Source organism: Vanellus vanellus (genome assembly GCF_965231255.1).
Source record: "Vanellus vanellus genome assembly, chromosome: 14".
Lineage (NCBI taxonomy): Eukaryota > Metazoa > Chordata > Aves > Charadriiformes > Charadriidae > Vanellus > Vanellus vanellus.
Window position 1 is genome coordinate 8,969,087 of NC_138919.1, and position 117,319 is coordinate 9,086,405.

The 117,319-nt window shown below is 39.4% G+C and overlaps 3 protein-coding genes across 3 annotated transcripts; 2 read left to right on the forward strand and 1 right to left on the reverse strand.

Moving 5' to 3' along the window:
* Nucleotides 1-515: 515 nt before the first annotated feature.
* Nucleotides 516-31,649, reverse strand: PDXDC1 (pyridoxal dependent decarboxylase domain containing 1). The gene is made up of 23 exons (XM_082490620.1): nt 31,338-31,649; nt 24,150-24,223; nt 23,536-23,601; nt 22,139-22,222; nt 21,102-21,248; nt 18,623-18,812; nt 16,225-16,293; nt 15,628-15,706; nt 14,751-14,835; nt 14,048-14,096; nt 13,842-13,943; nt 13,512-13,637; nt 12,165-12,215; nt 10,551-10,614; nt 9,103-9,191; nt 8,285-8,390; nt 7,005-7,176; nt 6,230-6,348; nt 5,290-5,411; nt 3,175-3,267; nt 2,980-3,076; nt 1,646-1,750; nt 516-793 (listed from the first exon to the last, which is right to left on the reverse strand). Exons 1-23 carry the CDS (start codon nt 31,356-31,358, stop codon nt 531-533), a joined length of 2,373 nt encoding a protein of 790 aa, XP_082346746.1. The 5' UTR covers nt 31,359-31,649; the 3' UTR covers nt 516-530.
* Nucleotides 31,650-33,217: 1,568 nt separating this feature from the next.
* MPV17L (MPV17 mitochondrial inner membrane protein like) lies at nt 33,218-37,350 on the forward strand (the record flags this gene model as incomplete). The annotated part of the gene is made up of 4 exons (XM_082490467.1): nt 33,218-33,533; nt 35,696-35,766; nt 36,974-37,003; nt 37,171-37,350. 4 exons carry the CDS (start codon nt 33,218-33,220, stop codon nt 37,348-37,350), a joined length of 597 nt encoding a protein of 198 aa, XP_082346593.1.
* Nucleotides 37,351-51,182: 13,832 nt separating this feature from the next.
* Nucleotides 51,183-104,090, forward strand: LOC309677623 (bMERB domain-containing protein 1; the record flags this gene model as incomplete). Its single annotated transcript, XM_082490468.1, has 6 exons — nt 51,183-51,288; nt 78,923-79,046; nt 97,675-97,748; nt 100,682-100,796; nt 102,452-102,534; nt 103,978-104,090. 6 exons carry the CDS (start codon nt 51,183-51,185, stop codon nt 104,088-104,090), a joined length of 615 nt encoding a protein of 204 aa, XP_082346594.1.
* Nucleotides 104,091-117,319: the final 13,229 nt, after the last annotated feature.

Genomic DNA, 117,319 nt, shown 5'->3' on the forward strand with positions numbered 1-117,319 from the left:
GTAAAAAAGGAAGCAAAACAGAGCTAGTGTGACTTCAGTAGGTGTTTTGCAGGAGAGGCAGAACTGAATTTTCAATAGTAAAAAGGTGAACAATTGGCAGTTGATTATTTTTTTTTGAAGTGTATTAACGTAAAAGAAGATCATTTAACAATTATTAGGTGCATCTGTGTTGTTAATCTTGTGTATGGCTGATTTGGTTAGTTAGCAACTACTCTCATGCCTACATTCCTACAGGAAGGCAAACTGCCAATTGTTTTTACAAGTGTTTATGAGTGCTTAATAAATTTCACTAGTACTTTGGTGACACTGACATGTAGAGGATTAAAGCAACTGTAACAAGGGTATGGTAAGACAAATCTCTGTCCCATGGGGGGAATTTATATTTGTGCAAAATCCCAGTTAATAAGTTACAGTAGTTATTACTGTACTAGTGTGTGGCACTGTTCACATTTTAAATGCATCATTAATAAATACCCTGCCTCCCAGGGCACGGGCTTCCTCTGCAAAGTCTGAAATCCACAGCCTGGATTTTATCTTTGACTTTCTTGTTCCTCTACCTTCGTGCAGTCATGTGGCGATCTGTCACCTTGAGTGTCCTCTGTGTCTGTCTTTGTTGGCTGTGCCACCTCCTTCCGCTCCTCTGTTTTTTCTGTCTCCAAAGGTCCTTGCTCTTGGCCGGGGGACTGAGTCGGGGGTCTCTGATCCATCTTCTCCAGGTCCTCACAGTGGCTGACTGAACTGGTCTCACTGAATGCATCAGAACTTCTTAAAGACCTTTTAAAGATTTTCTGACCTGTGAAGTGTTTGACAAATGCAGTACCAATGAAGGCAGCGAATACAAAATGTGGCATGCAGACCTTACGTTTCAAAGAAAGTATCTGAATTTTAAAATCTATTTATTTGCAGTTGTGTTTGGGTGCTAACTTGTGCCCTAAACATAGACATACTTTCTTGCAGTTACAGATAGGTATGCAAGGCAGTAGCACCTGTTATTTTATCCTGTGTACACAGAGACTGTTCAAATGCAGCTGAAAAACAAACTGCCTATATGCAGAGTGAAGTCATTCTAGGGTAAAAACTTCCACTGAAAATTGGAGGCTGGAAGCCAACCACCTCAAAAGGGGAGTTAAAACTATGGTTTTCCTGCCAGTCAAATCAACATTAATTACCAATACAACGATACAGAACATGCTATAAATTTAATAGATCTTCACCTTAGAATGACTTTGTCCACAAAATATTAGATAGCAACAGAAACGCAGTTGCTCAAATACATGATTATATATTATTTATGCTTTTATTTCAAATAAAGCTTTTGGCTTGTTTAGCTGCCAATTTTTAAAATTCAATAATCGCATAATATTCCAGAGGCAGATTCCAGACTTCATGGACAGTTGTCAGTTAATGGGATAACAACTTCCTGTAGACCCAGGAAGAATTCTTGGGGAGAAAACAGATGGGGCTGGTGTTACGTGCCATGTTTAAATTCAGGTTTTTAAGGTAGACTTTCAGGCACTAGAAGATGAGCTCTAGTTCCAGATATTATGAAAGATGGAAAATCACGTGGCTCTTCCTGTGTCATGCAACTCATATGGCAGGATGTTTTAGCAAGTTTTAGAAATAGGACTAAGACATAGAAACTTACCAGGAAGTCTTTGCTTTGCAAGGCTGGAGGAAGGAGTGGGTGGTGGAGTAGTGCCTGTGCCTTGGGCTTTTGATACGTATGTAGATTCTGTGGATTCTAGAGAACCTGCAGGTTAAAAAAAAAAAGTGTCAAGTTGAATATAGCACAAACTAGACAAGTTTTCTGTTCATTTGTATTTATAAGGTATGTAACAATCTTATTTTTAATGCCGATTTCTGAAACCGCATGTGCTAGGTTGAGTTGAAACTGCCACTTGATGGTAATCCATTTCTGAGTACTCGGGTACATAAGTGCTGAGACTCACAAAGATGAATAGTTTCCCCTCACACTCACTTCACAACGCTGCTACATCCCATAGTCCTTTTCCCCTTCTCCACTGGACACTGGACATATCCCCAGTGCATTTGGAAGGGGGTTCTAGCTATGAGGCGGTTAAGTATTCCCAAGGAAACCTTGCTGTTCTCTGCTGTAAGAACCTTCCACGCTGCTTACAGACATGCACAGACAGCTGGGCTATTGTTCTAGGTCCAACAGACTCTTTGCTGAGTTCAGGAATATTCTTAAGATTCTACCACAATTTTTACAGTGAAAATTTGTAATTTCAGAAAGCATTATGTTAGTACATCAGTCTTAATGAGGTAAAAGCTATAGATGGTCCTTTTCATATCACTGGACATGCATTACAAATATATGAGTAAAATAATAGTCTTTTACATTGTAATATTCTATTAATTACTGTCTCCCACAAAGCCAGGTTCATGCTAGTCCCCAGCTAGTTTCAGCCTGTCCTTGTCAGCCACTGCACTGTTTACTATGCAAACTTGTACTTCATCAGTGTGGCAATAGCCAGATGATATCTCAAACCAGGATTTCAGACATGAAATTCCAGTAGCACAGTGGAACATCTGAGTGCCACTTTGCAAGCACACTCCAGAGGATACACATGCACATACTTGGGGCAAGCAACATTCTAAAGAGTTGAGCTACCCTGCTAGCTTACATATTCAGAAACACAGCATAAACACCAAACTCTTGCAGTATATGTAGCCAAAAGTCACAGAAATTATTCCTCTGTTAATAAATGCCAATGCCTAATACAACTTTTTTAATGTGACTCAACATGCAAGAACAAAGTGTAAACTGTACAAGTGAGGCTATAAGTCTGTCTTATTGGGTGTTAGAAAAATAGTGAGGAGCATGTTCCTTTGCATTCTGCGGGTGGATTATGTCACTCTCAATCAAATCAGCACAAGAAAGTGTGTTGCAATTTTAGTATAAAATTGGAAACCGTTCTAACGACAGCATAACACGGCTGCAGATGCACTGAGACCTACCTGCTGTTAAGTTAAATGTTCTTCCCTTTGGTGAGGCTTGGAATGGAGAAAACCAGTTCAGCACAGAGCCTACTACAGGTATTTGTCGTAGCACTCCCTGCAAAGTACATAACCAAACATTGGCCGGTGAGCAAGCTACCTATGTGGTGACAAGTGATTTCAAGTCACCTAGACAACTAAAGTTTATAGCCTTACCTCTTCCAGAAGTCGTTCTTCATTTGCTTTCTGAAGCTGAAGTTGTGCTTCCTGTATCCCTTTTCTAACAACTTCAGTCATGTTTTCCAACAGCTAATAAAACCAGAAATTATATTATTATATACATTAGTTGGACTTGAAATCGTCTTTTTAGTTCAGGTTTTGAGGATGTTAACATGGTAGTCAGATATTTTTCTAATTTAAGACAGTATTTGACAATCACTATTTCATTACGACTGTAAATTAAAGAATGTACAGGCTGACTGCGGTTTTTTTTTAAAAGATATACCCAGAGGACAAAATGTCATTTTAAACAGGAATGGTATATATTTTTCTTTTACTTAGAAATGAGCCTGTGACCCAAATTCTTCAGAGATCTGCTTAGCACATAAGTGTTCATCAGATGCTGAATCTGACTGGGAAGAATTTTTAGGTTTATGGAGTACATTTTGGTTTCCAGGAGTACCCAAGACTTCAACCAGCCTCACAGTAAGTCTAACCAGGTATGTGTCAGTTGAGGATCAACTTTCATTTTCAAATTTAATGTATGACTGCCAGTCTGTTCCCTGTGGCATCCTGTGCCAGCATCAGTGATGTTTTATACTGCAAAGGACAAGCAGCTTAGGGGGAGAGCTAGAGGGGCAGTAAAATGAACAAATCCAAAAACCAGTCACAATTTTGTCTTGTGCAAGACAAATGCCAATTTCCATAACTTTATATGGGTGTTAATATTGCACAAGGCCTAGATAACAGGCACTTCCCCCAAAATGCCAAAAATTTGGGTTACTGTCAGTTAGTAAAAACAAAGGAAAAATAGGAAGGTGCTCCTTTTCCCTGGGGAGAGGCAAGCCAGGAACTGACCGCCACAGCAAGCTAAATGCCCCACCATACCGACTACGAAAGGGAGCACAATGGAATTGCATTTAGAGTACAAGGAAGAACCACTTGTGTTTTCTGGTCCCCAGTCAAGATGTTTGTCCTAAATTTTGGTTCTGCCTTTTAGTGTACTTAATCTCTGTCCTAAGGGCTTGCTGATACTGGAGCAGTTTTTTTTTTTTCCTAAAAGCTTCCATCTTATACCAAACTTCACTTATCTAAATGATGCAAGTGTCATTCTCACAAATTGGTTCTGCTTCTCAGTTTTGGATCAAATGGTGGAAGATCCTTTCAGTACCACAGATTTATTGTAGCTGGTTAAAAGGACTGCACCTTTCTGAGTCCTCCGCTACTCTGTTCCTCTCTAGAAGCTTCCGGATCAGAGTGGCCCTTTTTTCTGACACTTGGTTCCTAATCTCTCAACTACAACAGTTAAAAAAAATGAAGGTACTCAACAGACAAACTACCTTTCTTCTTGCCCTCAAAGCAGCATAGGGAGTCAAGAGTGGGCAGAAAGTCTCCAGAAAACACTGCTAGAAGAAGTTTCATTCCCAAAATCAATATATTCCCACTGGCAGAAACAGGCAAAGGATTTCTGAAGTTGTATTTATTTTTTAGGTGAGGAAATTAAATGCCCAGCACTGGAGGAATGAAAGGACAGATTCATTTCTGATGCGCGGGTAATTTAGGAATTCTACTTTAGAGAACATCTGGAGAACTCTAACTAGGTAAATGCTTTTACAAAAAGGAGCTGCATCATCAGCTTTATTACTTCAATAGGTAATTTGTAATTTCCATTTTTAAGCCACCAATTTACAATTTTTCACACACTTTAGGTCATAGTCTTCTCTTAAAGCTGGTATATAAAAAAATCACAGTCCCACCACATCTAGTGATGAGAAACACCAGCTCACAATCAGCCCTCACCTTCCTTTTTGATTTTTATTTGGGGGTTTGGGGTTTTTCGACAGCTTAAATTTTAGTGATAAAATGAGCCTATTTTGGTACTGCCAAAGTTTTTCATTAGAACTAATGACATCAGGACATCCTCAGACTATCATAATCCTGTAACAAAAGTTCTCCTTATGTGGACACAGATAATTACTTCCACAGTAATTAATACAGTTTGTTGCAGGCAAGTACAATTTTTACTTTCACAAAGAACAAAACCACGTCCTGAAGCCAATATGGACGGGGAAAAAAAGGTGCTGAAATGCTCTGTGATTTATTAATACATACTCTTGAATTTTCTTCAATTTCTCTGCCTGTTGCTGCAATAGTTTCAACCAGCTCTGACACGTCCAGGTCCTCAGTTACCATGCCAATATAAACACAGTTCTTCTGCCCTCCAAATTCGGGACCTGTGAGCACAGGGAGAATCAAGTCTTTGTGATGTACAAAAATGCATTCTCACAACAGGCACAACACTCGTGCTTGCGAATCTGGAAATCCTAATACACACACAGACACACTGCAGTAATTAAGGGCAGTATCCGCACAGGTATAAATTATGCAGATTAAAAAAGCTGAGCCCTGCAGGTGTTTAAAAAGAGGAAACAAAAAAAAAACAGTGATATTTTATACAGCCAAGGAGTTGTATAATAAATATCAGCGCTGAGTACGCTTCAAACTTGTTACTTTCTGTCATGTTACTTGGTTCTACAGTTCTAGGGCACTTAATTTTTGAAATCTGACTAGATAAAGATCAGAGTTCTGAGTAAGCAAATTAATATTATTTCAGCTATAACCTGGCAACATGTAAATGTGAAAGTGCTGCTAGTTATCATGAAAGTCATCTGAAGCTTTTAATCTAGCCACAGAAAGCAGTGGACTGGTCAGCGGGTTTGGACTGAGATCTGCTCTTCGCTAACTGAGAAGGCTCGGTTCACAGAGGAGCACTGCAGCCGTTACTCTTTCTGACCAGGAAACCCTTCTTGGTCTAGTTGCTCATGAGTCAGTTTTCACAAGTATTTCTGAGGGCAGTGCACCTTCATCACCCTGCAGAACATGTACCAACTGAAACAGGGGCGAGGGGGAAACAAAGTTACAGGTACTATTTCTACAATAACCCTATAAGTAGCAGTGTAATGAAGTAGCATGTATCGATGCCCTACTGAACCATTATAACACAGCCAGTAAAATGACTATTAGTGTGAAGTTTTTTAAATAGTGCAGTTACCCAAAGAAAAAGTGAGATCCGACTCCAGTTCATTTAATTTTTTCAGAAGTTCTGTATTGATTTTTTCTAGTTCTTTTTCTTGTTTGTCATCATTCTTCCCATCGCTGTGGTAGTTGTATCTTCAAACCAAGCCAGAAGACAGTAATTTCACTTATCAGTACATACAAAAATAGACGTTTAGCGTGTCTCTACAAATTTCTGTATTTTATAAACCAAAAATCTCAAAACATTACAGCTTAGATCAACAAGTTTATCCGTCTTTGTCATCAGTGATTTTGGAGTGGGAGGAGATTGCTGCTGCAAGCGTAACTGAACACAACAGATTTCTAGGTAATGTATTGATTATACTTCAACTGGTTTGACTATACAGAATCCTTCGCACCAGACACTATCAGAGGATCAGAACAGACATTTGAAAGATTTTATTCAGTATATTAGATTTTTATCTATAGTGGTATTCACTAAGTTATACAGTAGGATGCACTTGCATATTACATATCCATCTAATGGTCCACACACTGCCTCCAATATTATAACTGTTGCCCTAATTTTGCTAAAACAGCTCTTCAGCTTTTCTTAAAAAAAAAATATCTCAAAGTAAGCAACGTTAGGAAAGTAATTTTTTAAAAAGTACTCAAAAGTTTCAACTGGGTGCAAAACCAGATACTAATCAGCAAACAACACACACAAATCACCACTAAAGAGATCACATATTCCTTTCTGTTAATGCACAGTCTATTCAAACATATAATGAAGAAAATACTGAAAAATTTACCTTACAACACCTAATCCTGGCCAGCTGAGATCTTCAATATACAACAGGCCTACTGTTCTTCTCACTTCTTGCTCAAATTCCTCTCTCAGTTGCAGTGTACTTGTCAATACTGGTATCTTCATTTTTAAGCAGTCTACTAACTGATCAACATCTTGTATTTCAGTTCCTAAAACTAAAGAGCTGATGTGTTAGTGTGCAACAGAAGTGAACGGACATCACACACGTATCTGAATTAAGTAATCTGTAAAGAAGCCACTCTAAGTCAATCATAAATACAATTTATAGATAGTATTGAAATATCTGGATCTATCCAACAGTGGGTTTTCTTCAATTATCTATCCACTGATAAATCAAAATGGAGAGAGCTAAGATTTCATAAAAAATAAGCTATTAAAAAGGATTTTCCGATGTTACAACCTAATAAGGACAATACCCTTTTTCATTACACCAGTAGCTAGCATCAGAAAAATTTCCCTTCCTATAACCAAACAGATCATGAGGTAGCTTCCATGCCACTTTAACACAAAACAAAACCAACCAACCACCCACCACAGCATCACCTACTAATTTTATTCCAAGATCTACTTTTCTGTGTACACCAAGATCCTCTTGCATCAGGTGCTTTGATAGCCTCAGCCACTCCCCTGCCCAAGCTAAAAGGAGATACCATGCATCACTCGCAGCCCCTGCAAGTTGCTCTGTGCATCTGCCGAGTCTAAACAAAGTATGTAGACAGTGCTAACTTAAACACGAAATTTAAGACACTTTCCAGAACAGATTTTTATCCCCCCCCCCAATTATAGAAAAACATAGAGGTTTAGTAAATAATTATCCTAGTTAAGTAGCTGTATTTTGAACACAAGCACCATTCAGTGTTGAAACACCTGTGTAGAAAGGTCAAGCATCTTTTGTTAAGCAGCCGAGAGAAGAAAAGGTAGGGATGATTTATCCTTCATATTTCTTTTATAACTGCTAGAAACAAATAGCTTCTCCCCTTGCTTTGCCTAATGAATTTAAAAATGATCAGTAGAAGTCTTTCTCTGCAGAGGTAGTGAGGCAATGTCACTCGCAACAGCTAAGCTACCACTAATGCCCCCATTGCTGAGGCACAGCAGAATGAGAAAGCCAAGATTGTTTTGTTTTGTTTATCAGAAAATCCTCACCATAGGAGAATATACTAAAGAGTTTCTTGAACATATCTGCTTTTACACCAGGAGATTGTTCTACAATTCTATAGCAAATCCCAGTTTTCACAAGCAGCTGAATTAAGTGAACATTACCTGCAGAAGTCATTAGTGGGCTAAAACGCACACATGTGCCTTCATCTTCCAGTTCTACCACATCAACTCCACTGGCAGGAACGAGCTGTGCCAACTGCTCTCCTAGCTGAAGGGACAAGGCACAGTTACAGAAACGCAGGGAGCATGACCTCCTGCAGCCGCCGACTCAGGCTAGATGCTTCCCACAGTTAAGGAGAACCACATGCTAAACATTTTTCTGTATTTCTCATAATCACTTCTTGTAACAAAATACTTTAGCTTGCCCGTGATATGACAAAGTTGGACATATACTTAAAATCATGAAAATTCAGGATAAGCTACAAGTGTCAGAAGTTTCTGCAAAATTGTCACTGTCATTAAGTATGCTATGATTACTATGCAATTAATCCAAAATAGTTATGCGCTCAGCTCTCAAAGCACAGGCTTTTAGAATTAATTCTCTTAAGATCTGGAAAAGAAAGACTGCCTATTCATGAATACACAGACATTGTCCATGAAGTATCTAGCCGATTAAAGAGTTTTAAAGTTTTCACATATTCCCACAAGACCAAGAAACAAAATCCACTACCAACAGCTTAAGATGCAGTAATAACTCCAGTAATAATTACATGTAAAATAATCAGAAATGTGAAAGCAACTTTGTTTCAGAGCAAATTCGCCTTTTAAATCCAAAATGCCCACTAGCTTTGCAAAGGATATCAGATCAAGAATAACTATCAAGCTACTCTACCAAAGGTTTTATAATTACTGATGAACCCCTCCAGAAGCATTCCATTGCCACTTCTTTTTCCTTCAAGAGAAAAAGCATCCATTCTTACCCACTGATTGAAAGTGTCATAAATGTGTCTTTCGTTGCTTATTATGGGGTGCTGAATAGTTGAGGCCTGTGCAGCATGTGAGGTTTGATCTGAATCCAAAGATATAAGAATCAAAGAAGCGGATTTTTATTTACTTAATCAAACAAAAGGCAACCTAAAATTTAGATAAAAGACAACTACACTTCCTAGGTAATGTAACACATCTACACAATGTACTGGACCTCAAGCAAACTAACAAGGATTTTTTTTTTAAAGGTACATTGAACATAACAAATACTAGAAGTAAAACAGAGCGTTGAATATACTTGTTTTAAAAACAATGAATAAAATGCTTCTCTTGGTTTTGAGGTTCAAATTTCTGTTGAGAAATAAATCCAATGTTTTAAACAAAGCAAAATTCTTTCACAGCAGGCTGCAATATTTAGTTTGATGCATTCAGCTACTTTTTAAATCTGATTTTAATGATTACTTTCTGTTTTAAACCACACAAAAATAATACTAAGGATTTAAGAGTCCATTACACTCATACAACATACAGAAGTGGCCAAACATCTCACACCCTTCTAATTCAGGTGGGTGACTCCTCCCTAGTAAAGCTTTTCAAATAAATGCATTAACGTAGAAAGCAATCCACCAAGTCACTGGACCTGGATCAATAGGTTTACTTTGCGAGTGCAACCGCTAATTAGATTAGAACCAAAACCAATTCTACCCCGTGCCCAACACAAAAAATCCACAGATGATTTAAATCTACACTTGTAACAAAACTACAAAGTCTTCTAGCAGTCTTTTGCCTCATCCCAGCTGGACATGTCCCCACCTTCAGAGTGTGCACGTACAACCAGCACAACAACAGCCTCCTATAACTAGCAGGACAAAAATCCTCTCTCTTGGAGAGCACATCTAAGCAAGGATGTTCTGCTCAGAGCCATGTGGCATGGGTACTGTATAGCCGTGACAGTATTTCCAGAGCTGTTCCTGAAGTGTTATGCTATTTTTACACTTGCTGTTGCAGCAGTTTTAATCAGTAAAACAGAGAAACATGGTTCTTACAACTAGCCACTAAATTTAAAAGGAAGAGACAGCTTGAACAAAGCCAAGGAAGATCTTCCCCCATCAGTACACTCAAGCACAGCTTGCAGCTTACCAGAGACTTACATCATCTGCTCTCAAGATCAAAATCATATGCAAATCTCTCCTCACTTAAGAAGGCAGAAAATGACTTGTTATGAAAATTTGAAACACTGCAGTCTATCTAAAAAAAGAAGCTATCACATGTATGGATTCTATCACTAGATCACCACCAGCATTCACAACCTTTTTAAAAGCATGTTACACAAGAGAAGTGCACTACGTAACATTTACCTCATCAAATTCATTTTACAAATTAGTAGTTTAAAAAACTGTAAAGAGAGTTTTTTGGTTTTGCTTTCAAACAAATCACATACCTCTGTTTGAATATTCCCGGAAGAACTTGAAAACCACCACTGGTGAACTCAGTTCATCTTCAACCTTAAAAAAAAAAATTAGATATATTTTCACATATTTTTTTTTTTTTTAAGATTTAACACTGCGTATCATTCCTTAGACTGCTGAGCAAAGCAGATCATTTTGTTCTGACAGCAGTAACAATGTTCATACTATCTCAGTATTAGAACTTAACTCTAAGAGTGTAAACATATCTGTAAACACAGGAAAGTAAATCATTATTCAGTTAAAAAAGAATTGTATTGATTTAAGGTATGCATAATTAACATTTGGGCACTACAAAGCAAGAAACCTAAGCATGTTCATTAGCAAATATATTGTATTAAATAGTTTATTAGCTTGAAGTATTTTCAGATATTAACATTTTAAAAGTTCTCTTGGAAATTGCTCCAGAATCATTGGAGAACATCAAGAAAGTTCCAGCAGGAATACCAAGATTAGAATTCATCCAGCTTTGGGGATAGGAGAAATGGACTGGGCAACTTCTGGAGGCAATGTAAGGCTACATTTCACAACCCTAAAATCACAAGATTTATTTAAGTAGAAGGGGGAAGTGCTACTCCCAAGGCCATTAATACTCTTGGAAAAACAATTTTTACAAAAATGGTTGTTGTCAATCAGAATGAACCATGAATTATCTATTGCCCCAGAAAACTAAGCTAAATGTATTTTCTATACATCAAGTTCAGTTAAAATTGGGGGGGAGGGGGAGTAAAGCCACCAACTCCTGTTGAACACATCTCAGAGAAACCAAATTTGGAATGAATACATTAGATGTAATTTCTTAAACTATTTATGGTGTAAAAACCTCAGCCAGGATAATTTTTGCGTACGCTTTCACAGGGTTCACAATATCATCCCAACAGCAGGGTAAGATGCAGCCAGAATATCATAGAATCATAGAATGGTTTAGGTTAGAAAGGACCTTGAAGATCATCAAGTTCCAACTCCCCTGCCATAGGCAGGGACACCTCCCACTAGACCAGGTTGCCCAAGACCACGTCCAGCCTGGCCTTGAACACCTCCAGGGATGGGGAATCAACAACCTCTCTGGGCAACCTGTTCCAGTGCCTTACCACCCTCAAAGTGGAAAATTTCTTCCTAATGTTTAATCTGAACCTGCCCTCTTCCAGTTTAAAGCCATTCCCCCTCGTCCTATCACTACATGCCCTAGTAAAAAGTTCTTCCCCAGCTCTCCTGTAGGCCCCATATTAGAGACCCTCTAATATATTAGAGAGGTTTATGGAAACTGGTTTCATAAATGTATTACTGAACAAATCCATGTTTTAAATGGAATGAAATCAACTCTGGAAACAATTTCAGGATGTTGTCCTGTTAGCTCCACTGACTGCATGAGTACACACCAATGGAACAAATACAATCCAGAGGTCACACACAACCAAGCCACACGATGTCACTGAACACCAGAACTTAATTAGAAAGATACCAAGCATCTTGAAAACAATGGCTATGATTTAAGTAATATTTTTAAATAATTTTTAATCAAAGTTATTCTTATCATTTAACAAGCAAAGACTAAGCTATACAACTAAAGTATTAAATGCAGACTGTACCGAAGTTTTAATGAAATCCAGGTTTTTCAAGTTTTCCAGCAACCTTTGACTCTAAAAGACCACAGCAGAAGGCAAACAAAAGAAAGAGACAAACATACGGTTTTAGAAGTTGAAAATTATTCTGAAAAGCATCAAATAGTCAATGCCATAATTTCTATTTCTGAACAAACCCCTACAATGCATCAGAGATTCATCCAGTTCTGAACTGTAAATTTAGAATATAATGGAAAAATATGTTCTGTTTTCAGTAAAACACTGACTACAAAGCAATTTTCATTAAAATAAAGTCTCGGTGTATTTGTTGACAAAGTTCCACAGATATTACAACTCCATTGACACAGTGTATAGCAGAACAGTTCATTTTCTCAAAGCTACCATAGCAACTGGTTATGATGGCTTTCTAAATTATTTTCATTAGAAAAGACATTCTTACATTGTGGTTTAAGACTTAATATACTATTATAAAAGCTAAGATCAAAGCTAAGATCAATCTTAGATGCTATGAAATCTTAATGACTAACGATACTTCATCACTCTTTCGGGTCTTTCATGCCAATAGCGTCTTCACTAACCGTTACAGAAACACTCCATTTCATTTTGCCCTTCTTTGTAATTTTTGTAAGTGCTGTACCTTTAAGGAAAAAATGTTTTGCATATAAACAATGCATTTTTAAACTAACACATTATATTGGACTTTAATTTTTACTAGGGTAAGGACTCAACTTCAAAAACAATGCACTTGCCACTGTATCCGAAGAAATGTTTTGAAGTCCTTTTTGTCAGGCATTCATAACTTAGTATTACTTATATCGATACAATGCCAAGTAGAGTAGGAAAATAAGAAAGTCTTTCTCTGAAGAGCTTTCAAGCAAAATAGTTGAAACAGCGAAGTGACAAAAAAAAGAAATGATTACGTTACTTCACTGTTTAGAAAGAACAAGGATTAAGTATTTATCATTAAAAAACCCTAATAAAATACACAATCTAATAGTAAAAGCACATCCTTCCCTCAAACACTTTACTCTGCTTTAATAATTTGTTTGTAACACAATATGAACCACTGTGGCATTTTGTCAAAAACTACAGTATTTTAGTTGATTCTTCTACAGTGCATCACAATAATCAAAAAGATGTATTAAGAGCTGTAATAACACCATTTATAAGTAAAATGGTGTTCTGTGATAGCCATCTGGATATTGCTTGTACTGTAGTTGCTATCTGAACTTTCTTTCTGCTTGGAGTCTCAAACTGTTAAATCAGATAGTGAGGATTCTTAAGAACAGTCTCCAACTCATACTCAAAGAAGCAAAGTATCCATAAACAATGTGCCAACCAGCTGTTGCTTACTAGTTGTGAGGCATGCTTTATCCTCTCCACAATCCCATCGTGGCCCAGGTACTGCAAGGAGAGCCACAGTGGCAGGGCACGGAGCTTCTCCACAGGCTGACTCGATGTCAGGCCAGCTGCTAAGGACTAAAGAGGAAAATAAACAATAAACAAACCACTATTAACCTCTCCAATTATTCCATTTTTGCCAGCTTATGGAATATGTCACAGCTTAAATAGGGGAGCTTTTACAAATCATAATATAGATGCTTATGCAGAACAAGACACTACAGCACAAAGAAAATTAAAGTCTCAAGATCCTGAGAACAATGACTGAGAATTTAAACATACCAAAGATGGATCCTCATGTCTGTAGAGCGTCACTGCAGGTACAGCTGGGAGACCCAGCCAGGAACCCAGAGTAAGAGTCATGCTGTCACACTTTGTAGCAGCCTGAATTTTATTACAATAAGCAGAATATAAGCCATATATATTTTGATTAGCTCATGACCTTAAAATCTAGAGCGCATTGAGATTTTAGAGCTAGTAAAACATACCAGTACAGAAGAGGAGACGTAACCCAAAGCCAAAGTTGCCAAATTCACACTAGAAAAATAAAGTGGTTTTAGCACATATTAAATATGTATTAAGAGACAGCATTTTAATCTTCAGTTTAAATATTTTATGTTGATGTGTAAAGGGAGGTAATTTTGGTTTGTATGTTATTCATTACCGATGCAGTAGTAGAGCAATGGAGTCTTCATTAACATTGTTTAAGTTCTTGGAATTTCTCTTCCTCTTGGTTTAATCCTCCCCCCAGTTATGTTGCACACTGCACTTGCAGCAGTCTTCCTGACAACCTTCATTAAAGTGTCATTTCTTCCATGCTTATTTCATTGTCCTTTCTCATTCTCAATAATCACCATATAATGTCTCCCCTGACTTGTCCTATAATGTCTTTTTATTCTTATTCCAAACTCTTCAAAGCAAGGGTAGATAAGATTACCATCTGAGTAAAAGTAACCGCTAACCTATGCTGAAATAACCACTCCAATTAATTATTCCTGTATATGTTAAAAAAAAAAAAATCTGAATCTCATACAGTGACAAAATTATAACCATATAAAATGCTTAATATGGCAAAAATAAACATGGTCCAATGGCCCTCTACTAGCTAGTTAGCTGTAAAATTATGTGCTATCCATTAGTCAGAGTTTTTAATGAATATCGTTACACAGAAATAAATTTCAAGTTTCATACCCTTCTACATGGAGCCACATATTATACTGCTCACAAAGTTCCTTCAGTCGGCCAAGTTTATCTGTGTGCCCAGCACCTGGTGTCCCTTTGTTGAAAAGGAATAAAAGGCAATCACAAAGGATCAGCACGTAAGCTAGGATTTTACATAAAAGGACCTCTGGTATTGTCAAAAAAGTCACATAAGAGCAGGAAAGAGGATGTTTAAAAAGAGCCTACTGCACAATACTTGTATTTGGTTCATCATGACTTATGAGCAATTGGAATTCTAGACAAAAAATAAAGATACTTGTTTTGCTTGTCAATATACGTTAAAAATACGGAGAAAATTAGATGTTCTAGGCACTCAGACTCAGCAGCCTCAGATAAAAATTGCAGACATTTTTAATATGTTCAAAGTATGACCTCAACTAACGGAAACTAAACCAAGATTAACATCTCAGATATTTTTCCAAGTCCAAAGCAAGTAACGGTTACCTCCTTCATTCGTACTTAAAACAAATTTTGTTCATGAGCAGCTCTGTTTAATTAACTAAAAGAAAAATGTAATTTTTAAAGTTAAAGTTGATGGCACATCCATCAAAAAATTTTGAAGTGTTAACGTGAAACTGATTTTCAAGAAGAGATTTGCACTCACTAAATAAGTTCTACTCACATTAGTATATCAACTGACATAAGCAGAACTGTAGCAGTACACCGCAACTCAGTTAAATAAAAACCCCTCTAGATAGATAATTATTGTGTGGTTGTTAAGATATTTCCTGATATTTCTTGACATACAACCACTGAGCTGTTTAAGAAAATACATTTTTATTTTGGATTTTATATATGTTAATGAAATAGTGTGCCTTTTCTGTTATTGTTTGTCCATAGCACTTACCAGCATTGGCCACAAGCAACAAAGGCAGTTTTCCAGACTCAACATCATCTTTAATCAATCTGTCCAACAAAGCAACATCCTGTTATCAATAAGAAAAAGATATGTATTTATAAATATGTTTGTCAAACAATACAGAATTGTTTCTGCTGAACTGGAAAAGTGCGTTAGCAGTGAAAATGGACAGCATTCTGAAGTTCTGGAAGACATTATTAATGTCTGTCTTTGTGGCTTGCAGTTTCTTCTTCTCAAAGGTAAAATAACCTGAAGGTTTGATAAATTATTTGTGAAAAAATACATCACATAGTTTGTAAATGTACCTCTGACTACACATATTCTAGAAATCTTGGAGTAAAACACACCTTACTACATGCCATTAAAAATATCTTGCAAACGACAGGACCAAGATGCAAGCTGCTAGCTTTTCAGAAGATTTCAATCTATGATTTGTACAGCTTATAGCTGAACAGGAGACTTAGAGATTGAAAAAGTACATTAATAAGCTTTTCCTAACAACATACTTGACATTCATTCAATGAGGCTTTAAAAAAAAAATTAAAAAAACAAAACCAAAAGAGCTTTTAAGGAAGACAAACTTACCATTTGGTGTTGTGATCCAAACATAGTGTTACAAGGCACACGGCACATGCAAGAAAGGGGTAATCCTAGCTGCAATAAAAATGATGCCATTTCAACAACCAAGACATACTCATTTTAAGCGTTCACAGAAAAAGAGTGACACAAAAAATAGTAAACATGACAATAAAAATATGGATATTACATTATAAAGTAAGTTTTCTGCTAAAACTTATAATCAAATTAATAGCAGAGAAAAGAAAGCACAGGAAAAAGTGGAAAAACACAGTCAACTTTTGGTTAGCATCAACATCAACTGCATTCAGTTTTTCTAATGAGGTACCTGTGCCCTGTAAAAAAATGTAAACTCAATCCTCTTTTTCTTGGCCACCCTGCAATTAATACATCCTATAAGCAAACTTGTGCTTTGTGCACAGGCCATGTTCCCCTTGGAAAATCACTAGACCAGTGAAATCCAGTTGATCATACTCATCACTGAACAGAAGGTTCAGCAAATGAGGAGAACTATAGTTACAGACTAGTTTGGTTGTATCCTTTCATTTAACATAAATTGAATTCATGTCTGATTACCCAGTTCCAAGTATCTGCTCTACAATATACACTACTTCTCAAAATCTAAGATAAAAAGCTATCACTTTTAAGTCCAGCTATCACCTAAAGTGGACAGGTTACCTTATAAAACAGATAAGGCATCACTGTTGTTAGTAGTATCTACTCTGTACTCAGAAGAAAAAGGCTCCCAAAATGCTGATTCTTAGCAGTATTTCTTGTATCAACAAGTTTCGGTCAATAACTACATGCAACATTTGGCTTACCAAAGACACCGACTTACTCCAATGAACATTTACCACCTGCTTCCCAAACCATTTTGGCCGAGACAAGCTCCATCTACGATACCAATTTTACTTCTCTGCAGTCTAGATTTTTAATCTGTTAGTAGTACCTCTGTCTGCCTTTTATAAAGTCTTGAAAAACAAGGGCCCTAAGAACTTGACTTTTCATTTCAGCGCATGTTAAGTTTGAAAAATATCACTAGCATGCTGAATGTTGGGTATGCAATAGGAAAGTCTGTATATGGCCTGAATTAGATTATTTAAGTCTACAAACATTCATGCAACTAAATACTTGGCAAAACCAACAAGTTTTAAACATAATTATGAAAAACTGGGTTTCTTTAAAGCGCTGGGTTGTGGGGGTAATCTTGCTATTCCAAACAAGACTTTTTGAAACGGGATCAGCATAGCGTACTTCTCCCTCAGTGGTTTTCCTTTAAAAAATGATAATGTTTTTTGGAAATAAGAGTACAGGGGCATTATTCAGTACAAATTTTGCAATAACTCATTGTTTGGAAATCCAGTATGTTTGGGCATGGGTTTTTTTCACCATTGCCAACAGCTTATGTAAAGTGCAATGCAACCTAGAAACAATCACTCAAAGAAAAAAAAGTTAGCGTGTAGGATCCTTTCACTAGAAATATTCAGAAAATTTCTCTTCCTACCACTGTATCATTGCTACAAAACACAGACTGCAAATGCAACCTGAAAGTATTTTTTCCAAACAAATGGTTTCAATTTAAACGTGGTCCACTACAGCTGCGGAGGTTATCTTATCCCCAGTATGGGCTTTGCTTCCTTTGCCAATGTTTTATAATTATGTTGGAAATCACAATTAATAAAGCAATACCAACACACTGTATAACATTTTTCTATTACTAGCTTGCAGATATTTGGCTGGCATCAAAGTATGGTTTCACCTCAGACTCCCTTCCCCTCCCACCCCCCACTGTGTTGCTGTTTAGTCACATCGCTATTGTTTCTACCATACGGAAACATAAGAAGTTTTCAAAATCATCTAAGTTATGCTTTTCCTAAAATCAACCTTTCTGAGGCCAAAGCTCATTCCTCATTCTTCAAAACATCCCTTTTCTTACTGTGTTTCAACAGGCAGACACATCATCCTAAGCCTTAGAAACGTATATAAGTTTATGAGTTATAAAAATCTACTACATCCATAGAAAGGCAAAGAACAGATGAGGATGAAGGGAATCAGCTCGTGAGGAACACTGATCAAACAATTGTGTGGAAGGAACAGGAGAGCTGCAGAGAGAGCCGGCTTATCTTGCTTGGGGTATTCAGTCAAGACAGGAGCATTAGGGAAAATTCTGGAAGAAGCTTCACTTTTAACAGTGGAAGTTCCAGGCAGACATATGGATCTAAAGGAAAAATTTCATTGTCCCCAACCAATTTACAAGACTGCTGCCAGTAGTGTACCAGACTGTACTGCAAATATCAGTTTCTTGCAGGAAAAATCTGAATATATTTTTAAAATCTAAGTTTCAAGTAGGCAATATGAAGCCAGGTAAGTTCTACTTCCAGCTAAAACCCCAACTGATTCACTTTACCTGATTGCAGAGAGCTTGGCCCAAGCCTGTTCTAGCTGCAGAACTAATGTATATGACAGGCTGCTTAGTATAGAGCACGTTAAATCCTTCTACTGTATAATCTTCATAGCGTGTATGAATAACAAGTCGACAGATTTTTAGGAGACCTTCACGATCATCTTCATGATAATACGCTGAACCATTTTCATACCTGCAAGAAAAGCCAAGTAAATATGACCAACAAAACCAACAGCCAGTTTACTGACTAAAATAACACTGGCCAGCATAGGAACTCATAAGAGGACAAAGAAGATAGATTAAAAAACCCTTCTATTTTCCAAGGATAAAGTAAAGTAGAAGGAAACTTTGATGAGACAGGCTGGGATTAACAATGACGAAAGCCTAGTATATATTTTCATTTAGACTCAGAGATAAAGTAAGATAGAACAAACATCTGGGTTCCTACGGATTTCCTTCACAGAGTTCAAAACCGTGCTTACCAAGAGCGCAGCGGGGGAGGAAACACACAAAAGGCTTCACCTGGGTTTAATAAATATGTGAATTTTGGACTGCTAATTTTAAAGAGAAAGCAACCTGACATTCTTTAAGTTAAGTTAGTAAAATCGGAATAAGACACACGAAATAAGGTAAATGGGAGAAACTTGCAAACTTTATTATGAAATCACAAATCAAGATATTTTGTAATACCCAAAATTACCGGTATCATTTGTATTTTAGAGAGTTTGAAAATAAGAGCACAAACTAATACAATCTATTCAGCACACTGCAAGATAGTTTTCCAGATATTTGAAATATATGAGTTACATAAATGAAGTATATTTTTCCCCAGGAATATTTTAATGATTTTACTGCTATTTTGCCTTCAATCTGATTTATTAGGCATGTTTCCTTGGGGCTTATGGGGGTGTGGGCATCTGCTCCTCCCCCTCTTTTTTTAACCCTTCTAAGAATCAAACTCAGATCAGCACATCAACACTTACAGTCAAGAAACAAGAATAAAGTAACCAAAGAAGAGACAAGGTATGACTGTTCCACATTGAGGGCAATCCCTCAGCTGTCTTAACTATAGAAAAGGAAACAGCAACAGTAGTAGGGTACGTCAATTTATTAAGCAACTTGCAAGCTAGATTTTTCTTTTAGAGTTTTTGTACAACACCTAAGTCAGTGGTCTTGCAAAATTTAAGAGTGAGATTTATCACTAACTTTACAAAAAGGCCCTGAAACATCTTAGGTTATCACAGACTATTTGATGCACAAATACTGCTGAGTATTCCAGAGCTAGAGTCCAGAATGACCCACATGCAAATACCTACTTCACCTTTACACAACAGTTCTGTGATCTAACACGGACAAAGGGTAATTCCCCTAGTATTGCTCATAGCCACATAAAATATCAAGAAGTACAAAGCAGTTCACAGCACGGTATTTGTTCAATGCTGTTGCCTGCGGGTCACAAAACTTTGGGGATTATGGTCCACCAGATACCCACCATTAATCGCAAAATCACAATGTTATTGAGTATTTGATTCAAAACAGAAATATTTTTGTTACCCATGCCCTTTAGAAACATCACTGACACTCTCTATATACACATACATTTGTCAAAATAGCTGGATTACCTGAAACTTCTCAAATTTCATCATTGCACAGGGTTTCACCATCTTTAAGTCAAAGACGGATAATAATTGAATTTATAAAATAGTTCTGATAGAGGTGAGCCCGTCAATATAAGAAAAATCCTTTGTAATTCTAACAACTAAATTTGGGTTAACTTCAGTTGTATTTTTACCTTTTCATCTTGCGCTGTGCTAAAAAAAAAAAAAAAAATAAATAAAATCTTCTCCTCAGTAGCACTGGCAAGATTTTCTGAAAGATACAGTACCATGAGAGGGAGAAAGTGTGAAGTTGTGGGGATTTTTGGTTCAGGAAGAAAAAAAGGAATTTCTAATCAGTGAATCCCCCCCCCCATTCTTCTCACACGGAACAGTTGAAGATATCTATGCCACATGATGAAACAGGCATTTATGAAAGATTTCACCATACTGTAAATTTCAGTAGCATCACCTACCATACCTGGAAAAATAAACTAGATCCAGGAAGAGCAAAGGAGAAGTTAACTGCAAATGTCTTTTAAAAGCATGAAGTACCCCAAGCCTCAGCAACACAGCATATGCCTCAAGAAACAAGAATTTAGTTAAATGTTTGACCAACTGTATGTCTGCAACTGTACTTTGGCCCTTAGCTCCACCATATAGCCCTTATAAAAGGATTTTTATGGCAACCATGTTAATAAGTTCCCGCCATTCATTAAGCAGTCTCTTTTTTTTTTTAAATTATGTGATACGTTTCAGACTTTTCAAAGAATATTTGTAAGTTTGTGGCACAGTGGTTTCTTTTGTTGACATCCTCAATCCAGTCACACATAGTTTTAAACAATTGTAACTACCTATTCATACATAAGTTATTCACAGTGACTCACCTGAAAAGCCTGCAGAGCCAGAGAGTAGTATCAGAAAGGATCCTTGTTGTAAGTTTTCTCAGTCTTTCCCTGTCCAGCACTGATATATAAGCAGCCAAACTATGTCCCAGTAGAGCCATGTGACCCTGTTCGCCAACATTTTGAAGTCTGCAAGCCAGAAAAGAGTAACTGCCCACTAAATACAAGTCATGAACATTACAGTCATTTGAGGTTTGTGGTTTTTTACTGTCATGGCAGAAACTGTCAGCATGCAATTTTCAATATTTAGCAGAGAGAAGTACAGTACACCACAGCCACCCTCCTGCCATTGTGTATTCCATACTAAAACGCCAGTGCAGCCAAAAGCACCTGCACTTCCTTTGGCCCAGCTGCTTACAGGAACACCTCAGCTTCTCCTGTAGCCAATGAGCTAGCGTGAGTTGGAACTAAGCACCTTATCTGTACTGGGACTTCACAGTGCGTTAAACACATACCTTTCTCTCCTTGTGCAGAGAAAACTCAGGACACATTCATATCTTTAGAGACACAGCTTTCATTAGTTTGTTGAGGGGTTTTTGGTTTGTTTTTGTTTTTTTAATCTCCAAACTGTTTTCCAAATGTTAGTTTTCAATAATCTTCTGCAGATTAGTTAGTATTATTTCCATTTTACAGAAAAACAGAAACAAATTTTATTTCCTTTTTTTTCTTTAAAATCTACAGTGAGTGATAGTAAAAAAAATTATTGGTATTCAAAGTTTTAGAAGACTTTCAGACTTAAAACAACTTCCAGAAAGTAGAAAACAAAATGAACTGTTACATCAGAAACAATTCCCTTGTATAATTCAATTTAGTAATTAGTAATGAAAGCTTTATAATTTTAAGAAAGCCAAGCCTAATGCATTATTCTGGTTCACTACATAATGTAAGTTGCCTTTATGAAGTTACATGGTTGCACAGTATCTTTACACTTTAAAACACTTAAATGTATAAATTCTATAATAATCGGAATATAACAAAGTCAGGTATCTTCCACATACAATAATTCATATTGGCTTTACCGGTAGGCCTGTGAAGTTTCCTCTTCCTCCTCTCCATGCATTAGGTTCTGAACTAGCTGAAGTATGCTCACCATATCTTGGCCACTGGCATACCGGGGAGGGGAAAACAAAAACCACATTAAAAACAAACAAACAAAACCACCACCACCAACAAAACACAGGTAAGTACCAGCATCTAACAAAGAGGCCACCTGGGACACTGCATGGTAAGACATGATGACAACACTGCGCTTTTACAGAATGATGAGTATTGCAACAAAAATGGTTCCTTGCTCTCAGAAAAACAGATCGTGAAGATGAGGTTGCTGAACTAACTAACTCAAAATCCTACTTAATTATAGAAAGCGTATAATAAGTATGAACTCAGACTCACAGAAAAAAAAATCTACTGAAATCTGAAAATTTGGACTGAAAAGTTTGACTTGACAATGTTATAATTGCTTGTTGCTACACAGCAAAGTAAGGTAATAGCTAAGGATCCAAATTTCTCTTCTCATGATCCAGCTTCAGCTCACCAACTCAGTACGTCTCTTAAACAATTGCCTACAAATATTAGTTTCTGGCAAACAAAACAGCATTAGATTTCTGACACGATGCACTCTAACATGGTAAAACTGGAAAAGACCCACAACACTGCAACTTGTATAATTCCAACTAAAATTTACAGTAGTATAAGAACTTACGCTCTGACAGTTGAAATTGCTTTTTATTCCTAGAAAAGCTAATTCAGTGTCTCCACTCAAAAACAAGTTTAGTTTATGTACACAAGACTCAAATAGATTTTACAACACTTTCTGAATTGCTAGCTTGGGATCCTGTTGGATTGTCCTCCAAAGAGACTATAAGCAATTTAAATCTTAGTTTTCAGGTACAACGATCTTAGCTGCCTTATGCACAAGAGCTCCCTATAATTTTTAAGACAGCTGAGCTGAAAAGTTGGGGGGATTTGTTTTGTTTCTGTTTTGTGGGTTTTTTTTGTTTTGTTTTGTTGTTTGGATTTTTTTTTTTTAAGATTTTCTACTTTGTCAGTCTCAGTTATTTACTTTTATCTGGATGTTTTAATGAATCTTTATTCTATAGCACAAGTTTATCCATATTTAAGTCTCAATCACAGCTGTAGGCACCAATACATCACTAGATTCCAACAGCTCAAAGTTTCAGTCACCAAGGAAAAATAATCTTTCTTTTTTTTCCTACGTGAGTATGGAAATAGCTGGTATGATGATAATTATTTTTTTTACTCTATGTTATTATGGAAGAAGTTGATACAATGCCTGACCTGGTAAATGTTCATGTTTGCAATAATACAGGAGTTGCTTGGAAAACAAACATGTTACATGTATTTTATAGATTCTGAAAAGTAAAGAGCACTATGTAAAAAAATTGTTGTTGCGTACCTTCCTTGGAGTGGTCCAGGAATATCCTTCCGTGTATACTTCTTTTCGTTTTCCTCTTCCACTTTTCTAAGTTAAAGACACAAGAATAAAATACGTATTTAGTTTGTGTTTTATAACATCAAATACGTAGTCAACTTTGACTTGCAGAAATACATACTGACATGTTTGCAATCCATTTCACTGACAACAGTTTCATAAATAAATCAGATGAGATCAACACAAAAGTTTAGCTCAGACTGAATTAAAGAGTTCCTAAGTTTGGGGGTTTTAGTTCTTTAACAGAAAACGTCAAACTCACAGAAGAGTCTCATATATACAGGAATTAAAAGTTACTTGCACAGCAATAAGAAAAGAAATCTAACATCTCTGAAAAAAACCAGACTTGCTGGACTTGCTCTCAATAGTACAGAACATGTATAAAAATATGTACATTTATTTTAAAAATCCCATCATATGAGAAACAATGGTGATTTGTATGGGTGTAAGCGTCAGAATGACAATATGACCTTAAACTGCTAGGAAAATTAGTTGTCTCCTGCTTAATGGCAGCAACATTAATAATCCTCCCCTTAACAAAAACAGCTATTGTTTTTGTAGTTGTCCTTTGCACATACCTTTGATTGTCTTCTAGCATCTTCATTGCTTCATTCAGATTCTTTCCCATTTCTGCTAGAGTAGGGTCGACCATCTTTCAGGGAAAAAGATAACAACTTTTAAGAGACCAAAACCTTTATCTTACTATTGTCCCCACAACATCCTCAAAAACAGCTCGTGCATCAGCCAGATTCATTTAATTAGCCTGTGTGTACTCATTAAAAATAATATGCTGAATATCCTGAACTCAAAATATACAAAATGAGAACATACCACTAACCTAAAATAAGCAAGAAGAAAACTCAATTGTGAAGTGGATTTTATTATTGATAGATCAAATTTTTTTCTCCACAAGCAAAGTCAGAACTTTTCCTGATGAATAATGAAAGAGTGAGCATCAGAAGGCAAGAAGGATTTGAGAACTGCAAGGTGTTCAAGTAAGTGCTTATTATAATGCTTTAGCTAAAAAATGAAGTATGTGCCACTTCAGCCCAACTGAATGATTTTTCTTTTTCATAATCATTCTGCACCAGCAATAAAACTTCAACTATTCCCTTACATGTAAAAAATCACATGCAGTCCTATCCAAAAGTCAAGAAAAAACCACAAACCCAAAACAAAATAAAAAATCAAGAAGGGACACCCTAATCTTTCTACAGAGTATGGAAAACAGATTGATACCCCAAATACAATCACAAGTCTTTCAGTGGAAAATCTCATTTAGAAATTATCATTTTACTTCACCTGAGAACTAATGTTTCTGCACCAAAAAACCCATTACCATATCCTCAGTTGAGCTGACTTGACAGTCAGCTCTCATGATGTACAGACTCTCATTAAACAAACAAACAAACAACCCACCCCCTTAGCCTCTCTGCCATAATAGCAGGGGAAAAAAACAACCCAACAACCCCCCGCCCCAAACAACCTACCACCAAACCAGAGAGCAATAAGTGGATAAGTACAACACTATTCTTACAAGAAAGGTACCTTCCAGAAAATAAGTTGTTTGGGAAGCTAAACACTGAAAAATTTGACCATGACAGATTTTAGGTCATTGAGCATTTTGATGTAAATTCAGGGAAAGTTTGCATAAATTGACAGTTCATTCATTGTTTGGGTTTTTTTTTAGATTGCCAGTTCAACTAAGAGGAATTTAAACGTGTTCAAGCAATAATCCCTAGAGGAGTTTAAAAAAAACCCAACATATCTTACCTATTAAACATAAGAAATCACTTAAGACTGCTCTGGCAAAGGCAGAAACAAAATGGCATTCTTCCCTGTCATTTCCCCATTCAGGTTTTCCTGTCAAACTTTTACAACAGTAGTTTTCAAAAGAGATGAGAAAACACCTAATCCAAATACTTTTGTAAATCTATTTTTTCCTACTTCTAGTACATTTAAACCAATTCTTAATCTTAACTTATTAGAGAGATGCCTTTTAACTAGACAAACGAGTAAAACTGACTTGCAGCAGGCAGCTTAAGAAAGACTGACATGCAGAAAAGGTTTATCTTCCAGCAGCTGAAACCCTCTAGCTACACAAAACAGGTCAAAAATCCTGGTTTCACTGCTGAAACCAGATAACAATAGATACTTGTTAAAGTGCCTGTTAGGATGGAAGAGCTTTAAAAATTTTAAAAATTGAACTTATTTCCCCTGAACCAGGGACAAGTTCAAAGACAAGTAAGTGGTATTCACTAAAGAACTGCTTTTGCTTTGAAGAAGTCTCTTTTATGAACTTTAACCCAAGAAGCCTGGCAGAAACTTGTGACACTGACACAACATATTTGGACAGTAACATGTATCCATTTAAGGATTAGATGCCATCTAGAAGCTTCCAGAGAATGTGACAGGTATCGTCTGGCAGAGTCTGATTTACCTATAGTGATCGATATTAAACTGTATTTGAAAAACAAATATACCCCAATATAAAGGTAGAAGGTAACACCATTGATAAGAACCATCACATTAGACAGCGAAAAACCCTAAGATACTCAGGTAACCCTGTTACAAAGTCTCTTCTCCCTCTGCTTCCCAAATGTACTGTAAACATAACCTCCATAAATTCAACATCAACCCTTTTTCAAAAGATGGGCCCACATAACAAAGCCTCGAGTAGTTAACCCTTTAGATTGCTGCTATGATTGGGGGCTGCTAGAGGGAGGGGTGGTGATTGTTTAATAAAAATAATAAAAATGCAAAACAAGTTTAATATTTAAACTTACACTATCCACACTGCAGGGATATAATAGCTTGTCTACTACAATATTGGAGAAACAGTATTCCTAAAGGCCTGCACGCACTTTCCATCACCACTGATGGGACTGTTGCACACATGCAACACAGGCAAATACGTTTGCTCACACAGATGCAGACACAAAAGCAAATTTAATCACAGAAAGTAGTGTGATTAATTTACATGAGGATTTTACACTATTTTCATCTGGAAGACTGATCAAGGAAAGAAAAAAATTAAGTTGAGAGTTACCATATGTTCAAAGACTATTTTTACCAAAATATTTAGAGATGTAACTCATATTATAGCAAGTGGTAGGTGGCTGAAAGAATCAGTAGCCAGGCATGGCCACACTGAATCAAACCAAGATTGATAGCTCTCTGTATTCTGCTGCTTTAGAACTGGCCAGTAACAAATATTTGGGGGAAGAACAAAAGAACAGTGCAGGTATTCAGAAATATTTTCCCACAAGAACTCCCAGCATTTAGCAATAAATGGGTTTTTACTCTTCTGGTTTCTACAACAGCCACTGGCTATGCAGACCGCAACTTAATGAAGCGCTGAGTGAAAAAGCAGTACAAATACAAAAAAGTTCAAGAACTGATCACAGAGATTAAAAAAAAAAATAAACACACTGCAAGCATTTGGTAATCAGAATACAATATATATAGCTAGAAGAAAAATCTAAATATGATCATTGGTGATATTTCCATATGTTTTCAGTGGTTTCCAGAGTTGCACCACATCAAAGAAACTCTGAAAAGAAACCTTACAAAACCAACCAACCAACCAAATGTACATTTTGCTCCCGGAAGCCTTCAAGGGAGTAATTGACTAGACATAGTTTACTGATTGTGACTATCACACAGACTTTAATTCAGGTTGCCATAAAACACAATCAATGGCTGGAAGGCAGTTATTTGCTTGAACCTTCCTCAGCATCACATGCAAATACTCAAACAGATCTGTTGTACATGAGGACACAAGATGGAGAGGCATTACAAAAAGGGCTCTGAGCTGCTTTTGTTTGTTTCAAGACAAAATTCACCTGCTGGAATTACATCAGATGTTAAAACCTGCACATGCTTACCTTGTGACTCATCCTGGCTCACTAGTGCATTCAACCCTTCTGCCAATAAGCTGGCAGAATAAATACATAAAATACAGTTTAAAAAGACCTAAGAAGTTACACTAAGCTCCATAAAACGCTATGAAATACAGAGAGTCTTTGAATTCTGATGTGGGTTTCACTGGTAAATGAATCCCTTCTGGTTTTTTCCAATTGTTAAGTGGATACACAGCAACTTATTTTCTCCTTTGAATTATGGGAAGCAAAAAAAAAAATCCTTTTACTGCTGCACACTGAATTTTATATATGCTTCCTCCTCTGCTCACATTAGTAAGGGCATGGAGGTGGGAAGCAGAAGACTATCTACTTATTTTAGGCAGCAAGAAAAATAGGTGTGGAAAAGTTGCAGCAACGAACCATTCAGTTAAGAAAGGTTTCTGAGCACACTTTAGTAACATGCCATAATAAAGTAGTAAGTTGCTTTAGTTTTGTCTGTAAACGAGATCAAGTGTGTATAAGATCCAATCAGTAATAAACAATACTTTCTTCATGTTCTTGAACTGTTTTTAAAAAGACTGGTGGACAAGTTCTTGAATACTGCCTCCTGAACTGCAGGACAACGCACTTTTTGAGAAGGTTAAAACAGCTGCATTAAATATTGTATTAGCCTTAGTTTCTGCACTCAGTCCTTCCCTTGCTATCACAGGATCTGACTCTGATCACAGTTAGGTGATCCTTTGACCAGTTGAGTTATAAGACATGCAATGTCCTTTCAAGCTGTAAGGAGGCACCAGCCACAGCTTCTTCCTTCAAGGTGTCCATTCAGCATCTTGACACCACCTGTCTCCTTAAGCCCTTCAAAAACCCTGACATTCACTACCTTACTTTGACATTTATCTTCTGCTGCCTTCAAAATGTGCTAATCCAATTGACTCAGGTTAACTTGCAGTAAGTTTGATTTGTGGTTACTTCCCTATTTTGTAACTGATCTGTTACTATTTTTTTAAGCACTTTGAACTGTAAACTGTGTCTGGTTTTACAGGCAGTATGTCACACCTTGGAGTCACGTGACAACTGGGGAAGGATAAGGGGCCATTCTCCAGTTGTGATAAGACTGAACATTAATTATAAATTAAAAGAGGAGAATGTTGCTTCATATACCAACATTTTGCAATCTTGATTTTGCATTTCCACAGGCTGTATTCCTAACGTAAGAAAGGGATGATTTTTAAACAGTCTACATAAACTATTGTGTGTGCAAAGAAACTCACAGGTGTAGCTCATTACGTATTTCATGAGAAGTATGCCTCATTTTCCAACTACATTATTATATTTGTCTAGAAGAAAGTTTTACCATCAAAAGCCAAAAACTGTTCTCAACAGTAAATTAATCTCAAACAATATCAGTATTCTTCAGCCAAAAGAATAGTGTGTTTATTCTCCAGGCTAAGAAAAGTTTTAGATAACAAATAGAAAAGCAGCCACTTCATGATTGTTAGGCTTGAATGAAAGCCTACTGTATCACCACAAAGCTTCTGCTTATAGGTATTTGGGTTTTTTTAATCTTTATCACTTCCCTGATGTGCAGCAGAATTTGCATGCAGGTCTGCTGTCCCGAGTTGAGTTTTCCGTATAGTTACCAGGATGTTGTGGTAATTAACAAAGTAACAAAAGACAATAGTCACAGGCCCAGCAAGAAACCAAAACAGTTTTTTCATGTTTAGGGAAAACACTGCAGTAGAGAGTGCAAGAAGTTACAAGGAAAGAATTTGCCCTAGATTTCAGATAAAATTCTTTCTAATTATACCACTTATGACACACAATATTAGTACATAACCCCCCCAAAAACATTTGTTTGATAAACCAAAGATAATTTGCAAGATGAGATCGTTGGTGTGCACATCTGTGTGTCAGATTCTACAGCAGTTTTCCTCACAATCCTATCATGCAATGTTTTCAATTCTTGGGAAGTTTCTCATATGCTAAAAAAGTCTTTTTCCATTTGCAATAACCTGTAGTCATTCAATGACACCATGCTAATTAGGTGATTCTGCCAAAATGCTTTCTTCATCATGAAAACTACAAAATTTTGACAAATTTTAATACAAGTTAAAAAGTACGCATCACTGACATCCTAATAAGCTACATGTATAAATACATAAGGAGGAAAGAATCCATGGTTCGAATAAAAGTCTCAGATGTATTATGATAATGCTTAAATAAGCACAAGATAAGCGGACACACATTCTCTGAGGATAAACATAGCTCGGATGAATTTCAGATTTACTTAGGAAAAAGACTTCTTATATATCGTGCTCAAGACTAAAGTGCAGATCATACTGATTTACAGCAATCTTAACCAAAGAGTATTTCAGGAGGATACTAACTGCTAAGTGGCTACAAGAAAATAATTGTATTGTGGCATGTTATTATACAGAGGACTACAGCTTTTATCATACACAGGGAACAAAGCCATGATAAACAAGAGAAAAAGTAAAGCAAACGATAACTCTTTTTACACATCTATTTGCATATATCGAAAAATCAGACATGCAAGTTTTTTGTAGGGCCCTCACCATTACAGATTATTCCTTACATCAAGAATACAAGTAACCAAAACATGGACTTTTGTTCTGTTAAGAAAATTAGGTATTTAATTCTTACATAATGTTTTTATTGTTTCTTACGATGACCTCGTCCAACAAAGTTTATAAGGACTTTGTCAGTACTACAGGACAAACATCTGCCCTGTACTGATGTGCCTTCTTTAAATAACTGCATATTGTACCATTATTCTGTTTGAGTCCAGTTGATAAAGTCCATATTCCAAACTAGCATATAGAACATAGAACAATATATGTACATCAAACAAGCAGCAGTGACTGTAACTTTTTTCAGCCCTAGTAAAGAACTTAAGCTTTTAAAGACTACCAAGTATTCTTTAACACTCTATTCTTCGTGTGGATTGTAATGTATCAAACCATTTTGCTACAAACTCATTAACCACATCAGATGCTTATAGTAAATGATGCAAGGATGCATTAACATCTCTTAAGCACAAAAAGTATAAATTATTTCAAACGTATACTGTCCTCAAAGACATACAACAATGGTTATAAGGTATGTGTGAGCAACCATCCCATCCTCACTTCTAGGGTAGGCCTCCTGAAGCACAGCAGGTGCGAGGAAAGCCAGCAGAAGTGTGGCAGGTCCCAGGTTACTCTGCTGGATTCTGACTGACTCACAGTGACAAGGGCAAAATAAGTTTTGTCAGTCACTTATGGTATTACAGAATCAATATTTGCTTTGTACAGTACATTGGACAGAAGAGTGCAAACACAGGACAGCAAACACCTCCAGTATAAAACAAATAAAATTAAAAAAGGTCAAGTAATATTCTCTCTACTATCCTGTTAAAGGATAACATCACCAGGAAATAAGCTCCATCTTCCTTTTAAGAAAACAAACAAAAAAACCCCCCATTCCTAAAGCGTTTCCGGATAGTTATTCAGACTTTTTATAGATCCGGGACCCCGGGACACAGGAACCGACGGCGTTTCACACAGGGAGGAAGGCCGAGCGCCGTGGCCGGGCGGGGGGCAGGCCCGTGGGCTTCGCCGGTGCCTCCCGCTCCCTGGCGCACAGCTGACCCAGGCCGCGCGGCACAGTCCCCCTCGGCGGAGCCGCCACACCGCCGCGGCCAAGGCGCAGGGGAAGCGGCGCACCGAGCACCGACGCGCCGCTGATCCCGGCCGCCTCCCCGCGGCCCCACCGCCCCGTCAGCCACGCGACCGCCAGGGCCCGCTCGCCCCTCAGGGCCCGCCGCGCCTCAGCAGCTCTCCGCCCGCAGGTGCGCCGGCGCCCTCCCCCGCCAGCCCGGCACCCGTGCGCCCCGCATACCTTCTCCAGAGAGGCGTCCATAGCCGGCGGGGTCCCCGGTGCGCGCCGCCTCCCCGCCGGGCACTTCCGCCTCAGCCCCGGCCGGCTCCACGCTGGCAGCGCTGACGAGGCCGCAGCGGGAGGGGCGTGGAACGCGCTCACCTAGGGAACGGCGGCAGGCCCGCCCCGCGCCCGCAGCCGCCCGCCCGCGCGCGCGCCGCGCGCCGCCGAGACCACCGCGGCAAACGGGCGGGGAGGATCCGGGGCAGTAGTACTGCGGAAGGCGCGGCAGAGCCGCGCGCCGTGACAGGGCGGGCTGGGGAGAGCGCAGCCCGCGCCCTTTCCTCCGCCCCCCCCGCTCCAGCTAGTGGAACAGTCCCGGAGAACGGCCGGGGAGGTGACAGGTACTGGCGCATGCGCAGTCAGCGCGGCCCGGGCGGTAACCTGGGAGTGGGGTAAGCGGCCGGAGCTGCGCTGAGGCGCCGGCGCCGTGTGGCGGGTTCGAAGCCTCGCGGCGGCCCGGTACCCCGGGAGGTTTCTGCATGGCTCCAGCCTTCACAGACCTCTGGGCCGTCACCGCAGTGTCGTCAGCTCGGCTGAGGGAAGCTTGTTATGGCGGCACCAAAACCCTTCCGCCACCTACGGCCCAAGAGCGGGCTTCCTCCAGGCTCGGGGGAGTCCCGAGCGACACCCGTCCCGGGCAACGGCCCGCCCCGCCCCGCCGGTCCGAGCGCGGCTCCCGCGGCAGAGAGCACGGGGAAGACCCCGGGGGGAGGAGGACGCACTCGCCTGCGGGCTCCTGTCGGACAGGCAGTCCCCGAGGAGCCAAACCCCATTTTACAGAGCTTTATTTCTTTTCTTTCAGTCTGGAGCTATTTTCCGGTACATACTCCTCTTACTTTCAGCGCCATTTATATTATTCAATAGCACAGCTTCAGGCGTCACCGATGTTGTGGTTTTGGCTCAGCGCCCCCCGGCACCGCGCCGCACTTTGCCATTGCGCTGTTCCAACCTACCCGCCGCCCGTGCCCATCGACAGTCATTCCTGCAAGGTTTCATCATCGTTTCAAACGCGTTCACCCCAGTTACTATCAGGACGCAGAGTGAACTACCACCTCCTGCCTGGAGATGGTTCCCTCAGCCAAGCCCGAGCCCGTCGCCGGGACCGAGGGGCGCTCCCGGGTGCGCCCGTTGTCTTCCGCGGCCGCGGGCAGCCGCGTGGGGCACGAGCGTGCCGAGCCGAGCGGTCGCTGCACGGAGCGCCGTGCGGCTCTGCGGGGGCACCGCTGCGTACACGAGTGTCTTCGATAAACGTACATCGCTCCGGCTTTCTTCTCAAATGGTCTCAATAGGGAGGGCAAAGAGGTGGAGCCGCAGGTGTGCATCAGCCCTGCTCAGTGAGGTCACTGAAACCAGGCTGCAAAACAACAGGAAAATTGAAAAGAAAAAGCCATAACCTACTCATGTAAGCAAGCAACAAGGAGATAATTAAAAAGATAATAAACAAAGGGTGCCTAGTTTCCACTTGTATCTTAATGGTTGCAGCAATGCTGTACACTGCCTCCACCGTACACCTGGACCAAAGCCCAGGAGACACAGTGACCTACTTCTTCCGAGTGACCCTGAACTTCCCAGTCACCCCACGAACCGAAGCCCAGCGCACAGCGGTCACCCGCGGGCCCACCGGAGAGCGGCGCGGCCGTGGGGAGGCCGAGCACGGGGCACGCCGTGCGTGGGGTGCCGGCCTTCCCTGGCAGGGGCAGGCCCGGCGGAGGTGGCACCCCGGGCGGGGGAGCCCTGAGGAGGAGCAGGGACCGCAGAGATGGCGAGGGCGGCGGCGTCGGGCGGGTCCGCGAGGAGGAGGAGGAGGAGGCGGCGGCGGGCGGAAGAGGCGGCGGGCGATGGCCGGGGCGCTGCTGCGCGGCGGTGTGCGCCGCTTTCCCTGGCTATGCAACGTGCTGCTCTACGGAGGGCTCTTTGCGGCGGGCGACGCGGCACAGCAGCTGTGGCGGCGGCGGCGGCGGGGGCAGCCGCCCGACTGGGCGCAGACGCGGCGGGTAGCGCTGGTGGCCCTCGCCTTCCACGGCAACTTCAGCTACGTCTGGCTGCGGGCGCTGGAGCGGGCGCTGCCCGGCCGCCGCCCGCCCGCCGTCCTCGGTAAGGTGCTCTGCGACCAGCTCCTCGGCGCCCCCGTCGCCGTCCTCGCCTTCTACACGGGTGAGTGCCGTCGCCGCCCGGGCACCGCCATCTCGGGGCGGCGGGCGGCCGGGGGCGTCGATCGGAGATCGCACCGAAAGCGGGACTTTTCACCCCAAATAGGACGGGATGGTTGGATACCCGCCTGCCGGCCCGGCCTGCCGGGCGGCGATCGCTGCGGGCGGGCTCCCGCAGCCCTAGAAACGCTGGCAGAGCTGCGCCGGGGGCTGGGGAAGCGGCGGGCAGCTCGCCCCGGGTGTGTCGGTGGGGCAGCCCGGCCGCGGGCTCTGTGTCCCCCGTGGCACTTCGGGGCCTTAGATGAGGTGGTGCTGTGCCAAAGTGGAGTCCTGCCTTGGGCTTGGTTGGGCCCGTAGCTTTTACTTAATTGCAAGGACCTCAGAGCAACTTACAAGGACTGTACCATCCGCGGCTGCTTGAATTGCTCTGCTCAGCTCTCAATATCAGCTGTCTGTTTCCGAAACACAATTGACTGTAAATGTCAGGAAATACTATAGCTCAGCAACTAAGCTGTACATGTTCTGCTGTGAGAGTATATAGAAATACAGCATACTACTAATATATAATCTCAAAAGCTAATGAATAAGAAGAGACTTTAGAGAAGACTAGTATCTATTTAAAAAATAAACATGAGGGAATAAGAAAAATAATAGGTGAGACTAGTTTAAAACAAGGCTCTCATTTAACTTAAACTCGATGTTGAAGAAGAGCAGGATGGGTACTCTTTTTGCCTGGTATTGGGAGATCTGCATTTTATCACCCTGACAGGGAAATCAATTCATTTTGTGATTGAAGAGAAATGAAACGAAGGAAGAAGTCAAACATCAGATATTGTCGTGGTTTTGGATTTTGGTATAGCCACTGTGGAGATGGAGGAAATTAAACAGCTGTCTGCCTTGCCCGGTCTCTCGGAGGAACCTTCTGTTGTGGGGCTGCCTGGTGCTAGTTGCTGGCTGGGGTTAAACCACAACAGATATTTACTCTCAAAATCCTATGTCTGTGTCAGAATGTAAGCAGAGAATTGCCCAAGGACCAGAAGGATTTGAAGGACCACAAAAGGGATGGTAAAATCCCTAAATTGGGTAGCAGTATGATATAATAGCAAAATAATGTATCCGTTGAGAGAGATACTGATAATCTCATGGCATGCAAATACCTAGAAAGATGGACTAAACAACTCTGGGCCTCTGCTTATGTGCAAATGCATAGCTTTTGATTTTAGATTGATTCGATAAAGCATGTTGTCTAATACTTTTGCTTAATTTAGGTCACACCTTCCAGGTAAGGTGGGTGATCTCTGAAGAGCGGCTACATCTCTTGGAAAGATGTGCTCTTAATTTGACACCTGAAGATTATCATCGCGTGAAATGCCGTTTAAAGGGTTTATTATTTTGAACCCTTTATGATATTTCATGTGATGGGAATTCATTCAGTTACTTTATTTCCAGCTTACATGTGCCTAATATAATTCCAAGTCATACCGCTTTTCTCTTGATCTTCGGTTTAACAATGGGAGCCTGTTGTGAAGTTGTGTTTTCCTAGAATCAAGAGGAGTTTGGATCAACTAGAATTTATTTAAAATTTTGGAATGCTGGATGTGGTGGGTTAAACAAGTAGGTTTTGAAACTGTTCAGCTTGTCAACTAGAATTTCGATTTGATGTAGATATTTGTGAAGGTAAAAAAATTACATGTTTATTGTGGCCAAAATTAAAAAAAAAAAAAAATTAGGTGCCCTCTTCCATTGACTTCAGTGGTCTGTAGGTACCTAAACTCCTTCAGGGATCTGAGCCCCTTCTGGCAATTCAACAATGTGCAGAATGCCTTATTCTGTCTTCCTTATGGGTGTAAAAGATACTTTCACAGTATCTGTTCCACTGCCATACCGCCGGTGAATTAGGTGGCAGTGGAACAGATATGATATACTGCCTATACAGTATATATTCCACTTAATCTATGGTGCCAACACTGAGAGCCACATCAAGGGGTGAGGAGACAACATGTAGCACTATTAGGTAGCTGGAATGGTATTTTTTCCTTGTAATGATATCAGCTTTTCTTTCAAAGCTATTATAATATGTTTTGAGAAGAGTTTGGGATATCATTCAAAAAAGTGAACATTTAATTTTTGCAGTTTTTCTGATTGTTGTAAATATTTTGCCAATAGGTATGAGCATCCTTCAGAGGAAAGAGGACATCTTTTCAGACTGTAAAAAGAAATTTTGGAATACATATAAGGTGAGGCAAGCAACTTGCTTATCTCCCAGCTAAGCAAAAAAAAAAAAAAAAGGATAAAATATTTGAAATATTCTTTCCTCCAGTGGCCCTTCTCTCACTTCATTAATTGATTATGTATAGGAGGGAAGTTTTGAGTACCAGCAGTCACCTGAAGTCAGGGTAGTCTGCAGCAGGCACTGCTGCAAGATGGGTGAAATTATGCCATTTTCAAAACGTACAATGTTTATATACATAACACTTGCACCTGATTTGGTTTGAATGAGAGCCCTACAATACAACACTGATTAAGTTTGTACTACATTTTATCTTAAGAAGTACCCATACACCAGTGTTTAATTAGTAATGCTGTTGACAACACTTACATGAACACCTGTTAAAATCACTAGTTATAGAGACGTCTTTATTTAGGAATCATTTTCACCCTGTACTTTTCAGTGACATTCTTCTCACTTTCAGAAACACAATCCCTTGTTTTAAGAAGACTTTGATATAAATAGCTGGGTTTGGTTTGCATTTCTATATCCACAAGAAAAAATTATCCATTCTACCTCAGAGCTGAGCAAATTAAAGATTTCTCAGGCACAAAAAGAAACATTAGCAGAAAAAATATAATAGGAGAAACTCTGATGTAATGTGAATTTCTCTTCATGCTATGGAACTATAAAGATAGGATAGAAAAGGGTTATTTTTATTCCTATGGAGGATGATTCTAAAAACAGTGCCCACTATATCCTATCGAAACATAAGGTTTCTATTGACCTTATGTTCTATGAGTAAATTATCCATTTTTGCAAAAAAGCCTTACATGTATGAGTAACTAGAAGGAGCATTGCAAGTGTGAAATAAATAGTGTTCAGTGGTATTTTTCATTCATGGCTGAAACAAATGTTCACATATTTAGACATTTGTTCACCCATCTGGTAAATGTGGTTATGTATCTGGTGTCAGGTGACTATGAAGACTCAACTGTGCTTAGAGTTTTGTATTTAAAATGAGTTAGAATAATGTGTTTGAGAAACTCCTAGCATAGAGGCTTATGAAAATTATTAGAAGTTTAATATTGCAGCCTGTAAGTTAAGCAACTTAATTTACATTTGAACAGCTTTTATTACCTTTACTTAAATAAGTTCTAGTCTTTGCTAAATGTGGTAAGAAAAAATTAATCTTTGTGTCCGTAAGAATAACAATTGATTCATTTTCATTTCAGACGGGACTGATGTACTGGCCTTTTGTGCAGGTGAGTTTTTAGGGTAACTCAGTGAGCCTTTCTTTCTCATAAAACCTGATCCGATGCATTAGTAGTATATCTAACCCAGTGAGAAGTCAGTGGAGTTGCTGGGTGTGTAGGTGTAAGGCCTAACAATGCCTGGAGCACTAACTGAGCTCTCTCTCCTTCCAACACAGCTGTCAAACTTCATTTTGGTCCCTGTTTACCTGCGAACAGCTTACACTGGGCTCTGTGGCTTTGTCTGGGCTACCTTCATTTGCTTTTCCCAACAGAGTGGAGATGGCACAGCAAAGTCAGCATTTATGTGGCTCCAAAGAGAGAAGGTCAATGCAGATGAAGAATCATCAGAGAAATAAGAACTTTAGTTCTGAATACATTCTAAACTGTTAAAGTGAGTTTATGAAAGTCAGTAAACTGCACTGCAGCCTCATTGCTGTGTTTAGATTAAAGTAATCTCAACATTTGTTAGTATAAGCAGTGGAACAGTTTGTCTTTGTGCCTGTTTATTTTTCATAGAAGAGGCCAACTGTATATTGGCATTTAATTATTTTCATGCTGCCAGCCCATCTCTTCTGGGAACAACTGACTTACAGGGCACTGTAAGCATTTGCACATCATGTCAGACTGCCTCACTGGGGAGAAATATTAACTGTAATTTAATTTTCAAGCAACTTGTAATTGCTACAAAAAGGGGAGTAGAACATTAAATCATCAGTTGTCGATCCTGACAATTGTTATCAGTGCAAGATTGCTTTTGCAGAACAAAATTTAATTAATTTCTTATCTAGAAAATGGCATTGAATATATTTTATTCAGAGAAAATTAAAGTGCTATGTTTGTAGGGACCACTTCTCTGTTGGGGCAAACTTGCTTTATTCTACATGAAAATCTATGTAGCAAATTAATTATTTCATAGAATGCACAAACCTGAAATAAATATATTTCATCTTTTATCTTAACTGGGACAATAAAGATAATTAACTTTGGTAAGAGTGGATGCTGCACATTCACACTTGGGGGAAGCATCGGTCATAAGCAGCTCCTGCACAATGGAACCTAACTGAACACTGCAGTGAGCTTTTGCTGTATCAGTCATCAATTTCTTCCTTTGCCCCGCAAGGGTCAAAGTATTGAAGAGTACACAGGAGTCTTGACACTTTCACTCTTTTCTACTGTTTCATTATGTTCAAGATATAATTAAGATTTTGATGAAAAAGAGCATGGGAAGGAGGGTAATGTGAATGCCAGAATCCATCTCAAAACAGTCCAGCTATATATAAGGAACTTCATTTTCTTCTTCAAATGGCTTTTAAACATTCCTGTTCATAAAAGACACTGGATAATTACACATCAGAGACTAGGAAAAGGTGAAAGTTAATTACAGACCTACTTTGTCAACTGAGGATCAGGTCTGGATACAGGTGTGCTGATCAGTATTTTTTAAATGTGTGTATGTATCTTCGAACAGGAACTGTGCAAATTTCTGTGATTGCAGTAAGTTGAAGTCAGACTCATAAAGGAGCCCTTTGTTTATTAGAATGGGATTTTATGTTACTAAATTGTAAGCTTGAAACAATATCTGATCTAACCCATCTTGAAGATGCTTGTAAAGAGAAGACTCAACCCTATTTGTTACAATAATAATAAAACACTTTGAGGAATGTCTGAATTCCTCAGTCTTGTCAAAATAGTAAACCAAAGCCTCCTTAGGCTATAAACATACATTCTTTTGGCCAGCAACTGTACTACTTAATATATTGCTTACAATTATTTGTCAATGTGGGACCCCAATGCTGCTTAGCTCAGACCGGGAAGGGGATCATGCAAGCACTGCACAATCTATTGCAGGAAAAATCAACTTGTTTAGTATACCCCAGTGGTCAAGAGTGGAGCAAGGTACCCGTATGGCTTTGATTACAGAACTACAGCAGATGCGAGGAGGGTAGATGGCGGGGGGCTGTTTCTACTGTCTGTTTTGCTGGCAGACAGGTGGAGAAGGTAGCTTTCCTCTCAGAATAGACAAGTCACTGCAATTCCATCTTCAGCTGCACTGGCAGACCTGGAAGAGGACACTTGCCTCTGATCATAAGGTGGAATTAATTTTAATTGACTTTCAACACCTGTAGTGTGGACATCTGCAGCTTGGCTAATCAGTTTAAGCTCTGTTTACAGTCAGTGGAGGAAAACAGGCAGTTTTAGACATCTGTATGGTGAATAGTGCACTGTGTCTGTTTCTTTCCATCAACAACAGTTTCAGGTGACTGGCTGCTGTGTAGATAGCTTCATTGTAGATGCTTGTATTTGATGATGATGATGAATTCCCCTGGTTGGTGTCTATCTTACATGTCCCTATGGGAGCAATTCAGTGGGTGTTGTTGCGTGAATCCCACAGTGTGAACTGGGCGGTCCTGATGCTGGATGTCCCAGTAGAAGCAGAAATCTACAGAGGAACTAACTGCATTTTATCTATCTATTTAAAAAATGAGAGATGAGTGAATAGATGTTTCAGACAGCTATAGCTGTTAAATTGTTATTGTGCATATAAAGTCCTCTGAATAAAGAAGCAATTTCAGTAGTTGATATTTTTAGGATCAGAATAGTGTTTTAAAGTCTGTTCTATTCAGTGAGACTTAAAAGTTTCAGACAAGGTGTGCTTAATTAGGTATTTGACTTTTTTTTACAGATGCTATTTATTTTTATTTCTGCTTGTGCCTTAAGTGTTTAATGATTAATAGAATTCACTTGGAGAAGGGAACTGGAAAATAATTATATCACAAGGAGACTGATATAGTGAAATGGTGTTGGTTTGCTGGAAGCAGTATGTGATGTTCTGCTGCAACTCAGTGCAAAAAATATTTCTGCACGGGTATAATTGGTAAAACTTAATGCCCAGTGAATCAAGAATTTAGAACTATTCTCATGATCTGTGTAATGCTGGTGCTTTTCTTCAGCAGGAGTATTTAATGAATGGAAGATCCATCTATTTTAAACAGCTTAAAAGCTTATACAAGCTGTGCTTTATTGCTGTATGCTTTTGTGCTACTAGCTTTTTGCTTGGGAATTTGAGCTAAATCCTGCTTTGTCTTCAAATTTCTCTGACTGGGTTTCAGAGTTTCTCTTCATATTTCTATTACTTGAAGTACAGTTCTTTCATGTAATGAAAGCCTGTAGCTCTTATATGTCAGCAAACTTTAGATTCTGCAAAATCCTTTCACTTGCTCTGTTTGTCATGTTAAGGTACCTGACAGTTAAGTAACGCAAGTCCCTTTTCACATTAAAAAATTGTTGTTTTTTTTTTTTTTTTCTTTTAATTACGAGCACTGATGGGTCTTACAAACATTTCAGACCCACGTAATACAAAACAATGAAGCTGTGCTGGGACAAATTCTCAGTGTGCAAATATTAATGCACCTTCTAAAGATTTTCTGCCCCTGTCAATTTAGTTTGAGGATCTAACACCTTGTTAAAGACTTCATTGTTTCTTGACAATTTTTGGCTTAGAAGATTAATTTCACAGAATAACAGAACAGCTGAAGTTGGAAAGGACCTCTGGGTGTCCAGCCCAGGTTATCTAGCCCAACTCTATTTGACATATGTATAAACTTTTGTTTACTTCCTCCAGTAATTCAGTAATTTCTTGGAAAAAAAAAAAAGAAAACAACATGGGCAAGACTTCTCCTATTGTCTCTCCACCACCCTTTCAAAAATAGTCGTATGGGCTTTATGACTGTTGCAAGGAATTGCACTGATCTTATTGCCAGCTGAACATGCAGATTTCCATAACCAGAAAGATGAACAGAATTATACATCATGTAGGTGCTCAGGAAGGAGTGAACACACTGCCAATAGCTACTAGACATGCAATCAGATGACATTTTCATGTCATGGATCCTCTGTAAGAGCAAATGGGATGAGAAGACATTTATATCAAGTGCAGTTCCAGCTTTGTGTTATTCTGGATATCCGTGGAGATGTAGAGTCTGAATTTGATAAAATATGTATTTTTCTACTGCAAATCTTTTATGCAAATATACCTCCTGTGCTTACTGGTATGTGAAATACATCCTTCTAGGCTTGGAAAATTCACCAGAAGGCCTCTGTCTTTTTCACACCAGAAACAACCATCCAGTAACACAGCATAAAATAACCAGTTTCATACTGCAGTGAAGGTGAAAATGCCTGTAGTCTGTTACTGTATCTGATACGTTAAGTTCTCTGTATAGCACAACCTTTGAAATCTATGCAGCTTCAGCCTTCTTGACTCTCTGCTGTAAGTGCCAATGCTTTCTACTTGTGCTGCTGCCTCTACTGCTTGTGCCAATCCAGTGAGATGTACAAGAAATACTTGAATTTGACTAAAATAATTAATTTCAAATTGACTGAAAAATGTCTGTGTTTTTGCAAAAGCTTAATAAACATTAAATGCTGTTCTTTGGCTCTGTCTGTCTTTAACTAGTGTGTGTAAACAAAGCCAGGTCTTATGGAAAGTTCTTATGGGATCTTCATGGACCACATGCAACAAAAAGCTCAATTTAATGACATAGGCCTTAACGCAGCAGCAGAGTAAAAGATAAGCAGGGATTATTCACTCCCTTTAAAGGTTAGTTACATACATCAAGTTGTCTGCCACATCTGAGCAAATTCAGAACAGAACCCATATCTTCAAAGCCTTATGCTGAAGCCAGTGGACTTAAGTTCTCTTTTATTAAAAAGAGGTAAAACTTTGATTATCTGCTTAGATAATTAATACATTTGCAGAAGAAATTGAGGAATTCAGGCAGGAAATAGCTATAAAAAAGCCTTTAAAGAGAACAGAGGTTAGTAACAGGGTCTTTATTGAAGGACTACACGGTAGTTTGTGTGGGATACTCTTGGGAAGGAAACTGTTCAGAAGATTTGAGGCTGAAGGGAGTAATGTATTCCACAACTGGAAGAGAGACACCACTTCCAATCCCTACTGTAACTTCTTGTATATTTAGAATGAGGAGGAAGCTTTATGTAAATGTTTCAAGTTGAAAAATTCTGTTTCATAGACTTCATGGCCAAGAGGGACAAAAAAGATCATTCAGTCTGAATCCTTGCATAATGCAAAGCAAAGAATTTTTCCTGAATCAAACCAGTGATGTTGAGCTCATGCCATCTTCTAGAATGGTATCCAAAGACTTCAAATAATGGAGGATCTTAACAAATTATTTATGTATTTTTATGACAATTCTATCTAAATCAATCTAGCCTTATCATTCTAATAAGATATTTTTATTCCCTTTCTGACAAGATTTAAAGAGTTGGTATAGTTGGCAAAACCTCCTGTATGCATTTAGTGGTAAACTGTTAAAGTTTTTGTTTATTCCTTGAATAAACAACAATAAGTTTAGCTCTGTTAGCCCCTTACTAAATCATTCTTCAGGCTCTTTTGTGAACCCTTTTTTTCTGTGCAACCTCTTAATTTGAAATGTAGACAGTAACACTGTAAAGATTAAATCCAGTGACTGTTTCACATATGCCTCACATAGATGATACTTTTTTTTACTTCTGCTTAATAATCCTGTGGTTAAGCAGCCAAAGACTGTATGTCCTCCCTTAATTTCAAAGTCACACTGACAATTCACATTCAATTTCCAGTCCACAATGATCGAAGTTACTGTAATCCATTTTAAACAAGAATGAAGAATGCAGATTACATATCTGTATGAGTGTTGCATATACTCCTCAACATCATCCACCCTAAAAAACACCGTCTTCCCATTTTTTGCAGTTTATTAATTTAATGTGGCAGTGCCCAAAAGGCTTGCATGCAGATAGAAGAAACAAACTTCATTGCAAAGGGTATGATGCATCATTCCCCTCTATGCAACACTAGTAACAATTACAGGTTTTTTGTGCTGAGAGAAGTCTCAGCACCAGAGAAGACTAACGAGGTGTGGAGTATGTTCAGAAAAGACATTGCAAAGGACAACTCTGCTGTAGCAGTGGGTACATGAGAGAACTTCAGAAACTGAAGAATGGGCCTTTTTGTTTGCTATGTTCAGGGAAAGCCAGTTGTGAAGTGGGGCTGTAAAACAAGAGGGGGAAAAGGACAGCAGGTCGGAGTCGGTGCACACTCTCATGGTTTTTGTAAGTGATGTAACATGGGACACCTATGCAAATGCTCCCCTCTGCCAGGAGAACTCCTTAAATCTAGGATCTTGATGCGGTCACTCTTCTCCATTTTACAATGTTAAGACTGATTAAATCAAAGGGAGACCAAGAGGGAGCACGAATATATAGCATAGTAGGTAGTTCAGTCACCAGAGATACAGGGAATATGCTGTTCCCAGTTCAGTTACTGTACTTTATCCAGTTACAACAGAAGTAAAACGCATAAGCACTCAGATGGCTGTAATAAATACAGTGTCTGGCTTATATGGACTCACAAACCATGCACACAAAGTTCTACACCACATGAGATCCTTTATCTGTGGAGGAAGTGTCAGCTTCATTCTGAATTGTGTGTCCTTTTATAGGGTATAATTTGGTGGCAGGGTAAATTAAGTTACAACATTCTTGCCTGGAATCAATATAGAAGTATCTCACTATAAGTAAGATGTGCACTTAGCGTGTGCATACATAAGAATAAACACACTATTACTTCTTGATTTGTCAGGAAAGCAGCCTGCTTCTTATTGCACAAATATTTAGAAAATAAAATAAAAGCTTTTTGATGAGTTCTTTTTCCACCTCTGGTCTTTTTCTTTCTCACGTTCTATGCTGGTCTGGAGAAATCTACCTCTCACAACCTGGTTCCCTGTGATATTCTTATCTTACCATTGCTTATATCTCTCTGTGAAGTAAAAGCCACCTTTACTTATCTGCTAAAGGTGTTCAGCTACTTCTGTTTCATACATCACACACTTTTACGTCCAAAATGTAACAAGACTGTTAGCTGCAGCTGATTTGCCATGATACGCCAGTGACACTGACGGGTTTTGCATTAGTTCAACATCTATCTCAGAATGGTCATTGTACAGTAATGAATTATTATGTGTTTGTAGTAATTACACCTGATAAGATATGACAATTACCTATATAGTGTTTTGCTTACTGTTTTGGGGCAGAAGTTGAAATAAAAATGTAATACAGGTTCTCTATCACTGAAGGCCAAATTTTGAGATAAATTCAAGTCATAAAGAAACTTTCAGAATTCAGGGCTGTGACATTATATAGCTTCCAGTTGAACTGAAGGAGGCAGCAAAGTGCTCCACGGAAGTGATGGGCATGCCTGTTAGGATGCGAGAGTAGTGGGGCACATATGCTGCATAGGAACATGGATCAGCAAGATACTGACTCGGTCTTTTCGTGTGCCTCACAGCTTGTAAGCAGTTTTGAGCTGTCTGTGTAAGCTTCAAACTTGTGTAGGTAAAATGGAGGCTTCCAGAAAGTCACCTTTATGTTTTGGCCTAAGTGAAATGAAGGCTCAGGCCCTAAGAGAGCTGTGCTTAGAGATGCATGCTGCTATGTTTGCAAGTTTTATACAGTATGTTTATTACTTAAAAATGGACATGTCCACATACACACTGAAATTTTACTTATTGTCTGCTGTGTTTGCAAGTCTCCTAAAATCGCCCAGGCCAATTTATCTCAACATCTAAATTTACTGAACTCAAACATCTGTTTTTCTATGTAGCTATGGCCACCTATCATTGATACAAAAGCCACCTGCACAATAATGACTCACCTGCACAACAGTCAGTCTAGTCATAGCACTGGAGTTCGTTCCAAGTGCCAATAATAAGACTCTTACATGGACAACTTCACTACCCGTGGTATTAGTAACGTATCTGACAGATGCTATAACAGCTTTTTCTGTAAAATTTGTACCTTAAAAGGAGAATGAATGTACAAAGAGTTTACTAAGACAAAAATAAATTGGGAAGGAAAAGGGTTTAGAGAAGTACATTTCTGAAATCTGTGTTATGGTCACAACTACAGCCATTGGTCTGTGCAGACTGTTTCCATTCTTTCTACCAGACATAGAATCATAGAATCATAGAATCAATGAGGTTGGAAGGGACCTTTAAGATCATCAAGTCCAACCATTAACCTACCCTGATAAAAACACCACCACTCCTAAACCATGTCCCTAAGCAGCTCATCTACCCTTTTCTTAAACACCTCCAGGGATGGTGAATCCACCACCTCTCTGGGCAGCTTATTCCAATGTTTAATAACCCTTTCAGTGAAAAAATGCTTCCTAACATCTAATCTAAACCTGCCCTGACATAACTTGAACCCATTTCCTCTTGTCCTATCACTTGTCGCCAGGGAGAAGAGGTCAGCTCCCATCTCTCTAAAACCTCCTTTCAGGTAGTTGTAGAGGGTGATAAGGTCTCCCCTCAGCCTCCTCTTCTCCAGGCTAAACAACCCCAGATCCCTCAGTCGTTCCTCATAAGGTTTGTCCTCCAGACCCTTCACCAGCTTTGTAGCCCTTCTCTGGACACGCTCCAACACCTCAATGTCCTTCTTGTAGTGAGGGGCCCAAAACTGAACACAGTACTCGAGGTGAGGCCTCACCAGTGCCGAGTACAGGGGCATGATTACTTCCCTAGTAACATATATTACTTCCCTAGTACATATATGCCCTGTCTCTTCTGCTACTGCATCTCCTGAATTCGTGCTGTGTTTTCTGACCTTCTATACTGAAAATAGCTGAGATAAATCTAAATAAGTGGAAAGTAGTCTGCCAGCTTTAGTAGTCTCTGTTACTCACCACCCAGGAACGTTTGCAAATAGGCTCAGTACAGGTACAGACATGACTGTCAGACACTTAAAAACTTGTCATAGCTGAGCATAGGCCATTGATTTATCAGTTCAGTTTCACCTGAACCGTATTTTGAACTGGTAAAACGTTTAACAAGCTATATCCAGCCTAGACTGTGTTTTGGGAGCTCAGTCCTGCAAGGCTGTGCCTTGATTTGAGATAGAAAAGCAATTAAGTACTCCTTCTTCTTAGACTTATCTAAATATTTGCTAGATCAGACCCAGGTTCACAGGATAGATCTCCAAATTTGGATAGGAGATAAGCAGTCAGATGTTGTAGCTCCAGTGCTGTCAGTTAACATTTATTGCACAGAAGTCAAATCATAAGCAGCAATATGCAGAGATTTTAAAAAATAGAAAATTTCCCTAGAAAAACAGTTTCTAGGACATGAAGTACTTTGGTACTTCAGACACTGTGAAGCATGTCATATCTAACACATAATTAGTGGCACACCGTTCACTAAAATTTGCCATTAAATACTTGTCTTTTGCTTCCATATCTCTGCTAGAAAATCAGCTTTTGAGAAACAGTAAGTTGAATATGTAGTAATTTTTTTTCTGGGTGCATCTTTGATGAAACTGTTAATGACACACAGAAACCAGCACTACATTCATACAATATTTCACATGGCAACATTATTAAAAACTTAAAAAATCAGAATAAGATGACATTTAATAGGTGTTGGGGTAGAAATACTTAAACACTCAAATATTTGGATCACTGTCATACCTCAGACTCATGACATTAAATTCAAGGCACCTCATTTGCCTTTTAACAAGCTCATTAGAATGCCTTGCTTGCCTGCAATACACATGGCTTTTAAGCCATAGATGCACTTTTCTATCCTGACAGAGATGTAGGGTAGCTGTGGAACATCCTAGTTACTTTACTGCAACTATTGTGAATTATTTATGAAGTTACTTTAGCCTAAAAATATTTTTCAATTAATGGTTAATATATGGAAAGGCTGTAATTCTAAATAAGGAAATAAGTATAAAAAAGTCACTAACTAAACATGATCTAGGATTCATAAAAAATGGAACAATTTTATAAGGACATGCATTGGCCTATGAATCCTGGCCCTCATTCTGCACAGGTTATGCTACAGCAGTTCCTCTTCCAAGTGCACAATGGCAGAGCCCAGGCTTCTGAGAACTCTTTCACACTAGCTCAAAATTGAATGTGGAAGCTTACAGCAAGGATTTTCTATATCAAGGATCTTCCTGTAATTTTTAGCTATCCCATTCCCCTTTTTTAAATTAAATCATATTTAATTATGACTCTTTGAAAAGCAAATGATATTTACTCTGGCCTAATACAGGTCTTTTAGGGAGAATGATAATACAAATGTGTAAGAAATACTTAGAATGACACAGTCCTGATTTTCTGTGATAACTGGAATTCATGATACAGTAAGATCCCATTTACTCAGCCAAGCTCATACTGTGTTATGACACAGAGTAGGGACATTAACACAGAACAATTTTCCCCCACTATGTAAAGCTGTCTATGTAGACTGGTCATAACAAGAGCTGCACAGATCCTCATTCACTGGTAAGCACTATGCTGAGTGAAGCTTTGTCCATTTACCCACAGCGCTCACCCTGGCCATGTGGCATATCAGTATGTGGTGGGGATTCTGGCTGCAGCAGCCTCAGATAACCCCTGTACTAGGTAGGTTATGACACTGATTTGTACCCGTGCCATAGGGCAAAGTGGGGTCCTTGAAAAAGTTGTGAGTTGGCTGAATTTCAAGCACAGATAAAACCCGTATTGCAGGGATTATTTTATGTGAATGGTGCCCTACAACAACCCTATTGTGTTAAGGGCTTATGTAGATTCTTTAGCGTAATGGTGACCCTCTTTGTCTTCATCCCACAGCAACTCAGCTGCACAGGATCATGCAGTGGAGGAAGTGTCATGAAGCTGTGTGCCTTCTAAAATCTATTTGACCATCAGGTTTTCTCAACAGACAGACATTTTCCTTTCATGCTCTATCTTCACCTGTGCCAGGACATTTTTGTGCCACGCATATGCCTGGGAAGTGACACCTGGAGGTGGCAGAGGCTGTAGCACGGTAGTGTGAACGTGTGGAGGCTGACACCCCCCAGGCTCGTAACACATTGCTGAAACAGCTTGTGGGATGCGGGGTCAGAGGTTGCACAGGGTACCGGCAGTAACTGGTGAAATTCTAAGGTTCTGGAACTACAGAGAACCCTAAGATTTCGGAGGTGAAGATTAAGAGGAGGTATTTTCACAGGAAGTAAGATTAACCATGACATCAAATATTAAGGAATTATGGAAACTCCTCCACCACAGAAATGATCTGAAACAAGACTTGGTGTATAAAAAAATATTATAGGACAGATTCGTAGGAGTCCTGCAACCTGTGTTATGCAAGCAATCAACTTACATGAGCACAGTGCCTCTTCTGTCCCTTCTAGATATGGATCTGGGTATTTATGCATACAAAATGGAATACTGTGCATAATCCACTTAATTGTATTTTGTTTCATCAGCTGAGTTGTAGGTTTTTATTATAATGATAAATCAATGAAAAACCTGGGCAGAATTTTAACACTTTCTGTTATTTTTTTGTTAGAATGACTGTATTATCTGACAAAGAACAGTGACTCTGACTTTCACCTTCACTGCAGCCCGCCCCAGACCCACAAAGAAGCTTTAGAAAAGCCTTTTGATATACTAGGTGTGCCCATAAAGGCAAAAGAGCTCTGAGAACTTCAAGCTGAGAAATCTAAGATGCTTGAGAAGCTCCATGAAAGCAAAGACCGTTTTCCCCCAGCTGATTTACAAGCCATACTGCCCTTAGGGATTTTGCCTGAGTAAAGTGTGCCTGTTATTGTAGTGTCATGTCTGCCATGGGACATCAGTGATGTCTAATGAAGGCCAAACAGCAACAGATAGGAGAGTGGATTTACCAGCTGCTGCTGACCAGCTATAGCTCCTGATGGCAGGACTTAACTGAAAAATGGGAACTAAAGCAGTCAGGGGAAATGACCGCAAGAGCAAAGTGCACCTCTGTTTTTCTACCAGGCATTATCTCATGAACAGTGAGAAGAGACCTGAATTTTCATATTTTCTTCCTTAACAGTGCTTCCAGCAGAAGAAAACCAACTGTTCTGAGTGAAGTAATGCCTACGTATTGCTGAGGTGCACTGAAGGACATGATCAGTAGGGGAGAAATTTAATTCTACTTGCAAATGCAGCAGTGAAAATGCTCCAAAGTTGCAATAGCAAAAATGCTAATCTTAGAACACTAGCAAAATAATTGGTACGTACTTAGGCCCCAGTCTTGCAAAAACTTCTGTGCAAATGAACTCAGCAGGACTGCTTCCACATACCTGCTCTTATGTCTAACAGTCTGCAGGACTAGGCCCTTACTGGATTTTGTGACTTTTTCAAAATGGGCAGGTGAAAACCTCCTAGTTAAAATAAATCACCTTACACATTTTTTTGCTTTACATAAGGAAACTCCGTGCATCCAAGTTTTTAGCTAGTGGGTGGTTTTCTCCCATACTAACAAATGCAGAGCTTTAAATATTCAACCATTTCTAGGATCATTCCTCCATCTCCTAAACAATGCATTTGGATTATAATTATCTGAAAAACTTGAAGGGATGGATTGAAGCTCAATAGTTCTCTGATCCACCAAAAATTGGCCCTTCTCCCTCATCAGCCTGCTTCCTTCAGTCCAATTCTCATCCAGATCCCAGATGGGCTCTTATGTTCCTCCCACATTTGTGTTCCTCACTTATACAAGTGAGTCAGTCCAGCCCACCCCAGCAAGCAGCTGCACTGTCACCCAAAATCAGCTGTGCAGAGTGCTGCCACCAGCTTTGCTGCTTGACTCACAGCTCTGTTTGGGCTCCATCTCTAAAGGCCAAAAACAGCAAGGATAGAGCATTGCACAATCAACAAGAGCTCTTCCAGCATGTCTGGTGCTCAAATCATGGTATATCCCTGGGGAACTCAGCTGACAGAAAAATCAGAGTGCCCTGAAGACCTCCTAAAACATTGTCTAACTAATTTTAATTTGTTAGCTAATTCCAGTTCTCATAAAAAGCAAAGAAATGACAACAGAGATTTTCAGTGCTCCATTTTAAAGCCAATGTGGAGGTTTTCTCTCCTCCAACATGTGAAGCACCCCCAAACAAAATTGTTCATGAGTATAGCAGCAGTGTGCGTCAGTCCAATTAGTAAGTATATCACTGAATATAAAGGTAGTACTGCTGAAGCGTTGGTGATTGAAGGGCAAGGTGAAGTTTGTAGGCAAAGGTAGGTGACAAACAAGCTTTCATGCACCCAGTACCTGTTCAGCATTACCAATACCCCGTAACTCTATAAATTGGGCAAGGAGTACTAAAACTCTGATTTGGTGTGGGGCATTGAACAACCTGCCTAACTCCTGCTTCACTATCTGTATGTCAGAAATGATACTGCACACAGTAAAGAGCAATGGGATTTCACTAGGAAAGGTACTCTCCAACTGTAAAATGCTATTCAGGGATTTTATCCACATAACCTCCCCTACAATAAAAGAAAAAATTAATAACAATTAATAACAACAGCAATAATTATCACCACACTTCTGCTTCCTGTGTAGTCATTTCCTTCTCTTTTAATCCCAGCAGGCTGCATAAGCAGCAAAGCTGCATGCTTATGAAAAATACATATGGTTATGAGAAATACAAAATCTCATCACTTGTTTGGGTGCTGTCCTCTGGCTTTTGCTAACATGATGCTGGAATGAGTGTTATGCCATTCAGTGCAGGACTTTCAGGAAAGCCAAAGGCTGCATGGACAGCAACCTGAGGCGCGTTAGACTGCAAAAGCCACAAATGGCTGTGGATTTTACCATTATTTGCCAGGCCAGAAGATGAGCTCAGTGCTGCACCTGGCACAAGAAGGGCAGTCCTTCCGTCCCCTGGCAGTGAGTGTATTTACTAACTCTCGCTTGCCCAAGTCTCTTCGGCTAAGCAATGGGAGTGCCCACCGCAGGTGCAGGGATGGGCAGAGACAAAAACCAGCTAACCAGGGGCTCTGAGCTGCATGGCAGCATCCTTGTGGAGGTCAGTCTGCCCATCCAAGCGGGAGGGAGGGAACCAACCCGCCCTGGAGGGGCGTGTGTGCAGCATGTGCCGGGTGACGGCCCCCCGCAGGGGTTACGGCTCGCATTGTTTCCCTGCCTCCCCCCGCCCCAGCCCCGCACTGAGCATGTGCGCAGCGCCCCTTCTCCCACCCACCCCCTCCGCCCGCGGGTCCCCGCTCCACGCAGAGGAGCGGTGAGCTCCGCGTCGTCTCCGCGGCAGTCGGGCCGCAGCCCCGCTGACATGGAGTGAGCTGCGCAGCCCCACGCCGCCCGGCCCAGCAATGGAGCTGAGGAGGTCCATCTCGGCCAGCGCTGGGGCCGAGAGACCGATGAGGCGCTACGGGGCAGTGGAGGAGACGGAGTGGAAGGCGGAGGCGCTGGGGAGAAGTGAGTGGGGGGCGCGGGTCCGGCTGGCCCGGGGCAGCGGGCTGCGGCGGTGCGGTCCCCCCGGCGTCGCGTCCGGCGGTGAGCGCACGGCGGGGGCTCCTGTTAGGAGGGGAAAGCCGCCTTGGGCTTCTCGGGGAGGAAGGTTTGTGTGACCATTTTGCCCTCTGACGCTGGTGGCGCTTCCCGGGGGGGCTGTGTCGGAGACAAATAGCTTTTTTCTGTCGAGGGAACGGAAAGCGAAGGGCTGGAGCCGTGCCGGTGCAGCTCCGGGTACTTCGGTGTCTTTTTGTGAAATGGGTTGCTCGCTCCGCAAATTTTGCGGAGGCAAAGTGAAGAGATGAGAGGGTGGCTGAGGAAGGATGACTGGGACCTTAGCTCCCCCTCGTTGTTTATTACTTGGGATTTAATATATAGCTTTCCATAAATATTGGTAGCCTTTAACGTGCTTTGCGTTTGAAAGGCACAGATGACAACCTTGTTATTCCCTTTTGTTATCTCAGGCAGAGGGTACAGGAATACAGCACTTAGTTCACTTCTTCAATGGTTGCACTGTATTTATGAGCTCAACAAATGCTCTGTGTGCTCAAGAGCTTTCTTGAAATAATTTTCCAGAAAGTAACAATTGACATAACCTTTCCAAAGTACCGATGGAAACAGTGGTTAAAAAGATAAGTAGCTGCCAATTCAAGTTATCCGTGGGACCTTGTCTTCTCTAAGATATTAGTTACTATTCTTTTATTGGCAGAACTATCTTCTTTACAACCTAATAAGCTTGTAAACCCCTTCTAATTTTCCAGGTAACCACTGAGGCAAGAAGTCTTGAACAGACTGTCACAAAAAGCTCTGTGCTAGTATAAGAAAAATATTTTCTAAGTTTCATCAAGTGTTTGATTAGGTCACAGGAAGAAAAAAGCTTTGTGTGTATCTGTTGCGACACCTTCACCTTGGCTGACTCTGAGGTTGCTGATATTCTTGATTCACCATCCATCTTTTGATGTGCATCATGAAGTCTCACCTGGATGCCTTTTAACATCCCATGGCTTTGCAGCATCCTGGTAGCAGATTTTAGTCAGTGCTTTCACTATGTTTAGACTTTTCAGATACTGCTGTGTTCTGGAATCATACTTCACCTCTGGCTTCAGTTTTTCCATGGATGTGTTATTGTCTACCATATGCTGATGGCAGGGGTGTAACTCTCCCACTCTGATGCTTCAGTTGCAGTGTTGGTTTTGTTGCAGTGCCTGGCATAGGTTCAGGATTTAGTAACTCCACACTTTCTAAAATGGAATTGAAGACTGCCATCACTGTTGACTGAGTTGGTTGACTCAGACACATGCAACAGTTTTGCAGGTTCTCTGGCATGATACAGACATATCCTTTTCTTGTTCTGATAAATATGTCTGGTTTTGTTCCAGGGCTCAGGAGCTGAGTACAGTGCAGCACTTGTAATAATAGCTGGTAGGTTGAGGTGACTGAAGGGTTATGTCACACAAGCTTTGGGCAAAAGCTCATGTATTTTGCAGAGGGCAATGCAGAAGCTGAGTAGGAGACCCAATCTGCTCAAAAATATGTGCTCAGCATTGAGCTTCCACCCAAATCACAGCTTGACCAGAATGGGCTATTGGCAGGACTAGAACCAAGTATCCAGGTGTCCACACCCTGGCTCTGTTGCTGAGCTGCCCTTCTACACACTAGATTCTGTTAAATGAGAATATTTCTCTGTGTATAACAATTTAAATATGGAATAGGAAATAATCTAGAGGCCATAGTCTGTTCTTTGAAAAGTAGAAAATGACTATATTAAGACTTTGCTATTTGATCTGTTTGCTCATAGGCTTCAACTTTCTTAAAATACTGTAGAAAACGCTATTTATGGTAGCTGTTTTAGATGATCTCTGCATATATTTCCTCTTTTAATACTAACACTGACTTCTGGTCACACTTTTGTGTTGATTAAAAATACATAGGTCTTACTATTTACTTTAATACTGCCTTACAGCATAGGTCCTAAATTGCATGGCAAGGTGACAGCAGCCTCCAGAAGGTCTGGAAAGAAGCTGAAAAAGCATCATCTCCTTTTTTACTAATGTCAACAATTAGCCTTTGGTATTTGTATATTGCTTTAAATATGAAATGCTAAGTAATAGTATTAACAAAAGCAGAAGCTTATTACTGCATATGCAGCTGCCCTTTTTACTCTGATGTTTTGTTGTGTCTTAAATCAGGAGGTAGAACTTGTGTATCTGCACAACGCTCTGCACGATGCAGTGCCATTTCCTGGTCAGTGCCTTTTGATGTGAGTGTTGTCATATCACAAGAGAATGTACATCCTGATTATGTCCAGTACAGAAAGAATGTCATGGAAGTCAGGTAATTTCCATTTAATTTGTTAAATGGAAAGGGAGCTCTGTGTTAACTTCTATCTGTGGTACAGAAAGTGTTGCTGGTTACTGGTTATAATCAAAGATGAGTTACTTCATAGCAATGAAATGTAACATCATGCACATTTCTATTCTACATGGCCTCCTTCAGCCAGATTATCAATGGAGTTAAGCTGGCTCACAGTACCCGCGGATCTGATGCCCTACAACCTGAGAGTGTCATGATCTCCAGTGGATTTGCATGCAAAATACGAAGCAGATTGTTTAGAAGTGTCTCTTTAACAAGACACTGAAGCCTTTCTCTTCACACACAGGAGGGAATTTCCAAGGAGCGGAGAACATTAAAAATGATAGTTTACTGTGTACAGAGCAACTTATGCGTTTTCAAACATAGGCTTATAAATTGTCAGGCTTGTACAATAATAATGTGGTTACAGCCTTATCAGTAAATGATCTTTACAATATAGTCTTGGGGAGTCTGCTCTGAAGCAGAGCACTCAAGGATTTTGGTCAGTCCTCATTACTAAGTGCACAGCTTCATTTAGAATCATCTGTCTTGCTGTCGGCAGGGTCTCTTAATGACCTGATTAAATAACTGCATGCCACACCAGGGAAGTAGCCACAAAGAAACAGAGCAGTTTTTCACCATCCTTTTGAACATTGCACTTCTCAGATACATTTCTGCTGATCTTTTCCTTCCTCTTTCAGTTTGTATGAGGTCTGGAACTAAATTAAAAATTCATAGTGAATGCCCCAGCTTCAGTCAGTATAAGGAAGCAGAAATGCCAGAAATCTGCAAAGGATATGTTTAGATGCAATTTAGTGCACCATGAAATTTGCTTGTTGTTTTAATTTGAATGGTAACTCAGCATTGGATGTAAACTGCCACACTCCTATATTGCAGAGGTTCACCTTTTCAATTGTTTTTGAATGTGAAGCAGAGATGAGGGGAAAAGAGCCCTGTTTACAGGCCAGCACTGAAGAGGAAGCTGGAGATTCCCAACACAAGACTCAGCAGTAGCATGAAGCCTTCGCAGCCAGCTTTACTTGTTCTCCCTTCGTGCTGTGAATGTTGTAACACAGATTATGTCCAGGCAAGCTACTGTGAGATGGCAGTGCACTCCAGAACAGCACCACTGGGGTGATTTTATCTAATCCTGAGATAGCTCTGATTTGTTTCAGCAGCAGAAAGATAGTTCCCAGGTTCGTAGAGATCCTGGACTGAGACATGTGAAAGCTTATTTCACCATATTCAGTTAGTTTATCTTGAAAACCTTGTTATCCAGAAAGACACTCTTGTATATACTTATATGCTCTGCTGCTGAGCACTGGGAGTGGTTCAAACAATGAAAATATGCACTATTTAATATTTTGCATTTGCATTTATTGGCAGCATGGGAAGGTAGATGGCTGATTCAAGACCAGTTTGTTAACCAGTGCTGTTATACACAGAGATGGTCTTTGAGGTTGCAGAAGCTGGAAAAGCTAAAAAGAAAATTACCATAGATTGCAATAACATAGATAGTGGTCCTGTAGCCAGGTCATCTTTTCTCTTTGGTGAACAAAGAAGGAAGAAAAGGCATTTAAACCCTGGTTGTGGGCACTTACTGTATCTAATCTACTGGTAACTGCTTGTGTCATCTTTACAGTCTGATTTCATTAACAGAACAGAATGGCTACATCTTAGAACATGATTTAGCTCATGATGTTTTAATATTTACATAATAATTTGAAACATGTCTGTTGCAATATTAAATGTGTTTCTCTGTTTCTATTTGATTGATATTTGCCTTGTACAGCAAAGCCTGCACAGCTAGTATCCTGTGACATCTATCTGTCATTCCAGTCACCAAAGAGTAGTTAGGATGTGTTTGTATTAATCATACACCTGTAGGTATTAGTCAAAAAGTAGGTAAATGCCAATTTGTTCTTTAATTTTTGTGCCAGCTTTATAAAATATGGAGATTTAATAACTCTCTCTATATCTAATACAGACAGACTGGATAGTATGTTGGTTCTTGTGAGACATCAGTGCACTCTTGTGTATTCCTTCTGGAATGGCACCAAGAGACTGTAGAAAAGCAAACTTATTTGGACTAACAAAGGTGGACACAGCCCTGGTACTTGGTAGGGGGTACAGCTGAATGTCCTTATTCTTCTCCCTCCTGTATTGCTTCATGGAATGGAAGATGACTGGTGGTGTCTCACAGGAGAGCAAGAAAATACAGTTAGAAAGTTGCAATGGTGCTCAGGGCTGCCAAGTCAGAAACTACAGAGCAACACTGGAAATTTAGGAGTTTTCAGCATGAGGGAGGACTCATGAGTTGGGACTGACAAGGGGCTGAAGTTTACTCCACACCACCCACAGTTAAATCCAAACCTCCATCAATTATAGCTGTTTCCATCATCTGGTAGTTCAAACACACACCTTTGGGCCTTCTTCCATAATACCCCACATAATGCACAAACATCCACAAATCCACTTTAGTGCTTTCCATAAAAACTCTCCATCACTGTAACACCTCTCCAGTCAGTCGGGAATGCACTATGACCCTGCCTATCACGCTCTTGCGATACTGCCCCCAGTCTCATCATGTTTCCATTCTGATTTAAAAAATAAATAATTAAAAGACACACACAGCCACAAACAGAAATTATATAGCCCAACTACCACTGCTGTTCTTTCACAGTGATGCCCTTGTGTTACTGTAATTTCTCCTAAATTGTTAATTGTATCTATTTCAGGTGATAAAATAGACAAAACAGATTAGGCTTATTCAGACCATCTATGAAGATAGGTGGGAAAGAAGCTAACTGAAGGATATACATAATTACATTTCTTTTTATAGAAGCAGCAAGTCTGCTGGCTTTATGAAGGTTGGAAGACAGGCTTCAAATTGAGAATGTAATTAATATTCTTTCCATGTCTCCATTTGAAAAAAAACCCAACTGTATAAAATTTTGAAAAGAGAGTGACCAAGAAATTCAAATGTGACAATAAAACACTAATTGTGAATCCCACACCTTTTTAGAAAATATTTGACAAAATATTGTAGTCAACAAAGACAACTGATTCAAAGGATGATACCAGTTCTAGGTTTTTTCCTTGTTCATAATCATTAATGCTAATATATTTACATTTAATTCAAGAGGATAAGCAGCCTGTGTCTGATCTGTGAAACCAAGACAGAACTCCCAGACTGAAAATCAGAAAGAATTTCTAGAAAGGACTGAGGCTGTTTTCTACAACACAGTTGTAAAACTCACCTGCTTCAGTGGCAGTCAGGTTGCTCTAAAATTCTCCTACACAGCTTAGTGTTTCTACAAGTCACGGGTGATTTTGGCTAGCAGTATACACAGACAATTCCTCTGCGTTTTCATTGCTTATCCACTTTTACACATACTATATCCTGATCTTTCTCCTTCTGCAAAATATTTCTTAAACACAGAGCCTACCACTTAATAATCTCTACCAGGTCATTCCTGCATCACCTGTAACTCATAAAGGAAGGGTGTATCTTGGATTTGTTTTACTTCACAAAGAGCCAGGAGAATGATTTGCAGAGTGAGACTAATCCAGTTTATACTATCTACACGTTGTCTCATCTTTCTAATTCCTCCTCCCACAGCTGGATGTGCCAGGCAGCTGCTGAGACAGAGGAAGAAGGAAAAGGGAGAACTGGAAATATTTCAGTGTCCCCAGGTGCATTCCTGCTAAAATATTCCTCAACAACTGGAGGAACTGTTGGTCTCCTAAGTCCACAGAATTCTGTAGCATGGAATATACTTTTCTATCTCGTGACAGAAATAAAATCAGTTAATGGGCTACCCTTGCCTCCATAGTGTCCTTATCATATTTCATGAGTTTTGCCCTTCCTTCACTTTTCTGTCTAGCTGTGGGCTGCACGTGTTCAAGATTTCTCAACAAAAAGTGCAGCTAATTTACTCCCTAACTTGTCCCATGGTTCTGAACATAATTGTCTCTTTACGATACTTTGTATCCTACAAAGTCCATCCTGTCCTACAAAACACAGACAAATGAGGAAAACAACCACCAAACCCACCCAATCTAATCAAAGCCAAAGGGGCTGAGTGTAGCAGGAGTCTGGCTAATTCTGGATAGGGGCTACCTTGCAAAAAAATACATTTGTTATTATGGATCAAGATTTTACTGCTGCACATCTACTTGCATATGTCAGCAGACATTTCTCTCATAAAATACTCATAAAAGTACTCATAAATCAGAGGGTTAATGACTTCCAAAATTTCTGTGCCCATCTGTGTGCACCAAGCACGAAACGAACACTTAATGTGTAATGCAGTTTACAGTGCCAACCAATAATTGTTGAAAAAGTTATAGATGAGGCTAAAGTGTCACATTTGGGACTGTTGCTCATGAATTTTCCTATTTCCTTTAAAGATATTTTACAGAAAAAATGCATTAGACCTGGAAAGTAGAAAGTAGGACACTTTGAACTACACACATCATCACTGCTGCTGAAAGCCTGTGGGATTATGGACTCTGTAATTTTTTTGACTATGTTTGATAATTGATCCCTTAGTTGCATAGCATGGTTTCATCAGAGTAACCACTTGTCAGAATGTGTGTGTGTGTGTGTGTGTGAAGGGTGTGTTATAAAACAGGATTAAAAACTTACACTGCACTGCAAAGTACTGTGTCATGCATGAAGTTTACAGAGTTTTCTTGTAGTTACTGAGCACAAGAAGGTTTGGAACTCGGCACACTAATCCTGAATCCCAAAGAGCTTTTCCTCTGTAGCTGAATATGTTCCATTTTCATAGAAGTCTTACTTAGTAAAATAGTCCCAGAGACTCAATAAGTAAACAACACTAATTTATTTCCATGAAACATGTTCTGCTGTCTAACATAAAAGGTATAGTATAAATGCATTCAAAATTCAAAGATGAAAAATGTATGCTTGGAGGGCGAACTATGAGAAATCAGCAGGAGCACCCTTGGATAATTATGTTAGTTGCCCTTCAGGATCAGTAATGAAACATTAATTGTCAACATTTTGTCAGTTCATAAAGGGCAGAATATTTGACAAAATAGTTTTAATAGAATTTGCCTTAAATGAGGATGAATGACTTTCAGCGAGACCAAATGGCTTATTGCTAAAGCCTAATGATTGCAAACAGTACCAAAATGCAAAAGGTATTTTTTATTGTAAGAACATCAGCAGTGTTTAAGGATCTTTTTATTGCCCTGAACCCTTCCCTTATCCGAACTTTTACTGATTAGGGGTTTAAGAGGTTTTGTACAGACACATTGGGTTTTTTATATACTGATAAAATTGGAACAAAAGATTCTCGTTATGAAGTGGTTTAGATGGCTTTGTTCATCTCTTGGAGAAAAAAATTCCAAACCTAGAAAAGAATCAACAGTCAATTCTACCACTAACCCCCTTTCAGTACATGAGTAAGTTTTAGAATTATGGTATTGACGCCAATGAGCAAGACAGTGACCTGACCTCCCTGGGAAATAACAGAGAAGCCTGACTGACACATTCTTAGTTACAAATACAAAATGCAGTCCTGACTTCATTGATATAAATAGAAATTTTCTCACTGGTTTCAGCAGAAGCAAAACTGGGCTCTGTGTGTTATGTCTCCTGGAGCCCTGTTCACCTGGATTCTCTTTAGAAAACTCTTTTGAGAGAATCTGGAGGCTGTGTCAGTTCCATGAGGATCTGTGTCAAGGCTGCCCTGTGAGTTTGGTCTCTCTGCGCTCACTTCTCATCGGGCACGTCCTGCAGAGCCTTGGCAAGCAGTGAAGAGCATTCGCTCCCTGGAGAACCGTTTGCACTGGCAGGGGTAATGCCATTTCAATCTTCTTGTCACTGAGCAGTGAATCATTAGCTACTACATTGGAGCCCCTATGGTCAGTGGCTGTTCCTCAAGCTATCCTGTTTCACAGGAGAAGAGGAAGTCATAATAATTCTGTTATGCATTTGTGCCCCCGCTCTCCTTATCCAATCTGTAGTTTCTCTCCTCTCATCTTCTACCATGGATTCCTGTACAACTTCCTCTGGGCACTGTGCCTGGGAGGGGACTGAAGTTACTGCAGTTTGGCAGACTCTAAGACAGAGATATTTTCCTTCAGGCTGATACTTGTCTGTAGTACAGACAGAGTATGTGGGATGTGATAGCAAAGGGCACAATCATGGAGTTTTGAAAGCCAGTAAAATCAAGATCCATTTGTCTCTGCCTTGGTAAGGTGTGAAACATCCTGCAATTACAAAATTTCTCTCATACAAAGAGAAGGTGACAGCCAGCTATCCGTTTATCTCAGTGATATAGATTAAGGCTCTGCCGAACTGCCTTCATTTCCTTACCTCTGAGACCTCCAGGGAGGCAGTCAGCTCAACCTCACATCAGCCCAATGCCAGTTGCGAGGAAGACAATATTAGCATATTTAAAGAAAACTGAATCCCAAAAAGTAAATATTAGCATATTTAAAGAAAACCGAATCAAAATTAAGCATGGAAAAGCAATTCACTTGGTGAAAGCAGAAGTTGCTGGAGAATAACTCGACATCCACAGGTGAAAGGCAAGTGCAAACCGGATTTGTTTGCCAACTGTCATCACAATTTTGTGTGAGTTGAAGAGACTGAGCACTGTGTTGCTCCACCTGACCACATGCTGAGAAAAAATACAGCTGGTTTTGCCTCTACTGGCGCTGGCAATTTCATCTTTAAGGAAGGGCACAGCTTTTGCCTGTGGCTCCATGGAGGCCTCATACATTGCAGAACAAGATCCCAGTATGGTTCTCTGCTGCCTGGCCTTCCATTTTGTTGTTGGACTTCGACATTGTATGCCTATGGCCTTAGGAATAGCAACATTCAGCCCCCTGGGAAATGACTAGTCTTTTCTCCTATGCAATGTGAAACACAATTGTTTTTGGCTTCTGAAGACCATCTTCTCAATATTTAATTACTTGCTGGAGTGGGAATCTGTTATGTGAGCCATTTTCATTACTGTCTGAAGCAATTCTCCATACTAATATCACTCTGGCCTTTACTGGATTGGACTCATATGTTTGTAACATTTAGCCAATGGTTTTAAGGTTGCCTAAATTATCTACTAGCTGCTGGGAAGATGTTTAGAGCACTGTTAGAAAACTGCCTTATTAGAGAATCACATCACAGAGTGGGGAAAGAGAGAGAAACAAGCTTTCTGGTATGTGATCGGATAATTTCAAAGGAGAATATTGTAAAGATGTGAAATTTAGAAATGTCACCGGCCATTTTACTATTATTTCACTCACAACATATACTGCTCTTTATCTATTGATGCTCATAGGAGAAACCATAAACCCATATATTCCCAAGGAGGTTTTGCAAGACTTTGAGACTAAACATTTTGTTGACTTTTTTTACTGAAACAAAAAAAATCAATGAAGATAGAAAAAGTATTTTAAAAATACCAAACTAAAGCTTTAAAAAACTGAACATTAGCTGTAGGTAGCACTATTACAGCATTTGAAACTTAAATGCTGAAGCTTTGTGTTAGTATTACAGGATCAGAATACGACTCTAGTGAGGAATAAAATAAGAGCACCACAGGCTGTTTCCTTTGACCACTGAGCAGAATGACAGAAGTAAATGAACAAGTAATGCGTGTTTCTTAATAGTGCTTTTTAATTCTCCATCACATAAGATGAATTCATGAAGCTTTTCTTGGAGTGTGGCTTAAACCCAGTCTTGCTCCAGATGGGAATGCACACTGATTTCAGTAGAAGCTCCACATTAGGGAAGATACCTACCGCGGCAACTAACTGTACCAGTTTCTATTTACAGCCTTCTGATAGCGCTGAATCTCATGCAGGGCTGTGGCAGGGTTCGGCACGGAAACCCCTTCCTGAGTCTTCCTGACTCCTGGCAATCTTCCTGAGCCAGACTAAAATAGCTCATTGCAGATGGAGGTCTAACCTAGTACCACTGAAGAAAACTAACAATGAGGGCTTTTGGGTCAGACATTCAAAGGCAGTTTTCCCTCATTTTTTGTGTCTTGTTTTGGATTCCTGTTCTTCTAAGAACAGCTGTCAGATCATATACACTGTGGAAACTTTTCCACCAGGCTGCATATAGCTGCATTTTATCCCCATTCTGTGAAGGACAAACTCCTGTTTAAAGTGCATAAGGTTGAATTTTCAATTCATAACATGACAGGAAAAGGTGAAAGGAATATGCAAAAAACCAATGGTAACTACATTGTCAGCATCATGATTTATTTGAATGCAAACCAAGTTTTCATCTCACACATTTATTTTGAAAAATAAAGTATTATTTTAAGCAGTCAGTCCGTTTGCCTGTCCCTCTGTCCCGCACTCCCCCACCCCCCCCAGTGTGAAGGCATTAAAGAACAGATACCAAGAGCTAGGTACTTTAGGTACTAGCAACTCCTGTCTCTTTTGCACCAGCTTTTTGATAATCAGAGAGATACTAGAAAAGATAGCTCCTGTTCTCACAAACCAGACCTCTAGAATTAGGTAACTAATGCAGTTTGATTTCTGGATTTTTTTCTACGTATCAGAGGCCCTGGAGGTCACTAGAGAGGAAAAAGGGACTGGTGCTTGTGGTGTGAGAAGCACTAAGGTACCTGGAGTCAGTCACTGACCAGCATGGTCCTTTTTATTTCTGTATTTATAAAGTGAAAAAAGTATTCAACAGAGATGGTACTAGGTGGTACTAGGACAATAATTGGGGGAGGAGGGGAATATTATGGCCTATTTCAAGGCTTGGCTATATTTTACGAAACTATTTCCATTTACTACCATAGGGTTCTGATCAAGAGGGGCGCCAGAGCTTATGTACTGGCTCCAGCAACATTTTCCACTACATTCAATTCTTGTCTTTGGTATACAGAGACGGTGTGCTAGAATGAATGAGTGAGCTTAATTCATCCACTCTCCTTGATTCCTCCTCTCTTTACTGCGGCTCACTCTGCCTCATCTCCAAAGTATGTTCATTCAAAGAATGAAAAAAACCAACCAAAACCCAAACTATGAGTCAAATCGCAGCACTCCTGCTTTAGGGTTTGTATATGCAAAAATGCAGTGATTTGAGGACTGGACAGACCACAGCTAATGCATATAAAGCACTCTGAGCTTGTGTAGTCCAAGTCTTGTCTACTCAACAGAGGTATAATGCAAGGATACTGAAACTTCAGGCCAATTCCCTATTAAAAATAAACATCATGTACGAGAGCTCTTCCAACAGGAATCTTAGCCAGGCAAAGCATTTGTTCAAGCACCTTCCTAGTTTTAGTTTGTTGCAGTGATTTCATAATTGCTGATGTAAGTTTTTTCCTCAGTAATTGTTAAGAAATTTTACTGTGTTTACCTTTTATGTAGAATAGTTTGGATATAAAATACCTAATTTCTTATAATGAAGAAAATCATAGCACTTAATTTCATTGTTTTAAAATTATGTGGCTAGCCACAACAGAGTAAATCTAACTATTTTCATGCTGGGAAGGTGTTACGCCACTGTGTTGCAAGCAAGAAAAAACTGTCTCCTTCTGTGAGTCCTCCTTATGTACATACATTTACACCAAAGAAAACATTGTCCTTGTAGCATGTCATCATTCACGCTGCACAAGGGAGAAAAGACATTTCTTAGAAGTCAAATCATTTGTGTGTTTATAAGGAGGCCACCCACTGCCCTTCACAGTAGTAAAATATACAAGAAGGAAACAGAACCCCTTCTCATAGAATATCCTTTTAATAATTTCCCCAGGCTTCCTTATACTGGAGTGGTAGAAAGGCAAAATATCCCAGCTGGAAACCAATTTATATCTACAAGAACAGATGATCAGAATTTTCATCAATTTCTAGGTACTATGGAAAGTGCTTTTCTACAAACAGCAGGGAAAGTTTTCTGTATGCTATCCAAGGAGACTGGATAGCAATGACATTTCCGTGGGCAAAACCAGGACATTATCAGATGTTGGTTAGGATAAGATGGGAGTTTGCTGGTGAGTCAAATGAAGAACCAGGCAGCACGGGACACGGTCATTTTGAGATGTGTATCTTTCTAAATGAATCAATATTGCAAATGAGCTGAAAGTTGTGCAAACATGCAAATAAAATAGCATGAGCTGTTTACAGCAATACTTGAGTATTAGTTTATACCCCAGTATGCACCAACACAAATTAGATCAGAGATGATAAATTCAGAAGAAAGGTCATTAAAAATGAGACTCATCACCAAAAGCTTACTTAATCCAAGAGGTGATTAACTTTGCACAGTGACTTCTGAAGAAATGAGTAAAAAGAACTTAACCTTTTTTTTAAAAAAACATAATTCCCCCTAAAAATGAGAATTTGTAATCAGAACTTAAAATTGCAAACAAAAGGTTAATTCATTACTTAATCCTGTAGAATTTACTTAAATCACACTTCTGTAAGATTTATTATTAATCTGCTAATAACAACATATATGAACAGTACTCTGACACAGGTTATAGTGAGTGTGTTTTGTCTATTCAGTCTATCTGATAACATTTCCTGAATAGAGTCAATATTATTTTCTTTGCTGGTTGCAAGAAGTTTTCATATAGCAATAGGGGAGATATAAACACCTAATGAAACAGGAAAATCTCATTGTAAAGCCAAAGAATTGAATAGGAAAGATTACCTGAGGGGGAAAGAGGAAATAAAAATGAAACAACTTAGCTTAATTCATTTTTTAAAAACAACAGATTTCATGCTGGTGGCATCCCAATATTTTACTGAATGACAAATCCATTTCTAGCTCTTTTTGAGCTTATGTTTAATTCATATAGGGAATTTCCACTTAAGAAACACAGGAGTCTGGTCTGTTGCTTTAGTGGTGGCTGATTCCCAGAGATGTGTATATGTCAAGGATCTAGATTTCAAGCTTTGTAATGGGGAGATGTACTGAGATCAGATTCTGGACTCAGATGAAAAAAACTATTATATTCTGTAAGACCTCCCTTATAAGAAAGCTGGCTTCTCATATAAGAGACCTCCAACATTGCACCAAGTATTTGTATCGCACACATCGATTTCTGCAAAACAGGGAGAATTCTCTTTCATTTCCTGGTGTGAGGGGATGAGGTCACATAGTACCTTGGTACTGAGAATTTCTCCAATCAGCATTTTAAATGGGACACATTCCCAGGTTGGGTATGTAATTAAGAAAATCTTCTCTAAGGCTGTGATATGTGATATAGCTGTGACTGTGATAAGAAACAGCTGTTTGTTCAAGAAAGTAAGCAGCTCCCTTTCCATCCCAAAGCTGCTCAAATCTTGAGTCTATGCTGTTTATGAATAAAGCACAGCAAATTAGGGACCTATATCTTTGCTGAAACAGGCAGGTGGGGAGAGATGAGGATCTGGCGTGGCCATTACTTTGTTAGTCTTCTTGGCTGCTGGAAAGATTTGGCAGTTGTAATTTGAAATGTAAGATGTACAGCAATTTACTACACACCTTCTCCTGAGTCAGGAGGAAGCAGAGGGCAGAGCTGGATGCAGAGCCCCTTAGCTGGTGCCCCCATTCTCAAGCTCAGAGAAAACTAACCTCTGCACCAAAGCCACCCGCCACTCCTCACAAAATCTATGTCAGGCTGAGGCAGGCTGGCCAGTAGTAATAATGCCTTGTTATTCACAAACAAATGAGCTAAATCACTGGGTTATCTGCAAGCAGCACTTACTTGAGTGCTGAAAGAATATCATGCAAGATCAGCTAGATTGTCTCATCTGCAGAGATTTATTTATTTATTTTCCTGTGTGTAGGGGGAGAGATGAGAGAAACCAAAAGAACAGAGTATTAGGAGAAGCTTCTGGTTTTAGACCTACTGGGATATTGAGGGCACTCTTCCACCAGCTTAGGTCAACAGGAGACTTACTGATATGAAATACACAGTGGTGCATCTAGAAAGAGGTGGAAAAATTCCACTCTATTATTTCAGTTACAGCAAGACAAATTAGGTTGCTTAGTTTCAGACTGACACGTAATGTAGTCCGGGGGAAATTGCTTTCACACCTCACCTAAAGCCACTAGTCAAATGTGTGAAAAATCCTGTTGTCAGAGCATCTGGCAACAAGGAATGTGGTACTGATACCCAAACTAGAGTTTATTTAAAATTGGAAATAACAGTAGGAAGTCTGGAAAACATTCTTGCACAATTCAATTACAGTACTTTGTTAAGTCTGTCATAATTCTCTGCAGATCTAATTATATGGACAGCTCTTCTTTAAATCCCACTCAAAACCACTCAATCCTTCTTTATACACAACAAAAATGGCTGGATGAGATACCACAGGCTATTTTGCAAATGAACTATACTAGTCTTGAAGAGAGTTTGTGGCTCAGTTCAGGCACTGGAGATGCTGGAAACTGAAGTCTGACACAATCACACCAGTTATGATGATGATGCCCTTCCAGTGTGCTGTAATTGCTCTGAAAATTTTCTGTATGTGAACAAGTACTTTTTCCACTCTATTAGTATATCTGAGATATCAGTAAAGACACTCTGTGTTGCTATATTTTTATGTCTGATGTGTCATAGGAACCGTACTGAGATGATACTAGGCTGGCTACTGAGTAGTCACTTACAGACCAGCTTGCATCTGAAGGCGTGAGCTGTAGTGACCTTATCACAGCCACCGTAAGAAAAAGAAAAAGTTAAACCTGCCAAATTTAGAATCTGGATATTTGAAAACTGTCTCAACTCAGAGATGCAATTTATATTAAAACAGGGGATTCGGTTTCATCTGAGTGGAGAAATCACATGTGAGTCCATGGATAATGTCTCTGGGGTTTCTTAATTCAATGGGACTTGAGTTTTAAAAGGATTTTATAAAAAGACATTAATTCCAAACTCCCTTTGCTGTTTTCATGATTCTGTTTTTCTCATTTTTATGCATTTTCCCTCCAGCAGGCTGCAGAGATGTGTGCAACCTTGTTATCATTGACTGTAATGGAAATTGGATGGGGCATGCAAATTGCCTAGACAGAGTCTTGGAATCAACTTCAAAGTAGCAAGGTTGAGCCCTATAATTGGAGTGTCAAAGCCCCTTAGGGTTTTCAAGACCCAGTCTGTGAGTGTCATTAGGATAATTTATGTTAGTGGACATACTTCTGCATACCCTGAATTTATTTACATCAGAAGCACTTCCTGCAAATTTCAATCACATTTAAAAAAATCTGTATTTTTGACTTAATATTACAGCACAGTCATATCAGGCCTGGGGCTTTTATTTCATTGTTTACAGGAAGACTTTCATAGAAGTTACATTTATCTTATATTTTCAAAGAAACATTTAGTTCAATATTAAGTTCTGACTCCTTAGGCATTTATTGCTGTAAGTGCTGAAATTCTTTTGCCTGATCTGTAAATATGGTTTGTATTAGCTTTTAAACTGCTGGTGGAGGGGGTACTACTGAGGAAAAGTCCTCGCTCTCCTTCTAAAACTGACTGTTTAGGGGACTAACCTAGGGTATTGCGAGTCACAGATCAAGGAGATGATATAAAAATAGAGAAAGCTAGTAGAACTCTCAGTAGTAGAAAAAACCTACAAGTAAATTGTAATGATAATGCTATAGACCAGCACCAAATCATATATAGATTTACAGCTAGAAAAGAAATTATTCTAGTTACAGGTAATTAGGCAGCAAATTGTCCTATTGTACTGAGTCATTTCCTTGCATAAGCAAACACCCTTAGATCCAGATGGAAGAATATGGAAGCAGACATGGTGCGCTACCTGGAAGTGATAGTTTAATTTGACGGGATGGATCCTTATGACCTCATACATGAAGAAAGGGTCTGGAATCTTTGTGTGGGGAATGACAGACTGCAGAGGACACTGGACCTCAGAAAGCTAAAAAGAGTAAAGCCCCAAATAATGGTCAAATAAATCTTTTCTACTTTGTGGGTCCACCCTCCTGCAACTGCAGACAATGATACAATACCTGAGCTTATTCACAGGTCCCATCTGTTTTTCCCCCCACACAAAGTGAGGCCAGAACCTTTAAAGATCTGTATTTTCTAATCTTAGCTTAAAGCAGTTTCAGTTCCTTTCCTCCAATATCCTACTTGAAAGACTGCTCCAGAATGTTATCGTTTTGGATAGTCACTAGTTTCCAGTCTAAGCTTATTCTTTACCTCTACTTAATTTTACACCAGCCATTACCATTCAACATAAACAATCCTCTCCCGTGTCCTTGCTCCTTTCCTCTGAGCTAACAAAATCTCAATCTTCACAAGTAGATGAGTACCACAATTTTGACAGCATCAAAAGTCAGAGGAATGCTGAAATCTAAAAGCTTAAGTACAAGAGATAACAAATGGAATTTATCATCCAAATACAGGATGGCAGTATAGATTTTAAGATACATTAAGTCTGAATATCACATTAAGTCCTATGCACCACATTAGATTTCTACAAGAACTCCAGACTGGTGCAGATTCACAGGGTCTTCGTTGTAAGAGAAGGATGAACTGAGATATGAGCTGTTTTTTCAGGATATCATTACAACCAAAATGCAGTCTTCTATACACAGAGCTGTTTCTTAAGACTAGAGAGATCTTATTCCCAGAGGAAGTGTGAGATTAAAGGGTTGCATAATTACCCACTTAGGAAACTAGAACTGTCATAAATTGACAAAAGACAAAGCCAAGAATAATTACTGCTTATAAATTTCTCAGGATAACAAACAAGACAATTTAATTGATGCTTTTTTTGAGACGCAAGATCTTTATAGATCTTATCATTATGGACTTGTGCTGATATATACCTTCAAATAGGGAACAAGAGCAGAAAATGGTCCCTAAATTAGAAAGTTGGAACTACCATTTAACCATAAAATTTCTAGTTAGCAAAGTACTGAAAAGCATCCTTAATTAGCAATCACTTTTACTGCCTGAATGTCTATTTCTGCTTGGGAATATGCAATTAAATTGGAAAACTCAAAAGCAGGATCTCTTTTGGGTTCAGTTTTTAAACCAGCCTTTTTTCAGTGCAATACTACTCGATCTAGAGAAGTACAGCATAAAAGATGCAAAGCAACTAAGAATCTCATTTGGGCACTGGGCAGGTACAGGCACTTTCTTACATCAGATGTGAAAGTAGTCATTATGTGCAATACTTTGAATTTGATACCATAGAAACCAAAAGGACTTTGAGAGTTTGAGGAAGGAGTTAATATTCAACACTGAATCTGGCGTTTATATTTCAAGAGAAATCTCAGTGAGACCACAGTGTACAAAAGCCTGAAATGGAAAATAATAGACTGCTGTCAACAGGCTTTTTGCAAAGGTAAATAATGAAAAATAAAAGGTCAAAGCTTGAAGATAAGAACAAGAACATACAGAATAAGCAACTAAAAGAATCTTTTTATAACAAGAGGCTCTTAGATACGGAACAGACAGGGCAGTGATTCTGGAAGTGCAGTGGGCAATTGCACGCAGTGCTTTTTATATTTTGTGCTTACCTGATTTTAAAATGGGGTCATATGGTAGAGTGTGAATGAGACACTTTTGAAGTGGAAACTCAGCTTGTAATATGTCTAGACTGTAAATCTAACTGTGATAATTAAAAAAAAAAGTATTCATGACCTGGACAGAACAAATCCCAATATTATAATTGTGCTATTGCACTCAGACCACAGCTGACTGTTTGAACTGAGCCATCTCCAGTCACATCAGATGATTCCTTGGAAGGAAACAATATGGCAAACAGAATGATCTATGGTGGCTTTTAGTAATAGGGTTTTTTTTTTATTACCATGTGTTGGTTCAAAGACTCAAATTCTGTTGAATTCAACAAAATTATGAATGTCAGTTTGGTCTTACTATTTTGCTTTTTTTCTGGCATTCTTTTTTCCCTCATTATTGACCAAAGGCTAGAATGTCACAGCCCAACTCCACAAAATTCATCAGGTTGTTAGTTTTAGAGAATACCAACAGATTTCTACAGATTTCTGAAAAGGCAAGTCTGTACTTTCAAGACTTTTTCAAACTTATTCTCCTTCAAAAGCAAAAATAGCTGCATGCCTGGAAGGCATGCAAAAAAAAAAAAAAATAGGCTGAAGTGAAAGACTCCTGTTGACTTCAGTGAATCTTGGATTAGGAGAAAAGACTTGTGGAGCTAATCATCTCCACAAGACAAATTCACGCTTTCCTGTCCCCTCAACCTGGCTGCTTTTCCCCCTATACAGTATGATATATAGAGAGTACGATAGAATAGATCGTGTAGGGCTTACTGCTAAGATTTCAGCATAAAAGAAGACTCCAAGCTTTGTTTTGTTATCATTTTGAAGTTATTTACATGTGCTTAATGAATGATGATCAGACTATTCAAACATGGCAGAAAATACATGTAAGTTACAACAGATTTCAGCTACGCATAAAACTGCACATACTCATTATAGGTCATGGTAGCCTATTATTAGAAAACAGGAAGGAGTAGTTTCATATATTACGGAAACAGATTATATTTGATATTCAGTATTGTATACTAAACAAGACTGAGAGGTGGTCAAATACTAAGAAGAGGTAGATGGATAGAGCAAAAGAAATAATCTTAGTATCTATATATGATTATTCCAAAGGTTGATTAATTTGACAAATTAATTCAACAAATTAATTCAGCAAAATTTGAAGCAAAACCTTCCAAAAATAGTGTATTTGCCATATAATAAATGTCTTTTTAGGTTGCTTGTGCTTTTCCTAGTCTTTACTAATCAGAAGATTTTCATTTTGATTACCAAAAAATTTAATCTATTTCCATAAGCAATCTGTGCAAAAGCAGCTCTCATCCTAAGGAATGGTAGAAAGTATTTTTTGTTCTCTCCACTTGCAAAATAAAAATATTTTCACTGCAGCTGATGCTGCAACAATGCTTTTCCCAATGATTCTAACCATTACTATGAAAGCAAGATTTCTTTTCCTCCCACAAATGGCAAATTTAAATGCATGGTAATTCATTTTGATCATCTCAGAGAAATGTTGTGCTTCTCTAGAGGTTGTAACCAGAGTCTCCTTCTACAGCCATGAAATTCTGATCTCTTGACTGAGGAGCTGCTGAATGGATGGCAGATGTGTAGGGATAGTTCTAGTTTAGCAGTTTATCTCAGGACATTAGTGATCTTTATGCAGCACAGTACAGAGCTGAGGTGGCCAGTGCTTTGTATTTCAGGTTTACTGGAAGCAGAGATGCACCACAATTCCCCATGAATCAGAAAAATCTCCATCTTCTTTTTCTCCTTCCCAAAATGACCCCTGAAAGCAGGGGTTTTTGGCGATTTTGACATTCCCTGAGATCCTAGCATTTAATAAGCTTTCAGTAAGCATCTCTGGTCCCTTCCTGCCAAAGGGGTTCCCTAGAGCTGCCAGATTTCACAGCTGCCTGTTGCAAAGCCAAGCTGTAAGGGGAAACCAACCAGCCCAGAGGTTTACCCTGAGACAGGGAGCATGTGAAAAGCCAGCTTTGGGATTTCTAGGTGCCCTGCCGTCTGGCAAAAATATTGGAAGCTTTGATACCTAGTTTAAGCCAGTATTTCAGGGCTCCAAGATTACCTCCTGTGTACCTGGGAGCCACACTGCAGTTGAAACTTCTGCTTCCAGGGTTTAATGGAGAATTTAACATCTCCAGAACTGCAAGGCTGCATTGGATCCTCATTCATTGATAGGAAACCAGGCTGTTTGCACAGAGGCATTCCTTTTGACTTCATAGTAAACATACTGAATCCAAGATGTTATCCCCCAAATACTCTGAATGCCACTTCTCTGGCATTTTCTAGCAGACTCAGTTTTGTCAGAAAGTTTCTGGCCACTGCTACTTGCAGAGAAAGCACATCAAGCCACCTGTGAAGGGTATGTGCTCAGTTTGTGTCAGCTCAAAGTGCATTTCATGGCTCTGCATGCCACGGATTCCAAATTTAATGTGTTGCTCAACCCATGGAGAAGTATTAATAGGGATTCAAAAGCTGTAACAGGCACAGTAAGAGAAGAAAAAAAAAATTCAGCTTCCTGCTAGAAGCAGAATTCAGCTGTGGCATCTCCAGTATTCAGTGCTATTGATGGTAGTGGAAGCAAAGTGATTCTGAGAACTTTAGCACATCTAAGAGGAGGAGAACATTAGTTTTTTGCTCCTCCAGTAGTAGCCTCTGCACACCACTATTGTCTTTAGAGGTTACTTTTTCCTCAGTGTTAAGACCCGTCAGGTATGTGTGCTCCTGTTACCTCAATGTGGCCCACTAGCTGGTTACTGAGGCCCGATAAAACCAGCAGAACTATTCCAACTTTTACTAAATTGGGTGTCATCACCCAAATGAAATAGATGAAATAGAAGGGCCAATTGACAAGCAGAGGGAAGAGATTGCCTTGAGGGAGAAGAGAAGGATACAGCATTTTCTAAAATAATGCACTGAAATGGACTGTGGACTGTACTTTGCAGCAGGATGAGGACTGATTCCTAGGATGCATGTAGAGCGGCCTCTATCTCAGAGGCAGTACAAAAATACTCATTGCATTGTTCATGGAAAGAGAGAATACGAAGCACTGAGTTTATGTAATGCACTTAGAAGGAGGTAATATGCCTGTGCACTGCTGTATGAAACAGATGTGCAGTGATTTGGTACCGGTTTCCACAGTCTGTATTTATATACGCAGATTCCTTTGGAATTCCTCCAGAAATTGGCAGAAGTAAGAAAAGGAAGCCCTGGTGAAGTAAGCCTTTGTCCAAGGTTCACTGCAGTCATGAGTAGTATTTCCGTTAATCACTGCAGGTGGAGGATCAGTGCTGGGTACAAAAGGCTGGCAGCTCCAAAAGGGTAGGCAAGCCTGTGCTGTGTCCTCACTGGCAAGGGTGCAGCCCAATGGTACCTGAGCAAGGAAAGCAGAGCAGGTCTGGTGACAACAACCATGGTCAGCCACAGTCCAGATCTCCAGGCAAATCCCTAGTACAAGGCAGGCCCAAGGTCAAGTGGGAAGTCAAGTGCTGGTCCCCTTGGGGGGAGCAAGGGCCATGGGCCAGAGTCTCAGCTTGAAATCTGCTTCTGAGCAAAAGGAAGAGGAAAGAAGGGGGACCCTCTGCTGAGGCTTCTCAAAGCCAGACATCTGCACCGAGTCCAAACCAACCTTGAGCCCAGGCAGTCAAACCAGCAGGAGTGGTGGGATGTGCTCAGCGCCATGACAGTCAGGTCACTTCCACACTGGTACTATCCTATGCCACCTTCCCCTTTTCCCCCAGCCTACCCATTTTAGATTGCACAATGTTGCCCGCCTGCTAGGGAAGCCAGGAACAAAATATATTGCAGCTGTTTGTATTGTGTTTAGCTATTAGCTATATTTATATGGTAATTCCAGCATAAAACATTGAATAAATACCATTCCACACACATGCCAAATTTAATCATTGTTAGGATTCACAGTAATAGAATGCTGCAGCAGACTGATTAGGAATAAGCAATTAGATGTAGGTTTTTTTCTGCACAGGTTAGTTGTTGGCCACTACATCCTGCTCCAGATGGATTAAATCAAAGAGAAAAAAACAACAACCTCTGGGCCTCCGAACACATTTGAGGCAACAGTAAAAAGTATAGTAAAAGGCCTAGCTACAAGACTAGTCATTCATGCCTCCAGGTGACAAGCTAGCGACAAACTACAGGAATCATCTGATTCTTTTCACATGAACATTTTTTTATCTGGAATATTTTGTACTATAGCAATTTATTATTCTGCATTATGCAACTATTTCAATTTCCACCAAGTGTGCTGGTTTTAAGTTACACGATCTGGTTCTCCCTTTATCCATCTCTAACCTGTGCCTCCTGCTTACTTCTAGGTTAATGGTTGGACTTGATGATCTTAAAGATCCCTTCCAATCTCAGTGATTCTATGATTCTGCTTTGTCTTATCAACTAATAATGGTCTTGAAAGTCTTGATTTTGATACCTGAAACAGCATTAAGAATGCACTTGCTGTACCGTGCTCTATTAGCATTTAATATAGTTGAGTGAAAAAGGATTAATTTGAGAATTTCACTGAATTCTTGAGACAGCTCCGGAAGTGCTGACCCACATTTTAAACAAAACTGAACCGTTAACAATATTTTAACAAGAATTATTTTATTACTGGACAATTTAAGGGAGTGGAAATAAGCCTCAAATTGCTTAGTTTTAATCCAATTCAGGAAAACAATGACTTAAAATAATTTTCAACTAAAGCATTGTAATTGAGTGGGCTGAACAGCCAGGTTTGTTGCTGAGTGCTGTCCACATTAGAGAAGCCATGCAGCAACTTTAAAGAGCTCTCAGCAGTCATGGATTGAACAAACACAGAGTCTCATTTAAGATGGTTCATCCATTTCAAATATGAAAAAAACATGGCAGAGTAGATGGGCCATTACCCTTACCTGTGCTGGAGCTCCTCTTGCTGAATGACTGAGATGACTCTTCAAGGCTAAGCAGCTGATAGTTTCCAACAGCAACAGATTCACAAGCAAGAAAAAGGAATGTCCTGAAGAGACACCATGATCCAGCAGACCTTGTACTGGCTCTGCCACAGACTTGCTATGTATCCATAAGCAACTCAGCTCTTACTGCCTCTAAACTGCAAGTTGCCTGCATACTGCTTTAGGTGTACGTGGAGTAAAGGTCTGATTGCTGTTCCGTATATGGATACCACCAGAATAACAATGACATAGTTTTGGGTTCCTACAGCATAGGTTTGGGACCCTTTGTGTTACACCTCACCTTCTCCATGCCTCTGTCTTTTAAACAGATGATAACAAAAGCCCCAAATTAGAATTAAACCAGCTAATGGTTGTAGACCACAATGAGCTTCTCAGTGAACAATATGCTCGCATCAAGTGACAGCAGCAGGATTTTTGCTGATAATTACTTTTTCCTTACAGCATTCCTTACCAATTTGTATGAAACTATTGACACCAGGTGTAATGCATTCTCCCATTTCTCATTGTATCACTTCAGGCAAAGTTTTCTTTGCACTTATTGACTTAATAGACATTTTATTTTTTTGGTGCTTTTCATTACGGGTGGCTAATGTTCCATTTCTGGCTGGCACACTGAAGATGAAATGCTGTCATTAAGTTAATACCCAGTTTAACTATACCAGTCTGCATTTAAGTTGAAGCAAAAATATGCATAAATAGCTTCAGGTTTAACTCTTCAGTCCCTCTCATTATACGCAATACCTTGATGATTCTATTTCTATATAGTAATTATTTTCATCCTAATATCTTTTTGTGCATATAGTAATAATATTTTACTTGTTTCTTTGTCACTGAAAATTATCCTTGAGACTGCAGAGCAGACAAAATAGTTTCATCCTGTCACTGTGACTAATCTCAGTGCTGTCTCCACTTTTGCTTTATGAATTTTGACTCATTAGCAGAAACGGAGCTTAATAACAATATATGCTAAAAAACAGTTGACTAATGCATGCCTGCTTTAAATAAAATGAAACTTTTCTTCTTTCTTTTATGAAAAGGTAAGATATTTCTGCATGAAGCTGTTCCGAATCATGTCTCAAAGCACTTATTACTGGGACAGAGCTAGAGCTTTACTCAAAGGCGCAATAACGTTAACATATTCTTTCTCAAGTGGTTTACATCCCGGGAGCTCAAACCATTGTATGAAAAATAATTATCACGGAATTTTCAGAGTTGGAAGGGACCTCTAGAGATCATCTAGTCCAACTCCCCTGCTAAAGCAGGATTGCCTAGAGCACATTACTCAGGACTGCATCCAGGCGGGTCTTGAAAATCTCCAGAGAAGGGGACTCCACAACCTCCCTGGGCAGCCTCTGCCAGTGCTCTGTCACCCTCACCGTAAAGAAGTTTTTCCGTGTATTTGAACAGAACTTCCTGTGTTCTAACTTGTGCCCATTACCCCTCATCCTGTCACTAGGAACCATCGAAAAGAGCCTGGCTCCATTATCCCTCAGCATAGATGTTGCCAGGTAGGCCAAAAAATTATCCACAATATTAGAAGAGAAATTCAGACACAAACAGGTTGGTGATTTGTGAGGATCACAATGGTGAAGGTGTGAGATAGGAATCCTGACCTGTGGCCTCTTCAGAGGCTTGTATTTGCAGCGTGTCCTCACACCTGTGCCCTACCATTTCACAATTTCTGGGAACTATGGTGTTCTAACTGTGTGTTTTCCCTCAAAGTCTGCCTTAAAAATGCATGCTCTTCAGAGGGGGCCAAAGTGGGTGGTATATTCCGGCTGTGTTGGGTTTATGATACCTATGGACACACCTATATAAAGGGAACTGGCAGCTGTCAAAGGAGCTCACTTAGTCTTTACTTGTTAGGAAGGGAGGTTTAGAAAAGCTGGAGATTCGATGCAAAAATGATATCGTTACATAATAGTGCACAGGTGAACATGCACAAAGTATGGATTGACTTCAGTTCCTTCTCTTTGGAAGACCATGACTACCTCTCTAGAATTGGCTCAATCTCTTCCAGCACCACAGTGTCTCCATACTCAATTCTCTATATCCTCACCTTCAAATTTCTTCCCGTTTCAACTGCCCAGTCTGTTTTTTCCTCTCCAAGTTCCCTTAATCCAGCTCTTGCCAATCCTTTGAGATCTCCATGAGAATTAATCACCTTACAGTATGTTCACAGCACATGTACTGCTATGAAGATAAACTAAACCACTCCTTATCTCTCTCTATTACTCTAGCTACATCTCTAAGTTTGCAGACAAGTTGTGAACTAATATCTTACAGTTTCTACATTTATTTTATTCCACTTTCAAGCTTGTGGTGCCTTGCTTACATTTTTGATTCTTTTGAAAACATTGCATAATTTTGGACAGCTTTCAAAAACGTACTCTCTGGTTCAAGCACACATTGAGTGGGATGTGAAGGAGAATCTGTGACTGTTCTGCAAGAAGTCAGACTAGACTACTGATTGTCACACTAATTCTTGTGTTGGCGCTAAGCACATACTCAGGGCGTAAGGCTTGTTCATGATTCCCCTCCTGAATTATTGAAACCACAGTATGATAGCTGATCTGATCCAAGGGGCAACACTGAGATATTTACAGCTAGAGTTGCAGAGTGGAAATAAGATGGTTACTTTTTTATTTTTCTGTTTTTTGAGCTCTTGAGAACTAATTTTAAGATATGTAATATATGTAATATATTTGTGGCTTATCTTTCTAATTACCAGTATTACTGGCTTTAATTCATGGTAGCATCAGAATAACTTCCTATCTCCTGCTAAATATTTTTGGAAAATAAATTTGCACCAAAGTCAATTACGCTGCAAGCAGTTAAAATAGCTCCACAACCCCGAAAAGCAACAAGAGACAAACCTATACTTCCAGAATTTTTGTTCTAGTTTCTTTTAAACATCTAATGAATATTGAATTATAATTCTGCCTATCATTAGTGGTAGCACAGAATGTTAGGTACTCTGCTGCTAAATTCAAGACTTTGCTATGCTTTCTCATTCCCACACACCCAGATAAGGGTGTGAGGGGAGGGAAAGGGTGAGGCTGGATACAGTCCCTATGGCATTTTCAGTGGTGGTCAACCTTCCTCAAACAGATCTAGAATTTCCAAGGGATTTAGGTTCTAGTTCAACATCTAAGTTAGTGGCTGGGATTTCAAAAGACTCACGTGCTTCACACTGTGCAGCTAGCCATTGATGACAGAGCTGGAACACTTCTTAGGACATCTAGGCTATATCTCAACTAAATATACCTCAACAGACACAATGATTTCTAATAGGGAAATCTACCTTCTACAGGCAGCAATTGTGTGTTCAAACACAAAAGATAGCTTTACTTTACCAACCAGTTTTGCCATTCGAGTTTTAAAAACAGCTACTGAGAAATGGTTGTTCTCTCATGAGACGTTTCAAAATTTGTCACTTTTTCCCCCTCAAGATTCTGTTATCTTGAAAAAAAAAAAAATTAATATTTATTTGCTCACTTCATTATGAAGTGAAGCCAAAGCTTGCAGACAATACTAGCAGGATAACTGAAATATGTATATTATATTTTTATATATAAAGAAAATATATTCACTTTATATCCTATAGAATTTCTTTACTTTGTTTCCATTTTGGGAGAACAGGTCTTTGTCAACTAAGCTCATGCAGCACCTGTGTTTGTTGAGATTTTGTAGTTTCATTCCCACTCCAACTTTCTGTCATAAATTCTTGTCAGCTGCTTTTGCTTAGTCTGTCATGAGGGACTTCAGAATTCATCTCCTCTTAATTAATTGAACAGCTTTTTTCTGATGCTTTTTGTCTCCTGTTTTCTGCATAATCATGCTGATTACATTTTGACCTCTCCATGTTCCTTTTTTAAACTAATACAGCTGAAACAGGCCTGCTTTCAGGAATATGTCTCCATTTGGGTACCAAAACATGCAGGCACTCTATTTTTTAGTCTCTAAATTCTTGTTCAAAATGAAGGCCAAGTAAGATGAACCCTTGGAATAAGGTTTTCCAGAGGCCAAGTTGCTCCTTCCCAAATCCACCTTCTATAAATTGTTTCTATCTACCTTGAGTGAACACAAGGTCCTATTTCTCTCTGGATTAGAAGAGGTAATACATTAATTATAGAGAAATAATCACAGAAGGACCCTGGCCTTACCAGTTGCCAAGTAATGACTACAAAGTGCTGTTTGTTTCCTCAACTGAATTCAATGCCCTAGTAAGAAACACTCAGCCCCTTGAAGGATTAGGCCCTATGTAATTTCTAATCACATCCTTGGTTCCTCTCTAGTGGGTCTTGGCTTTAGCTCTTAGTTATGCTGAAATGGTGGAATGGCATGAAAAGTTATAAGAATTAAAGATGGGAAACCTTCATCAGTTTACATTGCCTGCACTTGCACCAAGATACGACTCTTCAGAGTTTCCAGTAATTGCTTTGAGTGAGTTTTGTAGCAGTCTATGGCTGTTCTTTCAAAGACAGTTAAGGAACAGTAGCTATAGTTAGGTACTGAGTTGGGATTCCTTAGAGGTATGATAGATTGTGACAAGCAAATGTCACTTTGGCTTAGGGATTCTGTCACTTCAAAATAGTTATTCTGAAAGTAATAAGCAAAACAATAGAGAAACTAGTCAATGTAGCATTCAGCTAGACTATTCTTTACTACTTGCATTAATTACCCCATGGTCAGATAGCCCTGTGATTAAATTTACATTCCTAAAAACACCCATTAAGACAGTTTGACTAGCTTAATTCATTTCCTCTGCTTTCACACACAGATCAACTTGACATCATTTCAATGGCTGAAACAACAATGATGCCTGAGGAAATTGAGCTTGAGATGGCAAAGATCCAGAGACTTCGGGAAGTCTTAGTCAGAAGAGAATCAGAACTCAGGTTTATGTAAGTATCAATACTACTGGGAAAACACTATGCAAAATTAATCAAAATTGGAAAGAATGCTATTTAGAAGACTTTTATCTGCTTGACATTTTAAAAGGAAAAAAAGATAAAGAGCATCCCAGTTAGGTGAATGCTTGCAAAATGCCATTGGGAAATTATTTTTGTAGTTGCAAAGGAAATTACCTTTTTTATTCAGCACCTTTTTATTCAGCATGATTTGCAGAAGACATAAAAGGGAACTATTACTTACAAAAGGAAACTTTAGCAAGTTACGTGCCTACAGAACATATTTTTATATCTGACTTCAGTCCTTTGTGGGAAGGATATTTGTCTGAAGAAAATATCAACAGGTAGGGGATTTGGTGCCTCCACAGTTTAGCCTAATTCAGGCTTTATTCCTCACTTCATTAGTGGTCTTAGTTCATGCCACAAGAGACCACACTGCGTTCTGGACTAATAGCAGCTAAGGCTTGACATTTGTTAAACGGAAGCCATTAAGTTATGAACATAAAACACATTTTGATGTATCAAATGAAATAGTAATACTCCAAGAGAGATTTTCAAAACTGCTAAAAGGGTCAGGCATGGGAGCCTCACTGAAGGTTAATGAATATTAATCTAGTTCTGATGATGAAATCAATAGGGTTTATATTCCTAAATCACTGAATTTAGAAGACCAGGACTTATTAATGAGTACATTATTTTGAAGTCCCATCTGTCTGCAAGTACCTGGGGTCAGAAACTAATGCCTTTACTGACAGGGCAAGAACCTCAGTTGACCTGAAAGCTGCTGAACCTGGACCCTTGGCATTAACGAAGCTACAGTGGCCTGAAAAAACTTACTTGCTCTCTTCTCCCTTTAAAGTACAAAGATAGGACTGGTACTTTAACCCTTACACCTGGAGGTTAATTTCAGTGCCCTGACTTGCACTGCCAGAAGTTGAAAGCCTCACCTTCAAACAGCACAGACGTGTCTTTTGAGTATTACTCCAGAAGACTTCATCCCAGAATCACTGCTTAGACACCTTTGGAAGTAAGGACTAGTAACAATGGCACTGACCTTTAATAATGCTGTAGTGGTACAAATAAAGTAAACAGGAAAGGTTTTGTCACACCTACTCTTGGTAGTCAAATAACTACTTGGTTATTGGCTTGTACATAAATTTAATCTGGAAGAAGCCTCACCACTGAACCCTGCACTTCTGTTGACATTTTCTATATCAAACAAAGCACTGAAATGAACTGTCCCAGTGAATGAGAGCCATGGCGGACATCTGCTTGCCATCCTTTTACATGTTCTTCACTTGTTCTGTTTGTTCTTGTATCCAGTGTGTTCTTTTCATTTCCCCAATGCTCATACTCATCACACACTTTACTCTGTATTGCCTAGTGGGCGTTTGAGTAAAGAATTGAACACAGAGGAGCTTGCTTATTGAAAAGGGAATATAACTGATAATCATACTGTGCAACAGTACTCTTCCTGCATGAGATATCATCCAAACACATTCTGCCTAGAGCTACTCAAGAGCACTCCGCAGCCATTCACTGGCTGAGTGCAGCAAACTCTTCTGAGCATCAAAGTCTCCACTAGGTTTGGCCCCAGGTATTAGCAAACAGGCAGGTGAGAGGCAGCAACTGCCAGAGATGGCCCCACTTTTTTGTCTTTTCTAAGTCATGGAAAGCCAAGTTTGTTGCTGCTGCCACTGTCTTCAGCAGTAGGGACTGAGGTCTGTGCCACTGCCACAGACCTCATTCCTTCAGCAGCAGCGGGCCAAGATGACCACTTTTCCAGGGATATTTACACAGCTTTCTAGCCTGACTGCTCCCTTCTCTGTGACAGAATATCATGACACTGCTTATTGATCCTTGAGACAGTTACATTGAATATGTTAACACCACTGAATGAAAAGACGAGATAGCGTCTGTCTCTGCACTAGGACTACTTGCAAACCAAGACTGCACCGATGTGGATTTTTCAAGCCCTGTGTAGACTTCCCATCTTTCTAAGCCCATTTACAACAGGCAGGTTCTTCATCCTAGCTCATCAAGTGTGAAAGAAAAACCAGCCCCTCTCACTCACAAAGGCCTCCAGAATTAGAACTGCTTCCCTTAATAGCTTTTAGGAGTCAAAAAAATTGTCTATTGGACTTTGTCTCATTTTTTAAAATGTTTTTACATTTTATTCCTGACAAGGGAGAAGCATGTTGCTAGTGATGCCCAAATAATATAGCAGCATCTGTTCTTTACTGCCTTTCATTCTGGATAGTTTACGCTGACAGAGGGGCTCAGTTGCATTTGTCTTCAATGACAAACATCTTTAATGACCTCTTGCTGAGCACAACTCACGGCTACTTCAGTGGGCCAAGTTTTGTATCTGTTTAACTAAGCAAATTACATAAACTGTAATTCATAGACATAGTGTGCAAAACTTTATATGTGGCCATATTTAATTTTTTTCAGTTGTTTTCAGAAGTAATTCATTGCCAGTGTTCCAGGACCAGAAGTCTATATGTAGGTCATGAATTTTAGTAATTGTTTTCTGACAGGACAAGATTCTCCTATGAATGACCCGTGAAGACAGGTTTAAGGCAGACTTGACTTTGAACATGTATCTGCTAACTAGCAGTACTACATCTATGCTCAGACCACTGAGTTCAAGACCAGCTTTACTGAGAACCAAATCTCTTTAGTTTTTGTACCCGCTTTAGCTTTTTGTTCAATTATAACAAAAGGATAAAACATACACATAGTAATGGAGGAAATGTGTGGTATGTTTGTATTCTCTTTTTTTCCCTTCATGCTGTTAGCAACAGAGTAGAAATTCTCTTGAGTTAAATTCAGCTTTTTTTAGTTCTTATAAAAGCAGGAACATGGTGAAATAATTCCATATCACTTACACATCCAGCCACAGCTTACATCTCTAGCTACGTTTTTAAAAGTAACGGTTCATTGTTCTTACTGTCTCCCTGTATGACTGATTTTTTTATTCATAGGTAGCCAGATCAAGTACATTGTAGCTGTGCTTTGAAAAAAACCCAAACAAAACCAACAATAAAAACAGAGGAAATAAGGTAAAGGGCTTGTGCTCTGTGTGTATCACGAGCCCTAATGGTGGCCATGGCTCCCTCCTGTTAGAGGCATACTGCCTGTCAGCTTTACTTACACACACCAGCAACTACCACAACTCTTCACAGCACAGACACTGTATTTTAACAATATTCACACTCAAGAATAAGAAAGCAAAACATTGCAAGTTAGACCTGTTGCTGATGGAAATCAGAGCAAGCTCTTCCCCTGTCAGAGCGATGCAGGTTTAATCCATTGAAGGAACTCACTCTAAGCCTGCTAATTGAAATGACTGCTTTCCTTGAAGGAGATGCACAGAGAAGATTGAGATGGGATAATAGTAAAACTCACCACTACTGATGTTTGAAACAGCTCTGCAACAACACAGTGTTGTGTTTAACTGTTATGTCAGCATTTTTCCCAAACAAATGCAGTAGCCATAAAATAAAGGCATTTGGCAGAGAACTGTTCCAGGTTAACGTATCAACCAGTACAAAAAAAAACAACAAAACCCAAACCCAACTTAAAAAAAAACCTAGCAAGGTCTGGATGCTCAGCAGACCTGGAGTTGGTTTGCATTTTTTACACTTCTGCGTGTGAATCACTAAAAACTTTTCCTGCTGATATATGAGATCATTGATAATGTAATATTCTTTCAGGCAGTTCCTCAGCTGTGGTCTATTATAGCATGTGTCTCTCTTCAAGCGACATGAACTCTACATGAGGGAGTCTTTAGCAAAACATACAGACAGCTTTCCTTGCTTTGAAAGTTAAGGCATCAAGGCCTTATTTATACCACGGTAATACTATGAGGTCCATATTCCCTCTCCCCACTGAACAAAGTAACATTAATGACTAATGAAATCTGCAGGACAACAAAAGGGATAAAATGAAAAATCTTGCTCCTATGTCACTACACAAATGTTACATTACAGTAGTCACAGTTGGTAACACTTCAGTATCTAAATAAAATCTTTACTGAACAGTTCATCATCACTAAAAGCTTTAGAAGAATCACCCTGTAGGGGTGAAAGAAAAAGTGGGATGGTGAAGAAATAAAAGCCAGATACTTCATCATTATTATTTCAAAGCAAGTCCTAAAGTATTTGAGGAGCAGGCAGTGAGATTAAACTCAAAAATAAAAGGATTTAACAGCATTAGACTTAAAAAGCAGTGGAGAGTAGTGTTCAAAAACCATACAAAACTATATGTGAGGGTTTTTTTCATACATATCAAGCAGCCTCTGTGTCTCATCTGTTAGCCTATGTCTATCAAACATACTATCAGTTCAAAAGACCCGTATTTTCAGTTTTCAAAATTTAAGTGAGGAAAATTTTAATTATATTTTCACAGATTTCACATACATTTCCGTGATTAAGTATTGAGTTAAGACATCAAAGCTTGTGGTTTTAGTTTATGAATTTCCCCCCACCTCTTTGCAACAGTCACACTGTGAATAAGCAAGTTGTTTTGTGCTGTACTGGATATTAAAATTACTCACGATTTTTGCTGTGGGCCATCAACAGAAAGGTTACTCTCCTCAGGAAGAAATTTTCCACCTTTAGAAAGAGATTCAGACACCCAGTCAGCAACAGTAACTCACATGATACTGAAATCAGTCACCAGATAAGAAACCTCACCTGCCTGCAGGTTTAAGATTCTGGTTAAAGAAGGGAAAAGGCAGCAAAAACTCCTTTAATAAGGGGCACGCTTTATTTTTAAAGCTTAGAGGGAGTCCTTCATAGGAGCCCTTCCACTGCAGAGCCATGCAAGGTAGTGCTGACTGTTTGCCCTCACAGGTGAAATAAGCTCTGCAGCTGCATGAGACAAAATGGCCGCCATTCTGTGGCAGCTCAACCACACAATACAAAACAGCTGCTATGTCTGTGGGGCCACTGCAGTGACCCTTCACCTGACACCCACCATCCTCTTGCAACAGCTTTAAGGCATTTCTTTACTTCCTCACAAACTCTGTGTGCTGCCCTTATTGTCTGCTGGGCTGTGTGGCATAGAGAGACATGGTCTGCCAGCAAAGGCCCTCAAAAATTGATGTTTTTCTAGCAACCACCTCCAGTGCCCCTGGCTCCGTTGGGAGACAACAGAGCACTGTTGAGCCCATGCAAGGAGGCCGCCATTAAAACCAGGGGATATTTGGATGCAGGGCTGTTAAGTGCATGTGTCATCCACCTGTCCTTCAATAAAAACACTTGCTGCTCAGATCACCCCAAGTACAGCATCCAAGAAAGCCACGTACTCTGGTCCAAACCTGAACTCAGGGCAGTTTATGGGGCACAGCTCTGAACGTTAAACTGTCTGACAGACATCTACTGACAGCTTCCAGAAATTGCATCATTCCCGACTGGTGGACAAGTAAGGTACGTACTAATATCCGTCAAAATTATTTTAAAATTCAGAAGATAGGGAAAAATTGCAACACCTTCTTAAAGCTATCTCTATACGAGGCCCACAAATCATGTACTGTCCACAGCCCCACAGAGCAATACATAATGTTTTTTAGTGACAGACCAATAATTTACTGTTCAAGTGGTTCGCTCTTTATGTTTGCTCTTAGTCAAATATAGATATTTCAGTAGTCTGCCTATCACTCTGTTAAAAAATGTTAAAATCTTCCCCAAAATACAGAAAAAGTGAACATTCAGTAAGAACAGTGGAAACAGGATTTACTCTGTTTAAAAATGAAACACAGAAATTTTTTAAATAAAACCCACAAATATCCATACCATTTCAATACATGTGATTTTTCTCTCCTTTGTACTGCTTTGTAGTCCTTTGTACAGGACTCTGTCCTTACCATGCAGATAGAAGTGGAAATTCCTTACTGATGTACTAAACGTAATGTGAGACCTCATTTCAATAATTAAAACTAAAGACAAAGATACATTTAAACAGTGTAACTTTGTGGAACTCTGAAGCAAAAACATACAGTACAGGAGACTCCAATTGACATCTCTGATTTTCAAATTTGTGAGGCTTCTTTATTGCAAAACACAGCTTTTTAATTTTGCTGGGTGAAGCTCAATAAAATTGGATGTGTGACAGCATGCTCTTAGCCTGTCCCTGAATTTTTTTTATTTGAAAAGCAGGGGAAGCAGCTGAACTCTTTTATCTATTTAACAGATTACATGTTATATACCACAGTGAAATAGTTCAGCTTGTAGTGAATACTTGAAAAGAGGCCAGCTTTCTGATAATTCTTGTTTTTCTTGTTATTGAAGAAGAAATAAAGAAAGCAAAATTCGCTGAAGCAATCAATTAACAGGTCATGATGTTTCTCAGACCTTAGTGCAAGTTGCAAGTCAGATATTAGCCTTTGTAAGCCTGTCTTTTGCTTTGCTCCATGCTGTTATTTCTTTCTTTAAAAAGAAACGGAGGACAGCTGAAGACAGCTGTACTGTTCATATCCAGGAAGTTCATACTATTTCCAGCTGAATACCTTCTTGCTCTGAAGAATTATTTAAAGTTTACATGGAACCAATTTTCAGATTATAAAATCAAGCCTTCCTCAATTAGGTAATGCCACAGTTTACGTTGTGCAATCACATTTTAGCTCAGGCAACCATAGTCACAGCAGAGCAGATGCACTGTGATTTGCTCTGTAATTGCATTATCGAATCCTATTTCTGTCTCAAGGCCCTGCCTCATTTAGTGCCCAGGATGGACCTCCTCAGGATATGTCAAGGTTATGTAGCAATTGTGGCTGCTTGTAGCATCTCTCCTTCTATGCTACTGATACTGTGAAATTTCATAAAATTATGCCAGGAGCTGTTGTGACCATCTCCAGCCAGCCCAGGAAATGAAAATGTCGCTTAAAGCCATCATATGCTATCTCCAGCTCTTCTGGGTTTATTTTCAGAAAAGCTGAGGACTCAGCATGTATTGATATGAAGGAGACAGTATGTATGGAAAAGCATCAGTTTATAGCTAGCCAGTGTTCCCCCTCATTCGCTTCTCAGGCTTCTCTCAGCTCATTTCTTAAAAAAATCTCTATAAAAAGAGTTTAGGGTCAAACTGTAAATTTTCAATCTGTCTTTGCTGTTAAGGAAAGCAAACATATCACGTCAGAACATGCACACTCTCTCTCCCTTTCTAATTTTCCACTTCCTTTTTTTCTTTCCTGGTGAGATAACAGACTCCAAAAGCCGAGGGGGCTGCTCAGTCAGCATCCTCTTCATTGCACATTTAATGTGTTACTGCTATGGATACTTGTGTTTGGCTTCAGAAGCAGTTTAGGATTCATATCACTTGGGGGCATGGAAATCTACTGTGCTGAAAGACGTGATTGTAAAAATGGATAATGCATGTGTTAGCTCAGTTTAGCTGACAGAGAAGACAGGCAGCAAAACCTCAGACCTCTATATGATATAGGAACAGATCAAAACTGAACCTTAAAATAATATGTAGTGCAAAATTCATGCATTTTAAAATGTATTAGCATATTCTGACCCAGTAAATATTAATAGTATAGGTGAGATCATCCACAGTTACTACCTATGCCTGTGAATAGAAAAGGCATGGAGTTCTTATAAAATAGCATTCACTGTCATCATGAAACATGCTCCTTGGGAAATCTGCCAGTCCCTGATACTGCTGGCTTTCCAGATGGAAAGCAAAACTTGAAGCCAGCTATATTGGATGACCTTGAACTAAAACTGTGGAAGTTGCTTCCACCTGTGATAGCTGTCTTGGGAGTGGTTATTTCTGCCATGTAGGTGATACTGAATGGTAATTTTTTAATCTATAGGGAATATAAGATATTAAGTAGTAAGGCCAGGTTAGGTTGCTTTAGGCAATTATTGAAAACAGCTTTACTTATCTCATTAAACTTTTTTAACTGTAAAAATATTATAAATATGACACACAGAGTATTTGCTTAATGTCTGTGTGGTTACTACATTGCTAAACTAATACTGTGAAAAAGCCAAATTCACCTCCATATTGACTTAGCATAATTAAAATTGGTCATTGTCTTTGTACACTTTCACTACACTCTATTAGATGATTCCCTCTTCTCCAGCGTGCTCATAATATCCACATCATCCAAACTCTCCATAGAGCCATTCAGGTTTTTAGACCTGAATTTACACTATTATGTTTGCTTACTTATAACCCCAGGAACAATTACCTTTTATGTGGATAAGTTCACTGCAACTTGACTTTGCCCTGGTAATAAACTCATACTAGCAGTCCCACAGTTTCATTAGCTGTCCAGAATACATAATTAATCCCTGTTTTGTTTTTTTCTTCTTGCTTCCAATCAGGCTTACTTTTTCTTCACTTGCCTTTTTAATCTTTATTCTTTTCCCACTTTTCAAAAAACCCTATAAATCTCTCTTTTACTGCTGTGACATTGATGTACCCATTGCTAGCAGTAGTAGAGGCGGGATAGTCAGTAATGGTCATTATATAGGGTATTGGACATAATGGTAGAATCTCAAATTTAGGGCAAATTCATCATTTATAGAGAAAAATTTTACAGTCCATATTCCTTCTAAGGACACTAACACATCAACAGAGATCAGATAGGATTCTCACTTTTATGTCTTTTGCAGTATGCACAGCACATTGGTATTTTAAAGTACAAACAGGTATGTCTGCTGATTGCCTGGCTTTATGCAACCACTGCAAAGTGAAGCAACTGCAAGCTACACAACAACTGCAAAAGTGAGATGTTAATTCCTTTGGTGATTATAAACTTCAATAAACCAACTTAGAAATCCTATGTTTTAATTTAGAGTAAGTGCAGTAAATCTAGCAGACTCACACAAAGCGTGAACATGAAACAAACAGTGTCTCATTACTGGCTAAACTCAAAAAGTAATACTTTACTACAAAGCCTCCTTATGTAGAGTGTTTCTATTCTGAAGTGAGAAAGCAATGATGCTGTCTTTGTATGAACAAAGTTCATTTCAAATTTTAATTACTTTTTCAACCAAATACTTTATGTTTGTTTCTAGTGACTCACTAATGTAGCATCAACTGTGACTTCTTAGTGGCTTAATGCCATGTGTGGCAATAGTGACACACACTAAGCATCACCCTGGGTAAGGGTGAGAGGGAGGGTGTAAAGAGAAACGGGCTGTCAAAGGTGTTAATAGTGGTGGTAACTTGTTATGTATTGCTAAGCAGCTTCTGACTTCTGCTTTCTTGGCTAGTTTTGATTCCTTCTGTGCTACTTTCTGTCTTTGTACTATTATACAAATATGTGAAATATTATCTATTTTTTCTCCTCTAAGGTTAAGCTTGGTATTCTCTTAGGACTGCATACTTATATGTACAGCATCTAGTACTTTTCTCTGAGTTTGGCACCTAGCTGTTACTATAGTGCAAAGAAATAACACCAAAAAATCAGATTTTTTTTCATGAATAGAGTTGTTGTTGTCGGTGTTTTCTGATAAGGTCTGTCTTTTCATGGAAAGGAGTAATAAATCTTTTTTCTTTCACAGTTCTATAATCTTAACAATACTATATAACTTACTGTGAATTCTTTCCTTCCCCCCCCGATTGTATCTTGCTCTAGGAACACAGGATACAATTTGGGATGCTGTAGAGGAGGCAGTTGCGTGATATATATATATTTCAAGAAATATATGTGTCAGGTTGTCAGCTTTGTAAGATAAAGTACCATTAGGGAAAATACCAAGCCCAGCTTTATGAAGGATACCATGGCTATCCCATTGATATAGCCTGGTGTGGCACACACTTTTCTGCAAGATAGGATTAATTTGTGGCTGTGACTGTATGTCCCCATTCACCTTTCCCATCCCAAGCACATGGCAATGGGGTCTCACCTGCAAATACCCAGAGTACTTGAGGAACTAACCAGGAATCTGCAGGTTGGGAAATGCTGCAACCTGGTTTCTGTAACGAAAGCTGTCAGATACTCAAAGCCTGAGGCTTTTGAGATTAGGGACAGAATTTCTAGGGGACTGCCATGGATCTGGGAGCCTCAAAGATGTCAGTGTGCCCACTGTAGAACTGGGAACTCCTGGAAGGTCCAGCTCTGGTTCCCCTAGCTCTTCAGATGGGAGCCTGAAAGCCTCAGGAACATGAGTTCAGGACAGAATTGTAAAGTTCTGGACTGTGCACTTTAAGCTGAAAGTATAAATACAAATCAGCTCTTAAAGAGGAAAGAAAAATGCCTTTGTTAGTTTGATCTCTCTGCAGAGCCATCTCCTTTATCCTGTTTGACAGCAAACAATCAACCCCAGAGGAAAATATGACATTACGCTTTCACCTATGTGGCAGTAAAAACGCTATGTTAAAATGCTCAGAAAAGAAAAGCATTTTTTTAGTGGTGTATAATGACAAACATATTATAGCAAAGTATTTAATGAACTGTAGACTTAATACCTGTTAGTTGAGATGTTTGTGTCTTAAAAAAGAAAAAAATGTAAAAGGAGGAATTTTCATTTTTATCTCTGTTGGAGAGCTAGGAAAATAATTATTTAATGGAAAATTTTCTTTAAATAGCATTTTCTACATTGATTATATGTTGTGGTTGTCACAAACTGCTGTTAATAGAAGCAGGAGCCGCTCTGGGTATCTTTAATCTTTTGACTTAGTCATTTTTAGGTCAGTAATTTAGCACTGTATTTACAAATGTAATGTTTAATCCCAAACTGTTTTTGATTTCCCGGTTCTTAGCTACCTGTGGTCTGGTTTGCATGAATGGATGGTAGAATGAATTGTCTCCCATGAGACCATGTATCCAAGATAACATATTCATAATACATCATGCATATATAGTACTCACAGTTACTGTAGTTCACCCTTTTGCACAGTTGATCTTCCTATAGGCAAGGATGCTCTGTAATGTTAACTCTTGACCTGTGCTATTTCAGTGGTCTCTCTCACTTGTCTTCTGCTATAAATAGGGGAGTATAAATCAGTGATGACTCAACAGTGAATTGAAAAGTCCTGAAATGGACTGACTGTCAATGTTTAATTTTATACCAGATACCTTTATATTTTTTTCAGCTTTGATACCAAATAGTTGCTCTTCTGGTTTTAAAAATAAGAAAAGGTCAAATATGGAGGCAAATTAAGAAAGAAATTTGTCACCAATTCTGCTAGAGACACTACCTAGCCAAACCTAGAGTTTTGTACTTCTGCTGCCTCATAACAAAAAATTAAACAACCAGACCAGTTAAAATGAACCATGCACATAAGTTGGCCATATGCTGTTACATGCAGTCTTCTGTAAGCTACTGCAATGGGGTTAGATACTTCTGAATTTAAATGTAACTTCTCTATTGTATGCTTTTAGACAAATTAACTTAGTCAATTTTTGCCATATAGAGAAATATTCCCCTCCACAGTGGAGCATTTCCAGGAAAGCTCCTCTTGTTACTATTGAAGTTGACAGTAAAACTTTGTAACTGGCAGAGGAGATGGCCAAGCTCAAGAGAATTTAGCAGCGTCAGTGAGAATGAAATACAGCTTCTTTAGAGGCTGTTCTGAATTTCTGTGAAATATCCCTTAAATATGACCTCCAGGGACTGAGATTGTCAAGTCCTGGCATCTTTAGTTGTCTGAAACGACAGCTGAATTACAACACTACTTTGCAAGTTGTGGTCTGGTGCTTCTATCTGCTGTTCCTCCATCAGAGAACACTTTTAACAAAAAAAAGATAGACACACTTATTTTAATAGTTCAAGTTAATCATGGGACTTTTGATTTGTAACCTGACTTGCCAAGCAGGCTGGTCAGCAATCTGTTATCTTAATTGCTAGCTCTGTGTCTTCCAGCCTGAGCAGCACCAGGTGCTCAGCTAAATAACAAGGTGATAAACACACACCATAATGACTTAGACAAAGTGTGCTATATTTATTAAATGTTGCCTGTGATTTCACAGATTTATAATTAGAAGCTTTAAGAAACTAAGATGAGTTGACAGGGACAAAATGAAGTAAAATGTAGCCAAAGGGCATACATAAACTTTTAGTTTTCTTCTGTTCCCAGAATATTTTCACCGTTCCAGATTCCCCCCAGCTTTGGCAAGGCCTTAAACACCTGCAGTCCCCCAAGCCTCCACTGATGTCCCTCCTCCCCACCTCAGTCCTTATTTTAACGAATCTACAGCTTGACCATCTTTGTCTGTAGCAATTCTCTTATTTTTACACAGCTCTTTTACTTCAGTCATCCAAATTTCTCCATCACTACTGGCCGCTCTTGGCTGGTGTTCAGCATGTTCATTGGTGACATCACCAAGTAGATGATCTTCTTATCCCTATATTGAGACCTTCTCCAGAGACATGTAATCGTGTCAACTTGTCACTTAGCATGGCATCTGATTCTTAGGCCATCTCCTAGACTGGCACTATCAAAGTCTTCAGAAACTCCAACAATTACAAGCATTTTACTTCTGGGGCAAGAATATATTAAAACGGAACTAAAAATAACCTAAATGGCTGCAAACCCTCTTGAAAGAGAGGGATGGAAACCAACAAAACTACTCTACATTCATTTTTTAACTTCAAGCACTTTAATGCAGTAACAGAAAACAAAAGAATCTCAGACCTCCTCTAATAGACATGCTAGAGGGAGCACAGATCTATTTCTAGCTTTGAAAGCCATTGAGCAAAGGCAGCAGCTCTCTAGACACACTGAACTGCTTTGCTTGTCCTGAAATCAATGAAAAAGATATTTGATGCTTATGTAGCTGTTATTAATAGTTCTTACTCTCAAATCTTAGACATTCAAGAAACTTGTTGGCCATCTCTTTTTCTTTGGCTGACCATTAAGGTGAGCGTTTAGTGATTTTCCTTCTGCCTTTTACTAAAATTTTTGCTTTTTTTTCTGTCCATGGCTCTAGATGGTACCTAGGTCTTACACTAGGGCATTTGGTTTTCTTCTTCAGCAGAAAACATGGAAAATAAGGAGGTGACTGGTGACAGCCAACATGGCTTCACTAAGGGCAAATCATGTCTGAACAAATTTGGTGGCCTTCTACGATGGCATTACAGCACTGGTGGCTAAGGGAAGAGCAACAGACATCATGTACCTGGACTTGTGCAAAGCATTTGACGCTGTCCCACACAACATCATGGTCTCTAAATTGGAGAAACATGGATTTGACAGATAGACCACTTGGTGGATAAGGAATTGGCTGGGTAGCCACACTCAAAGAGCTGCAGTCAATGACTTGATGTCCAAGTAGCAACCAGTGATGAGCGGTGTTCCTCAGGGGTCAGTACTGGGACCAGTACTGTTTAACATCTTTGTTGGTGGCATGGACAGTGGCACTGAGTGCACCCTCAGCAAGTTTGCTGATGACAACAAGCTGTGTGGTGCACTTGACATGCTGAGGGAAGGGACACCATCCAAAGGGACCCAGACAGTCTTGAGGTGGGCCCACGCGAACCTCATGCAATAAGGCCAAGTACAAGGTCCTGCTCCTGGGTCGGGGCAATCCCAAACACAAAACCAGGCTGGGCAGGGAATGGATTGAGAGAAGCCTTGAGGAGGACTTGGCTGATGACTTGTTGATGAGCAGCTCAACATGAGCCAGCAATGTGCGCTCGCAGCCCAGAAAGCCAACCACATCCTGGGCTGCATCCAAAGAAGCGTGGCCAGTAGGTTAAGGGAGGTGATTCTGCCCCTCTACTCAACTCTGGTGAGACCCCACCTGGAGTACTGCCCCCAGCTCTGGGGCCCCCAACATAAGAAGAACATGGACCTGTTGAAGTGAGTCCAGAGGGCCATGAAGATGATCAGAGGGCTGGAGCACCTCCCCTGTGAAGACAGGCTGAGAGACTTGGGGTTGTTCAGCCTGGAGAAGAGAAGGCTCTGGGGAGACCTTATAGCAGCCTTCCAGTACTTAAGGGGGCCTATAGGAAAGCTGGGGAGGGAGTCATTATCAGGGAGTGTAGTGATAGGATGAGGGGTAACAGTTTTAAACTGGAAGAGGGTAGATTTAGATTAGATATTAGGAAGAAATTCTTTACTGTGAGGGCGGTGAGACACTGGCAGAGGTTACCCAGAGAAGTTGTGGATGCCCCATCCCTGGAGGTGTTCAAGGCCAGGTTGGATGGGTCTTTGAGCAATCTGGTCTAGTGGAAGGTGTCCCTGCCCACAGCAGGGCGGTTGGAACTAGATGATCTTTAAGGTCCCTTCCAACCCAAACCATTCTATGATACTATGAAAAATGTAGCTTTTACAGAACAATTTCTATTGAAACAAAACGCTGCTTCTGTGTCCAGTGCAGAATGTTTATTTTTTAAGTCCTGCCCGCTATTATCTTCCACAGCCTCTGAGACCTGCCAGGGCACAGCTGAATGGGAGGTCTCCTCTCTGTTTCCTTGCCTTGCTCCCCCTCAGTCCAGATGGTGCACAGCAGAGGTGACTCATGCTGTCACCTCACTTGTGGATCTTACTGAAACGACAATGCTCAGAGCATTCTCCTGGTAACTGGACCACAGAAACATGTATTGGGGCTGAGTCACTGTGCCAGATTACTGCAGACTCTTCCGACCCACTTATTTTCCTGTCATCTTGTGACACATTTAGAAAATCATTTGCTCATGCTGTTTATTTGTTATGAACTATTTTATCTTTCTTTGGGCAGAGAGTCTGCTTTTAAGTTTTGATAATATAGCTTGAAACACCAAGAGAGAAAAGAATAATACAAGCTTATGTGATATCTCCAAGCATACAGAGGGTTTCTTGCAATAAGCCATCAAGAAACAGAAAAGCAGAAGTGCAGTGTGTCAGGAATACATGAAAGCACACTGAGAATTCACCCCTAGTTCAATACTATTGCAATTACTCCAGGAATGGATTTGGGCTCTTAATAAGAGAAATATTTTATCATACTCATAACTCATGTGTTTAACATTTCTGGGCAGACATTTAAAGCTCGACTCTGGGGGGGAAACCTGACATATTATAACTGCTCTTTGCTTTACTGATGTTTTTTCTATAACATCAAAAATGATTTCACAGGGACTGGAAAGAATGTACTATCTATTCCAGAGAACAGAGAGTTCAGCAAAGGTTGTTTGTATATTGCAAATTTTATGCAAATGTCTCAAGCAGCTTTGCAGATAAATTAATCAGGCCTGGAGGAGGTCATTTCAGTACCCTATGTCATGCTGTATCTATAGGGACAAAGCCATTACATTCTTCACAGACCAAAAACCTGATTGTGCTGCTCTCCTTCAAGAAAAGCACCAGGTGCACAGGGGGCATAACAGTGCTCTTAAATAAGCTGGACAATAGTCTGTGTAACTTCTCCTCTTGCCTGTCTCGCACTCTGATAGATTTGACTTACAACATAGGAGAGAAAGTGCTACAGAATTAGGCTCAGTGTGTTTCTCCAGCTTCTCTGTAGAAGGTTAGGGGACCCAAAGGAATTTTTTTTTCTTTACTCTGCAGATTCCTGCTTTCTTTACGATTCCCCAAAGCTCTTTTTACTTCCTAAAGAGGTCTGACAGGAATACAAATATGCTGTCAGTCAAACCCTGCTGACTATCCAGCTTTCACATGAGAAATCCACTAGGATTTGACTTTTTTTTCCCCCAGAAGCAGCATTAACTTCTTTTAGGCCTCCTGTAACCACTCATATCCAGGAACCAGAGCATAAGGGGGAAAGAGAGGAAGGTTCATAGTACCAGTACAGATTGAACGGCCTTCCAAAAGCTTTCTTTCCCAGGAGTTCCTCCTTTTCCCTTTTCTGAGGGCAACAAGACAACTCTTGCCCAGAACAGCAATTGTAGCCCTGCCTTCAGTATTATTTGCTAGCAGATGTGTGATGTGCTTTATAGTTACAAGCAACTATAGCTCCTGCTTTCACAAAGTCAGATGGATGAAGCCTTCACGTGGTTTTTATGAATATGTCCCATAGTCCTCCTTTAGTCATTTAACCATAATTTTTTTTTTCCTCCTAATCAGCACCATGGAGTAGATGAAACACAAAGGTTGATTGATACAGATGGGAGGATAGATGTTCCATGTGCTTAAGGGGATTGGTGCAGATGGTGGGTTTAGTCTCTGTCCACCATCAAAACACACTAGCCTACAGAGCCAGGACTCCAGAGAGGTCAGCTGGCTTATGACTTTCAGAATTCAGATTGTCACAGAGCTCTTACAGCCCTTAAGTGCTTGGCCACACATTTATTTCTCTCCTGTGAGTTAACAAGGCAGGAACAAAGTTTAGGTTGCAGGAAAAAACAATTCTAAGAATATACATGGAGTGCACTAGCTATATGCTCTGCAGTCAGATTGAGAGAATGCCAAAGTAATGGGAAGAACTGCAACTACAGTTACAATACAAGGCGAATGCCTTTGCCACAAATTGAACATAGGGGCTGTAGGGACTACTGAACATTGATGATCTTGCTCACTTGGAACATAGTGCCAGTGATATTTTAAATTCCTGAAAATCCTGAGAGAAGAGCAGTGACATTAGCTTTTGGGAGTTCCTTAAGGAGGGAAGGGAACCAAACTGATACAGTGAAGTATTTTAATTAGTATCTTTCAGATTTTCACAGAATGAAGCCAAATCTACCTGATACAGAAAAAATAATATCCCCTCTTTGTATGTCATGGAGATCTCTCTTGTAGAAATTCACTGTTCTCTTCACTAGTTGTGGGTCTAGCCCCTAGATATCATTTGAATACAGCAATTCAATATTGATCATTTCTTGCGAAGAAACTGTCATCTTTGTTAACCATGTTTTTTTCCTCAAATATATTAACACTCATTCTATTAATAAGACACCCAAACTGCATCAACATTGAATGGATAAGGAGCTGTGAGGCTTGCTCACATCCCAGCACATTTTGAATATTGATTCTCCTGAGGAGATAGTGTTTAAAATTGTTAATTGATAAAAGTGATTTTAGTACCATTTAGCATGATGGATCTCAAGAGTACATCAGGCTTTGCTTGTGATCAGCATGAATAAGTAAGAATAATCATCAGTATAAACATCTGTCTCCAAGTGTCCTAAACACATACAGCAGTGAACCATGGACTAGCCCTGAGGCCAGCATGTTAGTCTTCCCAATAAAAGCAAGTCTTACAAGTCAGATGTATAGTGGCAGATCCCCAGCAGAGGTGACAGTACTATTGCTTTATTCCTGACAGAGGTCAGCAATAAAGGTTATTATCAGAGGTATTTCACTGTCATATTTTGGGAAGAGAGAAGTAAAAAGGCAGCACAATGAAAGTAGCAGAACAGGCACAATGGAGTTAACCAAAGCAGCAAATGATAAAAGGATCAACATGTTTTAATAACACCAGCAAAGGAGCTGAAGGACTGTTCCCTGCAGAGACCTGTGTTCCATGCAGAGGCAGCAGGGAGAATAAAAGCTCTTTGATTGTGATTAAAATCTTATTTGTGCCAGAAACACCTACTTTTTCCACTCCTCACTTAATTCAATGATTTGACTGCATTATCCTTTGTGCGCTCACCCTCACATTACACACGGACTCTAATCTCTTGAGTTTCCTCTCTTGAAATACCACTGTGACAATCCATGTTCTGATAGCACTTCAGCTACCTTCAGGTGCTTAGGCAACAGGCAATCTACCCTTCAGGCACAGGATTATGAAACAAGGACCAAGATATCTGTAGGCAAGGATAGTGTTGGTGACATCTGAGTTGAAGAACGTACATTTAATCACAAAGGCTGCTTTTGTATTCTTGAGGAGGTGGAACGGAAGCCCCTGATGCAGCCCTCAGAACCAACACCTGAGCCTTAGCTGCCAATATGGCTGAGACACTAAAATAAAACATTTCCGAGGAAGTTAATGTGGAAGTTTGTTAGCTTCCAGGGGAATAATTCAGTATAGCAGCTCTCAGGATAGGTATCAGTTTTGATAAGAACTGAAGGTGCAGTTTCTGCTAATGTTACAGATTTTTTTTTAAATTGTCTTCTGTCTCTTAACATAATGGACTTTCTGCACACATCACGGATTTGAAGCACTCACACCAACCATGGCAGACATTCACCCAAGGCACAAGACCTCAAAGTAGTTAGATGCTGAAGTATGTCAGTTTCCAGATCTTTGGTATCAGGGCTAAGTTATAAGGTCACAAAGAAAGGTCATAGTGGAATATAAATCTTGTCTTGGCTGTGCCAAATAACATATATGCCAAACAATGGCTTCTGCTGCCCCTTCCCAGGCTCCCTGTTATTCTCACCCTTGCTCTTTTCCCTAGTGAAAACTATTACTGCAGTATGTGCAATATGGCACACCTGTCTTTTTCATGACTATGAAATATACAGATGCCTGTTCCAGAATGTTCTGTGACATTCAAGAAAGCAGAAGGCATCTGAAATAATCTGTAGTGACAGATATGATCTACACACAAATTAGATCCCAGTAAGACAAGTAATCAAGGGCTCAACAGGCATTTAGTATTAAATACCTTTTCCTCTGTTAAAATTGGCAAATGAATAGTAACCAAGGTTAAACCTCTGCATTTCAAGCTGACACACAGGTCCCAGGCAAGGGATGGTATCATATATTCAGATCCCCATCAACACACATGGAGTTTGCATGTCTCTGACCATGCTTTTTCTGTTTCTGCAGGATGGATGACATCCAGCTGTGCAAAGACATTATGAACCTTAAGAAAGAGCTACAGAGCTTGGTAGCAATCCCAGGTAATGGCTATCTCCAACCCAATATTGGAATAATGCTTGGGTGATGCACAAGGGCGATGGTGTGAGGAACAATCAGAAATCTGCCCCCAAGCTTGAGTTTCATATCTCTTTCCTCTAGTACGTGTTTTTAATTCCTATTTTCCTTCCCATCTTTAATCTCCTGGTCTCTAAATTTCATTTCATGCTGTATTTCACTGCTTCCTTGGCAGCAACCCTGCAAATATCACTCAAACAAGGTGCACATTCCTTAGTTCTTGCGCTCCCTTGGCAATCTCAAGGGAACCAAGTGGCACAGAGATTGTCAGGTAGAAAAGACAGAGTGCTAAGATACCAGAAATAAAAGGGAGAAAGGAGAGGGATTTATAACCATCACTGAATGTGATTGTTTTTTTTTTTTTTTTCCTAGATATACCAATTCATTGTCACACCTGTAGTTAAATCTACCTTCTAGAACAAAGTAGAACAGGTTTCTACAAAAAGCAAGGGGCAAAGTCTGCAACTGCAGTGGGCCACTTACACTAGATATTACTACATGGCCTCTAGCACCCTCAGAAATAATTTGCTGTTACCTAACTATTAATGACAAATTTTGGTTCTCTTTTGGTTATCCTCATCTTTTCCCTCACATTTTATTGTGCAGCTCTAAAGGAGAGAGAAGATCGCTCATGAAATTGGCCTCAGAGTAGATCCCTGATTCCTCATGTTCTTAATTGTATAAGAACTTATCCAGTTTTCTTTGCACGCAACAAAAGTTGATTCATAATCTTCCTTATTTTTTTCTTTGTACTTACTAGGTCACATTTTTAATTTCTAATAACACTGTACATTATTGGTTTAAATGGTATTGGAAAGGATTGAGTCTTAGAAAATATCTGTGACTGACTCATCTTGCCTCACCTCTTCTAGTCTGCAGCTTTCCTAACCAAACTTTAAATTTACAGTTAGGGTTGATTGGTTTTCATTTTTTTGGTAGGCTTTTTTTTTTTTTTAAACCTTTTAGAAACTATTTTCCAGTCAGTCTTAAGCAGAGATCCACAGACAGCAGTTTCTCGTTAGCACTTTGCAAATCTCAGCAAACTTAAGAATTAAGTATGCATAGTTCCAGCAGCACCACCTTTTGGCAGACTCACAAGAATACTTTTGTCTTAACGAAGAAGCTGCTGGCATTCACACAGAATTAAGTGCTGACACAGCATGTCCCTAACCTAGAAAAACACTTTCCGGAAATGTGTTAATTCATAACATCTTTATCATAATTTTCCTGTTAGAATACAGATTTATATAGAGAGACCCCTGCTCTATGGTTTCAGTAGACATGGTTTAGCCAGTTTCAGTAGACACGGATCAGTCTTTTAGCATACAGAGTATGGAGTACTTTGCTACAATTCAGGGTGCATATATTTGGCAGGCAGTTTCCTGAAGGATATCATGGGAAAGCACACCTCAGTCTAGGAAGAGGATAGATTGAAAAGAAGCAGAAAGTAACTTCTACCTTCAGTAGTGAGGAGATCTCTTGCTCCATAGACATAAGAGGCAAAGCAAAAGAAGAGCAGTGTTTCCTAAGCATTCTTTTTTTTAGTCTGATGCAAATTCAGCATTAATCATAGGAATTCTCCATAGATAACAATGTAGAGGTCTTGAAATCTTCATAGCAGTCAATAACCACCTTCCTTTATAATTTCCAAAAGATAAAACACAGAAAATACATCCCAGACAAAGCAGCCTTATGTTATATTACAAGTTATTTCCTCTGCTACTGGCAGACCATAATTTAAGATTCTCCAAGGAGTATGACTTTCTGAGATTGAGATTTACAAAATTTCATTGTCTTGAAAATATATTCAAGGTATTTTTATCTTATTTACTAAGGAATAGATTTATTGCAGAAATTCCCAGCAGTAAGCGCCCTGAAGCCCATGATCCAAAATTAAGCTGTATTAAACAGTTATTTTCAAATGTCCAATTTATTTGGCCATTTAAAATATAAGTTCAATCGGTAGATATAACATAGCTTGGAGGCATCAGACTACAGGCAGCTTGCCCTTCTTCCCACAACTCTTACTGTACTTAATTTTATGGTTCTCTAAATGCAGTTCTACTGCTCAAAACCAAAATTCTTGATTTAATGTAGTGTTTTCTCAGCTAATCAAAATTTTCAGCTTCTTGAGGAAATATGTGGGCTGGGATTTGCCTCTGGCTTTCTCATCTCTGCCCCACTTGCTAGGTTTGAATATTCCTGTCTTAACTACATTTGCTTTATAACCTTAAACTACAGCTCTCAAATCCCAAACATTTACGAGTTTTAGTTTGTGACAGGCACATCTTTCATATCACAAAAATCATTGTTTATAGACAACATAGTCATTACAGACTGGCCAATTAACAAGGACATATGGTAATTACTCAGATTTTTGAAGCACAGGGAAAATAAACAGTTTCATTTATTTTTCTACATTTTACAATTGATGCTATTTGTGTGGATTTGCAGCTCACCTGCCTTACCAGAGTAGAAAAAACATCTTGTAGTCAACAGCCAAAGCTGTGACGAAATAGAGAGAAATGGTCCATTTGGTGTGGTCTCATTTCCCCTGAGGTCAAAGGGAGTTTGTACCATGGATTTCAATGAAGCATCCTGGACTGTTTTTTTACCAAAGAAAATTCAAAGCAGTGTCTTGCACAGTAATTTAATATTAAAAGCAGGCTTGGCAAAGCCCCACAGAGTCTCTAGACCATTAAGTTGATCAGACACAACAGCAGCAAGTGGAAGAGAAAAGCAGCAGTGACCAGAGCTTGCTGGGGTTTTGGTGACTCATGTCTGAAGAACCACTGACTTCAATCAGCAATTTGTTCTTAGACATCTGCAATGTCCACCCACCCAACCCCTGTCCCACTCACTAGAGTCCAAAGTAAGTCTCTTTTCTGTTTTTGACCAGAAAAAGAAAAAACAAAGATGGAAAAACAAAGAGAGGATGAACTGATTCAGAAGATCCATAGACTGGTACAAAAAAGAGATTTTCTTGTAGACGATGCAGAGGTGGAGAGATTACGGTAAGAACTAATAGCAACTGAACTTATTTGTGAAATTTCACAAGTGTAAATACTACACTGGAGTGAGTGACAAAATTTACATCTACATTAATGTGAGAGAATTGGTCCTTTAAAACAAAAAGATAAAAGCTTCCTCCCTGTTCCATAGGAAAAACATTAGAACTAGAATACTGCACTTCTGTGGCTCTTTATCCCATTAATGATTCTGTCATCTCATGACTAACAGCAGGGTTTGTTCTCTTACTTTCCTACCAGAACATGTCTGGGCATTTACCATTAAAAAGAGAAAGATTTTTGCTGCCAAGAGAGGATCCTCTTGGCATGAGAAGTAGATATGAAATGGAATTCTACAAGGGGCATGTTTGTAGACATCTTAAGTCTGTTGGGTTTTTTTTGTTTGTTTGTTTGTTTTTTAAATTATTAATGTGGTTGGGGTTTATTATTACTATTCTCACCCTGCCATAGCAAAAAAAATAACCAGAGATTGCAATCAGTAACACATATGTACCTAAACTAAAGCATAAGCAAGTTCAGAATGGTTTCATCTCAGTATCTTAGCCCAAAGTTGTTGAGAAACCTGCGGTCTTCCTCAAAAGTTCATTTTCAGCTGTTGCACTGATCCCAACACTCTACAAATAGAATTTTGCTTTTATTTCCTCTTTCAACAGTAAAGATTCAAGGCTTACCAATCCATTTATCCTAAATGACAGTATCTCTTCCAACATATTTAAATTCTAAGCAAGCAAAGGACAGGAGAGAAGAAAGCTTGCCAGAGTCCTGCAGCTGATCAAAGAGAGCTGGCCAAAGTCAGCAGCTGACAAGAAGCCTGAGCTAGTAATGTAATCCAGAGCTCTCAACTGCTAGTTCGATGTGCAAATCGCAAAAGCCTCAGCAGCAGCCAGACAATACGGAAGCCTAGTTGTAAAAGCTACTGAAAGTGTACTGCTATGCCCTATGCAGATATGAATACATTAGCGTCAATTCACATTTGCAGTAAGACCTGAAGCTTTTCTTTAAAACTCTTGACAATAAAATCTGCTTTTCCTCTAAACTGAGATATTAAATATTAATAATGAATGCACTGATTGAAGTAACAATATAGCAAAGAAACTAACATGGAAACATCAGTAATAGATACAATCAAGGTTAGCAACACTGTCTTTTATTTTGGGCCTAATGCTGTCATCTTCAGATAAAGAAATATACTTGCTTTTGGTAAACCCTAATGGTAGAGGACCATGAGATCCAGTCTTTTGCCTAAGCAGGCCTTTAAAAATAGGCAGTACAATCACAGCAATAGGTATTCTCTGCTTTACTTTGTAGAGGAAGCATCATGAAGCACTTGAGGTCAGCTTAAAATAGGTGATATGTTATGGTTTAAATCTGCTGACTAGGGAATACAATGAATGCAATGCTATGTGAGACTGGTAAAGAACCTTGGGGAAAATTCCGTTTCTGAATTCTACAAGTTTGTTACGTTCTCATTTAGGCAAATATTTTGCTCTTTAATAAGCAGCAAAATTAAGCGTTCTTAAAAAGAGCACGAAATGAATTGTTTACTAGTGATTTGATCCTAGCTACTGTAGCTTTTACTGTCCCATTTACAGAAATAACAATGTTTTCTCTGTAACAGAATTATTTTTTTTTTCCACCAGAGAGAAAGAAGAAGACAAAGAGATGGCTGAATTCCTTCGCACCAAGTTAAAACCCTTAGACAAGGCAACACAGTCACCTACCAGTGAGTTCCTAAACATTAAGAAAAACAAGAACAATAGGAAAAACTCCAAAGACAACTAGATAAAAGAGCATTTTCAAAGGCTGTGCTGGGCCAGCCTCTGCCAAGAGCTAGTTTAATCTAGCTAGATCACCCTGAAACAAGATAGTGTGTCAGCAGTTGCTGGCCACTTAGAATTCAGATGCCCAGTTACCCCTTGAAACTGAATCCAAGTCACCTATGGTCACTTTAAAATTGCTTCGTATGTTTTAAACACGCAAAGTATATTTGAATACACATTACCACAGCCTGCTTTTGTAAGCAACTAGACTTATTTTTACCAATCATTTTCCCATCTGGTTCTGCAAAAATAACTGAAAAAAAGCCCCCTCTCAATATTATGCTAAGATATCTGAAGCACAGTTTGCCTGTTCTACTGCAGGCAAGATGGAAACTAAAGAAAAGACTGTGGACTTCCACAGCTGCTCCAAATTTCTTACATCTTACCAGCATAAATAGACTTTTCAATCACTTCAACCCAAACCACTTACAGACAGAACTGCAAACACACTGATTTCTCAGAAACTAAGCAGATTACACGATCCCTTGGAAGCTTTTAGCTGCAGCTTTCACACAAAACAGTCACAGCATGAGCTTTAAAAGTTAACAGATTGATTTTGACCTGTCTCAAACTGAGCTCTTAGGCAGGGAGATAGTCAAGGGAGAGTGGTGCCCTTCTTACAAAGTGAATTTGGTTCGCCAGCTGAAGAGATTTGTGTCCAAACACACTGCCATTTTGCACAGATCAAGATCTTGCTAAAGAGTTTCCAGAGGGATGTGAAATGACTCTGAAGTTCAAGTGCAAGGTTGATAGAGATGTTTTAAGATTCATCACTAATTGTTTATACCCTTTTAGTCACAGGGAGCATGACTCATCTCCCTTGTTAGTTTACTTTATGTCATTGCTTTTAAATGCAATGTTAGATAAAAAGATTCTTTTCACCCTGAAAAAGTAAAACCTCCCTTACCTTGTTCTCCTAATTATGACATCCAAGTTGACGAGAGAATAAACTCCAGCAATATTTTGGTTCTTCAACTCCTTAGTTGTTGGGGTTTAAACACGGTAAGATGACTTTCTGTAAAAGGACCCTTTATCTGACCTTATGGCTGTGAACAGGGACACCTGGATTGAACAAAACACAAGTAGTTTACCCTCCCATTGAGATATCTGGATTCTTTAGTCCCTCTTAACTCCCTCCCCTGAAGAGATAAAGAGTTTCTGAGCAGTTTGAATCCACATACCAGCTTGGTTATTACCGAAGTGTTAGATGCATTCTTCAAACCAGAGTTAAATTCTGGGGCGTGGGTGTGTGCAGGAAAGGCTTGCGTTATTTAAACCAGAAGTAGGAAGAAGAAATAGTTTGAGCAGCTCTTGATTTTAATGGTGTCCTGTTTTGAACATTGCAGGCAGCCCAGCAGAAAAGAAGGCAGAACCTCCTCCAAGCAAGCCCACCATTGCCAAAGCCGGATTGGCTATTATTAAAGATTGTTGCGGGGCCACACAATGCAACATCATGTAGCTCTGGGCTCTCTACCATGTTTGTCTCTTCAAATGTTTTCATTGAATGAAGCTGTAGGGTGAGGGGAACTAACAGCATCCTGCTAATGGAATCAAGAGCAACTGGTACAACAGTAATATATGGAATTTACAATGGCAGGTTCTTCACTGTTGCATGGATCACTCAACACGCATGCCTAAAATCAAAAGAAATCTATATAGTGGCTGTCCAGTGACCAGAAAAGATCTGTAGTAGAGTCAACAAAAACACCACAGTGACAAAAGTGAAAAGAGGGTATATTTCATCCAGTAGGTGTAAACCAGCAATTTTAATAGGCCATCACTTTGTAAGAATTTATTGTACACGTTCCCCCTTTGACAAACAGCACTCAAAAGTTGCTGAGATATCCCATTTTGGCTACTTTTCAAAACAAAAGCCACAAGTAGCAGTGCTGTTTATAGCATAACTGATAGATGAAGCAACTTCAGGATAACTGATGTTGCATACAAAATACTTACCAAACTAGTGTGATGTTCAACTACTTTGCTGTGGAGTTTCACTTCCAATTCTTCCTAAAGAATGAAGATCAGTGACAAGGATGCTGCAAGTAGAGACAGATTTTTATATCCCATATGATTTCCAAATTACTCAAGTCAAATGAATATTGCTTACACCAGGGAAAATAAGTCTCTGGTAAAGCTTTAGCAAGCACAGCTACAGAAATCTGCAAATAGATGATGTAGTCCAAAGCTGTGTCATTTCTCTTTTAGATCTCCACCTCACATGGAGTCAGAAAAATATACACCCAAGAGAGTTTTGTCCACTATTAGAAGTTACATACACTATAAGATTACGTATCACTGGTAGGTTACCGAGAGGAGAGTGGAAGACAAACAAAATTTAACTAATATTTAAACAATGCTTAAAACAACTATTAATTGCATATTTCATGACCATAAGAAATATAAACTATCAAGCATAGGAAGACACTAGCCACCCAAACCAAGTTGACCACAAGACAAATACAGAAGTATATATTTGTGGTAGGAAGATCACATTCTACACAAAATGGGCTTAATTTTAAGGGAAATACAGGCAGACTTATCTGTGTTTCACTATTAAATGTGTTTCTGGTCTCTATGCAGATTAAGCCTTGTGGAATCTAATATCTTTATATTAGCTGTCAGTAGCTGGTTTGTCTGTGTGATGGTATTCCATATAAATGTACTGTGATAGGTGTAAATAGTGAAATAAATATACATGGATCTAATGTGAAAATCTCAGGCTTAGAAGTAACAAACAGATAGAAAAAAGTTCCAAAAATAAAGTTTTTTCAAGAGGAACTTCCATTCTGTGAAGGCAGCTAAGTGAAGTATGCACTTATATACAAAGGAACCACAGTAATAGGAAAGGAGAAAAAAAAAAAGTTAACAGCAGTTACTGAAAAAGGATAGACAGTAATATTTTTTAGAGAAGAAAGTATCTTATTAAGGTTCAAGGAGATAGACACCATCTAAAGTAACTCAGACTATTCTTGCACAAATAAAACCTAATCCCTTCATTGACTCAGTCCAATGCTAGAACGTTTGCATTTCCAGAATCATTTATTTCGGTATTGCAGACTCACTTGAGACAAAAAACCTACGTCACTACATTGCTTAAGATTTAAGAATCAAGGAGGAAAAAAAAACCAAAAACCCACAAAAAAGGTTTCCACTAAGACTTGAAGCACTTTAATTACTTCGACCAAAGACACAGGAAAGAGGACAAAATGTATCCAAAGGTTGAGTGGTCACATTTAGTTATTGCATACTTGTTGATACATACAACATCACATTAAGCTCTATAGCTGTTAATATGTACTGTACCTGGTTTGGGTTGGACTCTGCATAGCACCTGTGTACATTAGAGTTAAGGGGAAAACTGCTTTTAAGGGAGAATACACACCAGAGGGGAAGAACTACCCACTGAGTTCTGTAAAATTCAACAGCCTCTTGAATTTGCTGGTACCTAATTAAGACATCAGGAATTATCAGTATCTTTAAGACAAGAGGCAGGTGTTCAGTGCCATTAACAAAGGCAAATGGAAGTTAGGAAAAAGCCTGTCATGAAGGACCACATTTAAAGCCTTAGGAGGATCAACTGTTACGACCAAGTATTGTGAATGCTGGTAAGTAAAAGGTCCTGAAGTACTTCGCACAGTTTTTGTAAGGCAAGAAGTTACTTATGCACATTATTGTTTAAACCAGGCTGTACTGATGACTGGGGTGATCCCTGCATTCTGCACAGAATCTTTAGTTCCTTGGGAAGAAAAGGGAAATCAGGAGAACGTAGGTTTGCATGAAAAAAATTCATTAACAAGAAACGGAGCTAGACATTTCTGGGATGCAACACTCATGACTAGGCACAGAGCCCCCTCTTTTAATTGAGATGAAGAAGAGAAAGACACAACAACTATGAATATGCAATACTGATATACACTTAGCACTGGCAGCCAGTGCCCCAAAGGGACTTGAACTACAGCAGTATTAATGACAGTGAACTTAATTTTCAGAAGTTCTAGCTTGGCTGAGCTGAAAGGTTTTCTTTGTGTGAGTTGGTTTTGTTTTTAATTAGTGAATGCTTCAGTTCTGGTTTTATTTGGGTGCGTTTGACCAGCTGGCCTGCAGTGCATCAGTGGTTCCTTCAGAAGGGGGGCAGTGATGCTGCTTGGCAATAAGGTCCTGGATTTGTTAAACTGGGAGGTCAGATTCTCAACTGTGTTCAACACTGGCTTACAGTTTTGTCCATCCAGAACACAGCAGAGCCCCAATAGCTTACTTTAAGCATAATGGTTGTAATTAAACAAATTTAACTTATGAAAGAATTAAGCCTGTAAAAATCTTGGTCCTTGTTTTTAAAAATCAGACTAAGCCACTGAGTATTCCCAAGTACAATGAGGGGCTTTGTAACTCCCATGATGCTATGAACATAGCAGGTTATGCAATCCCCGTATGTAAAATCTTCAGGTGACTACTTTGAGTAACTGGCATAACTTCAGATATCTGTTGCTGTTGGCAAAGAGGGACATCAGTTGACTGAAGTGCCCAAAATCTCTTCTGGAAATCCTGGCTGCTTATCACTACAGAAAAAAGGCAAGGCATCAGAAAATGAAGAAAAGTAAGGTGGATTTGACATAATTTCCTCTATGAACTGGTAAACGTGGCTATATTCATGAAAGGATCTTGGTCTACTGAGAAAAAAAAGTGCTGAAGTGCTATTTGTACTAATCAACAATTCTACCAGCAAATGGTTCTCTTGTACCTTCCCCTAGGCCTACTGAATCTCTTCAAAGTTAAACGTATTTCCAAATAAACTAAGCTGCTGTGTTATACTAAGCATATGTTTCTTCCTGTTACTGAAGGAAATAAGTGGTTGTGGAGTAGAGTAGGATGTGCTTATTGTGCTGCTATACTTTTGAAAAAGAGTAGGGTTGTTATTCTGCAATAAAGGAGTAATTTGATAAGTTAGCGATGCTACTGAAATAAAAATAAATTATTTTATCTCACTGAAAAAACATGGTTTCTCCAATGACACTCCACAAACAAGCCACAAAAACCCCTAACATTATGCTCCTAGATGACTTTGAAACCTCACTACAGCCCAGAGCACTGCACAGATTAGAAGACAGTTCCCAGCCCTACACTGAGAAGATAAAGGTCCCAACATATTTGAATATCAGAAACATTGCCAAGCCAGAAGGGCTTAACAGCAACTGAAAAAAAAATAAACCACAACACCAACCAAAAAAACCCCCAAACAACAGCACTGCCTGGTCTGCTCACCAGAGTGAGTGATTTTACAGATGCTACCTTATGTGCAGGGCTCTGGAGATCTTGAGGACCAGAGACTACATAACCAGGTGCAGGGAATGAGATGGAATCAAGTGCATCTAGGGATGGATCCATGCTGTTGCTTTGCTCTCATTGCTCCAACCTTCCTCCCATGGGAATCACACACAATGAAATCAAGACTTGTATTAACAGAGTTTTGGTGTTGAGAGTCAACTAAGGAATATCTAACAGCAATGGTGTCATATCATAACAAGAGGTGTAGAAGACAAGTTTCTCCCCTCCCCCATCTCCCAAAAGAAAGTAATTCAGCTCAACAGAAAGCTTTAAACGTAACCCTGCAGCCGAGGAATCATAAGTTAAAAATCAGCAACACACAGGAGAGAAGTTGCATCATCCAGACTTTCTCTGCCTAGTCGTACCCCAGTAACAAGTTACCAGTGTCCTGTTAACCAAGACAAGGTTAACAAGAGTTAACAAGTATTTTCATAAGTACACTCCCTCTACCCTCCAGAAAGAATACAATAGTACTTTACCTAAAAAACAGTATTAAGTTGCATTTGACTGCAGGCTGAAGTATGGGGCTGCAAGAGGTAACTAGGGCAATGCTTTCATCTTTGTGGCGGGTGACCGTAAGTTTTTGTGTGATTCGGGCTGTGTCACACTGTATTCCTACACAGGCATAAGAGCATGCTTTCATTCACCAGTAAGCAGATGTTTGAGGAGAACAGTTTTCCCAACATTCTGTTCAGGTTGATCTCAAACCATGCCACTGGTAACTAAATCATTTACAGCAGACTGAAATCAATTACTTCAAATGATGAGTTTGAGAGTATTCTACACGAGATGTATAGAATACACATATTCTGCCCATATCCTTATCCATACTCCCTGCCTCTGAAGCAGTTAAAATCTCTACTGGCATTTCAGAGACAGCTCTTGGAAAGTAAGAGTTTGACTACTGGCTCCAAAACCAAAGAGATTTCAGACTTTTACAGTTAGGACTATATTAAATTTCCAGCTGAGAACAAATAGAGAACCTGCAAGTTAGACTCACTGGTAATCAATTATCAGAAAGTGTTTCTGGTCATGAAGGAGAATATTTTTCTTACTAGAAAGGAATTTAAAGGAATTGAGTTCAGATTTTTTTTTCAGTGAACATATTAGTCTTACATTAGCAAGACAACCACAAATGTGTTACACAGACAATAACTCAGAGAATATGTATTCTCCAGTAGAGAGTCTTCTGAGATGTGTAAATAAACAAAGTTGCTCTGTGCAGTTTGCTCCTACCTAAAACAATGGAAAATTTCTTGGTACTCCAACATATACAGTAATGTCAACATTTGAAAAATCAAGTGCCAGCAGGTCACCGCTAAACTCTCACATTTTAGGAGCAGGCTGAAGAAACACAAAGCAACTTTTCCTCTGTTTTGTCCTTGAAGAAAGGGCAGCTCCCTTTCTTATTCCAAAACCAACATGTATTCCCAAGCAGCTCAAAGTCCAATCCATTCTTCCAGAGTAGTCACATGTTACTTAAATGACACAGTCCTATCTGCCCCAGCATAAATACTACAACTGTTATCAAGGTGCATCTTGTTCCACATAATCCCATCAATCCTGTAAACAGCCAGCCATGCAGGCTGCTTTGGAACAGGATCATATCAGAAAAACATTACTTTAAGGTCCAAAACTTACTCTTCCTTCCACGTGGATACAACACTTCACATAGGATGTTGAGAACACCTCAGAACCAAGACCTGGATCCAGATAGCCTAGGCAATAACTTACAGTCCCAGAGATGAATAAGGAAGTGTCTAACAGCAGCATTTCCCTTACATTTAAGCTTGTATGCTTTACAGCATTATTAGTTTCTTAACTAGAGGCAGTTTTCTGCAGTCATACTACATGTGAGGTTGAATTAATCGCAATAAAACAGCAAGAGATATTTAAATTGATACCTAGCAAGTAAACCTCATCAGCTACAGAAATCTGTAGATTATAATAGCCTGGATGTTGTAAAGAATTAAGACTTTCAAACCTACTTTGGCATGCTTTAGACAGACTCAGCAGGTAACACAGCTAATCAGAGAACTTCAATTTAGAATTTTCAAGTTACAAGAATACAGAGCTCATGCGCCACAAAGCTACAAATGATAGCAACAATACATTTAACTATTGCTGTCTTCACTTAAAAACCTCAGAAATTCCATTGACTGGAGGTACGCACTTGGTTTTCCTAACAAACACATCCCAAAAGCTCCACTAAATGGGCCTTTCAAGCCAACTATACGCGGTTGGATTTGAAATGCAGAAAAAGAGTTTTCCTTTATGACAGTACTAGTATTGAAGCTTTTGTAAACACACCTACACCCCATTACTATTTGTTTGTGCACCTTCAGGCCAGAAAACCCCTCTGATGACCTAGCTTTGTTTCACTGGGAAGTCAAAGCTGCTCTAATAAAACACCATAAATGCAAAGGATCCTTAGCTACTCAACAACATGGAAGACTGTCACTGTAGTCTTATATTCTGTAACTAGCACAAAATAAACCTAACTGACAAAGTCTTACAGCCCTCAAGCAACTTATGTTGAACAAATGCAGGTCTATGGAGAAATATCCAGGGCACAAGATTATCCAGTGAACTGCAACTACCACAGGCACTGCTGAACACACTCCTCCTGAAGCATCACACAGCACTGTATTTATTAGCAAAATCAAAGAGAGAAACCACAAGAAAGCAGCAGAGCAATCTTTACCTCGATTTACAACCACATATTTTAAAACTAAGTGTATCAACTGAATGAAAGATTTAACTCGCTCCTGGGAGTCATGAATGCAACTACAGATTTTAAGTTATAATCATCCACTTGTTTCTCAGGCAAGTTCATGCTCTCAGATAGTGACTGATGTCCAAGAGAACCCCCACAAGTACATCTTCCCTGCAGGCAAGCAAATGACACATTCTTTCCTGCAAACACCTTCCTTTTTAGAATCTGAGGTAGCATCTTGAGTAAGACCACTGTGTCATTAATGAGTAGCTCATTGTGCTAAAAGAACCTGTGTACCAAGACCATACCCTGCTGCAACCAGATTCTACACAAGTTAGAAGTATAAAGTATCAAAAGGTTTTAGCAGGAGATTTACCTTGAAGAGATCATTTACGCATCTGAAGGAAGTTAAGAAGTAGAAATACATGTCCTCAGGAAGAAGAACTGAGGGTGGGTGTTCTTGAAGACAGTGCCGACTGGAAGATCACCATCACAGCTCCCTCAGCATCACTGGCAAGTGCCTCAGCACAGAGACAGTAGTGGAGCTCACCCTGCATCCTGGTGTCCTTCGCCACCCATCAAAATATGCACTGTGCCCAGGACACTGGGAACCTGGTAAGACAGTTGCCATCAATATTTCAAAACTGGAACATCTGTGAGAACTCCAGCCATGCGCACAGTGGTCATCGCAGTACACAGAGCTTCAGTACTAAGAACACCTCAGTGACCAGGCCTTGTCTCGTGCTGCTCCCAGCCTATTCGGTAAAGCTGCACATAAAAGACCTGCAGGGTCTATGTCAGAGCTAATTAAATAATTGCTGGCCTGTTGAGCACTCCATTTTATGTCTTGGACTTCTACCAAAAATTGCTTCAAGTAAATTGCAGAGTATTTTAAGAAAGCTCAAAACCAGCAGCTAATTCCAAGTTTCTTGGAGCCAATTACCTCATCCCATCTTCACTGACAAAGTTGTTTATTTTTTTCTTACCAGTAGACCTCATCACACAAAACAGGTTTTCTGGCAGAATGCCATTTTTATTACTTTTGAATCCAATAACTAAAAGGCTGACTTGAGAAGCGTGCCCGCAGCATGACATATAATAGGGCTTTGACAGCCATGTACCATCTGACCTGCTGGAATACCTGAGGCTTTACATGTCCTGTACCCCAGCATCACTGAGTCAGGCTGCAGGCAAGTCAGCCCAGCATTACTCTATGTGCCATATACTAAGTGGAATAGCTTCTGGCAGTAATACCAGTTCCAAATCTCAAGGTGAAACAAATAAATGTCCATTCAAAATATATCTGCAACAGCTGATGCTACTCACCATCTGTCTTTCTGAATTACTACAAACTTGTTTCTGGCACAGTGTCACAGCTCACAAATTGCTTTGCTTTTGAGCTGGCAAAGGCTGCTCTATAGCTTCCTTAGACAAGCATACAAGGTTGGATTAGAATCACTCCAAAAACCTCTTTGGCACAGATATATTTTAAAGGAAATATTTTGAAGGCTTTTGCTCTAGGACTGTCAAATTCAACAGATTACAGAGAGAGTTTCCAAAGGGATCACCTGGATCTTCACAAGCAATAGGAACAGTTTCCACCACTTCATCTTGGGACTAAGTACAGTCCCTTATGACACAAGATACAGAACTAAGCACCAAGAGTATAAGCCAGATGCTTTCATGCCTTGTCTGTACTTACACAGGCTGTCTGTAAAAGCAGGAAGGTCATCTTGGTGCAAGAATACCTTGCTCAACTTTTGAGGTGGCACAGTGTCTTAGTGAGGGCAAGGAGTTTCCATATCTGTCATCTTGCTACTGCACTGTTATTCTTCCTGCAGACGTGCTTTGGACAAAGACCAAGATATCTTGAAAGCCCGGCAGGATATGGATCCTTCAAGATATGGACCCCAAGCTCTTAGAGGTAGCATTTTCAGGAAATTTTCTTATTCCTCCCCTAATCCATTTATGATTATTTCATCCTAGCCCTCCTCTGAGAGCATCCTGGAAGTCTCCACATACTTGTCATATTCCACCCTCACATTCCCCTCCCACACCTTTAAAAAACACAACAGAAAACATGAAAGAATCTCTGGTTACAGGGCTATCATATGAACTGTTCCTCCCTCTCCCTTTGCACAACTTCATTGTTTTTTCTCTTTTCTGAATTCCCTTCACACGTTAAATGTTTATCCTACTCTTCAGGTAAAATCCAAGTACTTACCTGCAGTCTGATAAGGTGCTTAGGTCTCACTGCATAATATCCATACTGTTCTTTTTATCCCAAGTCCATTGGCAACAACCTTCAGTCACCATTTAAGACTCCTGTCCTATTAGCTTGAGCTTAAATTTGAGATGTCTTCAAATGCACCAATCTATACCTCTAACGACTCTCCCTTGAAGGACAACCAGCATGGTCAGGCTTCTTCTGTCAAGCTTGTCACTACTTATAGCCAAACTGTTTAAATGCTTAAGGAAAACAAATACAACACTGTTAGTGCCTATTAGTCAAAAGAGGAACAAACAAAATCTTTCTTAGATAGGTATTCTAGATAGCAGGCAGCTAAGGATTAGATAGGACTAGTGGAGCATCTAAAAAAGGCCTTAAAACTGATGTATCCTAGAGAAGCCTTTGCTACTCTACAGAAAATGCTCAGAAATAATACCTTAAAGTGGTATCTCAAATTTCTTGCAAAATGGCATTCTCTATTCATCTGCTTTCTGTAGCATATGTATAGCACCACAAGCCATTAAAGTCACTTGAACAAAGATTTTTTCCTAGTTTTCTCTATGTAATCTTAAACATAAAAACAGTCCATACAAGGAGGAATACTACATTGAAAGTAATGCATGTTGGAAGAGTAAAGACATTGCATCTCATCCTGTGAACAAATACCAGCTAAATTGCGGGAAAATACCTGGAAGGTCTCTAGGTATCACAATTGTTCCATAGAATACGTCCACTGTAAGACATGAGAGATTAAATATTCAAATTGCAAAAAAGGTTAGCTGCAAAGACACCTAACATTTCAAGTGTCATAGGCAAGAAATTAAGTGACAAGATTAAAAGGAAGGGTTACACCCACAGACTGATAAGCAAGCTTCACTGATAACACTCAGTTTTCAGTTGCTCACACTCCTGTAAATGGCTAAGCAAAGCAAAGCCAGGCCATGTTTCTTCATCCGAGCAGTCAGTTTCTCTCTCCATACCAAAGTCCTGAGACTGTCTAGAATACAGAAAGACAAAAATCAAAGTCCTCAGCCTCTTCTATGGAAAGATTACTTACTCTTTCACACCTAAAAGCTTTGCTTTGTCCAAAGGAAAAGGCTTGTCAGCTCCTCTGTTCAGAAACTTCAAAGATTAAGAAACAGCCTTATGTTCTCTGTTCTTAGACGTGTTCCCTATCAGCAATATTCCACATTACACCTGAAACATCAACTAATGAAGTCACTTCCCTAATGTCCTTCTCTGGCATTATGCCCAAGTCTCTCCTTGTGCTTTTTTTTAAATTACAGTTAAGAGAAATAGGAGTTAAACCATAGTTTAACATAAACATAGTTTAACCATGCAATTACACTCTGTCCTGTTACATTATGGCAGACAAAATAAACCACATTAATTTTAGCAAAAAAAAATCAAGTTGTTTCCATCATGACTTTTAAAACCTTGTTACTAAACAGATACTTTAGCGTAAAACAAGAATGAAAGTGGGAAGGTTTCCAGCATGATAAAAAAACCAATTAAAATCAAGCTCACCTTTTGAAGGTAATCGCATACCAGGTGGTATGAAGGATTTTACTCATGCATACTTAAAACATTCACAACTACTGAAAGAAGGAAATTTCAGAGTGGCAATTATACAGTTTGTGGTGTTACTTAAGACACTATAGAAAGTTTTTATAAATTGCCTGCCCCTCCTTTTAAAGAGTGGTATTTATTCCTGCTAAGTAAGGGGGTTTTTTAGGTAGTTACTTTAAAATTGTTTACTGAACAACGAAGTTCTCTGCAAAATCAAGGGAACACTTACATGCAGCAGGTCCAACATTTACTCTAGCAGACTGTTCCACTTAACAGTTCCATTAAGTGAGAATATATAATAAGACCACAAAAAAAAGTTAGGAGCAGCTCACCCAGCTCTTTACTTTTGTCCATAAAGCTGTGAGATGACAAAGCAGTCCAACATTTCAATTATTTTGTTAGATTCTGGAATAAAATTCAAAGTATTCTAGTGAAGCTGCAAAGTAACTTGCTTGCCACACTTCACAGAATCACGGAATTTTCAGAGTTGGAAGGGACCTCTAGAGCTCATCTAGCCCAACTCCCCTGCCAAAGCAGGATTGCCCAGAGCACATTACTCAGGACTGCATCCAGGCGGGTCTTGAAAATCTCCAGAGAAGAGGACTCCACAACCTCCCTGGGCAGCCTCTGCCAGTGCTCTGTCACCCTCACCGTAAAGAAGTTTTTCCGTGTATTTGCACGGAACTTCCTGTGTTCCAACTTGTGCCCATTGCCCCTCGTCCTGTCACTGGGAACCATTGAAAAGAGCCTGGCTCCATCCTCCTTCAGCCCACCCTTTAGATACTTGTACGCCACAATAAGGTCTCCCCTCAGCCTTCTCTTTTCCAGGCTAAAGAGTCCCAGCTCTCTCAGCCTTTCCTCATAAGGCAGATGCTCCAAGCCCTTAATCATCTTAGTTGCCCTTTGCTGGACTCGCTCCAGCAGTTCCCTGTCCCTCTTGAACTGGGGAGCCCCAAACTGGACACAGTATTCCAGTTGTGGCCCCACCAGTGCAGAGTACAGGGGGAGCATGACCTCCCTCGACCTACTAGCGACTTGTAGTTCCTAGATAATTACTACCTTCAGCATGCTGGAAAACAAGGCTATTATGACTCAAAAGTGACTCGTTAACTTTATTGCACTCCATATGACGTTATTCCCATCAATTTTAACATTTCAAAGTAAGATTAAAACTCTGGAGGAGCACCTTACTTCCACCTGCTGCATTTACACCCCTCCGTTTTTTCTTAAGGCTGATAAATAGCACAGTTCCTTTCTAAAGTAAACCCTATGTTGTATGAAGAGCAGAAAGAGATATTGACTACAACTGCAAACAGCTCAATTGCAAAAATTGGAAAAACCCTCATTCTCCACAATGGCAGGTTGTGGATTTACAGTGTTTCTTTTTTCTTCACTAAATCCCAAATTTTAGCTCTCTGCTCTGTACAGATAATTAAACTTGATGTGACACGGCAAGTTAAGGATTCTAAGACAGGGGGTTTTTTTAGGTCTTCAGACAAGGACAAAAGTTATGCTTGCTTGAAAATTTTATTGACACAACTGTTTGGTCCCAACACACAAAACAGCACTTGAGCCACAAAAGAAAGTGTCCAAACAAAGTAGACAGCCAAGAAAAGAATCTTTTCTTCTCCCTCCCATTGCAAGAAAAAGATAGTGCATAAATTGAGGGCTTCAGTGACATTTTTTTTTTTTTTTAAACAGACATGAATCTGAAGTAGTACATTTAAATGTTAAATTAAAGAATTTCATGGTTGTAATGCCTTTAAATCTGTAAGTCACATCATTCATTTAACCCTTTGGATAAAAAAATATATTGCAATTCAATTAGCTATTTTGTTACACTATGAACACAACTTCTCAAAAGTATTATTCTATTACTTTCAAACAGCGATTTCATCAGAATCACACATGAATCCAGAAAAGATATGCTGACCTCCATGAGTGGCATAACCACCACACTCACTTTGACAAATACCATATTTTCCTCCAAAGCAAAAACCTGTTCTTCTTTAGTAACTCCAGATGACTTGTAGCTGCATCTCATGAAAATGTAGTTTCAGGTTGGTCTTTTCTCCAATGCATGTTCTTCTGAAACAAAGATCTAGACTGATCAGTGTTAACCTTAAACTTAAGGTGAAAGCAGATGTTCTTGCACTTTGCTCATTAAAAGCATTCCAAGAAAGCTTACTTCTAAATTTCTCTTTCTATAGCAGAATGCCTGTAGAGGTTTACTAAGGACTCAAAATACTGTGCCATAATGCTCAGAAAAACTTCCAAGTGTTTCTCTGCATTCACAATGGCTATAAGTTCACTACTGGTAATACTTGCCTAACTTTAAAAGATTTTATAACAAAATCTGACTAGTAAAATTCTGTCTATAGCCATTATCCAGTGGCATTTCCTGTTGCTGGCTGAGAAATTAGAGCCTGTGTTTCATCTCTCGTATATTACAATAGAACACACCTAAAAAAAAATATTCAGTTGGCCAGTGGAAAACCTCTAGTATAGGTTCTTTCAATACTACAAGCAATTTATTTGCTGCCTGGCAAATACAACCCATTGTAAATGCCATGGTTACCCAGAATGGGTATAAAGTCTCATACACTGGACAATTCTGCTAACTAGAGTTAAGGTCATCCACTGACTTAACCTGTCTTCCCAAGCTGGCCCTTTCAAAAGCCAACACAAGATACCACAACTTGAAAAAAAGCTTCCAACACCAGGAGTAAGTTTTAGAATAAAAACAGACACAGCTAAAAGACAGCACATCAAAGAATAAGCTTCCCATTTACTGAACATGCTTAAAAATAGAAAACAAGGTTAAGCAGAACAACCTTAGCATTTCCAC

Excerpts from the sequence above, each read along its gene's own strand:
- PDXDC1 (XM_082490620.1), bottom strand. The coding sequence starts at position 31,358 with ATGGACGCCTCTCTGGAGAAG. Across the intron at positions 9,192-10,550 it reads CCGGGAATATTCAAACAGAG|ATCAAACCTCACATGCTGCA; the intron begins GTATGTGATTTG and ends CTTTGGATTCAG. Across the intron at positions 3,268-5,289 it reads AAATTGAAGAAAATTCAAGA|CTGTTGGAAAACATGACTGA; the intron begins GTATGTATTAAT and ends TGGTTTTATTAG.